This window comes from Bufo gargarizans, chromosome 1 (genome assembly GCF_014858855.1).
Source record: "Bufo gargarizans isolate SCDJY-AF-19 chromosome 1, ASM1485885v1, whole genome shotgun sequence".
In the NCBI taxonomy this organism is placed as follows: Eukaryota; Metazoa; Chordata; class Amphibia; order Anura; family Bufonidae; genus Bufo; species Bufo gargarizans.
Window position 1 is genome coordinate 350,255,065 of NC_058080.1, and position 144,179 is coordinate 350,399,243.

The 144,179-nt window shown below is 44.2% G+C and overlaps 1 protein-coding gene across 1 annotated transcript; it reads left to right on the plus strand.

Annotated features, from left to right (window-relative positions):
• The first annotated feature begins 30,878 nt into the window (after positions 1–30,878).
• Positions 30,879–99,020, plus strand: DAPK3 (death associated protein kinase 3). Its single transcript, XM_044268540.1, has 8 exons — positions 30,879–31,060; positions 47,848–48,208; positions 52,312–52,441; positions 61,893–61,941; positions 87,662–87,688; positions 90,539–90,691; positions 96,111–96,156; positions 96,455–99,020. The coding sequence occupies exons 1-8, from the start codon at positions 30,999–31,001 to the stop codon at positions 96,986–96,988; spliced, it is 1,362 nt and encodes a 453-aa protein (XP_044124475.1). The 5' UTR covers positions 30,879–30,998; the 3' UTR covers positions 96,989–99,020.
• Positions 99,021–144,179: the final 45,159 nt, after the last annotated feature.

Sequence of the window (144,179 nt, forward strand, 5' to 3'; positions counted from 1 at the left end):
CTTCTGCATTTATATTTGTTAAAAGGATTCAGTGTCCTATTTCAGTAGAAAAAGGGAAAATATATACGCATTTCACTTCTGCAGTTATATTTGTTGAAAGGATTCAGTGTGCTATTTCAGTACAACAAGAAAAAAATATATGAACTTCACTGGTGCATTCATTTGTGAAAGAGTTTAGTGGCCTTTTTCAGTGCAAAAAGGAAAAATATATAAGCATTTCACTTCAGTAGCTATATTTGTTGAAAGGTTATAGTGTCCTATTTCAGTACAAAAGAAAAAAATATATACGCACTTCACTGTTGCAATTATTTGTGAAAGAGTTTAGTGGCCTATTTTAGTATAAAAAAGGAAAAATATATATGGATTTCATTTCTGCAGTTAGAGGTGATGAAGGGTTCAGTGTCCTATTTCAGTACAAAAAGGAAAAATATATACGCACTTCACTGTTGCATTAATTTGTGAAAGAGTTTAGTGGCTTATTAGAGTACAAAAAAGGAAAAATATATACGCTTTTTACTTCTGCAGTTATATGTGGTGAAAGCGTTCAGTGTCCTATTTGTCAAGGTATATCTTTTATATAAAATATAAATATTTTATATAAAAAATAAAATGTCAATAAAATATGGAAATCAGTCAGGAAATCCACTAGGCGCATATAAAACGCCTTTTCTTTTATCTTGAGACTCTAAATCTAAATTATGCAATTAATGAATACAAAGGGGCAATCAATTATGCAAAATATATGTAATAATTTATTTATAAATGAGTAAAAATCCAATATAAAACAGAAATAAGATCAATGTATTGATAAATTGACGCAGTATCAACAAACCACCACTAGATGGTGGTGTAACCCACTATTGCTTTCTCACCAGCATAAAATTATCCGAAGATTAATGAAATATATATCATACACAAATTAATATAAAAAGGATAAACACGGATTAATACTGGAAGCATAGTTGATCCACTGTCTTCTGATAACCAATCAAAAATACATATATGATATTATATCCCATTCGGCAATCATACTATGGAAATATAATTTCCCAAGGGTTTTTCCTCTACTCAGATAATGTCCAATGTCCAAGCAATATGCATCTTTGCTAAGAAGACAACTTTCATTAGGGAGGTTTTTAACACTATATGTTCCCTCAGTATGGGGACTCTTGACTATATGCCGAGAGGAATATCTTATTAATACAACAATCAGTAAATACAAATATACGCTACCGGGTCAAGGATGAACAAGGTTTCGGGTGTGTGATCAGTTCTCAAAACTCTTCCAGTAGACAAAAATGAATCCAAGTTTCTTTTTGTAGTTGAAGTAAATTGTTAGTTGCAGTTGTTTCAGTTGAAGAGTGCAGATCCTGTCTAACCTTTTACATGCATACTTTATACCCCATGTTATCTAAGAACTTCTCCCCTTCTAGATTAGGGCTCTCCAATCAGATAAGATGGGTGTATTCGTATGCAGATACAAATTATGTTATTTTAACCCTTGGAATACTGGTGAAAATGACATACTATTATCCATCTACCTCTAGATGGCACTGTTGTACCACATAACAATGTCAACATTAATTCTAAATACCTAATAATACATTAACATGACCTTTTAACCTCCCCAATATGCATCAGTATTATTGGGTTTTTCCTGACATTTTAATTAAGAAATTACTGCCAAACATTTAGGATTTTTTTTTTTTTGCTAAGATACACTGTAACATTAGTTTAAAGAGAATTTCATGTAGTAAAGGGTGTGACTTTTAAAAATACCTTTATTTATAATCAGACGGGTATAGGTATGTATGTATAACAATTGTGTACTACAGTTACCTAGATTTCTTTACAGGGGACGAGTGACCCCTAAAAGAAAAGTGTTCATGGTGACAGGATAGAAAAGGAGGTTCAGGCGGAGGGACCAAGGTCTTATTAAAAGGGCAGGGCAGAATTCACTTACCCTAGTTGACCTACAGACTGCTTAGCCCAGGGCGGCCCCCTGATGGTGGAGGTTCCCTGTCCCCGAACCTAATGCTATCCGGTCCCTAGTAAACCCTAATCAGGGAAAGGATAATAATACAAATAGAATGTGGATGGTTATCCTGGTAAGTGGATACCACTACCACTTTCTAAAGGAGCCATAATGAGGAGAAAATGGGTAACACATACTGCAGGGGAAATTTTCTCTTTTAACCACTTGTTAAAGTGAAAAATTGGGGACTGTTAGTAATTTTTCTTTTTTATATTTGTGGTCATGGCTACGGACAAAGAGAACCTGGATCCCTAACGAATAACAACCTAACTGACCTATCCTAACTAACTAACCAACTAACTAACGGCTTGCTCACCTGACTGAAAGACTGGTGGGGTGCCCTTAGCCATGTTGTGCGTAGGATAAATAAGGGGGCAAAAACCAAGCCATGTAGTATAGGGAATAACTTTATTGAGCAGGTACAACCAAATCATAAAGCCAAGCTGCGAAAAGCCTTGGATATTTCCGCATGAGGACTCAGGATATATCAAGAAAAACACGGAGTGCCAACAACCCATCTTGCGAATGATATGGCCTGGGACATTATGCCTTAAAGCGGCAGATGCTGCCCCATGCGGAACGAGTGCCCCGAAATGGCTTTGGGATCAAAACCCAAGCCAGTCACTAGGGTACAGATATGGGAGATGAACTGGGATGAAGTGATGGCCCTGACCCTGAATGGAAGCAATGGGCTGTCTGGGGCGGAGTCACCTAAACCCAACAATAATTTCTTAAAAACCTGAACTGGGCACCATTCGTTGAATGTCTGGAAGTACTTGACCTCCACCGGTGGCCCGACATGAAAAGTTTTGGAAGACATGAGATATATTGAGAAATGGTCATTGCAGCATACTAACTGACTCCTGGTTAAGCTTTTGGCTTTGGCGGAAATACTGGTGAATTACCCTAGCCTCAAGAACCCGTAAAAACTGAGATACATGGCCGCTTTGATGACTATGCTAGAATGGAGCCCAAAAGGATTACCATCTAGGGAGGTGGAAAGTTTTCTGAATAGTTCCCCTGATACTGGCTGTCTGCTTGGGAACGTACCCCCGCTACTCCTCTGCATGCCTTTGAGAGTAGCTTTAATTGCCTGGGACATAAAAACCAACCTACTATCCGGGTCTTCTAACATGGAAAAATGCTGAACCCAGCCAAATAAAATTTTGTTGTGTTGTAGGAAAGTTTAAAGTCAGTGTGGCAGTAAGCTATGAAAGCCATGAAATACGTGGTCTTGTTGATGTTCTCCCTTGGGTGAAGGAGTGTAAATGTGTTAAAAACGTTACAGGCGGTTTGTAATTCCTAGCCGTGTTAACAGACAGAGATTTAAACTCTCTTGATTAGAGTTTGGAAAGCTGGAGGGGATTGTCCCACTTGTTCCACCTCCGGCATAACCTGAAAAAAGACATGAAAATGAAAATGTGACAATGCATCTGCAGCAACATTTCTTATACCCTGAATATACTGTAGGAAAGTGTAAGGGGTCGTCATTGATGGAAGATATGTGTCAACGAGGTTCCGAGGTAAGAGCCAGTAATTCTGTCAGCGGAGCTAGTGCTGACTGACACTTGATTATTTAGTGTGGCTGTAAAGCCAGTCCATGCCAGCTCTTACTGGGAGCAGCCAAAGTGCAGGGTGGGTGGCTGCCCCCTACGTTCCAGGCCGGGTTTTGGTTTGGGATAAAAACCCAGCCAGCAGTCTCAGCTGTGTGGATTATCCTCCATCTGATAGTGTAGCTGTGTCAGTCTGGGTGTTGGAGTCTGAGAGTTTGGGCCGGGACTAAGGCCTGCTACATTGTTTGGGAAAAAGCACGTGGACTTCTGCTTCACCCAAGTACTTATGTGCTGCAGCCTGGTGTGAACAAACACCAGACTCAAGGTGACTGTTTTTCCTTGAAACTGTCTTTTTTTGTTGCCACTTTACGTATGTGTGAATAAAACACTGCACTATTTAAGTTAAAGACGTTGTCATTGCCTCTGTACTGCGTCCGCAAGCCAGAGCAAATCCCCACGGTACCTACATGACACATGAAAATTGTGCTGCAGGGAGAGCCAGACCAGTCTGTGAACAAAATACATGATTTGTGGTGCCTTTGATCTGCCCTTGGTAATGATCTCTACCACCGCCTGATTATCGGTAATGAATGCCACCGAAGAATCAGCCCATTGCCTGCCCCAAACTTGGGCAGCCACTACAATTGGGTAGATCTCCAATAAAGGAAAAGACTTCTAAGGGCCAGGAACCTGCGAACCACTGAATCCCGCAAATTGCGTCTGAGAAAATCACGGCAGATGTGGGACCCAATTGCGGCACAAACAGGGAGACTCCATTCCATTTGGCCAGGAACATGTTCCACATGGCTAAATCGGCTATTGCTTGGGCATCTAAACATATGGGGCTGTCTTGCTCAGGGGCTGAGGGGAGCAACTGTAATAACCTGGACGTGAAAGCCCTGCCTTGGGGCATGACTCTGGTTGCGAAATTTAACATGTCTAGCAGAGATTGTAATTCTACTTTTGTAAATATCCTAGTACCTACTGATTTGGAGATGGCTTCCTTAATTTTTGAAAGCTTCTTCTCTGGTAGCCTGGCTTCCATTTTGATGGTATCTAAAACTATGCCCAAGAAAGTAATTACTGTCGTGGGGCCTTATATTTTTGAATGTGCCACCGGGACATTGAGTTTTGAAAAGACTTGGAGAAGGGTCTCAAGTTTGCAGGGTTTGCAGTCTGGTTTCTCTATCAATAGGAAATAGTCCAAATAATGGATGACCAGTGGACAGTCGCAACGGTTGACCAAGATCCAATGCAAAGCCTGCGCAAATTGATCAAAAAGCCAGGGGCTGCTCTTGGACCCCAAAGTCAGGCGATTTGCAAAGTAGTAGAGATCTTGCCACTTTATCCCATAGAACTTCCAAAGTTGCGGCCGGACGGGCAGCAGTTTGAAAGCGTCCGCGATGTCCTCTTTGGCCAACCATGCCCGTCTGTCCACCTGGAGAATGAGTTGGATGGCCTCGTCTACTGAAGAGTACTGCATAGAAAATTCCTCAGAGGGAACTTGGAAATTGAGACTGGGGATACTTGAACCATGAGGCATGGAAAGGTCATAAATCAATAGTTTTTTATTGGAAAATTTCTTTATCACAATGCCAATAGGATTGACCCTCCAATAGTCGAAGGGGACAGTGGAAAACGGCCCAATGAGGAACCCCTTTTCCAGTTCTAACTGAATTAGTGCCCCTACTGACTCAGGATCCCTGGTAGCTGACAGAAGATTGGGACCTTCCCAAGTGGACTGGGGAAGAGCTACTAGACCCATATGGAACCCTTCGGTGAACCCGGAAACCAAGAATTGGATAAACTGGAGGTTGTGGTGACCTTGGAGTAGGGCTGCTAGTAGGTTCACATTGACCCCGGCTAGTCATGTGGGTCTGGAAGATCTTTGAGGACAAACCGTTTGGGGATGTGCCCTAAAACACACTGAACACACATAAAGGGCCCTACATTTATTGTAGTTACAGACTGACCAGTCGTAATTGTTGCACACCTGGCTGTTGCCCAAGATAACTATGGCTCGACCCAATTTGTCTATGGTTGTACCAGGCCTTTGCTGGAACCCAGAGCTCCTGGAAAAAATCTACCCATAGAGACGAAAGAACCTACATTGGGGCACCAATCTGAGGAGTGGGAGATGGACTGGCAAGAGGCACATGCTGGGGCCTTGAGTCCCGCGAAATTCTGGCAAAAGAGCCAGTGGCGTCACCAGGGGGGGGGGGCCAGAGGGGGCCACGGCCCCCCTACATCATGCTGTGCCCCCCCATGTGCCCCCCAACTAAAATGCGCCCCCCCCCCCCAAAGTGAGCCGCCGCCGCCGGGCACAGGGAGATGAGCGCTTCCATTGCGCTCATCTCCTTAGTAATCTGCCTGTGCCAGCGGCTGTGGTGCAGGGGAGGGAGAGGTGTGTCCCTTCCCCTTCCTCTGATAGGCTGCCGGCACTAGGCCGGCAGCCTATCAGAGGCCGGCGCAGGCGGCGCGATGACGTCATCGCGCCGCCTGAGCCATACAGCGTGGGACACAGGCCAGAAGAGGCCTGCATCGCATCGCTGACATGGAGGTAAGTATAAGTGTTTTTTGTTTGTTTTTTTACAATAGTGATACTGGCACATTGGGGGGGACTTAATACTGGGCTGGCACATGATGGGTAGGGGGGGACTTAATACTGGGCTGGCACATGATGGGGACGACTTAATACTGGGCTGGCACATGATGGGGACGACTTAATACTGGGCTGGCACATGATGGGGGGGACTTAATACTGGGCTGGCACATGATGGGGGGGACTTAATACTGGGCTGGCACATGATGGGGGGGACTTAATACTGGGCTGGCACATGATGGGGACGACGACTTAATACTGGGCTGGCACATGATGGGGGGACTTAATACTGGGCTGGCATATGATGGGGGGACTTAATACTGGGCTGGCACATGATGGGGGGGACTTAATACTGGGCTGGCAAATGATGGGGGGGCTAATACTGGCACATGATGGGGGGGACCTAATACTGGCACATGATGGGGGGGACCCTAATACTGGCACATGATGGGGGGGACCTAATACTGGCACATGATGGGGGGGACCTAATACTGGCACATGATGGGGGGACCTAATACTGGCACGTAATGGGGGGGCTTATTACTGGCACGTAATGGGGGGGCTTATTACTGGCACGTAATGGGGGGCTTATTACTGGCACATAATGGGGGGCTTATTACTGGCACGTAATGGGGGGCTTATTACTGGCACGTAATGGGGGGCTTATTACTGGCACGTAATGGGGGCTTATTACTGGCACGTAATGAGGGGGCTTATTACTGGCACGTAATGGGGGGCTTATTACTGGCACGTAATGGGGGGCTTATTACTGGCACGTAATGGGGGCTTATTACTGGCACGTAATGGGGGGCTTATTACTGGCACGTAATGAGGGGGCTTATTACTGGCACGTAATGGGGGGCTTATTACTGGCACGTAATGGGGGTGTTTATTACTGGCACATTATTGGTGGGCACTATAGGGGCATCTACTGAGGCCACAAAGAAGGGGTGTTTTATATGGGGGCTCTGTACAGTAGCATTTTATACTGGGACACATTATGGTGGGTACTATGGGGAAGGGGGGAGAGGAGTACTATGGAGTGTTCTACGGGGGCACTAAGAAGGGGTAATTTATACTTGCAAATTATGGGGGACACTGAGGGCATCTACTGGGGCATTTTATACTGGTACATTATGGGGGCACTAGGAGGAAGGGGGAGAGGAGCACTATGGGGGCATTTACTGGGGGCACTATATATGGGTATTTTATACTGGCACATTATGGGGGACATTAGCTCAACTGGGGGCATAAGGGGGTATTTTTTGCATTGTCACATTATAAGGAGAATTATTTCTACTGGGGGGCATTATGGTGGGCTTTATTACTCCCCCATGGTATGACCCTCTAGTAGCAGCACCAGCCTCTCCCTGCTCTGCTATCCCTCTGCCCCTTCTCCAAATCCTTATTATGAAATCTTTCTCATTAGGATAAAGCACAACATCAGCTCCGCCGAGCCCCTGGCCAAAGTGTTGAAGTAGTGTCCAAGAACCCCAAGGGCCAAGCCAAGTAACTGTAAGTGTTCATGTGAAATATGTTTATGTTATAGACATATACCTCTACACTGTGCCCCACAATATACAGTATACCGCTACACTGTGCCCCACAATATACAGTATACCTCTACACTGTGCCACACAGTATACCTCTACACTGTGCCACACAGTATACCTCTACACTGTGCCACACAGTATACCTCTACACTGTGCCACACAGTATACCTCTACACTGTGCCACACAGTATACCTCTACACTGTGCCACACAGTATACCTCTACACTGTGCCACACAGTATACCTCTACACTGTGCCACACAGTATACCTCTACACTGTGCCACACAGTATACCTCTACACTGTGCCACACAGTATACCTCTACACTGTGCCACACAGTATACCTCTACACTGTGCCACACAGTATACCTCTACACTGTGCCACACAGTATACCTCTACACTGTGCCACACAGTATACCTCTACACTGTGCCACACAGTATACCTCTACACTGTGCCACACAGTATACAGTATACATCTACACTGTGTAGTCTGTTCTATAAGCACCCTTGTTCCGTGGCGGCAGACAGAAAATAATCTGGAAGTGCCCCTCCCGAGACCAGGCTCTGGATCCGCCACTGGTCTGGACCGCTCTCAGGAGTGTACATTTCTTCTAAACTGTAATCCGTATGCTCTGACCTGCATAAATCAGCACTCGCTCGATAACAACTAACAGGCAGTACCTTTAGGCTGTAGCCTGGCCCTGTTACCGAAGCTAGCCAAGTGGTGTAAGGTTAAGGTACTAGTAGAGATGAGCGGCCGCTTAATCCTGATTTAAAGTTAAAGTTACTGCAGGATATGGATTACAGTTTAGAAATGTCAAATGTACACTCCTGTGAGAGTCGGGGAGGGAGATCTGTGGATGACACTGTTATGGAGGTGGATCTGTGGTGACACATATAGAATAAGATGCTATACACGGTATGTGTCATCCACAGATCCCCCCCATAGCAGTGTCATCCACAGATTCCCCTCCCCTATAAAAGTGTCATCCACAGGCTGGACTTTTCTTCCCTGTTGCGGTTTTAGGTATTGGGTAAAGTATCGCTACTTGTGTAAATGTATCGTTGTTATAGCTGCCCCCCTACTTTTGTCCTGGCCCCCAGTGTGCCAAAATTTGAAAGCTAGAGACGCCACTGAAAAGAGCTCCATGTCCATGGAAGCCCAGTTGGTGACGTGCTGGAATTGGGCAAGAGCGGCGTCAGCCTTAGAGAAAAATGAGTGGTGGTAGTCGTAAAAGGCATGTCCGCCGTACTTGTAGACCAAATCCATGATTCTGTACAGGTAGGTGTCCAACTCCTCCCACCTCCCAGGGTGGGCTGAACAGATGATATCTCTGAATAAACTGAAGACCAGGACAAACTCTGTGATGGACAATTTTTTGTTAAGCCAGGCATCCCTGGCTTTAAGAATGATAGATACGTCGCCGCAAGCAATCATTTTGTTTTCTACCGTGTCATGGGTGGCTATGAGGATGGAAGCCAAGTTAACATCCTTTCCTTCCAGGATGTCTCTTTTAATGTCAGGGATGAAATGCGAGGGAGGAACCTCAGGCGTGTTCAGGACCCTACCTGGGGAAATGGTCTGTGAGGTAGAGGCTACTGGAATGGGTGATGCAGATTGGCTGGTTGCTGGCCCCCTGGATTCTACTGCCAGCAGCCTATCTTGCACATCTGAGACTGAGGTGGAAATGTTATTTAACATGGAGTGTAGCTGTGTCAATGAAAGTTGGAGGGTGGCCATGGAAACTTGCTCCAATGCTGGAGCTGCTGGCTCGGACATCAAGAGCCTGTATAATTCTGCCTTCCGGACAGAAGATGGGTAATGAATCCCTCTCTTATTTAGTTCTGCAATTAGTTTAGGAATTGTCCAACTTCTTAGGGACGAGATGATGGACCTTGATATCTGATATGTGCGACATGATGCGACTGAATTTGTATGGAAGGATGATAGTTAACGCACGTAAACCTGAATAACGAAACAGGCAACAGACATTAGTAATTAATAAACGTAAGCCTGAATGACGTAACAGGCAACATACTTTAGTAATTAATAAACGTAAGCCTGAATGACGTAACAGGCAACAGACATTAGTAATTAATAAACGTGAGCCTGAATAACGTAACAGGCAACAGACATTAGTACTTAGTAAACGTAAGCCTGAATAACGTAACAAGCTACAGACATTTAGCAGTTAATACACGTAAGCCTGAATGACGTAACAGACATTAGTAATTAATAAACATAAGCCTGAATAACGTAACAGGCAACAGACATTAGTAATTAATAAATGTAAGCCTGAATAACGTAACAAGCAACAAACATTTAATAAAACGTAAGCCTGAATAACGTAACAGGCGACAAACATTTAACAAACGTGAGCCTGAATAACGTAACAGGTGACAGACATTTAATAAACGGGAGCCTGAAAGAGGTAACAGGGAAAGAATTAACGGCGAGAGGCATTTAGTAAATTAAATGAACGTAAGCCAAAATAACGTGACAGTCAATGGACCCTAGTGGTTTGGAACAGATTTTTTAAATAAACTAATAGATAAATGACATGGTGATTTACAACTAGTTGCTTGAGGTGTTCCCCTTTATGAATATATCGGAAAAAGTTTGTAATTTTGTTATTTTTTTGTAAAAATGGCGACTGTACTTACTCTTTTGGACTGGAACTGCCGAAAAATGACCCTGGTGGTAGGCGCTGGCAGTGGATTTAGTGGCTGGTCCCCCTGATAAGGCTTTTGACTGCCTCTTGCCTAGGTACCTGATTGGGTCTACCGGGTCTACCCAAGTAAAAAAAATCGGACCGAGCGGGACCTCGGTCCGAAGGGGGGGGGGGGTGGACCTGAAAAACAATTGGGTGTTAAGCAGCCTGAGCCGAGATTGAGAAGAGCAAAGGAATGTGTTTTTTTTTTTTTTTTTGGGCATCAGCCGTGCTGATTCATATAAATAGCACACGGCAGCAATGACCGACCCGACAGCGCAGCCATGCCATCCGGACACCACAGAAAGAGGCCGGAGCCCGCAAGGAGCAAGACGGCCAGATGCAGCAGAGATGAATCCAGGCCCCGACCCCATGGGGGCTGCATTGGCCCGTGCAGCCCGAAAACACTCCGCCATGCTGGCAGACAGAACTGAGAGAGAGCAGCAGTGGAGGGCGAGCTCATGCCGTTCTGGTAGCGGGTAGAGCACCGGCCGGCTTTAGAGAGCTGCAGCCTGTTTGTACTTACGTGACCCAGCGCATGCCTCAGTATCGCTGCTGCCGACGTCGAGGATGATTGATCCTCCGGGGGCAAAAGGTGATAGAAAACTCCCGCCAACGATGTGGAGCTCCTGCACTTGCAACGAAAAAACGCCCCCCAAGCACCTGGAGCGCACTGGGGACAGTTGAGGCCGTGCCTCCTCCTACAAATGCAGGCTGACTTATCAGCCTTGCCTATTTGTGTGCTTTAAATCCTTTGACAAGTGTTTCTGCCTTCTGTGAGACACCTGTTTGCTAAAAGTACCCTTTTCACCACTTAAAATGTTCGTACGGGGGGTGTACTTTCCAAAATGGGGTCACTTTTTGGGATTTTTAATGGCTGGGGACCTCAGGAATTTTTTTTAACGAGATATGGCACTTAAAATACATGTCGGGCCGCTTGCAAAATCCATATTTTATAGATTGCTTGCTGTGCGCCAATACAGCGAGCTACAAGCACATTTGGGGTGTTGCCATAATGGGGAGAAAATGGGTAACACATACTGGGGTGCATTTTCTCCTTTAACCCCTTGCTAAAGTGAAAAATTGGGGTCTAGTAGTAATTATTCATTTTTACCTTTCTGTGCTCTGAAATCCTTTGACAAGTGTTTCTGCCTTCTGTGAGACACCTGTTTGCTGAAAAGTTATCTTTTCCACCACTTAAAATGTTCGTACGGGGGTGCAAAATGGGGTCACTTCTTGGGGTTTGTAATTGCTGGGGACCTAAGGAATTTTTTTAATGAGACATGGCACCTAAAATCCACGTGTGTCAATTCAGGCCTGCAAAATCCACATTTTGCAGTTTGCTTGCTATGCGCCAAAACAGAGAGCAACAAGCACATATAAGGTGTTGCCATAATGGGGAGAAAATGGGTAACACATACTGGGTGTATTTTCTCATTTAACCCCTTGTAAAAGTGAAAAATTGGGGTCTGGTAGTAATTATTTATTTTTACATTTGTGTGCTTTAAAATCCTTTGACAAGTGTTTCTGCCTTCTGTAAGACACCTGTTTGCTGAAAAGTACCCTTTCCACCACATAAAATGTTTGGACGGGGGTGCAATTTCCAAAATGGGGTCACTTCTTGGGGTTTTTAATTGCTGGGGTCCTCAGGATTTTTTTTAATAACACATGGCACCTAAAATCCATGTCTGTCTATTCAGGGCTGCTTGCAAAATCTATATTTTATAGATTGCTTCCTGTCCGCCAATACAGCGAGCTACAAGCACATATGGGGTATTGCCGTAATGAGGAGAAAACGCACCCTTTCCACCACATAAAATGTTTGTACGGGGGTACACTTTCCAAAATGGGGTCACTTCGTGGGGTTTTTAATTGCTGTGGACCTCAGGAATTTTTTTAATAAGACATGGCACTTAAAATCCATGTCTGTTAATTCAGACCTGCAAAATCCACATTTTGCAGCTTGCTTGCTGCGCGCCAAAACAGAAAGCTACAAGCACATATGGGGTGCTGCCATAATGGGGAGAAAATGGGTAACACATACTGGGGTGCATTGTCTCCTTTAACCACTTGTTAAAGTGAAAAATTGGGGGACTGGTAGTAATTTTCCATTTTTACATTTGTGTTCTTTAACCCCTTAAGGACACATGACGTACCGGTACGGCATGTTTCCCGAGTCCTTAAGGACACATGACGTACCGGTACGTCATGGCTTTAAATAGCGATGCCGGCGCCGCGGGGGTTAATCGGAACGGGATGCCGGCTGAAATCATTCAGCCGGCATCCTGTAACAATGCAGGGGGGGGTCATTTGACTCCCCGCATCGACGATCGCAGAAAACCGCAGGTCAATTCAGACCTGCGGTTTTCTGCGTTTCCGGTCCATTCGGGTGTCCTTTGACCCGATGAACCGGAAAAAGACTGCGATCGGTGGCGTAATTATACACCACCTATCGCAGTCCGAGGATTTGCAGAGGCGGAGCTGGCCCTGGTGCTGAACGCCGCTGTCCAGGGTGCTGATTGGTGCAGGGGAGAGAGGCGCGAGATTCAAACTTCCTGCGCTCCTCTCTCCCCTCCTCTTCCTGTCCAGCACCCTGACCGCGCAGCATCGTCCAGCACCAGCTCCTGTGTCCCCCTAATCGGCATCCATCACCCTCCTGCACCCATCGCCACCCAGGTAGGTTAGGGTCAGTGAGGGAGAGGCACCTTTAGGCAGGGATAGAAGGGAAAAGTTAGAAAAAAAAAAAAAAACATTTATTCTAAACTTTTTTGTTTCAGCTTTCAGACCCCAGACCCCCCCTGCCACTTGCCCCCCCCCCGCCACTTGCCCCCCCCCCCCGCATCCCCCCCACCAGTACCTCAGGGTACACTTACAAATTTCGTGTGTACGAGGGGCGAGATTCCCGGATTCAACCACCAGAATGTCCCCCCACTCTGGGTGTTACCGGGAAACTCGTATGGGACCTTATGTACCCACTGCTGGATAAGGGTTACCACTTGTACGTGGACAACTTTTATACCAGCATTCCCTTGTTCAGGTCCCTTGCCGCCAGATCCACGTTCGCTTGTGGGACCGTGCGGAAAAATCAACGCGGCCTCCCTGCCCACCCCCTCCAGGTACCTATCCCCAGGGGTGAGACCCGTGCCCTTACCAGTGGAAGCCTGTTGCTGGTCAGGTATAAGGACAAGAGGGATGTCCTTATGCTGTCCACAATCCACGGTAACAGCACCACCCCCGTCTCTGTGCGAGGTACCGCGGCAACGGTCCTCAAGCCCGATTGTATCGTCGCCTACAATCGGTATATGGGAGGAGTTGATCTCTCTGATCAAGTCCTCAAGCCATATAATGCCATGCGCAAAACCCGGGCATGGTACAAAAAAGTTGCGGTCTACATGGTGCAGGTTGCCATGTACAACTCTTTTGTACTATCCCGAAGCGCTGGCAGCACAGGGACATTCCTCCAATTCTATGAGGCAGTCCTCAAAGACCTGATCTTTTCGGACCGGGAAAGAGCAGGCCGGAGTACCTCGGGAACTGGAGGCGCCCGGATCGTCCCTGGCCAACACTTTCCAGGTGTGGTCCCCCATACTGGAAAGAAGGGACGAACCCAAAAAAGATGCAGAGTGTGTCACAAGAGGGGGATACGGAAGGACACCACTACTCAGTGTGACACTTGCCCCGATCATCCGGGCCTCTGCGTTATCGATTGCTTCAGGGAGTATCACACTTCCATGGAGTACTAAATTTTTATAATCTCCAACAGTCCCCTAGAGAACATAAAACACTATGTCTCTCAGACTTTGGAGACACAGAAACAATTTTTTTCCCCCAAAAAAATATTAGTTTTAGTGCAGGCATCCTCAAACTGCGGCCCTCCAGATGTTGTAAAACTATAACTCCCAGCATGCCCAGACAACCTACAGCCATCAGCAGGGCATGGTGGGAATTGTAGTTTTACAACATCTGGAGGGCCGCAGTTTTAGGATGCCTGCTTAGTGTCTCCAAAGTCTGAGAGCCATACATATTGGGCATCGTCGCGTGCGTAAAAGTCGTCGCTATAAAAATAACATTTGACCAAACCCCTCGGATGAACGGTGTTAAAAATATAAAATAAAAACGGTGCCAAAACACCCATTTTTGGGCAAAATTTCCATTTGAATCCTTTTTTTCCAGTAATAAAGCAAGGGTTAACAGCCAAAAAAACCTCAATATTTATGGCCCTGATTCTGTAGTTTGCAGAAACACCCCATATGTGGTCGTAAATGGCTATATAGCCGCACGGCAGGGCATAGAACGAAGGGAACTCCATATGGTTTCTGGAAGGCAGATTTTGATGGACAGTTTTTTTTTTTGACACCATGTCCCATTAGAAGCCCCCCCTGATGTAGCCTAGACTAGAAACTCCAAAAAAGTGACCCCATCTAAGAAACTACACCCCTCAAGGTATTCAAAAGTTACTTTATAAACTTTGTTAACCCTTTAGGTGTTCCACAAAACTAAATAGCAAATGTAGAAAAATTTTAGAATTTTATTTTTTTGTTACCTTGCCTCAAAAAAGTGTAATATAGAGCAACCAAAAATCATTTTTACCCCTAAAATAGTACCAAAACAACAACCACCTTATCCCATAGTTTCCTAGATGGGGTCACTTTTATGGAGTTTCTACTCTAGGGGTGCATCAGGGGGCTTGAAAGGGTACATGGTGTAAATAAACCAGTCCAGCAAAATCTGCCTTCCAAAAACCGTATGGCGTTCCCCTTCTTCTATGTCCTGCCGTTTAGCCAAATAGTAGTTTACGACCACATTTGGGGTGTTTCTGCAAACTACAGAATCAGGGCAACCCATTTTGAGTTTTGTTTGGCTGTTAACCCATTTTTTCAGTAATAAAGTAAGGGTTAAAATGGAAAATTTTCCAAAAAATTGAAATTTCTAAATTGTTTCTCCATCTGCCATTAACTCTTGTGGAACACCTAAAGGGTTAACAAAGTTTGTAAACCCAGTTTTGAATACCTTGAGGGGTGTACTTTCTTAGATGGAGTCACTTTTTTGAAATTTTTATTCTAGGGGTACAACAGGGGGCTTCAAATGGGACATGGTATAAACAAAACCAGTCCTGCCAAATCTGCCTTCCAAAACCCATATGGTGTTCCCCTCCTTCTATGTCCTCCCGTTCGGCCAAACAGTAGTTTACGACCACATATGGGGTGTTTTTGCAAACTACAGAATCAGGGCAACCCATTTTGAGTTTTGTTTGGCAGTTAACCCTTGTTTTACTCCTGGAAAAAATTGATTATATTGGAAAATTTTCCAAAAAATAGAAATTTCTAAATTGTTTCTCCATCTGCCAATAACTCTTGTGGAACACCTAAAGGGTTAACAAAGTTTGTAAACCCAGTTTTGAATACCTTGCGGAGTGTACTTTCTTAGATGGAGTCACTTTTTTGAAATTTCTATTCTAGGGGTGCAACAGGGGGCTTCAAATGGGACATGGTATAAACAAAACCAGTCCTGCAAAATCTGCCTTCCAAAACCCATATGGCGTTCCCCTCTTTCTACGTGCTCCCGTTTGGCCAAACAGTAGTTTACAACCACATATGGGGTGTTTTTGCAAACTACAGAATCAGGGCAACTCATATTGAGTTTTGTTTGGCTGTTAACCCTTACTTTATTGCTGGAAAAAATGGGTTAAAATGGAAAATTTTCCAAAAAATAGAAATTTCTAAATTGTTTCTCCATCTGCCATTAACTCTTGTGGAACACCTAAAGGGTAAACAAAGTTTGTAAACCCAGTTTTGAATACCTTGAGGGGTGTACTTTCTTAGATGGAGTCACTTTTTTGAAATTTTTATTCTAGGGGTACAACAGGGGGCTTCAAATGGGACATGGTATAAACAAAACCAGTCCTGCCAAATCTGCCTTCCAAAACCCATATGGTGTTCCCCTCCTTCTATGTCCTCCCGTTCGGCCAAACAGTAGTTTATGACCACATATGGGGTGTTTTTGCAAACTACAGAATCAGGGCAACCCATTTTGAGTTTTGTTTGGCAGTTAACTCTTGTTTTACTCCTGGAAAAAATTGATTATATTGGAAAACTTTCCAAAAAATAGAAATTTCTAAATTGTTTCTCCATCTGCCAATAACTCTTGTGGAACACCTAAAGGGTTAACAAAGTTTGTAAACCCAGTTTTGAATACCTTGAGGGGTGTACTTTCTTAGATGGAGTCACTTTTTTGAAATTTCTATTCTAGGGGTGCAACAGGGGGCTTCAAATGGGACATGGTATAAACAAAACCAGTCCTGCAAAATCTGCCTTCCAAAACCCATATGGCGTTCCCCTCTTTCTACGTGCTCCCGTTTGGCCAAACAGTAGTTTACGACCACATATGGGGTGTTTCTGCAAACTACAGAATCAGGGCAACCCATTTTGAGTTTTGTTTGGCAGTTAACCCTTGTTTTTTTTGGGTGGTTTCTATTATGTAAGCCTCACAAAGTGACTTCAAACCTGAACTGGTCCATAAAAAGTGGGATTTAGAAGATTTCTGAAAATTTCAAAATTTGCTTCTAAACTTCTAAGCCTTGTAACATCCCCAAAAAATAAAATATCATTCCCAAAATGCTACAAACATGAAGTAGACATATGGGGAATGTAAAGTCATCACAATTTTTGGGGGTATTACTATGTATTACAGAAGTAGAGAAACTGAAACTTTGAAATTTGCAAATTTTTCAAAAATTTTGGTAAATATGGTATTTTTTTATGCAAAAAAATTAACTTTTTTGACCCAATTTTAGCAGTGTCATGAAGTACAATATGTGACGAAAAAACAATCTCAGAACGGCCTGGGTAAGTCAAAGCGTTTTAAAGTTATCAGCACTTAAAGTGACAGTGGTCAGATTTGCAAAAAATGGCCTGGTCCTTAAGGTGAAATAGGGCTGTGTCCTTAAGGGGTTAAAATCTTTTGACAAGTGTTTCTGCCTTCTGTGAGACACCTGTTTGCTGAAAAGTACCCTTTCCAACACTTAAAATGTTTGTACGGGAGCGCACTTTCCAAAATGGGGTCACTTCTTGGGGTTTTAAAATTGCTGGGGTCGTCAGGATCTAGCTGATCCGTGGATGGCACAGTTAAGGAGGGGGGGGGGGGGTCTGTGGATGCTACAGTTATGGGCTGGGGGGCTGTGGATGCCACTGTTATGGGCTGGGGGCTGTGGATGGCACTGTTATGGGGTGGGGGGGGGGTCTGTGGATGGCACATATATAACAGTGCCACCCACAGATCCCCCTGTAACAGTGCCACCCACAGATCCCCCCTGTAACAGTGCCACCCACAGATCCCCCCTGTAACAGTGCCATCCACAGATCCCCCCTGTAACAGTGCCATCCACAGATCCCCCCTGTAACAGTGCCATCCACAGATCCCCCCTGTAACAGTGCCATCCACAGATCCCCCCTGTAACAGTGCCATCCACAGATCCCCCCTGTAACAGTGCCATCCACAGATCCCCCCCGTAACAGTGCCATCCACAGATCCCCCCTGTAACAGTGTGTCAGTCATCCACAGATCCCCCCCATAACAGTGTCCGTCATCCACAGATTCCCCCATAACAGTGTCCGTCATCCACAGATCCCCCAATAACAGTGTCTGTCATCCACAGATCCCCCCATAACAGTGTCCGTCATCCACAGATCTCCCCCATAACAGTGTCCGTCATCCACAGATCCCCCCATAACAGTGTCCGTCATCCACAGATCCCCCCATAACAGTGTCTGTCATCCACAGATCCCCCCATAACAGTGTCCGTCATCCACAGATCCCCCCATAACAGTGTCCATCATCCACAGATCCCCCCATAACAGTGTCCTTCACAGATCCCCAGTAATAGTGCCACCCACAGACCACCATTAGTTCCAAACCCACCAAAAGCACACCTTTTGGTTAAAAATATTTTTTTTCTTATTTTCCTCCCCAAAAACCTAGGTGCGTCTTATGGGCCGGTGCGTCCTATAGGGCAAAAAATACGGTAATCGAGTCAGTGTAGCAGTATGCGTATATTTGATTTGTGTATATTCGTTATCACACGATTTAATTTCAGAGGTACTCACGGTTCAGTTGGTTCTCTGCGAGGTATAAGTGGATTTTATAGATGTGGAGCCTGTATGGGCTGTAGATTGACCACTTTTGAGAAAATAAAACACTGAAATAATGTCACCTGCAAGCTCCCACAAATTAAAAATAAGGGACTATCTCACTTGCAATACTGTGAGTGTGATATACGTTATAAAATGTCCATGTGGGAAATTGTATGTAGGAAGGACCAAGAGAATGTTTAAGAAAAGAATTGCAGAGCATTTAAATAAGATCAAAAAGGGCTATGTCAACCACGCACTATCGAGACACTTCAAGGAACATCATTACCAACAAAGGGGTTAAGCTTTGCAGCCATAGAAAAGGTAAAGATGGACTGGAGAGGCGGTGACCATATTGAAAAGATGTCCCGTATAGAATCTAGACGAATCTTTGAAATGAATACCTTATCCCACAGGGTTTAAATGCCAAAATAGAATTATTCGGGTTCATTTAGAGGTAATTGGGATGAGTGCTTTCTGCCAACGCGGGGTCAGATGGTATAGTTTACGTACGTCTGAACTCGCCTTAGCGGTCAGCACTCACCCCTCTCTCTACAAATATGGACGAATGAAATAAATCCAAAAGAAACAACATAAGGGTCATATCGTCTAGATTACCTACGTGACTATCTACTAAACTTCTACCTAAAGGTTGTCGAAGATTTTAAATGTTCTGGGTATTTTATATAATTATTTGATCCCATTTATAGTCACATCCCAATAGTGGGTATTTTATCTATTTTATTAGTATTTTTTATTTTGGGACCTATTGATATGAAGATTGCAATATAATACTTTAGGAACCATATAAATTACATTATGCACCTGGATCCGATAATTGGAGGAAGATATAACGGATAATAGAACTTTAACTTCAATTATACTAGCTTACAAACGAGGTAGCGAATATTCCTTTATCCCAGTTATACAATGGGAGAATCTAGCAGCTTTTATACAAAAAACACAATGGATGCGGAAAAATCGCATAGAAAACGCATGCGATTATTTTCTGTATATTTTATCATTTTTAACTTGACTATACTATGTTCTTATTCATTATGTTTTTATAATATTCATTTGTGATGGGTGTTATTTGTTTTAATGTGAAGAATAATGCAATGCGAAATAATAGGGTGAGAGGTGGAATAAAGGGGAAAATCCCCAAAAATTCCAATGCCTTGTTTTGCGATTAACAATGGAATATAGGAAGTGAGGTATAAAAGGACGTCTCATTTAGAAGCCAAGTTACCACTGAGGAAGAAGTCAGATAATTCACAAGACTTTGAAACGCGTCTGGAAGGAACTTTGGCTTCGGGATATCTATACTAAGTATGCACTGGAGAAAAAGATACGAAAACAACATTTAATCAGCTGATTCAACATCCATAATTTGAAATCCCCGCTTAGCCGGCAAGCAGGGAAAAAGGACTCTCAGTTGGCCGATTCTCACCACTTGACCAATTGAAGGAAGGAGTCGACAACACGAGGGACGCAAAATGTGGATTGAAAAATTGGTCCCACTGAACTAGAGGTGATACTCAATAAGAAAGGCTGGAAACGTGGACAAGCGAAAAGACCGACACTGATGTTTAGTGTGGTCACGCTTTATACATAAATACCTCGCAGAAAACTAACTGAACAGTGAGTACCTCTGAAATTAAATCGTGTAATAACGAACATACACAAATCGAATATATGCATACTGCTACACTGACTCGATTATCTCAAGTTTACATATTGAAATTTCGAGAAAGAAAGCCAGTGTTTTATCGAAAAACACAAAAAGGAGAACTGTTCATAAGAATTATTAACCCCCGATAGTTTATGGAGTACTTAGTGGACTAAAGCGCTATATGAACTGTGTGCTCTATTCCATTATATTGAACATCCATTGGATCAAAGTGCAATAATGGATTAAGATACCTCCAATCAGAGTTCAATTATTTTATGGACTACCTGTATAATTATTATATTGAGTGTAATTATTGCAATATATATAATCTTTTTTGTAATTTTTGCATTTTAATCATTTTTGTTGCTGTGATTTATTTTAATCCTTGTGAATAAAACCCTATCTTTTGCTGCATCACTCCATATGTCCGAGTGCCTATCCAATCATAATTTGTCTACTATTTAATTTTGGTGACTGTGAGGGCAGTAAGTCACGATACGAGCACGAGCAGGTAGAGCCACCTTAAGACTCATTGATCCAAAATTATGGGTTGTATTTTCTCCAGTTCCCTTTTGTGAAAGTGAATAATTTGGGCGTAAAGTCATTTTTTCTAGAAAAAAATGAAATTTTTCATATTCATAGCCAATTTCATGAAACACCCTTGGGGCCAAAGTGCTCACTACATGACTTAAAGATTCCTTGAGGGGTGTAGTTTCCAGAATGAAGTCACTTTTTGGGGGTTCCCACTGTAGGGATGCATCAGGGTATGTTCAATTACAAGATGGTGCCTGTCAATTATTCAGGAGTAATCTGCCCTCCATCAGCTATTTGGTGCTCCTTTCCTTCTGACACACGCCCATTTTTTTAAATTAAAGAATGATATCATACATATAGAGCAGCATAATTAAATACTAAAGTAAGCAGCAGATAAGAACAGACAGTAAAAGACTAATGGACCCAGGTGTCGGCCACAGCAAAGATTCTGGCAAAAAATAGAGTGAAAATGTTAAATAATAAAAATAATAAAGAAGACTGCCAGCAAGAGGCAAAAAGACTGAGTTTAAGTAAACCTGTTCCAAAGAAACTAGGTACAAAGATCCACAAGCTGGCAGTCAAATGCAAACTGACAAAGGAGAATAAAGTATTACCAGATGCTGCGTGTTGGCCCCTTCGTCAAACCCTGCCTAACGCCGTTTCACCTGTGAATGGTATTGCCATGATCTGGAGAAAATGGGCAACAAATTATGCAGTGTATTTTCTCCAGTTCCCCTTGTGAAAGTGAAAAATATGGGTGTAAAGTAATTTTTCTAGAAAAAAAATATTTTTTTCATTTTCACAGCTAATTTCATTAATTACCTTTGGGGTCAAAGTGCTCACTGCATGCCTTGAAAGATTCCTTGAGGGGTGTAGTTTCCAGAATGGGGTCACTTTTTTTGGGTTCCTACTGTAGGGGTGCATCAGGGTGTGTTCAATTGCAAGATGGTACCTGTCAATTATTCAGGAGAAATCTGCCCTCCATCCGCCATTTGGTGCTCCTTTCCTTTTGACCCCTGTGGTATGCCCATATAGCAGTATACAAGCATATATGGGGTATTGCCGTAATCAGAATAAAATAGGCAACAAATTAAGGGGTGTATTTTCTCCAGTTCCCCCTTGTGAAAGTATCAAAATATAGGTGTAAAATCATTTTTTCAAGAAGAAAATGTAATTTTTAGAACGCACAGCCAATTCCATGAATTATCTTTGGGGTCAAAGTGCTCACTACATGCCTTGAAAGATTAATTGAGGGGTGTAGTTTCCATAATGAGCTCCAAAAACCTTCACCCCAACTTACCAAATACAGATACAGCACTCCAAAAATCTTTTTAAAATAACTGAACTGCAACATTTTAGTCCCCCTATGAAACCACTCTCAAGACCCCTGAAAATAAAATCCCACACTAATCCCCCTAATGCCTGTATCATATGCTTGGTGGCCACTATAGTGTCACACAATTGGTGATCCCTTTATATAGCTCCTATTGCTCTGTGTCCCCTTTAGGGTCCATTCACACATCTGTATGAATGGTCCACACCCGTTCTGCAATTGTGCGGAACGGGTGCGGACCCATTCATTTTCAATGGGGCGGAAAAGATGTGGACAGCACACAGTGTGCTGGCCACATCCGTGTTTCCAGTCCGCAGCCCCAAACCTCCAGTCTGCGGCTCCGCAAAAAAATAGAACATGTCCTATTCTTGTCCGCAGCTGCGGACAAGAATAGGCATTTCTGTTGGGGTGCCGGACTGGTGTTTTGCGGATTCGCAAAACACTGCGGGTGTGTGAATGGACCCTTATGCTGAGCCAAAATCTCTGCCCCGTTTACATAGTGCCTCGCATGACAAAAAAAGCACAGAATGGCTTGGGAGGGAACTAACGGTAACCTTTTCCCATCAGCTGCTCAATCCACAGATACAATTGAGTGCAGGAAGTTCCTGGAAACTGGGTGAATCAACCGGGTGCCCAGGAGAGGGGGTATAAAACCCGGTGACTCCTGCGAAAAGCAGAACCGACTCCTTTGTAAGGAATGCGCTCTGTGGTCTATATTCATATTGGGTTGTATTAGAGGGAAAATATGTTCTATTTGTGATTCAACTACTGGAGGTTGGGGGGGGGGGGGGTGTCCTAATAAATGTGTGCAGCTGTGAATAGAGCAACCCAGTGGTCACTGGTAGAAGGGATAATGAAATAGCCAGCCCCTCACATGCAGTTGCTAGGTTTGGACAGGTCCCACCCCTCTCTACATAGGAGCCGCTAGTGAGCTGTAGGTAGAATGTGTGAGAAGAAAAGCAGCAGAACGGGATACACCAGCCCTGTGAACCAAGAACAGCCAGGAAAAAGTGACTCTTCTAAGAGTTAGCTTCTGGGGAGAGAAGAAATTAACCTAATAGAAAGTAGAGCAGCCATTTTAAGGCAGAGTTCATTGACAAGAGGCCAGTAAAGGTAACGCACATGTCAGACTATAGACTTTAATGCAATATGGATTGGGTTAGTAGCTTCAGGCACCCTTCCACAACCAAGAGACAGACTAGCCCATATTTCTGCAAACACCTGTGTGTATCCAGTTGCATTAATAAAGCTGCATTTGCTTGTTTGGTAAGCCAGCCTGGTCATTTCTTCCCCGCCACCCACCCCATCTCCTGGGTTGCACGCCCCCATCATTAACACCATGAGGAGACAGTCATCAGGGTGTGTCCTGAGGGGAAGAAGGGCCTCTCCCTCTACTGGATGCTCAGAGGACCAAAGCCATCATGAGTATAGGGTTGCCACCCGGCCAGTATCTCACTGGCAAGTCCGGTATCTTAGTGGCCCTGCTGGTGCTGGTAATATTTTTCTACCGGCAATATTAATTGCCAGTATTTTGAATACACTGACTGTTACTCTCCCCCCCCCCCCCTCTTGTGTTAATAACAAAAAATAAATAAAGAACTCACCTCCTCCATTTGCTCGCAATGCGGGGAACACTCGTTGCTGACTGGAGGTCAGGACCTGCGAGATGTCATCACACTGGAGCGCAGGTCCTGTCCTGAGCTTTCAGTCAGCAGTAAGTGTTCACAGCAGCACAACCAAATGGACAAGGAGAGTTTTTTTTTTTTTTTGCAAAAGCAGAGAAGGGGGCATTACTCTTACTGAGGGGCACTAATGGTGGCATTAGTCTTACTGGGGGGCACTAATGGGGGCATTATTCTTACTTAGAGGCACTAATGGGGTCATTACTATTACTGGGGGCACTAATGGGGGCATAATTCTTACTGGGTGACACTGATGGGGGCATTACTATTACTAGGGGGGCACTAATAGGGGCATTATTGGGGTCCTTACTATCACTGGGGAAACTAATGGGGACACTTAATGCTGGGGGGCCCTAATGGGTGTATTAATATTATTGGGGGACACTAATGGGGGCATTATTAATTCTGGGTGGCAATAACATGGGCATTAATATTATTGGGAGCCGCAGAATGACACAAACTTAACACCCAGTGTTAAGCCACGTCCCCACAACCACACACCCTTTGGGGTTTGGCTTAACTTGGACAGTATTTTTTGTTGGGAAAGGTAGCAATTATATGATTTTGCTAATTTATGACGTAAAGTCATGATTTTATGAAAGACACGGAGGCGAGTATTGCTTTATCTCTCTTTACTGACAAAACCACAGCAGCAAAGAAAAAACTTAGGAGATTAGCATATCTCCATGGTAACAAGCTCCTCCCACTTGCTCCCCTATATATAGTCTCTGTTGCAGGAAGCCTTCCTCTTTCTTGGCGGATGCCACTCCAACTCTTCAGGAACTTTGAAACAGAAGCCGAGAACTGGTCAAACCGGAACTGCAATGCCGAAACTGGGAACTAAGAATGTAGATCATATGTAATCCAGCCGATAGTGATGATTAAGTCACACTAGGAGAAAAGAGAAAAAGGAGAATCACATAGCGGGGGTAATAGTAACACTAAAGGAACATGTGCATGCAAAGCAGCAAGGAGCATAATAAATGGCAAGTATAAGTGATCGTCACCAGGTCAAAATAATACAATAATTTATTAAATAAATAAATAAATAACTAAAATTAAAGTGAGCAGGGAGGGAGAATAAGTGAGGGAGGGCAATACTCGCCTCCGTGTCTTTCATAAAATCATGACTTTACGTCATAAATTAGCAAAATCATATAATTTTATTTCAAGACACGGAGGCTCCTATTGCGAGTTTAAAGCTGTCCAATAACAGGAGTAAAAACATGTTGAGTAGGACGAAAATAGAAGTCTCTGAAAGTCGATACTCTGGACCAGTCTGCAATTTTCATAACGTCCTCCAGGCGAGCGCCCGCCGCCATCATAGAAGTAGACGATGCGCTTCGAGTAGAATGAGCGGTGAATATTGAAGTATCAACCCCCGCTAAAGACATGAGCCACTTAACCCATCTAGCCAAAGTTGTGGTGGAAACTGGGGCAAACGGACGTCGGTAAGAAAGGAACAACTGAGGAAGCTCGGTGGAACGATGCGGTAAAGTTCAAGACTCGTATTCGCGTAGACAAGATACGGGACAAAGGGCAGGAACTCCCGGAAAAGAAGGATAAGATACAGAACGAATCTGGGTCTTAGTCCGACGAGAAATGTCAAAGGTGACTCCTTCAGGAGAGAAAAATCTGGCGTTATAATCTAACGCTCTCACGTCAGAAACTCTCTTACAAGAGATTAGACAGAACAGAGTGACCAGTTTAGCTGACAATTGGCGTAATGAGAGTTCCGAATTGGGTGGCTAGGAAGAGAAAAGATTTAAGACCAGAGAAACATCCCAAGTGGTGGAAAGGCGTGGTCTGGGAGGACGAGACATCCTGGCGCCTTTAAGTAGGCGGCAGACTAAAGGGTGTTGGCCTGAAGGGCGGCCTTCAAAACCTTGATGAAAAGAGGAAATGGCGGACCTGAAAAGATTAATAGTCCGATAAGCTTTACCGTCGTCGAATAGGGAAGTAAGGAAATTTAAGATGTCTGTTACAGTGGCCGAAACGGGATCCAGACCCCGGTCCACGCACCAACTAGACCAAGATCTCCAGGCCGCTCTATAAGCCCGTCTGGTGCCAGGAGCCCAAGACTCTTCCAGTAATCTCCAAGTTGGTTCCGAAAGGACATAGCCTTGGTAGGAACGCCTGAAACTCTGCACGCCAGTAATCGGAGAGAACCCTCCAGAAGGAGAGGATGTTGAGCGTCTTCCGGACCTAAGAGGAGATCTGGGTAAACTGGTAGGAGAAAAGGAGGGAAGATGAGAAGTTCTAGAAGGTTGGGAAACCATGACTGAGTGGTCCAGAACGGAACGATCAAGATGATCTCCGCTGATTGGGAGCGGACCTGGTTCAGGGTTCTCGGAATCATTGAGAACGGCGGAAACGCGTAGTGAAGATCCTCTGACCAATCTTGAAGGAATGCGTCTACAGCCTCCGCTTCTGGATCCGGGCGCCAACTGAAGAACCTCGGTAGCTGTTTGTTCAAACGGGAGGCGAAGAGATCGATGCAAGCAGGACCCCAGATTGAGGAGATGGTAGAAAACACCTGCGCATCTAATCTCCAGTCGCTGGTATCCTTGAGATAGCGTGAGCTCCAGTCCGCCTGAACGTTGTGTAGTCCTGGGATGTATTCCGCCACCACTGTAAGTTCCCGACTCAGACAGAAAGACCAGAAATCCCTGGCCAAATGAGACAGCATGGGAGAATGGGTACCGCCCATGGCATTGACATAACGGACAGCGGAGACGTTGTCCATACGTAGTCGAATGCAAACCTTGGTCATGTCCTTCGCAAAACTGCGAATAGCGAATGAGCCCGCTAGGAGTTCTAAGGCGTTGATGTGTAAAGGAGACTCTTCTACTGACCAACGACCTCCGGTCAAAATGCCCTCGCAGTGGGCCCCCCAACCAAGTAGGCTGGCGTCCGACTCTACTGTGAAATCCGGACGGGGACCGCAAATCGCCTTCCCGTTCCAGGCTTGAAGATTGCCGATCCACCAATGGATCTCGTCCCGAGTTTCGTCGTCCAGACAAATAAGATCTGCGTAGGTGGCTCCTTTGTGAAGATGCGCCGTCTTCAGGCGTTGTAGGGCTCGGTAGTGTAAAGGAGCTGGAAAAAAACGGCCTGGATGGAGGACGATAGAAGACCGATGATTCGAGCCAGATGTCGAAGGGAAATCCGGGGCATGTCCAGCGTTCTGCGTAGTTCCTTGCGAATCTCCTTGATCTTTGTCGTCGGAAGACTGAGGGTTTCTGCTACCGAATCCACGGAAAACCCTAGGAATTCCATTATCCGTGCTGGTGTCAAAACGGACTTGTCGTAGTTGATGAGGAATCCCAGTCCGGTTAATAGGCTTGAAGTGAGTTCCAGATGTGAGAGAAGGGTCTGTCTGTCCTGGGCCAGCAGAAGTATGTCGTCCAGGTAGATAATTAGTCGAATTCCTCGACTGCGGAGCCATGCTACCACCGGCCGCATGAGTTTGGTGAAACACCATGGAGCCGATGAAAGGCCGAAGGGGAGGCAAGTGAAACGCCAAATTTCTCCCTTCCATTTGAAGCGAAGCAGGTCTCTGGAGGATTCCTCTACAGGGACGGTGAGGTACGCGTCCTTTAGGTCGAGTTTCACCATCCAATCTCCTTTTAGTAGGAGATCCCTGAGAAGATGGATGCCCTCCATCTTGAAGTGTCGATATCGCACAAACCTGTTTAGGGGGCGTAGGTTGATGACTGGGCGCATCTGGCCGCCCTTCTTGTGCACCAGAAAGATAGTGCTGAGAACTCCTCCGGAGTAATCTGGAGCACGTTCGATCGCCTCCTTTCTGTGTAGGTCCATCAATTCCTTGTCTATGTGGAAGAGGGTCTCTGATGAAGTGGCCATAGGGTAGGGGGGGTTGGGAAGAAATGGAAAACTTACCAACTCTATCTGGAAACCAAGGATTGTGGAGAGCACCCAAGTGTCCGTGGTGATGGCGGACCAAGGACGAGAAAAATGTCGTAGTCTGCCCCCTACACAAAGTGGAGAAAAAAGAAGTGGTGGTACACTTACCGAAAGGGCGGCGGGAGCCGGAGTTTCCACGGAAACCTCTACGATTGGGGGCGCCTCGGGATGGGAAGAAACCCATTGGTTGTCTGGAGTCCTGGAATGAGGATCTATCTGAATAGGATCGGTGGCTGTAGGAACCTCGACCCGAGCCCCGGGTCTGGAAAGAGGAGCGGCCGGACAGACGGCCCCTGGAGCTGCCAGCCCTGTGAGAAAAACGAGGGTGGAAAACCCTCTTCATGGAGGATTGGGCCTTGTCAAGGGCCGTGAATGCTCCCACAAATTTGCTCATGTCTTTAATGAATGAGTCACCAAAGAGGAGGCCCTGTGCCTCACTACCAGATTCGGACAGAGCTAAATTAGCTAACTTAGGCTCGATCTTAAATAAGATCGCCTTACGTCTTTCTATTGACAGGGAAGTGTTGACATTCCCAGCTATACAAATGGCACGTTGTGCCCAGGCACGGAGGACTTCAGGGTCCACAGACTCATTAGCCGCCTTTGCGGACTCGGCTAGTTCAAAATTTTTTGCTAGGGGCCCAAATATGTCCAGCAGTTTATCTTGGCATGCTCGAAGAGCAGAATCTAGGCCTCTCCTAGGGTTCCAGCCAGATTTAGATAGAAACTGGACCATCTTAGGGTCTACTGATGGTGTATCGCACACTTTGTTTGGTATTAAGGGCCGCGGGCATTCAGCCCTGAGTTTTTTACGCGCCTCCTTACTGAGGGGGCAGCGGACTCTGGACTCTAAGTATTGGGCTACATGATCCAGCGGTAGCCACTCAGCTGACCTTGGGTGGTGCAAGGAGTCAGGATCGAATAATGGCTCTCCAGAAGGGTCGGTCAAAGGACCGGATGAACCCAATGCAGCCTGGGATGTCGACGGTATAGCCGCAGTAGCGGAACTGTCAGTAGGTTGAACATATGGTGAGTCAGACAGGTCTGCATCTGGATATTCCTCATCCTCAAATCTAGCCTCCTCATAGTCGGAACCGAATTCAGATCCTGAGACTGATTCTGGTTGTGCTCTGGCACATTTCCAACTCCTCGCCTTTTCTGCCTGGCGGGAAAAGGCTCTCTTGCGCGACCTTGGCGCGCCGTCTTGGGTGGCTATGGTCACACCAGTCAAATCAATTCTGGAGGTAGGATGGGAAGTAGCACCTGCTTGGGTATCAACTGAGGGTGTGGGGGGCTGGCTCTTAAGTGCATCTGCAATTGTCATGGAAAGGGAATGGGACATAGATCCCATTGCCGCAATAATAGCCTCTGACACAGAGCGCTGTAACATATCAACCTGGTTAGGGTCTAGTGTGGAAGGGGCTGCACTAAATTCAGGTGCTGTAGGAGGGGAGTGAAATTCTACCTCAGACTCCTCAGCTATAGAATGTCTGGATGGGGTATGTGACATGGTAACTGAGGTAATATTGAGAGATTTAATGTCTCTAAGTATAAAACTGGGTTAAATTTATAGACCTAATAAACAGGGTAGTTTGGAGAAAACAAATAAATTTAATTGGGGTGAGTTACCCCACAAGACGCAGAGAAGAAATGCAGAGAAGAAAAAACGTAGCCTGGCAGCGGTAAACCGAAGGTCTGACTGAATGATTGCGCGCCTACAAATGTAAAATGGCCGCCGAAAATCTCGCGATAGAAAAAACGAGATTTTCGGAGTGGCCAGAAGGGATCCAAAATGGCCGCCGAGATTCTCGCGAACGGAAGGATCCGTGCGAGATCTCGGGGCAGTGCAAGTAAAATGGTGACCGGACGAGGAAGCGCCAGGTATGATAGGCCTGAGAGGAAAAAACGGGCGAACAAAGGGGGGGGGGGGGGAGTACAGGGTGGGTCGGGGCGAGAGAAGGGAAGATTTGATAAAGAAAAAACGATGTGGTATTGGGAAAAGAAAATGGCGCGCAACCTGTGGAGAAAAAATTACAACTACAGTTGCAAAATGACACCAACTATAATAAATGAATAAGTGGGTAAAGACCGCACCCTGTAAGGAACGAAATGTATATCTATATACAGTGTATTACATATGAACATTAGAAATTAGGCACAGTGAGGTACTTAGCTGTGGCAGCAGCAAAGAAAGAGGAAGGCTTCCTGCAACAGAGACTATATATAGGGGAGCAAGTGGGAGGAGCTTGTTACCATGGAGATATGCTAATCTCCTAAGTTTTTTCTTTGCTGCTGTGGTTTTGTCAGTAAAGAGAGATAAAGCAATAGGAGCCTCCGTGTCTTGAAATAAAATTAGGGTTGAACGAACTTGTGTTTTCAAGTTCGGAGTACAAGGTTCGGGTTATCTTAGAATTACGTTAAGGATTCTGCTAGCACGGACAATAACTTATGGTCCATCGTAGCAGAATCCATAATGGAATTTTTAGATAACCCGAACCTTGTACTCTGAACTTGAAAACACAAGTTCGCTCTTCCCTAGTGGCAACCCTACATGAGAAGGACCACCACCATCCTCACAACCACCAGGGGCGGACTGGAAACTGGAAAGTGGCCCTGGAAAATTACTAAAAGTGGCCCCGTTTTGTAGTCGGGTCTAAATTGATGGAAGGCAGGGCCAGCAATACCATATTGTGGCACATTATACTACCCCAACAGAGCCAAATACCATAGTCCATCACAAACTACTCCCCCAAAAACTTCCACTGGCCAGCCATGACGAAGGCTCAGGTGGCCCCCTGGGAAATTCCCCTGTAAGATCTATGGCCAATCTGCCCCTGTCCTCTCCCCTACTGGACTCAGGACTGTATAAGGAAAATAAAACCAAGAGTATGAACTAACGCTATAGTTGGCTCGAGCAGTCCAAACAGTCTAGTCAGAATCTAAGCACAGCCATGTCTTTGTAAGCTCAATGACTAAGGCCCTCACGCTCATGTGCAGGGCGTGCAGCCGCCAAGAGTGACGTCACTCTCTGCAATGGAACAGGACAAGGGAAAAGGCTTACAGTTCGGCTGAACTATGCAGACGCAGGGTTGACTTTCCGAGCTACCAATCACCTGAACGCAAACGCGGGAGGGGCGGGGCTTATTAGCCCAGCGCAAGACGTCATTCCCCTGGCATCCCGAGCATTACGAGTCCGGAAATATCGGCTGGGAGCGACAAAGGAGCCCGGCTCTCCCACAGCGGTAACCGGCCGGAGCGACACTGGCATCATGAGCGGCTTCCGGCAGCAGAATGTGGAGGACTTCTATGAGATGGGAGAGGAGCTGGGAAGGTGAGGTTTGCTGCACGCATCTCTTCCATACCTTGGTTGTATAGGTAGACTGAGACCTAGCCCTACCTGCCCCATACACCATGGCACTTATTAGTACCCATGTCACAGTAGAGTGACAAGTGCCTCAGTTAGTGTTGTTAAGAGGATGTTCTACTGTAGGTAGTTATTCAGAGGTTGATGTTCATGTATACACACATCAAAGCTTGTCACTCGAGCACATATTGACTGGCCTTACACTTTAGCTGTGTCCTCCCATCTCTGAGCGATCGGCAAACTGGGGTCTCCCCACTGTCTCCCAATGGCAGCTTCATGGGAGACAAGAATCGGGCTGTTGGGCGCAAATCTGGAGAGACCTAACGTATTTACATGGGCTGAGGATCAGGCTGGTTTATTCCTTAGAGTCTTCTTTGAAGACCTAAAGGCCTTTTACAATGCTCAATACTCGGGAATATTATCGCCTAACAAGCGCTTGTACGAACACTTGTTACTGGTAATCAGTCTGTTTATAGGTGCCGCCGATGAATTAGCGAAACGCAATAGACCGTTCGCACGGTCACCTAAATCATCATTTGCTGGCAGCGGACGTGCTGTCTAAACGGCCTCTGCTACTCAGAACGGGGACGAGCGATGGCATTAGAGATCACTCCTCCCCATACTGTGAAGGAGATCGCTGCATGTAATAGCAGCAGTCACCTCCACTGACGAGCAGGCGATTGTCAGGAAGTAATTATTCCTTCCCTGTGATAGTCTGCTCAATGGAGCAATGTAAAGGGGTGTTAAGGTTCCTAGTTGCTTAAAGTGTTAATCTATGTAAATGATGTATTCCAGCTTTACCGTTTATTTTTTATATTTTTTAAATGTTTTTATTATTATTAGGCCCTTGAATGTGGTCCACCTAAAATAAGAAGTCCACTCACGTGCCCTTCAGCTCTATTCTACTGCAAAGGCTACATTTATCTATGCTTCTGGTCCCCGGCCTGTACACGTGTGCCATGGTTGCCATTCACCGGCCTCCCCAGTCATGTGTCCTCAATTGGCACATCACTGTTAGGTCACATGCTGCTTGGGGATACATCACTGTTGAGGCCAGCTAATGTCTGCAGCAATGCATGTCACGCTGTCCACAATTTTACAGGTCAGGTATCAGAAGCATCTCTGGTCTGAAACCAAGTGGCAGGGCACTGCTGTCTTACATTGGTCACTTGCGACCACAGGATGTGAACCTTTCGCTTGCTGTGGCAGTCTTGGGCCTTCTGAACACTCTAAAGTCTGCTAGAGCAAGGTTCCGATAATGGCCCTCCCATAAGTTGCATTGCAGTCTGTGGGAGAAGCGATCAAGTTAAAAAATAAAATCAAGTTTATAAAAAGTAAGGCTACTTTCACACCAGCATTATTGCTGGATCCCTCATGGATCAGCAAAAAATGCTGTCATGATATTAAAGCTGTCTGCATCCGTTATGAACGGATCTGGTTGTATTATCTCTGAAATAGCCATGACGGATCCGTCTCTAAAACCGTTGTATGTCAATGGGGAACAGATCCGTTTTCTTTTGTGTCAGAGACAGCGGATCTGTCGCCATTGACTTACATTGGCCCCACGGCGCAGTAAAAAACGCTGCTTGCTGCGCTTTTGTGTGCGTCGTTGGAACGCAATAAAACGGAACAGAATGAATTCTGATGCACTCCATTCCCTTCAGTTAAGTTTTGTCCCCATTGGCAATCAATGGGGACAAAACTGAAGAGTTTTCCTCTGGTATTAAGACCCTATGATGGATCTCAATAGCGGAAAGGGAAAGCAGAGGTGTGAAAGTAGCCGAAGAAAACAAAAAACGAATTCATATAAAGAATAAAAAACTAAGATTATAGGCATCATTGCATCCTAAAATGCATTTTCTATTGAAATATAAATGTATTTATCCCGTACGGTGAACGCCGTACCGGAAACCAAAAAAATTGCCAATTCACCGTTGTTGTTTTTTTGTTGCTTCACCTCCCCAAAAATTGAATAAAGTGATCAAAAGATCATACACACTCCAAAATATTATCAATAAAAACAGCTCCATAGAAGTAAATATAAAAAAAAAGTTATGGGGGTCAGAGTATGGTGATGAAAAGAAAAAAAAAAAAGCATTTTCCCTTACGCCCATGACAGCACCCTTGAGAGACCGCCTCCATCCAGGACAGGAAACAGGAACGTTCGTGGAGAGCCCTTAAGGAGGGGCTCTGCCCCTATACCACCAGTTTCTGTTTCCTGTCCTATGGATAGGACGTTTTCTTTGTGCAGAGCTAGAGTTAGGCTGCAGGAGCCCCTGAGACACATCTTGATAGGGGTTACCTGGTGCAGCGTAAGTCTCCACTAGGAGTCGTCAGCAAAGTCTGAGGCCTTTTCTTCTGGGTCCTGGATGCTTCATCGGGCCGGTGTTCCTGGACAGTCCCAGCATAACTGCGAGGTGATGCTGAGATGCCGGATCCTCCTGGCGGTGTTCAGGAGGTCTGGGGCCTTTCTGTGCCTGCCTGCCCCCCCGCCTGGGCAGCTTACAGAGGCGGGGGGCGGGTTTGGAGTTTGTCCTGCGTGCTCTGCGCGCGAAACGTAAGTTGCGCGGTGCAACTTCCAGTATTTGGAATGCACGTGGAAAGAGTGTTCCAGAAGTATGGGACGGACATCTCCTACTGAGGTCGCATGGGAGCACAGGCAGGGACCCGACCTATGGTATTTAAAACCCTTCAGAAGGAGCCCTGCCAGCCTACAAGCATCGGTGGATCCCTTATGGAAGACGCTCTATCCCTATCTACTATCATGGAGGATGAGAGTAGTCAGCGTGCTGATGTCCAGGAGGGTCATGACGCCAGACCGGTACTCCTGGTGGGGTAAGGGGGTCAATCCCCAATTTTTATTTTCCTCTGTCAGGTTCTAATAGGAATGGATCCACAGGATTTACTTTATGCTGTTAAAAACAAAGCAGGGCGCACCATAGGGTAATACTGTTGGTAGACAGATAAAATAAATGGTTCCAGTACAGGGCTCACCTTTTGTGGTTGCGCTATTTGTAGGCACAACTCTAGTAAAAGCTTGTCAATGACTGCGATGGATTCACGGTTCACTGGTGGATCTGCAGCCGCGGAGGGATGACTTCTTGTCGGAGATCCCTGAAGTCTCCAAGAAGTGGTAGGATACAGATATAAATAGATAAAATATCCCAGGGTGCAAGAATCCAGTCCAGATAGTAATAGTAAATAGAAACATATTTATTGCAGAAGTACAACGCGTTTCGGGGAGTAGTTCCCCTTCATCAGGTACATAACACTGCATATCAGTGTTATGTACCTGATGAAGGGGAACTACTCCCCGAAACGCGTTGTACTTCTGCAATAAATACGTTTCTATTTACTATTACTATCTGGACTGGATTCTTGCGCCCTGGGATATTTTATCTATTTATATCTGTATCCTAGGTTCTAATAGGGGCTTGTTCTCTTATTTTAATTTTAGAATATCAAAGAGGGCCCTAGGAAAGCTACCACAAAGACCAGAGGGAAAGAGTGTGCTGTATGCAAGAAAAAATCGCCCCTTCCTGGTCTAAGTTATTATGTCCGCATTGTGTGAACAATGTGGTAGAAGAGGAATCCCCCTCTCTGCTTCAGAGCATTAAAGATATAGTCAAATCTGAAGTTTCTGATTCAATGAAAATGTTTAAGTGCCTCCCTTCCTCAGCCTTGGGCAAACAGGGTCACTCTAGCATGGTATCTGATTCGGATTCTTCAGACGAGAATGAGCAAGGGGAAATTCTAGAAGTTTCAAACTCGTCTTCGGATGAAGAAACCACGGGTAGACACAAGGACCTTTGGTGATGTCACAGTCATCACATGATCCATCACCATGGTAAAAGATCATGTGATGGATCATGTGATGACTGTGACGTCACCAAAGGTCCTTGTTGCTACACAAAGCTAAGATGAAGACAGAAGGAGATGCCGGCTACGCGAGCAAGTGGACTAAGGTGAGTTAAATTATTATTATTATTTTTTTAACCCCTACAGCGCTATTTTACTATGCATTCTGTATTCAGAATGCTATTATTTTCCCTTATAACCATGTTATAAGGGAAAATAATACAATCTACAGAATACCGATCCCAAGCCTGAACTTCTTGAAGAAGTTCGGGTTTGGGTACCAAACATGCGTGATTTTTCACACGCGAGTGCAAAACGCATGACAATGTTTTGCACTTGCGCAGAAAAATCGCGGGTGTTCCCACAACGCACCCGCACATGTTTCCGCAACGGCCGTGTGAAAGAGGCCTTATTCTACTGCCAGGTCGTTAAAGTTATGGCTACAAGAACTGGAGTCCCATATGCAGAATAAAACCTCCAGAGACCAATTACTAGCAGTGTTTCCTACCATCCTTAAAGCAGTGGACTTCATCTCATATGCTTCTGCGGATGGATTAAAATTAAATGTGATGTCAGCAGCTCTGTCTAATTCTGCAAGAAGAGCTATTTGGCTTAAAGGGAACCTGTCACCAGGATTTTGCGCATAGAGCTGAGGACATGGGCTTCTAGATGGCCACTAGCACATCCGCAATACCCAGTCCCCATAGCTCTCTGTGCTTTTATTGTGTAAAATAACTGATTTGAATCATATGCAAATGAACCGGAGATGAGTCCTGTATGTGAGATGAGTCAGGGATAGGACTCATCTCAGGTTAATTTGCATATGTATCAAATTAGTTTTTTTCCTACAATAAAAGCACACAGAGCTATGGGGACTGGGTACTGCAGATGTTCGTGCCTTTTCCTTGTACCCAAGCCAGATGGATCATTCAGAATGATTATAAACCTGAGAGACATCAATTCCTAAAATACAAAAAAAAATCGGAATGGAATCTGTACAGTCTGCAATAAAACATCTATTCAAAGACTGTGTCATGGCCACCATAGACATAAAAGATGCCTTTTATCACATCCCAATTCATGCAGATTTCCAAAAATATCTCAGAGTGGCAGTTTTCATGGAAGGCCAAATTCATCATTTGCAATACAGAGCACTTCCGTTTGGAATATCTCAGGCCCGCAGACTCTTTACAAAGTTGATGGCAGAGGTTAGTGCCCACATAAGGGAAAGAGACATTCTGGTTATTCCTTATTTGGACTGTCTTCTAGTAGTGGCAGATTCCAAAAACCTTTTAACCTCTCATCTTCTAGAAGTATTAGAAATTTTGACAAAACTAGGATGGCAGATAAACTGGGGAAAGTGAAAACTGACTCCTTTCCAAGTTTGTGTATTGCTAGGACTGAATCTGGATTCAGTGAACTTGCATTGTATTCTTCCTCAGCACAAGATATCCCAATTAGTGATAGCCAGTTCGCATTGTTCGCCCGCGAACATATGCGGGCTGCCATCTTTTTTCACAAGTCCGGCGAGGCACAGGTAAGCCCTTACCTGTGCCTGTGCCGCGAGCCGGTCTGAAAACAAATGCGGTCACCGGGAGCAGGCAGTTCCGAGAACAGCCCGATGAAGGCCCCCGGAACTGCTTGCTCCCGCTGACCGCACTTGTTTTCAGACCGGCTCGCGCACAGGCACAGGTAAGGGCTTACCTGTGCCTCGCCGGACTTGTGAAAAAAGATGGCAGCCCGCATATGTTCGCATGCGAACTGGCTATCACTGATTCCAATTAAGAGAAGATGTGCGATCCCTGGCAGCCTCAAAATATCGAACCATCAGACAGGGAATGGCAGTATGAGGCAAAATGACCTCCACGTTACCCGCAGTCAATTGCGCCCTGTTTTACTCCAGAACACTTCAATCGCAGATTCTAAAAGAGTGGCAGGGATCACTATCCCCCATTGAATGCCCTGCTTCCTCTCACCCCTCAGGTGATACAATACTTAACCTGGTGGCTGGAACCTTCAGATCTGTCTTAGGGCCTCTTTTGGGATCTACAGGAGCAGATAACCATCACCACAGATGCCTGTCTGACCAGGTGGGCGGATTCAACAGGGGGTATGGAGCTCAATGGAGAGTCAGGACTCCCAGAATATAAGAGCTCAGAGCGGTTTTATTTGCCTTAAGAGAATTTCTACCCATAATACAAGGAAAGGGAATAAAGATCTTCTCAGACAGCGCCACGGTGGTATCCTACCTAAACAGGCAAGGAGGGACCAGATCAAAAAATCTTATGTCCTTGGCCGCAGACATTTTTTTTTTTCCCCCTAATTATTTTTTATGTTCCTTTTCATCAAAGCAGTACACTTAAAGGGAACAGAAAACAAGGTGGCAGACTAGCTAAGCAGAAACCTTCTAGATCAGGGAGAATGGTGTTTAAACCAAGAAGTCTTGAGCCAGATAATTCAGCTCTGGGGCCATCCTCAAGTAGACCTCTTTGCAACCAGGCAGAACAAAAAATGCAACCTATTCTTTTCCCTAAATCCGGAAGATTATCCGGCAGGGATAGACGCCTTCTCCCTTCCATGGCCGAATCAACTTCTGTATGCCTTTCCTCCTCTAAGAGTTCTTCCGAGAGTATTACAGAATCTGAGGCAGGAACAGACGAGGCTCATTTTGATTGCCCTCTTCTGGCCAAGGAGAACATGGTTCACCTGGTTGAGAAAGCTTTCTCTAACAGATCCCTGGATTCTTCCGGACAGGCAGGATCTGTTGTTTCAGAAGTAAGAAACCTTTATCTAACAGCCTGGTATTTGAAGGGGAAATCCTAGAACGCAGGGGTCTATCTAAGGAAGTTGTATCTATCCTATTGTCATGTAGAAAAAAAGTAACCTCTACCATTTACCTCTAGAATGATGGAGCCTACTTTCGAAACCACTGCAGGATTTATCTATTAAAACTTTGTCTTTTAAAACCACGTTTCTGAAGTGATTACCTCTGCCAGGCGCGTGGGTGGGAATTCTGCCTTTTCAGCCTCTCCTCCTTATACTAACATCCTGGAGGACAGAGTGCTCATTAAACCAGATCTTTCTTTTCTACCTAAAGTGGTCTCTCTGTTTCATAGGACCCAAGACATTGTGTTTCCATCCTTGTGTCAGTCCCTAAAGAACGAGGAAGAGAGGAGGCTCCATTGTCTAGACGTTAAAAGATGCCTATCTGAATACTTGAAAGTCAATGGAGAAAATCCTCTAGACTTTTTGTACAATTTGGAGGCAGAAACAGAGGTTATAAAGTTTCTTCTAGAAAACTATCACCTTAGCCTTTTCCTCAGCGGGGACACTTCCCCATTGGGATTTGGTACTCACTCAACCAGATCCATTTCTACCTCTTAGGCAGAGAGGGCCAATACATCTCTAGAAAAAAATGTGTAGGGCTGCTACCTGGAATTCTCCATGTACTTTTTTTTCCCTTCATTATAGATTAGATTTAGACTCTAAGGACCGGCTATCTTTCAGCAGAAAAATCCTGCAGGCAGTAGCCCCCCTCCTAAGAGAGTTTGTGTTAGATGTGTTTTAGGACAAGTTCTTGCAATTAACTGGCGGTATAGAGGCAGAGCCCCTTCTTAAGAGCTCTCCACAAAAGTTCCTGTCCTGGATAGAGGTGGTCTCAAGCGTGCTTTCATGGGCTCATGGAAAAGTGATTACCGGTGAGTGTAATCCTTAAATTTTTCACTGTTAAAATTAAAACACATGAAAAACGATATAAATGTGGTATCGCTGTTATTGTACCTCCCCTTAGAAGAAATCAAATTAGCACCAGCCTGCTAAAAACTGGCTCCTGGATTCTACTCTGAAGCCCCATTAATATACATAAAACCCTAGACATGGTGTCAATCCCCACCACCACCGCAATGTGTCCGGGAGCTTTTAAGCTTAAATACCAGAAGTTGAATAAAACATATCATAATCGGTAACTCATTCCTGGAACAACACACATATTAATAACTGTAATAATCACATTTGGTATAATGTGGGAATTATAGGGAGTCTAAACACCCAACCCCGACAGTCAGCATTGCCCATAATAAGCATCTCATGTTCTGGGACCCCTACACCGGTCATATTTGCTATCTAAGTGCTCGGCATCATAAAAACATGTTGGCGTCTGTATGTCCGTCAAACATACTTTCTGTATATTTAATATCTGTCAGCTGAATGAGAGAGTATTCATGTGTAATGAATGCCTTTCCAAAAGGCTGGGCCAAGAATGGGAGAGAGACCTCCGCCTTCTGCTGAATAGAGATAAAAATGAGGGAGTTTGGACATTTCTTTGTCACAATTTGTGGATCCCATCAACATTGGGTTGTGTTCCATGCTTGCCCTATCCCTGGGACCAGAAACAGACTCTTATCAAGTCATTCCTTAACTACTTCACATCCGGCCATAGGATATAAATGTCCTATGGGTGGATGTTTATCTCTGAATGGACGTTCTGGAACGTCCATTCAGAGATTGCAGCTGCCGAGCGGGGGGGGCCTACTGTCAGTGACAGCAGGGCAACCCAGAGAGAATGCAGGGACAGTTCCCAGATGTCCCTGCCTTCTACAGTCGTGGCCAAAAGTTTTGAGAATTACATAAATATTGGAAATTGGAGAAGTTTCTGCTTAAGTTTTTATAATAGCAATTTGCATATACTCCAGAATGTTATGAAGAGTGATCAGATGAATTGCATAGTCCTTCTTTGCCATGAAAATTTACTTAATCCCAAAAATAACTTTCCACTGCATTTCATTGCCTTCATTAAAGGACCTACTGAGATCATTTCAGTAATCATCTTGTTAACTCAGGTGAGAATGTTGACAAGCACAAGGCTGGAGATCATTATGTCAGGCTGATTGGGTTAAAATGGCAGACTTGACCTGTTAAAAGGAGGGTGATGCTTGAAATCATTGTTCTTCCATTGTTAACCATGGTGACCTGCAAAGAAACGTGTGCAGCCATCAATGGGTTGCATAAAAATGGCTTCACAGGCAAGGATATTGTGGCTACTAAAATTGCACCTCAATCAACAATTTATAGGATCATCAAGAACTTCAAGGAAAGAGGTTCAATTCTTGTTAAGAAGGCTTCAGGGCATCCAAGAAAGTCCAGCAAGCGCCAGGATCGTCTCCTAAAGAGGCTTCAGCTGCGGGATCGGAGTGCCACCAGTGCAGAGCTTGCTCAGGAATGACACTAGGCAGGTGTGAGCGCATCTGCACGCACAGTGAGGCGAAGACTTTTGGAAGATGGTCTGGTGTCAAGAAGGGCATCAAAGAAGCCACTTCTCTCCAAAAAAAACATCAGGGACAGATTGATCTTCTGCAGAAAATATGGTGAATGGACTGCTGAGGACTGGGCAAAGTCATATTCTCAGATGAAGCCTCTTTCCGATTGTTTGGGGCATCAGGAAAAAGACTTGTCCGGAGAAGAAAAGGTGAGCGCTACCATCAGTCCTGTGTCATGCCAACAGTAAAGCATCCTGAGACCATTCATGTATGGGGTTGCTTCTCATCCAAGGGAGTGGGCTCACTCACATCATTGCCCAAAAACACAGCCATGAATAAAGAATGGTACCAAAACACCCTCCAACAGCAACTTCTTCCAACAATCCAACCAAAGTGCTCCATCGTGCATTTTCCAGCACGATGGAGCACCGTGCCATAAGGCGAAAGTGATACCGAAGTGGCTCGGGGACCAAAATGTTGACATTTTGGGTCCATGGCCTGGAAACTACCCAGATCTTGATCCCATTGAGAACTTGTGGTCAATCCTCAAGAGGCGGGTGGACAAACAAAAGCCCACTAATTCTGACAAACTCCAAGAAGTGATTATGAAAGAATGGGTTGCTATCAGTCAGGAATTGGCCCAGAAGTTGATTGAGAGCATGCCCAGTCGAATTGCAGAGGTCCAGAAAAAGAAGGGCCAACACTGCAAATATTGATCTTTGCATAAATGTCATTTAATTGTTGATTTAAAAGCCGTATGAAGTGTGTGTAATTATATTTCACTACATCACAGAAACAACTGAAACTAAGATCTAAAAGCAGTTTAGCAGCAAACGTTGTGAAAACTAATATTTATGTCATTCCCAAAACTTTTGGCCACGACTGTAGATCGCTATATACACAGAGCTCAACGCGTTATACGCTTCCTGTCCCGACCCAGTGGTCATGTGACCGCCGCGGCCTGGACAGTGCAGGAGCTGTCGGGTCTTCCATAGACCTCGATCAGCCCTGCACTGAGGCTGTACAGCTTTGTATTCTGCTGTACAGCCTCTCTGGGTGAAGGTAAATGTCCCCTAGAGGTCCTGTATAACCTTATGGGAGACCCAAGTGTAAAAAAAATAAAAATAAAGTTTCACATGTGAAAAAAAAAAAAAAAAAAAATGCTATTATTGTGTAAAACTTAAATAAATTAGAAAAAGTATACATATTAGGTATTGCCACGTCCCTAACGATCTGCTCTATAAAAATGTCACATGATCTAGCCCCTCAGGTGAACGCTGTAAAAATTAAATAAAATCATCGTAACCCCAAATAGTACCAATAAAACTGGCGTCTTATCCCCTAGTTTCCAAAATGGGGTAACTTTTTCAGAGTTTCTACTGTAAGGGTGCATCAGAGGTGCATCAAATGGGACATGGCATCTAAAAACCAGTTCAGCAAAATCTGCCTTCCAAAAACCACATGGCGTTCCTTTCCTTCTGCGCCCTGCTGTGTGCCTTTACATCAGTTTACGACCACATGTGGGGTGTTTTTGTAAACTGCAGTATCGGTGTAATAAATATTCCTTTAATTCTTGTGAAACACCTAAAGGGTTTACAAAGTTTGTAAAATCAGTTTTTATTAACTCGAGGGGTGTAGTTTCTACAATGGGGTCATTTATGGGGGGTTTCCACTATGTAAGCCCCACAAAGTGACTTCAGACCTGAACTGGTCCTTTAAAAAGTGGGTTTTGGAAATTTTCTTTAAAAGTTTTTAAGAATTGCTTCTAAATTTCTAAGCCTTCTAACCTCCTAAAAAAATGAAATGACATTTTACAAAATGATGCCAAAATAAAGTAGACATATGGGGAATGTTAAGTAATAAATATTTTATGAGGTATCACTTTGTGTTTTAAAAGCAGAAAAATTGAGATTTTGAAAATTGCTAATTTTTCAACATTTTTTGTAAATTTGGGATTATTTTATAAATAAAGGTGAAATAAATTTACCACTGTCACGAGAAAACAATCTCAGAATGGCTTGGGTAAGTGAAAGCATTATACACTGCTCATATCCTGAGGTTGCGACCACCCTGCAATCCAGCAGCAGTGGCCGTGCTTGTACAATATAGGAAAAAGCACAGGGACTGTGGGGAACTAACATAGACTGGCACTTTTTTCTGCTGGATTGCTGGGGGGGGGGGGGGGGGGGTTGTAACCATGGAAACGAGCAATGTATAATGTGATGGAAAAATTAGTCAAGCTAGAAAACAACATGGACAATCACAATACATTAGTAAGTGCTTTGTGTTAACTTTCTCTACATGATAAATTACTTTTGCTGAAGGGAGACAACCCCTCTTGTTCAGCGGAGAACAGGAGCTCCGCTCTCACATGAGAGGCGTGCTCCTGCTGTGACAGCCTGGACCGGTAGGGGTGCCTCCGCATGTAAGCAGTTACAGAGGTAGCATATGTAGCTTTGAGTACCTGGCTGTCCCCTTGCATCAGTAGGTCATAATCAGAACTGGTTTTCAGTCTGAATGTTTCTCTACACAAGCAGCAAGTAGAGATTTTGAAAACTGGAATTATTGAAACACAAAGGGGTATATTTATCAAAACCTGTGTAAAGGAAAACTGGCTTAGTTGCCCATGGCAACCAATTAGATTGATCATTAAATTTTCAAAAGAGCTCTGAAAAATGAAAGCTGGAATCTGAATGCTTGCGATAGGCAACTAAGCCAGTTTTCTATTACAGCCGTTTTACACCTAAAATCTGTCTAAATCTGATTTCAACGCATTTTTCTGATTTGTTGGAAAAGGGAGCGTGACCTAAGATTTCCCTTTTGTGCCACAATTTGTAAAATTTTGTCTCAAAGTACCGTAAGTCAACTAATATTTGGTATAGTCAGAGAAAAGTGTCTATCCCTGCATCAGATGTATCATCCAGCCTGAGCCACTCTGATAAATCAGGTGGAGGTCTAGACAGTCTAAACTTTACGGCATCTTTACGATTAGTAAAGTTAGACCAAAGTGTATTGGAGACTTTCCAAACCTTTCATTGTACAATTAACATTTGTTGCCAGGAAATCAGAAAGGCCTTTCTTTACTTTTGATCAAAACTTTCTTCTTTTCAATGAAGGGCAAATAGCTGAAAATAACCTGAAATACATTAGAAGCCCTAAGGCTCCTTTCACACCTGCGTTCAGGTGTCCGCTCGTGAGCTCCGTTTGAAGGGTCTCACGAGCGGCCCTGAACGCAGCCGTCTGGCCCTAATGCATTTTCAGTGGAGACGGATCCACTGAGAATGCATCCGCCTGCCAGCGCTCGGCCTCCGCTCCGCTCAGTGAGCGGACACCTGAACGCTGCAAGCAACGTTCGGGTGTCCGCCTGGCCGTGCGGAGACGAGCGGATCCATTCCGACTTACAATGTAAGTCAATGGGGACGGATCCGCTTGAAGATGACACCATATGGCTCAATCTTCAAGCGGATCCGTCCCCCATTGACTTTCAATGTAAAGTCTGAACGGATCCGCTCAGGCTAGAAAAATTTTCTAAGTAATAATGCAGACGGATCCGTTCTGAACGGAGCCACCGTCTGCATTAATATGAGCGGATCCGTTCAGAACGGATCCGATCGAACGCAGGTGTGAAAGTAGTCTAAATGAGCCACCCGATTGCCTCAACTTCTGACTCAATGGAATATGGTAGTCTAGGATGGTGTAGCACCAGCCTGCATCCAAAACTCCATCCACATGTGGTGGTCAATTTTGCAGGTAAAACTAAGGTATTACCTGCACAGTCGTTTAGCCATTAACCACATTGTATGGGTGGGGTTTTGGCCACATTCAAATGTTGCAGTTAGTGTCCCAACCCTTAGCATATGGCTACTCTGTATGGAGTCTGCAGATTTTTCACAGTGGGCTTGCATGTTGAAAATATGCTGCATAGAAATACGGAATGCACATGGAAGGTATGCATACATTTTGTGGATCTGTTTTTTGTAGACCCAAATCCTGACACATCTGTGTGCAAAGAGAAAAAAAAGTTTTGGAGACGGGATATTTTGCACAAATGTACAAAAACAAGGGGGGGGGGGGGGGTTGGGGAAAAGTGGAATGAATAAGGCACCAAGGGATAACCACGAATTGGTGTGAAAAGAGGACAGAAGTGAGAGGAATGTATATAGGGTGGAGGAAAAAAGGGCAGCTCCCCAAAGACCCCCTAGAAAAAAAGGGGGGGGAAATTCAGTACCAACTGGTGGACTGAGGTTAGAATAAAATTGCTGGTGAGCTGGGTATCTCAGGTGTCCTGATGAAACCCAGAGGGCGCCACATAAACTCCAATACTATTAATAAAATTGTGCAGTTATAGTGGAATACACTATTGTTATCTTGATAAAAGGTTGCACTTAGTTCACTGGGGAGGAGGGCATAGGATAAAGCTCAAGACACCTATACCTCAACCTCCCCCGCCGAGGTCGCTTCAAATGATGTAGTAGTAGCTTCCTGGTCCCAAAAGGATGACACCGGGGCTCCAAAATATATATATATATATATATATATATATATATCTCTTTTATTAGTTCAGCTCGACGCGTTTTGGGAATAGATCCCTTTTTCAATTGCATATACATATAACAGAAAGACACAAACTTATATAGGGGAATACAAACACATGATATGGGGTCATCCTCCTTAGGGGAGGGGAGAAGAGGCCAAAAAATTGGGTCATTTCCTGTCCATTGTTTCATCCACTAATTGTGGTGAAAAAAACAATCCGTTCAAAAGATTCTTATTTGCACTTAATACACAATGTCCAATTTATTCATAAATAAACAATATTTATGTGGCTATCGCTAGAAACCAAAGAAAAGAAAGGAGACCGGAAGTGAACCTGCCATGCGTTCCACCGTGGAACGCAGAGGTTTCCCTAGTCTGTCTAACATTATAGTGCGCAATATTGCGCTTAGAACAGATGGAGATGTGCTTCTGGGGGTTAATTTGCCGATGCGCTTCAATTTGTGAGCGCATCGGCTGAGGCTAATATTCGTACGGGGCTTAATCAGGGAAAGGACGCTCCGATGCATTCCACTGTGGAACGCATCGGACAGGAAACAACCTGCATCGGGCAGGGAGCATGGGGGCGGAGTCAAGGTGAAAAAGTACGCCCCATTCACCTGAGGATGGAACGGATAAATGTTATTGTATGTGGATAAAAAATAGTATTATTATATAGGTGTATAGACATTATATATTAAATATACAAATAAGTAATAAATATATAAATGGGATGGAATAAATGAAAATGATGAATAAGGCACTTGAGGGATAAATAATGAATAGGGATCATAAAAGGGGCAGACATCCCAATTAATGTACGCATATAAAATACATATAAGAATATAATATATATATATATATATTAGTATAAGAATAAGGCGTCTCTCTATGTCTCAAAAAGATGGATTAAGGTGCTCAATCCAGACAAAGCGTACCCAACGCTTGTGGTAGGGATAATGTGAGAGAGGACAGCACTCCGACCCCTCTTCCTGGGTGGGCCCCTCCCCATGCTCCCTAGCAACCACTCCTCCATTTCATCCCTATTCCACAAGATATCTGGAAAATACTAGTATGCAATGTATCACTCGCATACACACAATCAACAACTATGGAGAGGAGATCATATATACACACTCTATCCCTATTCATTATTGTACTATACATATTCATCCATATCGTTTCATTATTCTCCATCCCACACCATCTTATGCATTTTTACTGATATTAATATGTGCAGTTTTATCATATTTGTATTATGCTTCCATTTTTATAGTATTATTGATTGATGTACTATACATACTATTGATTGATGTACTATACATATCCATCCAGATCATCCCATCATTTTCCATCCCCCACCATTTTATGCATTTTGACCGATATCAATATGTGCAGTTTTATTATATTTATATTATGCTTTCATTCTTATAGTGTTTTAAATTGTCACATCATTTAAATGTGACAGACTTGTAACACAAAATATATACATACATATATTGAGATATGGTATCCATCCCAACCCTGTTCCTAAAGGTCCAGTACACAATTTATTCAACACCAGAAAAAAAAGAAAGAAAAAAATCTCTTGACCACTCCTACAACCACTAATTGGATCCAATTAGATCCATATAAATTTCCAAGAAGAAATGGCCTACTCATTCCAACTGATGAAGGAGCAGTACGCTCCGAAACGCGTATGGGGCATTGAGTCAGCCTACTGAAACTAGCTAGCACCAAACATAAGGATCCTACAACTAAAGAGAAGCTCCGGAGCTTATTATCCCTCCTGTGAAGCTGCAACGTCTCTTCCCGCCACTTATCTCCACGTGGCAAGCCGACATTGAATCGAGCGGGAGATTTTTCACACGCATGTGATGTCACCGGAAGTGACGACATCAGCAGCAACCAACGGCCGGATCACACAGCGGGCGCGAGCAGCACACGTGGATGCCGACTTGCAGGCAGGAGCCACTCCCCGACCTACTGACGGCCACCAGGAGGGTAATGTACCTGCTTCCATAGCAGCAGTTGATTATTCCACAGCGCATCACTAACTCCATATACTAAAATCGGATGCGATTATTTCCAATAGTAAGGAGATACCTATTCCACATATTACTTCTCAAAGGAAGTTTTATTTCAGCTCATATCAGGATATTATACTGCATTATATTTCCGGATACCATAGTATGAGACTGGACTTTCTCCCTACAGGTATACAAAGACATCCTTCCTTTTATTCAGCAGGATTCCTTCACAAATCGATATTATATGATATATCAGGATAATTTACATTTAATTTTATGGTATACTAGGACACTGTATACTAAGATACGTTATCAACTTTTTCTACCAGATATCACAACCTGAGACTGAATTTTTCAATAGATCCTTTTCTAAACAGTTTTTTTTTTTTACAGATTTTTAGGACTTTTATTCCCCTTCTTTTTCCAACAGGATTTTATGCTATTGATATGCTGTTATTATAATTTTGCTTTCTTACATTGAGACTACATATATGTATTTTAATTTTGATACATTTTTCTGATTATCATGCCAATTTTTACTACATCAGGCATATTTAGCCACCCCTCAATAAATATATTTATCCATACAACACAAATGTTTTGAGTGCCATCCCTCTATTCTCATATATATATATATATATATATATGTAAAAAATACCCCAATGTATACATAAATAAAATTTAGGCAGTGAAAATTGTTAGAACAACAGACTAATCGATGAAAAGTAAAGTATATAAAAAATAAAGTAGATGAAAATCCATTACCAACGTAATATATTAGGGGGGGGGTGAATTATATATAAAAACATAGAAAAAGAATTATTAATTATTTACGTCCGTGTGCATGAGGCCTAACTTGATGTTCAAATTTTTTAATCCTTCACCCTTTGCAATGCAGACAGTAAAATCTGCAGCATTTCTGCAAGAATTTAGACTTTATGAAAAATGTGCTGCTGCGGAATCCCCTCTGGACCCGCCACTTGTGGCTGTGCCTCACTGAGTTTCTTGAGTAAATGTAAAAGTAAAGTTTCACTCCTTGTCATGTTTTTGTATCAATTACTTGTTCTTTTCATTTCAGTGGTCAGTTTGCAATTGTGAGGAAGTGCCGGGAACGTAGAACAGGATTAGAATACGCTGCCAAGTTCATTAAGAAGCGCCGCTTATCATCCAGTCGCCGAGGAGTGAGCCGGGAGGAGATTGAGAGAGAAGTAGACATCCTGAGAGAGATTCAACACCCAAATATCATCACGCTTCATGATGTGTTTGAGAATCGCACAGATGTGGTGCTTATACTAGAGCTAGTGTCTGGGGGAGAATTGTTTGATTTCTTGGCACAGAAAGAGAGCTTGAGCGAGGAAGAAGCCACCATGTTCTTAAAACAGATTCTAGATGGGGTCCACTACCTACACCACAAAAGTATTGCACACTTTGATCTGAAGGTATTGCAGTCTATAAAGCACTTGGTTCATACCAGTCATTTTGACAATGTCTACCTAAGGCTCTGTTCACAGCAGCATCATGGCCATGGCAGCTATGCTGATCCATTTGTCAAATTGATATGACAAATTAGGATGGAACCAAATGGCTCATAATTTGGTCCCTCGGGTGTCCTGCTTTTTAACAGAGCTTTACATTCACCCATGTCACTTGAGTATGTAGAACTAGAGAGACTTTCATTACTAGTATGGGTCTACTTTATCTGTATGATAGTAAGTGACAAAGACATTCTTGCTGTCAGATTGTGTTGCATTTCTGTATGTATCATATACAGTACTTTATCCCTTAGCACAAAATTATGTAATTGTATGTTATTTGAGTGATGGGAAAGTGTGGAAATATGTATTGGGTGCTGGCTGTGTAATGAAGCTAACAACTGGCCACAATGACTGTAATCAGAGCTGACTCCATTTTTAGGTCATCCTTAGATGCCTTGGTCAATATACTATAACATCAGAGAGGTTAGACAGAGGGAGAGGGCTCCCTTCATCCTCCTATCAAACCCCCCTGCAGTAAAATTGTTGGTTCTGATTAGTTGTTATAGCAGCCTGGCGCCTTGTGAAGGCTTGCAGACCTACCATAGCAAACTACCTAATAAGACCTGCCTGCGGCAATGATTAATAGGCAGTTTAAATCCCCTAAGGGGACTTAAAATTACAGTAAAAGTATTTTTACTTGTTTTAAAATATAAAAAAAATCACCCCTTTCCCAATATTACATATACAAATTAACAATAAAGAAATTGACATAATTAGTATCTAATTATCCAAAAATGTACGAACTATTAAAATAGAATTTTTTTTGTTACCTTGCCACCCCGAACAAATTGAATAAAAAGTGATCAAAAAGTCATATGTCCCTTTTACCCCTCACACATAGCTCATAAAAAGTTATCGGTGGCAGAATATGGTGAAGCAAAACAGATTTTTATTTTTTCAAAGATTTTTAGTAATTAAAAATGTAAAACATAATAAAAACTATATAACTAATTTGGTATTGCCATAATCATACCAACAGAATAAGATGATCCTGTCATTTTTTTTTAGCATATAGTGAATGCCATATCAATTCAAGATATGGCAAAATGGTGCCATTAATAGATTCAACTTGTTCTGCAAAAAAATAAACATTCACACAGCTATGTGAATGGAAAATGTATAAAGGTATGGGTCTTGGAAGACCGGAAGGAGCTCTGTACACAAAAGGCCCAGTCCTCGAGGAGTTAAAGCATAAAGATTTCTGGAATTGTTAATTATCTAACTGTAAAGCACCTTTAACTCCTTAAAGGCTATGTACACCTTTTGGGGGCATTTTTTTTTTAATTATTTTGAGCTAAAAATCATTTTTTCAATTGGTCTTTAGTAAAAATATGGAATCCTTTTGTGTACAGAGCTGATATACTGTAGTAGCAGCCTGTGGATTTTCTGTCTTTTCCATCATTTGCGACGGGCTCCTTATCTCTGCTCTCTGACATTATAAACACTCACTGTAGGGCCTCCTGCACACAACCGTTTTTTTCCCCTGTTTACTGGCCCTTTTTTGCGTTCCGTATACGGAACCATTCTTTTCAATGGTTCCGCAAAAAAAAACCAGAATGTACTCCGTATGCATTCCGTTTCCGTATTTCCGTTTTTTCGTTCTGTTTAAAGATAGAACATGTCCTATTATTGCCCACAAATCACGTTCCGTGGCTCCATTCAAGTCAATGGGTCCGCAAAAAAAGGAACACATACGGAAATGCATCCGTATGTCTTCCGTTTCCGTTCCGTTTTTTGTGGAACAGTCTATTGAAAATGTTATGCCCAGCCCAATTTTATCTATGTAATTACTGTATACTGCATATGCCATACGGAAAAACGGAACAGAAACGGAAACACAACGGAAGCAAACAACGGATCCGTGAAAAACGCACCGCAAAACGCTGAAAAAGCCATATGGTCGTGTGCAGGAGGCCTAGCTCAGATTTTATCTTACTGATAAGAATGTGGCTTAAATAAGTGTTAATGGCCTCTTAGTTTACAGATAAGGTTTATTAGGTGACAGGCACAAAGTAAGTGAAAGTACCAATCACACAACTAAAAAAACAGTTAACCCTTTTTTGACAGAATGGCTCAATATTTTTTTAATAAATGGCAATTGAAAATATGATTTTTTAGCCAAAAATGAGTAAAATGCAATCATAATCAAGAATTGCCTCTGAAAGGTGTACATAACCTTTAATGACTAAGGACCAAGCATTTCTGTTTTGATTGCCGCATGATATAACTTTTTTTTCATCAATGTAGCTTTTTGTAGGATATGCTGTATTTTCAGTCATTCCGTTTTGGGGTACTTCATAAACTTATTAAGTCTAGGCTAAATGGCAAAAGAAACATGTCCCCTATTGTATTTTGCCTTCTAAATTTTAGGCTGTGTACTGCGGAACATAAAAAATGACAGGTTTACTTTATTCTGTAGGTCAGTACAATTAGAGTGATACCAAATACAGTATGTATTTTATTTTTATGTTTTACTACTTTTTTAGTTGATGTTTTGATTGGTACTAGAGATGAGCGAAGGGACTTTGGATGCTATATTCATAGTTGCTTTGCTAAAAAATTTGCCATCATGCTATACGGAGATAATTTTTGTGTCAAAAGATTTGGATTGCCCGATGAATGAGCTTTGATGCCTATTGCAAATGCTCGTTTGCGATTATCTGACGGGGGCAGTGTAATACAGGCTTTAGTTTAACACATTCCTGGTTTCTAAATACATTTTGCTTAAAGGGAACCTGTCACTTCAAAAATACATCTACACCTGCCAGCAGTACCTCATAGTAGCCCGCAGCCTGTTAATAATCATATGCTTTATCCTGTTGTCCGATGCTGCATAAGTTTTTAAAAAAAGTGGTTTTATTCTCCATCAGCGCTATAGTGTTGGCCAGCTCGAAGTCACGGAGGCAGTGGCCTTCTTGCTTCAAGTCAAGGTAACCACGCCCCCTAACCGTCCCCTCTAGCCAGAGATTGGCAGCCTGCAGTGCAGCCACAATTCCCCAAGTTTCGCGCATGCGCAGAGCCCTCTGTAGTACTGTGCGATCCAATCTCCTGCTGCTGGTTTTAGCGGGCAATGCACATAAGCGAGACTTAGGGAATCGTGGCCGCACTGCAGGCTGTCACTCTCAGGCAAGTGGGGATGGTTAGGGGGCGTGGTTACCTTGACTTGAAGCAAGGAGACCGCTGCCCCCTTGACTTCAAACTGGTCGGCAATATAGCGCTGATGGAAAACTAAAACTGCCGGAGAAAAATGCTTCCATTTTGTCCCCATTCATTGTCAATAGGGACAAAACTGGACTGAACGGAATGCTTCAAAATGCATTCCGTTCCGTTTGGTTGCGCTCCCATACCGGAGAGCATGGGCTGGGATGCGGAGCAAAACGGATCCAGCATGACCCACAATGCAAGTCAATGGGGACAGATCTGCTTTCTTAGACGCAATAGAAAACTAATCCGTCCCCTATTGACTTTTAATGGAATTCTTGACTGATTCGTCATTGCTATGTTAAAGATAATACAACCGGATTCGCTCATAATGGATGCAGATGGTTGTATTATCTGTAACCGAAGCATTTTTACTGATCCCTGCCAGATCAGGCAAAAACGCAAGTGTGAAAGTAGCCTAAACTTTTAAGAACTTCTTTCAGATCTCTGTTGTTTGAACGGCACTGATCATGGACAGACACCTTTTCAGTATTGTTGTGCATCCATCTGGCAATATATGATTATTTGCAGTCTAGGTCTATGGAAACATTGCCTCACTGTCTTGTAATCATTTACTTTTCTCTTGCTTATGAACTACATAAAAGGCAGTGCTGGAGAGGCGTTTACTTCTACTTTGGATATTGTCATATTTGCCAGAATTTTTTTTATTGGACGTCCATTGTAAGTCAGTGGGGTTCGTTGGATGCCATTCGTGTGATGTGACTATTTTTAGTTTTTTTTTTACTTATCTCAGACAACTGCTTTAATTGTACTTGATTAATTTTCCATTTCTGTTGACTCTGCAGCCAGAAAATATCATGTTGCTGGATCAAAGTAGCCCAAACCCTCGAATAAAACTCATTGATTTTGGAATTGCCCACAAAATACAAGCTGGGAATGAGTTCAAAAATATATTTGGAACACCTGAATTTGTCGGTAAGTTGACAAGGCTGTAAGTTGACAATACTGTAAGTTTGCAATAGCTATTTGTGGTACATAGGCTGCTAACATTTTTATATATTACCTCCAGGCTAAAACATTACTGCATGTTGCAGTGCGACACTATAGACTGCCATTATAAAAATTGACGTGCGACATTGGTGCAACAAAATGTTGCGCCCTATCTGTCGCGCGACAAATGTCGTTGTGTAGACCTAGCCTAAATGAGGCACTGTACAGAAATTTAAGAAGCAATGGCAGGTGTGGCTGGCTGGACCTGGGGGGAAGTCTCAGAGATTGATGCATATTTGGAATGGAATGGTCCTAAGAGGATTTGGAAGTTAAGATGTAAGAGAATTGGAGCATCTTTGTCCATATCGAGGGAGATGACCACACGGAGAGGGGGAGGTGGGGAGGGAGTTGGGGGGGGGGGGGGGGTGGACTGGGAGATTTAATAAAGGTTTATTTGATGCAGTGTTATTGACGTGCTGATTTGGATAAAGTATGATTGATTTAAATGTATTGATATCCTATTGCAGGGCTCGACAAATCCCAGGCGCCAGGTCGCCATGGCGACCAGGAATTTAGTCCTGGCGCTTGGGTATTTGTCAGCCCGTTTTCAAAGGGGCCGGGCGATGGGTGCGGAGCTGCCGTTCTGTCCGGAGGCAGCACCGTTTGAAATAGCTCCGTCACAGCACACATAGAGAGTGTAATCTGATCCTAGAGTGGAAGCTGCTTCTGCCAGCACCTCCCCTCCCCGCCCACCAACCAATCAGAGCTGAGGCAATGCAAGCACTAGCAGCTCTGAGTCTGAGTCACTGACACAAGTGCAGGGAGTCTAAGGCCTCTTTCACACTTGCGTTGTCCGGATCCGGCGTGTACTCCACTTGCCGGAATTACACGCCGGATCCGGAAAAACGCAAGTGTACTGAAAGCATTTGAAGACGGATCCGTCTTCAAAATGCTTTCAGTGTTACTATGGCACCCAGGACGCTATTAAAGTCCTGGTTGCCATAGTAGGAGCGGGGGAGCGGTATACTTACAGTCCACGCGGCGCTTGGGGCGCCCTGACGTCACTCTGGAGCGCCCCGGGAGCCGCGCGGACGGTAAGTATGCTGCTCCCCCACTCCCCGCTACACTTTACCATGGCTGCCAAGACTTTAGCGTCCCGGCAGCCATGGTAACCACTCTAAAAAAGCTAAACGTTGGATCCGGCAATGCGCCGAAACGACGTTTAGCTTAAGGCCGGATCCGGATCAATGCCTTTCAATGGCCATTCATTCCGGATCCGGCCTTGCGGCAAGTCTTCAGGATTTTTGGCCGGAGCAAAAAGCGCACCATGCTGCGGTATTTTCTCCGGCCAAAAAACGTTCCGTTCCGGAACTGAAGACATCCTGATGCATCCTAAACGGATTTCACTCCATTCAGAATGCATGGGGATAATCCCGATCAGGATTCTTCCGGCATAGAGCCCCGACGATGGAACTCTATGCCGGAAGACAAGAACGCAGGTGTGAAAGAGCCCCAAGAAAGAATCTAATGAGTCACAGGTTAGTTAGTGACTCATTCGATTCTTTGAGTTAAAAGAACTGTCAGTCACTAGAACAGTTTACACTGAGGCTAATGACCAGGCTGCAGCAGTGATGAGGTTAAGGGACAGGAGCAGAGAGATAAGAGAAGTGACAGGACAGGGTTTAGATTACAGTTTGAATTAACCCTTTAGGGTCAAATTGGCGTCTCAAGGAGATATATATGTTAAAGGCATCCTTTCTACTGTCTCATTCAGTAGCTATATAACTAAGGGTACTTTCACACTTGCGGCAGGACAGATCCGGCAGGCTGTTCACCCTGTCGGATCTGTCCTTCCGCTGTTTCGCCGGACCACCGCTCCGTCCCCATTGACTATAATGGGGGCGGAGCTCCGGCACGGCAGTGCATGGCGAAAGGCCGCCGGACTAAAAGTACTGCATGTCCAACTTTTTATTCCGCCGGCCTCTCACCACGAACTGCCCGTCCCCATTATAGTCAATAGGGTCCGGGGACGTAGCGGCGGTATATGTAACATGGTATACAGCATTATTGGGGGGGCTCTATGGAGAAGTGGGGGGGAGCACTATGGGGGCATCTACTGGGGGCTTTATGACGCGGCTCCGCCTGGCTCCTAGATTCCAAGGAAATTTGTCAAGCCCTGTCCTATTGTCATATAATGTACGGTTAATCTGAATAATTGGCTGTATGTAAAACCTTTAATAAAAATGATGTAATAAAAAATAATAATATGCTTCTGTCATGATAATATCATCGTCTGCATCCGTTATGAACGGATCCGGTTGTATTATTAAAATAGCCAAGATGGATCAGTCATGAACGCCCTTGAAAGTCAATGGGGGCGGATCAGTTTTCTATTGTTTCAGAGAAAACTGATTTGACTGACTTTGTGCGTCAGGACGGATTGCTCCAAGCCACATTATTCTGTCCGCTATGGGGACGCAACCAAACGGAACAGAATGCATTCTGGTGCAATCAGTTTTGTTCAGTTCAGTTTTGTCCCCATTGACAATGAATAGAGACAAAACTGAAGCGTTTTCCCCCGCTATTGAGATCTTATGACGGATCTCAATAGCGGAAAGGGAGAGCGCAAGTGTGAAAGTAGCCTTAGTTATCATCTTATTTTTCTTAACTCTTCATTTTCTCTTATCTTGGATGACATTTTGGGGCTTTGGAAATAATTACTCAAGTTACAATGGTTTCAACATACAGTGGTTGTCCTGGAACCAATTAATATTGTAACTTTAGGGGGCGTGGCCAACTGCCGGGATGAGAGCACGCGTTTGAGTGCAGCTCCGCTTACCCTCTGTAATCCTGCATCTTCCTGACAAACTGCCGACCCCAGGCACAGAGTGGACTGTGTGTAGACGCAGGAGGAGACCCCACACATCGACGATGGGCCTGGGCCCAGCATCTATTTAATGCCTGCGGCAGCTCACATTCCAGAGGAGTAGCACTCCTGTTCCATAGAAGCCTTAGGTGCGAGATTCATCACTCGGTGGAGGACCCAGGGGGCCAATACATTTTCATATTTGCTCATATTGACTGTGTCCCCTATGTGATTGTCAATTTGTATAATTCACCCCCTGCATCTCTCTCCCTGCTGCAAGCAGTCGTGGGATTCATGACTCATTATCCCACTGCTCGCTTCTTGTGTATAGGAGACTTCAACCAGGTAATGAGTGAGGACATGGACAGATTTAGGGGCAGGGCTGACAGAGGTGGGTTGGCAGGGGAAAGCACGACCCTCGCTAGGATTTCTCAGGAAATGGGATGGATAGATATGTGGAGGGCCAGGAACCCACATACTAGAGAATATTCTTGTTTCACACCCTCTAGAGGTGCTCTATCTAGAATAGACTATCTATTTGGCAACTCCATGGTATACACAGACCTGGTGGACATTAATCACGGACCGTAGGGACTCTCTGATCATGCTCCGGTGTTAGCTGAGCTGGCGATACCTAGCTCTCTTAGCTCGGGCAGTAAAATGCGGGTTCACCCTTTTTGGCTCACCCTATTTGGTTTAACCGACAGAATCCCTGATCAGCTGAAAGTGTTTTTTGAGGTCCAGGACGTCTCCACTGATCCCTTATTATTGTGGGAAACATTAAAGGCGTATCTCAGAGGTTGCCTTAGGTCCTCTATATCATATGTCAAGAGAGACACACAGCGTAAAGAATCATATCTTAGTGAAGTCTCCTACCCTAGACTAAACGATCTGGACAGGGGCATCATGGAGGAAGATATAGCTTTGGAGGAGGTGGAGAAAGCTATCATGGACTTGCCATCAGGAAAGGCCCCTGGCTCGGACGGCATGCCAGTGGAGGTGTATTCTAGATATAGGGAGTCTTTGGGCCCACAGTTGCTGAAGCTATATAGAGGTGCGTACTCCAGTGGATCACTGCCGGACTCGATGTATGATGCCTTCATTGTTGTGATTTTAAAACCCGGCAAGGATCCGTTGGACTGCGGATCTTATCGTCCAATTTCGCTTTTGAACCTGGACTATAAAACTCTGACTAGGATTCTAGCCAACAGATTGAACAAGGTGATAACGTCTGTGATACAATCTGATCAATCTGGTTTTATGCCTGGGAGATCCACCTCGGATAATATCAGGAGAGCGCAAGTGATTGCGCAGTTGGGAGTTGCCGAGAATGCAAGGTGGGCATTAGCCTCTCTAGACACGGCTACAATGGCCCTAGAATGGCCCTTCTTAACAGCTGTGCTGAGGAGCTTTGGCTTTGGTCCCAATTTTATTAGATGGATTGGCATACTCTAAGAATCCCTCTGCATGTATTCAGCTTAATGGCTCCCACTCTGAAAAGATTTATTTAGTTAGGGGTACAAGGCAGGGTTGCCCGCTCTCGCCTCTTTTGTTCGCAATAGTGATAGAACACCTGGCAATAAGAGTTAGGCAGGATCCAATCTACACAGGGGTGTCTGCGGGAGGCAGGGAGGATAGAATAGGGTTGTATGACTTGATCCTGTTTGTCTAATCCGGAAGCATCCCTCCCGAGAGCGATTGAAGTCATTGCGTCCTTTGAGCGATATTCTGGACTACACATAAATTGGGGCAAGTCTGCCATCATGCCTCTTTGGGCACACGACTGGCCGGATTGTCATTACAATTTACCTGTAGTTGATAGGTTCAAATATCTAGGGGTGATGATCACCAGGGTACCGCAGCTCTCCTATACCTTGAATATTGAGCCCCTAGAAACACTGTTTCAAGATAAAATGAAAACATGGGAGTCCCTTCCACTGTCAGCTATGGGAAGACTGAACCTGGTGAAAATGGTTCTGTTACCCAAGGGTTTATACCTGCTGTCTCATGCATGCACCCCGATTCCCCGAGGTTTCTTTAAGCGCATTCACGCTCTGATCACGGCCTTTGTCCGGAGAAAGGCCAGAAGGAAGCTTTCGCTCCCGGTTCTTCAAAGGTCAAAACTGCAAGGGGGTGCTGCCCTTCCTGACTTTTTTTCTATACTTTATAGCAAGCCAGCTGAGATTTTTGAGGTACTGGGCCACTGAGGCTCCACGGCCCAACGCGGAATCTTATCTGCATGAGCATCTGCAAGTTTCTACATTATGGCTCGTACTAGAAGGCTCTGGTCATTTACAAAAGTGCACCCTTCCACTTCACAAATTAGCCCACCAGATATGGCAGGCGTCTAAGTTGAATACGTATAAGGATTTACCTAGTGAGATTACCATATGGGATAATTGCATGTTTCCCCATTTATCTCGGTTAGAGGGGGTGTCAGAGTGGAGGAGATATGGGATTCGAGTATTGGGGGATATATATAAGGGAGGTCAGTTGATTACATTTTCGCAGATACAGGATAGATTTCTGGTACCGCACACCCTCTTCTACAGACACCTCCAGCTGCGACATGCACTACGGGCCCAATTTCGAGGTGGAAATAGATGCATATCTAAGTATCCTGTCATTGGGGTTATGAGATCCCAGGGCCCTAGAGGGATAGTATCAGCCCTCTACACTCATTTGCTAGATCGTAGTATGCTGGGGACACCGCTGGCTGTGGAGGGCAGGTGGAAGATGCTCATACCTTCTCTGACTTCTGAGGAGTGGGAGGAGGCTCTAATAGCACCAACTAGGGTGTACCCCTCTACCAATAACAGAATGATTCAGCTCTTTATCCTACACTACAGTTATCTAACTCCCACTAGACTTCAAAAGATGGGTAGGATTGATCACTCCAGGTGTCATAGGTGCAGTGCGGAGGGTGCTAATTTTTGGCATATGATCTGGGATTGCCCAATCATCCATCAGTATTGGATATCGGTACTGGAGGTTCTCAGGGCTCTGGTCCCTCCGGCATTGCTGCTGTGTCCCAAGATGTGCATCTTTGGTATAGTGGATGAGGAGTCTTGGTCACATTACCACAGAATTTTCTTAGAAAAAACACTGTTTCTAGCTAGGAAGGCGATTGCCCTGCGATGGATGGGACAATGGCTCTCTAGTAAATAATGCGGTCTCCATGGAGAATATAGTCTATAAACATAGGGGATGCCCACAAAAATTTGATAGGGTCTGGGGCGATTGGTGTTCATCTCCGCTTACTCTGCATACTTCGCGCCTGTGCTCGACAGCTGGCGATCCTTAAGGGTTCTCTTATCATATGAGGTGTTGTCTGACGGACGGCGCAGCATTCACTACTAACTGTTCTTTTGAGTGTGTAATGAGCCTGTATCGCTCTGTTTTATTAATTGCATCATCTGACCTCCTGCCGTGTATACCTCATTTATATCATCCCAGCTACATGTTATTTTAGCCTCATACAGCATTGTCTCTGCATCCCTGATTGGCCCCTGTGCGGGTCATTATGATGTTATGTGTATGCCATACTTGTCTTGCTCTCCTTTAATAAAACGAGTTTAAAAAAAATATTGGAACTTGAGGGACCACTGTATAGTTGTCAAGTTAACTAATAAAGGGTTTTTTCCATGATAGATAATCAATATCAGAATGGCTGCAGTCCGACACCCAACACCTCGATCATCTGTTTGTGGAAGGCCTCACAGCTTACTAAGCACAGCACCAGCCATTGAATAATGGCTGTGCTTAGTATTGCAGCTCGGCCCCATTCACTTGAATGGGATGGAGCCACGTTTAGGCCATGTAACTGATGAACTTGATGTTACTGGCCTAGGAAGAGGCCACTGCACTAACCAAAACATTGCTGCCTCTTCAAACAGCTGATCGGTCAATCTCATGTGGATGACCTATCCAGAGGACAGGTCAATATAAAAAAAAACTCTTACAGTGTGCGGTGCTAGCATCTGTCTCTCTTCTTCTGATTCCTCTTTTTTTGGTTTCTTACTGCTAAACTTTAAAACCCATGGTTCTGGCTGTCTGTCAATCCCAACATCACACTGAAACTGGTGTCATTAGAAAGATGGTGACATCAGTGATCTCCACTGTCTAAAGGGTGGTAATAGGTGGCTGATAACAGAGAACACTGGTATAGCATATACAGGTCCTTCTAAAAAAATTAGCATATTGTGATAAAGTTCATTATTTTCTGTAATGTACTGATAAACATTAGACTTTCATATATTTTAGATTCATTACACACCAACTGAAGTAGTTCAAGCCTTTCATTGTTTTAATATTGATGATTTTGGCATACAGCTCATGAAAATCCAAATTTCCTATCTCAAAAAATTAGCATATCATGAAAAGGTTCTCTAAACGAGCTATTAACCTAATCATCTGAATCAACTAATTAACTCTAAACACCTGCCAAAGATTCCTGAGGCTTTTAAAAACTCCCAGCCTGGTTCATTACTCAAAACCGCAATCATGGGTAAGACCGCCGACCTGACTGCTGTCCAGAAGGCCATCATTGACACCCTCAAGCAAGGGGGTAAGACACAGAAAGAAATTTCTGAACGAATAGGCAGTTCCCAGAGTGCTGTATCAAGGCACCTCAGTGGGAAGTCTGTGGGAAGGAAAAAGTGTGGCAGAAAACGCTGCACAACGAGAAGAGGTGACCGGACCCTGAGGAAGATTGTGGAGAAGGACCGATTCCAGACCTTGGGGGACCTGCGGAAGCAGTGGACTGAGTCTGGAGTAGAAACATCCAGAGCCACCGTGTACAGGCGTGTGCAGGAAATGGGCTACAGCTGCCGCATTCCCCAGGTCAAGCCACTTTTGAACCAGAAACAGCGGCAGAAGCGCCTGACCTGGGCTACAGAGAAGCAGCACTGGACTGTTGCATGTCATTCGGAAATCAAGGTGCCAGAGTCTGGAGGAAGACTGGGGAGAGGGAAATGCCAAAATGCCTGAAGTCCAGTGTCAAGTACCCACAGTCAGTGATAGTCTGGGGTGCCATGTCAGCTGCTGGTGTTGGTCCACTGTGTTTTATCAAGGGCAGGGTCAATGCAGCTAGCTATCAGGAGATTTTGGAGCACTTCATGCTTCCATCTGCTGAAAAGCTTTATGGAGATGAAGATTTCATTTTTCAGCACGACCTGGCACCTGCTCACAGTGCCAAAACCACTGGTAAATGGTTTACTGACCATGGTATTACTGTGCTCAATTGGCCTTCCAACTCTCCTGACCTGAACCCCATAGAGAATCTGTGGGATATTGGGAAGAGAAAGTTGAGAGACGCAAGACCCAACACTCTGGATGAGCTTAAGGCCGCTATCGAAGCATCCTGGGCCTCCATAACACCTCAGCAGTGCCACAGGCTGATTGCCTCCATGCCACGCCGCATTGAAGCAGTCATTTCTGCAAAAGGATTCCCGACCAAGTATTGAGTGCATAACTGAACATAATTATTTGAAGGTTGACTTTTTTTGTATTAAAAACACTTTTCTTTTATTGGTCGGATGAAATATGCTAATTTTTTTAGATAGGAAATTTGGGTTTTCATGAGCTGTATGCCAAAATCATCAATATTAAAACAATAAAAGGCTTGAACTACTTCAGTTGGTGTGTAATGAATCTAAAATATATGAAAGTCTAATGTTTATCAGTACATTAGAGAAAATAATGAACTTTATCACAATATGCTAAATTTTTGAGAAGGACCTGTACAGCAGTTGAAAGCCCAGCCTGTCACCACTACGCGGAAAAGAACATTGTGGCATTATCAAGCGGCCTGAGATACTGGAAATGAGAATGTGGAGGCTATATTACACTAACTCCCTGAGCCACCACCGCTTTACACTCCTGGTTTGGCAGCCCCTCCTCATTCTGGTGTATGATGTGTACCTGTTGGCTGGTGGGTAATCCTACATGGTGTGCATGATTGACATCATTGGTATCCCTATTAGTACATTCTTTCATATCTAGTACTTCACTATCATTCTCTAATGTTACTAGCTCCCCAATAATCACTGGTTTAGCCTAACACTACACTAATGCAGTTTGGCACCCCATTACAGAAGTAGTATAGCCTGCCAGGTATGTACACTGCTATTATTGCCTCCACTTCTATCCCTTCAGCCCTGTCACAGCACATACTTTACATATCCTCTTTTTCAATTAAATACCAGCACAGAATCCTCAGTATGATCGTTGTTTGTGTGGATCCATGGCTGGTGTAATGTGGTTCCGCCTAGACTTCAATGGGTTGTTAAAACGCACAGAAAATTCTCTCCAAAAACCACAATAAATAGTGTCAATTTATGTGCGTTTTCATCTAATTCTTTTCATGCTGTTTTCATGCAGATTTTCTGCATACAAAGCAGGGCAATATGTGATCCCGCTCTATACTCCCCTCACACACCTTAAGTTACGTAAAGATGCACAAAGGGGTTACATTTAAAATAAAAATAAGCATAACAATGCTCATTCTTGTGGGGTATATAATATTTGATTTCTGATTTATTTATTTTTTTGTTTTGTTTTGTTTTACAGCTCCTGAGATTGTAAATTATGAACCACTTGGATTGGAGGCTGATATGTGGTGAGACGTGTTTTTTAACATTTTGTGGTTAGCAGTAAGGATTGGCTGCGTGGGCATGTGTATGGGGAAGTCAAGAGAGAGAGCTGTCCACTGAACGAGCAATCAGTTTTTCAGCTATATGGCGGATTTAGGTGTACCAGTACATTATGTAAAAAAGAAAAAGAAACAAAGTCCCCATAATGAGTGTTAAATAAAATATATGATTTAAAGGAGTCTTCTGAGATTTTTTTAACTGATGACCTATCCTCTGGATAGGCCATCATTATCTGATCAGAGGGGTCCTGGGTGTCAGACCACCCACCGAGCTGTTTGAGAAGTAGCACTGCGGTCATCTCTGCTCACCAAGCACAGCACCATCCATTTTATAGTGGTTGTGCTTGGTATCGCAACTCAGCCACATTCAATTCAATGGGGCTGAGCTGCTCTGTGGCCTTGTGACCAATAAACTCTACTGTGAGTGCCTTCTCAACCAGCTCATTGGTGGGGGTCCCAATTGTCAGACCCCCACCAATAAGATGCCAATGATGACCTATCCAGAGGATAGGTCATCAGTTAAAATTTCTCGGAAAACCCTTTTAAAATGTCAAAAATGCTTTATTATACTATATATTAGATATAGCTAAAAAAATGCAAGGATGAATGAAAAATTATTTCAGTCCTGAAATGGTCACTGTTTCAACAAACTTTGCATAAATCAGCAGTGCAGGTGAATGTAAATGGCTTGCCTCACTTAATCAAATATCATTTATCATGTAGACAAAAAGGGGTTTTCCGACACTTGATAATTCATGACCTATCCTCCGGACAGCACTAGCCTATCTATGTGCGCTGCCATAGTCCAGACCACCAGAGAGGCCGACACCTTTACCTTTTCCAATAGTGTACAAGCTCGGCCACTGCTGGATTACAGGGTGGTCGTAACCCCTGGATATAAACCGTGTATAATGCAATGGAAAAATGAATCCAACCACAAAAGGAGGCAATATGGACAATCACAATACTTTAGTAAATGCCTTGTATTAAAAGGGTTTTCCAACATTTTATAACTGATGACCTATCCTCTGGATATGTCATGGGTATCTGATCAGTGGGGGTCTGATACCCAGGCCCCCAATGATCAGCTATTTGAGAAGGCACCAGTGCTCCTGTGAGCGCCATGGCCTTCTCACAGTTTTGCTTAGGCTAATGATGACAGATTCATCAGTTACCTGGCTTAGATGCAGATCAGCCCCATAGAAGGGAATTTGGTTGAGCTGCGATACCAAGAACAGCTGCAATACAATGTACGCTGCTGTGCATATGGAGAAGGCCATGACACTCGCAGGAGCGCCAGTGCCTTCTCAACCAGCTGGTTTGGCGTCCTGGGCACCCACCGATCAGATACTGAAGTCATCAGTTATATGGAAAACCCTTTAAATACAGGGTAGTTACTAATGTATTGTAATTTGTCCATATTGCCTCCTTTGTTGACTGGAGTCATTCTTTTTTCCGTACGCCTCCCCAACAGCACTAAGCAGGAGGGTACCCTGCCTCCCAGGGACAGGAAACAGCGTGGAGAACAAAGATTTAAAAGCCTCCTCCCCTTTTAACTTCTCCAGTTGTTTCCTGTAAATCGGGATGAAGTGGAGAACAAGCAGGGTTCTCTCTGAAAGGAGCCCCTGGTTTGTCTGTGGGTGAATCACCGGCCGGACAACCACTGAAGACCAATACACGTTGATAGGTATAAAATGGTTGCTGCTTTATTTTGACATCGTAGAAAATTTATAGCTTCAAACCACAAAATTAGCATATACCTCCCCTAAGTTTAATCCAATCAGGTAACGAATTGATCAATTTCCTCTTTATACAGCCAAAGTAAATAAAGTCATGATAATTTCCTAGAAACAAGGTACATATGTGACGCATTTATAATTCTTAGAATTTAGATATCTAACCACCATGTTTGTCAACCTTCGCTCTGTTCAAATATTTCGCGGAATCATCCTTGTTTATTTTGTACCAACATTTATCTGATAGAACATCCTTCACTTATCTAAACCAAAGATGAACGTCAATATACAAGATGCTTATATAACCAGTATTATAGCAAATGTAAAATATATGTCTAATGCACATATTAGATATAAGTGTAAAAAGGTATATATGTATATATGCATATATATGTTTCTGCAGCTATGATGTCATGCATTCAGCAATTCTCTCTCCAGATACCTTCATCATAAATGTGGCATTCTTTTGCAAAGCATGCATATCTCTTTCTAGCCATGCGGTTTTGAGCTTCAGACAGCCATTTCCTGTTAGCTTGTGTTACTAGACCTTGTTGTTACTTCCTTTAAAGAAGAACTCTGTATACTTTAATACAAGCATATAAGGCTGAATTAATACATATATGTGAACGTGTGTGGATACAGACATAATTTCCTTACAATCCCCTCTTTGATCATATGGAATTCCCATTCCATATGATCACTCCTTATACCACACACCATTTTCATTCTCTGAATCATCTGCTTACTAAATGGTTCAGGAAAGTTTTGATCTTTCAAGTCCTCAGTCTCTAGTTCATTGGTATATTCCCTGAACATGAATTCTTCCTCATACAAGTCCTGCATAGTCTTTGGATCCTCTGGACAAAGTGGTTTAGGATAGCCTCTTAGCCATTGCTCATATCTACTTTGCAGGCTTGGGGGTATGATCAAAGTCATTTCCTTTGAAGGCATCTTGTCCAAAAGACTCATGCTTGTCCGGGGAATTCCTTCAGGACTCCTTCCGGTGTCTTCTTGAGCCGGCTGGCGTGTATCCACTGTGGACTCTGGTCGGTAAGGACAGCCGTTCGAGCAACTCTCAGAACCTCAAATGGACCTTGATATATTGGAACAGTCTTGTGGCGGACAGCCAGTTGTTTCACCAGAACCTTGTCTCCGGGCAAGAATGGATGAGTTGGGTCTGTGGAAAGAGGAGGAAAGGTGACAGCAACCTTATCATGATTTTCCGAGAGTATACCTACCAAATGTTTCACGTACTGCTCCTGCAAGGCAAAAACGTTACTGTCAATATCTGGTTCCTCACGGGTATTAGGGGGTCTACCGAATAACACTTCATAAGGTGACAACCCTGTCTGTTTATTTGGTGTCGTTCTTATTTGGTAGAGAATGGCGGGTAGAAATTTCAGCCAATCCTTCAATGTTCCTGAAGTAGCCTTTTTTAACCTATCCTTAATGGTTCGGTTCATTCTTTCCACGACTCCTGCACTTTGTGGGTGATAGACTATATTGAGCTTCCACTGGAAACCCAGAATCTTCGTCAGTTCTTGTATTAGTTTGGACTGGAAAGCAGGTCCCTGATCTGAATGAATTACCCGAGGGAGTCCATACACTGAAATCCATTGATTTATCAATGCCCTAGCTGTCACACCAGCTGTTTCTCCGGAAGTAGGTACGGCTACACACCATCCGGAGAACCTACAGACTATTACAAGGAGATATCTTATATTCCCGGGTTGCTTTGGCATGTGTGTGTAATCCATCTGCAAATCTTGCAGAGGGCCTGTAGGGGGTGGTAGATTCCCATGTCTTCCGTGTGCTTTTCCTTGAGCATTATTCTGTGCACAAGTCATGCATGAGTCGACCAGATCGTCGATCAATCTTTGCAATTGGTGTGTACAGAACAGTGACTTGTAATGTTCTGATATGTATTGTTTTCCCAAATGTCCAGGACCATGAAGATAGGATATTAGGAGCGGTGCTGATGCAGTGGGAACCCCCAATATCCGATCTTTTGTCCATATACCTGTACCTGTCATCTGCAGTCCCTGAGATTTCCAATACTTGATGTCCTCATTGGTAGACTGCTTCTGAAGTTGATGTACTACTGACACCCAGTTTTCACTTTCAAAATCTGTCATGAATAATAACTTACTTTCCCTTCTCGTGTCTCTCTTGGCTGCCATTTTCGCTGCTCTGTCTGCTAAGTTGTTTCCCATAGCTTGATAATCTCCTTTTGCAGAGTGTCCTTTCACTTTTATCACACTTATAGCTTCTGGTAGTTGAATTGCACGTAGCAGGTGATCTATGTATTTCTGATTCGCTACCTTCTTCCGGTCTGCTGAGATATATCCCCTATTTTTCCATATTAATGCATAATCATGCACTGTTCCAAATGCATAGCTACTGTCAGTATAAATATTCACTTTGTGTCCTGCGAATATTTCACAGGCTCTTGTGAGCGCTACCAGCTCAGCTTGTTGTGCCGAAGTTGTGACAATTGGTTCAGCTTCTATCACTTGATTTGGGAGCATGACTACTGCGTAACCTGTTTGATATGTCCTGTCATCTGGTCTTGTGCATGATCCATCCACAAAAACATCTATACTGTCAGTCTGTGGCGTGTCCTTTAAATCTTTCCTAGGTGTTGTGCATGACAAGATCACTTCATCACATCTGTGTTCAGGTATTGGGTCTACTTGTTCGTCAGAACCTTCACACTTAAGTCTCAAAAGTGTATGCAAAAATCTTATCACTGGTGAGGTGTCTGGACATGTCTTTATCACCAGGTTTGCCGTACTGAGTAATATGGTCTCATATCCGGACAGTCTCTGAGCTGTCATGTGTTGTGTGGTCATGTTTTGAAGGAGGGACAAAACTGTATGAGTGGTGAAAAGTTCCATTACATTTCCATGGACTATCTTAGTAGCATCTTTTACTGACATGGCCGCGGCTGCTAATGCTTGGAGACAGTGAGGCATTCCAAGAACTACAGGAGGTAATTTTCTCGATAGGTATGAAACTGGCCTGTTTCTTCCCCCATGTGTCTGTGTCAAAACCGCTGCATAGGTTTCTCCCGATACCACACAGTATAATTGGAATGGCTTTCCATAATCTGCCAGGGCCAAGGCTGGGGCTTGGGTCAAGGACCGAATCAATCTCTCAAAGGCTTCTACTCTGTCCTCTGTCCACTCCACTACCTGGTGCTTCTGTGAGTGTAGTTTTTCTTAGGATTGAATCCCAATGGGAGCAATCAGGGATCCACTGCCTACAATACACTATTGACCCTAGAAAGGACAGCATTGTAGCTTTTTCCCCTGGCCTGCTTAGGGAGGTCACTGCCTTGACTCTAGCGGGTGAGATCTTTCTCTCTCCTGCCTCTATTATGCACCCCAGATACTCTACCTGGGTACTTGCATATTGGATTTTCTTCTTCGAGGCCAGGTATCCTTTGCTTGCCAAGTGGTCTAATAAACTCCGTGAATCTATTTCGCAGGCTTCTAACTCCGAATTGGAGAGTAAAAGGTCATCTGTGTACTGTATTAAGGTGGATCCCCTCTTTGGTTCCCAATCTTCCAATGTAGCCTTTAATACAATAGAAAAGGCTGCTGGACTATCCCCAAAACCTTGTGGGAGACGGGTCCAAGTCACCTGACCATCATCAGCCCACTGAAAAGCAAAAAGACTTTGTGCATCCCAAGCCACTGGTATGGAAAAGAACGCATTACTGAGGTCAACTACAGTGTAGTATTTGGATCCCGCAGGAATGGCCCCAAACACAGCTGTAAGGTCTGCCACCAAGGGGGGAAGTGGGATAATTGCCTTGTTTACCTTCCTTAGATCCTGTACCAATCTCCATGTGCCATTATTTTTTTTTACGGGATTTATCGGTGTATTCCAGGGACTGACAATTTTCCTAAGAATTCCCATCTGCAAGTATTTCTCAATTTGCGGCCTTATACCCTCTAACTTTTCCTCACTCAATGGGTATTGTTTCTGAAAGGTTGGCATAACCCCCTCCTTCAAACAGGGCCGGTAGGGCTCACAGTTAATCGTTCCTACTGAGTCTTTACATTTTGCCCAAATTGGATGATTTTCCAGGGACATTGGTATGCTTAAAAAGAACCCATTCATGTCACGTCTCTTTGGGTTTGTCAGGTCACATTTCATTGAGGTCGCTGTCAGTCTTCCCTTTTTGTCAAAAACTAATGAAATCTGTAATGCTGCCATTAGATCCCTTCCTAATAGGCAAACGGGGCATTCTAGCAGGACTGCAAAAGACATGTGCGTCACTAGTTCCCCCGTAAGAGTACAAACCGGGAGCGGTGCTGTCACCTTATGTATCACTGTCGTCCCATTGATACCCATAGAACTTCCTTCGGTGCATTTGTCGTTAATGAAGTCTATTTTGTTTACGCTTGAAGTCGTTGCTCCGGTGTCAAGCAATAAATTAACTGTAATACCATCAATTTGCAGTATTACTTGTGGTAAAACTTGCCAATCAGTTGGAACAAAATGCATAATGAAGGACGGGACTCGTTCTGGGCACCTCTAATAGTGATTGTTCCCCCGTGGGGACGGGTGTTCATGCTCAGACCACCTCCGTAAATCTGATTGCAGATTGGGTTGTCTACTCCCCCCATCCTGTGCTGGCCAGTGTATGTTAATAAGATCTCCCTGGGGTTGTCTTCTTGTCATATCTTGCTGTCTTTCCTGTTGTCTGGGTCTATGGCTGAGAGTATTATCTGAATATCCTCCATTGTTAATTGGCTCCCTGCAGTATACTTCTGCAGAAACATAGCTGCTGCTCTAGGGTCCTTTTTTGGATTGGGACACATATCCTTCAGTTCTTTCATTAATCCTAAAGGAAGAGGGATATGGACTTCAGTGTCACCTACAGTGATCATGGGGAGCTGTAGTTGTGTGCCTCTATTATCCCCTTCCTCAGGTGTTAGAGCGAGTTTGGAAAATATGTCTGTCAGGGGTTGCATTACTCCAGGTACTCTAGGGGTGGAAGTTGCCAGGGGCCTACCATGTTCTAAACTGTCTGCCCCTATCTGTGTTTCAGTTCTCCTACTGTATTCTTCCTGAGCTCTGGTTTCCCAGTCCTTCCTCACCCTCCTGTACTCTTGTCTTAGTTTTTCTATCTCGGTCAGCAGCTGGTCCTTTTTGTTAGTTACAGCTCTGGTTTTCCCACATTCTCCTCCCAGAATGCCCTTCAATTCATCCATCTGTTCCTCACTAGGGAGGTCAGTATTATTGGGGTTCTCGTGATTATATATAACGGGAAAGACATTCTGAAGGGGAAGTTGTTTAATGTAGACTATGTCTATCTTTAGTTTATCCCTCAGTTGGGTCAACTCCTGTACATAAATGTTCATACTTTTTCTATATTCCTTTCTCCTTTCCTGAGCCTGTTTGACTTGTGGAGTCACATTTTTTTGTTCCCTAAGTGCTGCTGCCACTATAACTGCAGTATTCACAAGGGAATCTCTATCCCCCAAATCCGGGTACAGTCCGGTTCTCTTTTGGTTCTCACCAGAAAATAATAATAATTCTGGTGCGGTTGCTTGTTTTGGACAGGGGACCTTATCATAAGGGTCTTGTAGCATGTCCTCCGTAGAGACAGCTGGGACTGTTGCCTTTTCTGGTTCTAACACCGTCACGTCATATGCCGGTGGTTTATCTGGTAAGGAGGGCAGAATTTCTGACCATGGAACTTCTTCCTCTTTACTCACTGTCCCCCTATCCTGTTTTAAGTATATGTGATGGGTTGGTGGAAATCTCTTTCTATATTCTTTGAATGCTTTCTCCCATTTCTTAAAACATGTTTTCATATAATTTTCATCCCAGGCACCGGCTGGATAGTTATATTTCGGGTGAAGCCCCACCATTTTTTTAACCTCCTCCCAGTCCCCTTCATTACGAGGACCTACATCGCTGATCTGCGTAATACACAGCTGCTGACTGCGGTCACAGATATTTACCCAAAATGGATCAGTTACACTAATCCCACAGGTGCCTGATACAAAATGTAACGGTGTGGGTCTGGTCTCTGGCTCACCATCCTTTCCCACGCTGTTACCCATAATGTTTAATGCAATTGACAATAAACTCTATATATATATATATTCGAGCAGCAAACAGTGAGGTGGAAATAGCAGCGTAGAAATAGCAGCAAGTAATTGTGTTAGTACTGTTATGTTGAGGATCAATTAAGCCAGCACAATCAGATTTTCCACCAGTACAATATTCTTATAACACGTGTAAAATATCTAATATGGGCAACACCATTTATTGACTTAATAGACTGCAGTAATCAATGTCACCTTCCAAGTTATAACCGTACAGTTATGTTCTTTAAACAATTCACTCCACAGACAATCCTAGTGAGTTAGAAACCAACATCTGCATTGAGATGTATGCGTTTCCCTCACTGTTTCCTTTTTATCATATGTATTCCTTTACATATATTCCTGGTACCTTGTTTCCTTGTTTCACATAAATCCAGAGTTATCCTTTAACTCATTCACATATATCCGGAGTTATCCTGTAACTCAATAAACCGTCAAGTGAGACTAATTCCCACTTGTAAAATCCCTGCCAACGTCCGAAGAGACTAGTTCTACATTCGGAAAATTCCCTGCCATCAATATGATGTATGTTCCTGGAACAACATCCCCTGCCAACCACTGTGCCTATAGGAGACGCCGCTCCTATCAGGATACGCAGAACACTGAGTGCTGCCTCGTGTCTGTCCCACAGTCATATGAACACTAAACTAACCTATCAACTAACCTGCCATCCAGTATACATCAGATATTCACCGTATCCAGGAGAGAAACATTCCAACCAACACAAATAGTGGCAGAAATTATTACTCACCTGGATAGTCAGTGAACCATCCTCTGCTACCAATTGAAAGGAGCCCCTGGTTTGTCTGTGGGTGAATCACCGGCCGGACAACCACTGAAGACCAATACACGTTGATAGGTATAAAATGGTTGCTGCTTTATTTTGACATTGTAGAAAATTTATAGCTTCAAACCACAAAATTAGCATATACCTCCCCTAAGTTTAATCCAATCAGGTAACGAATTGATCAATTTCCTCTTTATACAGCCAAAGTAAAAAAAGTCATGATAATTTCCTAGAAACAAGGTACATATGTGACGCATTTATAATTCTTAGAATTTAGATATCTAACCACCATGTTTGTCAACCTTCGCTCTGTTCAAATATTTCGCGGAATCATCCTTGTTTATTTTGTACCAACATTTATCTGATAGAACATCCTTCACTTATCTAAACCAAAGATGAACGTCAATATACAAGATGCTTATATAACCAGTATTATAGCAAATGTAAAATATATGTCTAATGCACATATTAGATATAAGTGTAAAAAGGTATATATGTATATATGCATATATATGTTTCTGCAGCTATGATGTCATGCATTCAGCAATTCTCTCTCCAGATACCTTCATCATAAATGTGGCATTCTTTTGCAAAGCATGCATATCTCTTTCTAGCCATGCGGTTTTGAGCTTCAGACAGCCATTTCCTGTTAGCTTGTGTTACTAGACCTTGTTGTTACTTCCTTTAAAGAAGAACTCTGTATACTTTAATACAAGCATATAAGGCTGAATTAATACATATATGTGAACGTGTGTGGATACAGACATAATTTCCTTACACTCTCCTGCTAAAACATAGCACTCAGCCTTGGGTAAGTTGTCCCTGTATAGTCAGGAGGGCTGTAGCAGAGCAGCGGAATCCGGGACGAGCTACCGTTCCCACCGCTAGCTTTGGTATAAGTCCTGCGCTGTGGGCAGCCCCGGTAAAAATGGCTCAAAGGAGACGGAAGACATGCCGGCAGCACGATTCTCTGTCAGGGCCGGAGTCTCTTGAGAACAGGTCACGTGGACGGAACACACGCTGCGCGGCGTGAGGCTGCGTACCACGTGACCAGGAAGTAACTAATTGAAAATGCTGGCACGGAGATCTGGACAGCGTGCAGTGCCAGTCGTGTCCCGGATTAGGCCAGAAGCATTTCGTTCCCAGCAGAGAAACCTTCTGACACCTCTAAGGCCTTCAGCCCGGTAAGCCTCCTCTCAGAAGAAACATGTTTGTTGTATATGCACATGGATGTTGCCTTTTCACTGGTGGAGGTTCCCCACTCTAATTTTACTCCTTAGTGAGGGGTTGTTTTTATACTTTTCAGGGCAAAGATGCCGGGAAAAGTGGGGAATCTGCACTAAAGAAGTAGTGCGCAATATGTAAAAGGCAGTTAACAGGTCACAGTAAAAGGCCACACTGTAAAAGTGCACGGATAAAATTATGTTAGAAGAGGCCCCTTCTTTGGTGGATAACCTTAAAACCCTTATTAAGGAGGAGGTCAGCTCTGCCATTGAAGCCAAAATGGCCACCATACCACAAAAAGCCTCTACATCCAGATCAAATCCGTAATCTCATATGGATTTGGATTTTTATGAAGACAGTGATTCTTCAGATTCTGATTCCACCTCTTCTGAAGACGTAACGGGTAGACCCTTATGTTCCATAGAAGAAACACAATCTCTCCTGAAAGCGATTAGGGCTACATTGAACCTCGAAGAGTCAAAAGAAGCCCAAACAATTCAAGATCAAATATTTAAAGGGCTTCTGTCACCCCCCCTCCCCCCCCCTATTGTGCAATTTTCATTAGCCGACATTAGCTATTTGCTAATGTCAGCTGAGTGCAATCATACACAAGTCCTACCTCTGTCTGTGGCTTAGTTCTTGTAAAAATCGTACTTTTATAATATTCAAATTTCTTCACTACCAGCAAGTTGGGCGGTTACTTGCTGGTAGCCGTCGCATCCTCGGAATATAAACACTCCCCATCTGCTCCTGATAGACAGGGCCAGCGAGCGCTCTCCTCCTCCCGTTGGCCCGTCTGCTTCTGAATTCCCGCGCCTGCGCCATAACGTTCCTCGATTGGTGCAGGCGTACTGAGTGAAGGACGTGCGCTTGCCTGCTCCTTCCTCAGTGCGCCTGCGCCGATGACGTCATCCTACACCCGGAAGAGAAGACTGCCGGCATCGCTGTGAAGGAGGCGGAGAGTCCGGTGACGTCGCTGGATGCTTGTTTCAGGTAAGTATTTGCCTGATAAGAATTCAGCCATCGTTCCCACTATATCCACCAACGTTTAAGGGGGCATAAAATTACTATATGCTATTTTGCATACACTATGCCACCAACGATTAGAACCAATATTCCCATATTAATTATATAAATATATATCTCATAAATATATAAACACACAGATATTATATATTAATATATTTATACTGTATAAATATATATTTATACAGTGTGTGTGTGTATATATATATATATATATATATATATATATATATATATATATATATATAATCTTTGTGTGTTTATATATTTATTTATGAGATATATATTTATATAATTAATATGGGAATATTGGTTCTAATCGTTGGTGGTATAGTGTATGTAAAATAGCATATAGTAATTTTATGCCCCCTTAAACGATGGTGGATATAGTGGGAACGATGCCTGAATTCTTATCAGGCAAATACTTACCTGAAACAAGCATCCAGCGACGTCACCGGACTCTCCGCCTCCTTCACAGCGATGCCGGCAGTCTTCTCTTCCGGGTGTAGGATGACGTCATAGGCGCACTGAGGATGGAGCAGGCAAGCGCGCATCCTTCTCTCAGTACACCTGCGCCGATCGAGGAACGTTACGGCGCAGACGGGGCCAACAGGAGGAGGAGAGCGCTCGCAGGCCCTGTCTATCAAGAGCAGATGGGGCGTGTTTATATTCAGAGGATGCAGCGGCTACCAGCAAGTAACCGCCCAACTTGCTGGTAGTGAAGAAATGTGCATGTTCTAAAAGTACGAAGAACTAAGCCACAGACAGAGGTAGGACTTGTATGATTGCACTCAGCTGACATTAGCAAATAGCTAATGTCTGCTAATGAAAATTGCACAATGGGGGGTGAAAGAAGCCCTTTAAAGGGATAGGGGATAGGAAAAAGAGTATTCCCAGTCCACGATAACATTTAAACTAATCTCAGAAGAATGGAAAGACCCTGAAAACAAATCGGGAACCTCTAAGGTATTCAAAAGAAAATATCTCTTTAATGAAGGTAACTCAGCCCACTGGGACAGAACCCCCAGAGTAGATGCACCTATAGCCAGGATATCCAAAAGGGCATCTCTGCCATTTGAGGATGTAGGATTATTAAGATATACAATGGACAAAAAATTTGAATCTGTTCTTAAAAGATCTTGGAAGACAAATACGGCTATGTTGAGACCCAGTATTGCAGCCACATACACAGCTAGGGCTCTATCCTTATGGTTGTCCCAGTTGGAAGAACATTTGGTTTCAGGCACCCCTAGAGAAGATATTATATTTTCCCTGCCGGTATTGAAGCTTTAAAATCTTTAGCTGGCGCTTCCACGGACCTGGTCAAATTGTCCGCTAGATCTGCAGCTCTTCTCAATACCGCTAGGAGGTCTGTTTGGTTAAGCTCCTGGTCAGGGGACACGACTTCTAAAAACAGACTTTGTGGTATCCCTTGTGAAGGAGACAGGTGAAACAAACAAACGGCTCCTTCCAAGCTATTATCAACCTAAAACATCTCAACAAATTAATCAAGGACAAAAAATTCAAGATGGAGACCGTGAAGTCAACCATTGCTACATGGTAACTCTCGACTTGGCAGATGCATACTATCATGTTCCAATTTACCCCAATCACCAGAAGTATCTCCGGTTCACAATCTTCCTGAGAAACCAACTTGTCCATCTGCAGTTCCAGGTCCTACCCTTCGGCCTCGCTTCAGCCCCAAGGATCTTTGCCAAGTTAGCGGCAGAAATCTCAAGCGTCTTCCATCAAAAATAAATAATAATTTTTCCATACCTAGACAATTTTCTCATCTCTGCATCATCACAGATTCTGCTGCCAAGTAATTTACAGATAGTACCGAGCACTCTCCAGTCACTGGACTGGAAACAGAATCTGGACAAATCAGATCCATCTCCCAGCAGGGTAAAAGTTTTTTGGGGAAATCAGTTGGATTCCTATCAGATGACTTCCTTTCTTCCGCAACAAAAGAAGAAAGCTATTATAACAAAAGTCTCAGCATTTCGTCTGCTCAGGAAAGTATCCTTTTGGAGTATCATGATTCTAGGTCTAATGACTTCAACAATACCGGCAGTCAAATTGCCTCCGTTCCACGGAAGAGTTCTTCAGAACTTCCTTCTGAAGTATTGTAACTGAAGTGTGCTTTCACTGGACAGGACAGTGACTCTTCCCTCCCATCTAAAGAACCCTTTAGGCTGGTGGTTGAACCTGCAGAATCTGAACCAGGGAGTACTATGGCGGACACCAAATCAAGTCGTCATCACAACGGACGCAAGCGGGAATTTTTAGGGAGCCCACTGCGGGAATCAGCTGGTACAAGGAGTCCAGGATCCAGATTTCCCACTAGGTCCTCAAATTCAAAGGAACTGCTAGCAGTATTTCTGGCACTAAAAGTCTTTTTCCCAACCATCCACTCACAAAAAGTCAAAGTTCTGCTAGATAACAGGACCACGGTAGTGTACCTAAACAAGCAAGGGGGCACTAAGGGCAAAATTCTCTGGCAAATTTCATCCCAAATCTTCTCCTGGGCCGAGACTCGCATAGATGGACTGAGGAGATTGATTCTAGGAGGAGAAGAAAATACTATAGCGGACTTTTTGAGCAGAAGGAAATTTGAGTCCGAGAGAGTGGAGTCTCAATAGGTCAATATTTCAAAACATTTGCAGGAGATGGGGTCATCCAAGTCTAGATCTCTTTGCTTCCCAGAAAAACAAGCAGACAGATCCGAGCGAGTGCAAAACATTTTAATGCGTTTTGCACGCGCGTGAGAAAAATCTGCATGTTTGGTACCCAAACCCGAACTTCTTCATGGGTTTGGGTAAGGTGTTGTGTAGATTTTTATTATTTTACCTTATAAAAAAAAAATAATTATATTTAACTCTCCTTAATCCACTTGTTGGCTCAGCCTGGCTTCTCTTCTCTTGTTCGGGGAAAAGGACCTGTGGTGACGTCACTGCGCTCATCACATGGTCAGTCACATGATCCATCACCATGGTGTGGGGTACATTGGTGCCATTTTGGGCACATATGATTTTTTTGATCGTTCATTATTACACTTTAACCACTTAAGGACCACAGGTTTATACCCCCCTAGTGACCAGGCCCTTTTTTACAAATCGGCACTCCACAACTTTAGCGGTTTATTGCTCGGTCATGCAACTTACCACCCAAATGAATTTTACCTCCTTTTCTTCTCACTAATAGAGCTTTCATTTGGTGATATTTCATTGCCGCTGACATTTTTACTTTTTTTGTTATTAATCGAAATTTAACGATTTTTTTGCAAAAAAATGACATTTTTCACTTTCAGCTGTAAAATTTTGCAAAAAAAACCACATCCATATATACATTTTTCGCCAAATTTATTGTTCTACATGTCTTTGATAAAAAAAAAATGTTTGGGCAAAAAAAAAAATGGTTTGGGTAAAAGTTATAGCATTTGCAAACTATGGTACAAAAATGTGAATTTCCGCTTTTTGAAACAGCTCTGACTTTCTGAGCACCTGTCATGATTCCTGAGGTTCTACAATGCCCAAACAGTAGAAAACCCCCACAAATGACCCCATTTCGGAAAGTAGACACCCTAAGGTATTCGCTGATGGGCATAGTGAGTTCATAGAACTTTTATTTTTTGTCACAAGTTAGCGGAAAATGATGAGGATTTTATTTTTTTTATTTTTTCTTACAAAGTCTCATATTCCACTAACTTGCGACAAAAAATAAAAAATTCTAAAAACTTGCCATGCCCCTCACGGAATACCTTGGGGTGCCTTCTTTCCAAAATGGGGTCACTTGTGGGGTAGTTATACTGCCCTGGCAATTTAGGGGCCCAAATGTGTGAGAAGAACTTTGCAATCAAAATGTGTAAAAAATGACCGGTGAAATCCAAAAGGTGCACTTTGGAATATGTGCCCCTTTGCCCACCTTGGCAGCAAAAAAGTGTGACACATCTGGTATCGCCGTACTCAGGAGAAGTTGGGGAATGTGTTTTGGGGTGTCATTTTACATATACCCATGCTGGGTGAGAAAAATATCTTGGTCAAATGCCAACTTTGTATAAAAAAATGGGAAAAGTTGTCTTTTGCCAAGATATTTCTCTCACCCAGCATGGGTATATGTAAAATGACACCCCAAAACACATTCCCCAACTTCTCCTGAGTACGGCGATACCAGATGTGTCACACTTTTTTGCTGCCAAGGTGGGCAAAGGGGCACATATTCCAAAGTGCACCTTTCAGATTTTGCAGGCCATTTTTTACACATTTTGATTGCAAAGTTCTTCTCACACATTTGGGCCCCTAAATTGCCAGGGCAGTATAACTACCCCACAAGTGACCCCATTTTGGAAAGAAGACACCCCAAGGTATTCCGTGAGGGGCATGGCGAGTTCCTAGAATTTTTTATTTCTTGTCACAAGTTAGCGGAAAATGATGATTTTTTTTTTTTTATCTTTTTTCCTTACAAAGTCTCATATTCCACTAACTTGCGACAAAAAATAAAAAATTCTAGGAACTCGCCATGCCCCTCACGGAATACCTTGGGGTGTCTTCTTTCCAAAATGGGGTCACTTGTGGCGTAGTTATACTGCCCTGGCAATTTAGGGGCCCAAATGTGTGAGAAGAACTTTGCAATCAAAATCTGTAAAAAATGACCGGTGAAATCCGAAAGGTGCACTTTGGAATATGTGCCCCTTTGCCCACCTTGGCATCAAAAAAGCGTCACACATCTGGTATCGCCGTACTCAGGAGAAGTTGGGGAATGTGTTTTGGGGTGTCATTTTACATATACCCATGCTGGGTGAGAGAAATATCTTGGCAAAAGACAACTTTTCCAATTTTTTTATACAAAGTTGGCATTTGACCAAGATATTTTTCTCACCCAGCATGGGTATATGTAAAATGACACCCCAAAACACATTGCCCAACTTCTCCTGAGTACGGCGATACCAGATGTGTCACACTTTTTTGCTGCCAAGGTGGGCAAAGGGGCACATATTCCAAAGTGCACCTTTCAGATTTTGCAGGCCATTTTTTACACATTTTGATTGCAAAGTTCTTCTCACACATTTGGGCCCCTAAATTGCCAGGGCAGTATAACTACGCCACAAGTGACCCCATTTTGGAAAGAAGACACCCCAAGGTATTCCGTGAGGGGCATGGCGAGTTCCTAGAATTTTTTATTTCTTGTCACAAGTTAGCGGAAAATGATGATTTTTTTTTTTTTATCTTTTTTCCTTACAAAGTCTCATATTCCACTAACTTGCGACAAAAAATAAAAAATTCTAGGAACTCGCCATGCCCCTCACGGAATACCTTGGGGTGTCTTCTTTCCAAAATGGGGTCACTTGTGGCGTAGTTATACTGCCCTGGCAATTTAGGGGCCCAAATGTGTGAGAAGAACTTTGCAATCAAAATGTGTAAAAAATGGCCTGCAAAATCTGAAAGGTGCACTTTGGAATATGTGCCCCTTTGCCCACCTTGGCAGCAAAAAAGTGTGACACATCTGGTATCGCCGTACTCAGGAGAAGTTGGGGAATGTGTTTTGGGGTGTCATTTTACATATACCCATGCTGGGTGAGAGAAATATCTTGGCAAAAGACAACTTTTCCCATTTTTTTATACAAAGTTGGCATTTGACCAAGATATTTCTCTCACCCAGCATGGGTATATGTAAAATGACACCCCAAAACACATTCCCCAACTTCTCCTGAGTACGGCGATACCAGATGTGTCACACTTTTTTGCAGCCTAGATGCGCAAAGGGGCCCAAATTCCTTTTAGGAGGGCATTTTTAGACATTTGGATCCCAGACTTCTTCTCACACTTTCGGGCCCCTAAAAAGCCAGGGCAGTATAAATACCCCACATGTGACCCCACTTTGGAAAGAAGACACCCCAAGGTATCAATGAGGGGCCTGGCGAGTTCCTAGAATTTTTTTTTTTTTTGCATAAGTTAGCGGATATTGATTTTTTTTTGTTTTTTTTCTCACAAAGTCTCACTTTCCGCTAACTTAGGACAAAAATTTCAATCTTTCATGGACTCAATATGCCCCTCACGGAATACCTTGGGGTGTCTTCTTTCCGAAATGGGGTCACATGTGGGGTATTTATACTGCCCTGGCTTTTTAGGGGCCCTAAAGCGTGAGAAGTCTGGAATATAAATGTCTAAAAATGTTTACGCATTTGGATTCCGTGAGGGGTATGGTGCGTCCATGTGAGATTTTATTTTTTGACACAAGTTAGTGGAATATGAGACTTTGTAAGAAAAAACAAAAACAAAAACAAACAAAAAATGTCTGCTAACTTGTGCCAAAAAAAATGGCTGAATGGAGCCTTACCAGGGGGGGGTGATCAATGACAGGGGGGGTGATCAATGACAGGGGGGTGATCACCCATATAGACTCCCTGATCACCCCCCTGTCATTGATCACCCCCCCTGTAAGGCTTCATTCAGACGTCCGCATGATTTTTACGGATCCATGGATACATGGATCGGATCCACAGAACGCATGCGGACGTCTGAATGGAGCCTTACAGGGGGGTTATCAATGACAGGGGGTGATCAGGGTAATCAGGGTGATCACCCGCCTGTCACTGATCACCCCCCCTGTAAGGCTCCATTCAGACATCCGCATGATTTTTTACGGATCCATGGATACATGGATCGGATCCACAAAACGCATGCGGACGTCTGAATGGAGCCTTACAGGGGGGTTATCAATGACAGGGGGTGATCAGGGTAATCACCCCCCTGTCACTGATCACCCCCCCTGTAAGGCTCCATTCAGACATCCGCATGATTTTTTACGGATCCATGGATACATGGATCGGATCCACAAAACGCATGCGGACGTCTGAATGGAGCCTTACAGGGGGGTTATCAATGACAGGGGGTGATCAGGGTAATCACCCCCCTGTCACTGATCACCCCCCCTGTAAGGCTCCATTCAGACATCCGCATGATTTTTTACGGATCCATGGATACATGGATCGGATCCACAAAACGCATGCGGACGTCTGAATGGAGCCTTACAGGGGGGTTATCAATGACAGGGGGTGATCAGGGTAATCACCCCCCTGTCACTGATCACCCCCCCTGTAAGGCTCCATTCAGACATCCGCATGATTTTTTACGGATCCATGGATACATGGATCGGATCCACAGAACACATGCGGACGTCTGAATGGAGCCTTACAGGGGGGTTATCAATGACAGGGGGTGATCAGGTTGATCACCCCCCTGTCACTGATCACCCCCCCTGTAAGGCTCCATTCAGACGTCTGCATAATTTTTACGGATCCATGGATACATGGATCGGATCCGTAAAAATCATGCGGATGTCTGAATGGAGCCTGACAGGGGGGTGATCAATGACAGGGGGGTGATCAATGACAGGGGGGTGATCAATGACAGGGGGTGATCAGGGAGTGTATATGGGTGATCACCCGCCTGTCATTGATCACCCCCCTGTAAGGCTCCATTCAGACGTCCGCATGATTTTTACGGATCCATGGATACATGGATCGGATCCGTAAAAATCATGCGGACGTCTGAATGGAGCCTGACAGGGCGGTGATCAATGACAGGGGGGTGATCAGGGAGTGTATATGGGTGATCACCCGCCTGTCATTGATCACCCCCCTGTAAGGCTCCATTCAGACGTCCGCATGATTTTTACGGATCCATGGATACATGGATCGGATCCGTAAAAATCATGCGGACGTCTGAATGGAGCCTGACAGGGCGGTGATCAATGACAGGGGGTGATCAGGGAGTGTATATGGGTGATCACCCACCTGTCATTGATCACCCCCCTGTAAGGCTCCATTCAGACGTCCGTATGCTTTTTGCGGATCCGATCCATGTATCCGTGGATCCGTAAAAATCATACGGACGTCTGAACGGAGCCTGACAGGGGGGTGATCAATGACAGGGCGGTGATCAATGACAGGGGGGTGATCAGGGAGTTTATATGGGGTGATCATGGGTGATCAGGGGTTTATAAGGGGTTAATAAGTGACGGGGGGGGGGTGTAGTGTAGTGTAGTGTTTGGTGCGACTGTACTGACCTACCTGAGTCCTCTGGTGGTCGATCCTAACAAAAGGGACCACCAGAGGACCAGGTAGGAGGTATATTAGACGCTGTTATGAAAACAGCGTCTAATATACCTGTTAGGGGTTAAAAAATTCAGATCTCCAGCCTGCCAGCGAGCGATCGCCGCTGGCAGGCTGGAGATCCACTCGCTTACCTTCCGTTCCTGTGAGCGCGCGCGCCTGTGTGCGCGCGTTCACAGGAAATCTCGCGTCTCGCGAGATGACGCCTATTGGCGTTAGTGTGACCTGGGAGAGCCGCCGCGATGACGCCTTTCGGCGTTAGCGCGGCGGCAAGCGGTTAAGTCAAGGTGACCAAAAAAATTGTTTATTTATTTTTACAGCGTTCTCAATGAGGCATTAGGTCACGTGATATTTTTATAGAGCAGGTTGTTACGGACGTGGCAATACCCAATATGTATACTTTTTTGTAATTTATTTCACAATAACATAACACAATAATTGCATTTTTGAAACCTGTCACCTAGAAAATGCATATTAAACCGCCAACAGTACCTTATTGCGCCTGTAGCATAATTATAAAGGTGTCTATGTATTTTCTGTACAATACGCCAAAAGTCAGAAAAAATACTTTTATGCAACTGAGTGCGCTATGTAAACGATAGTCTTGAAGTCAAGCATGCCCCGCCCCCTTGTCCGCCCCTTTAGTATTTGATAGGATGTTCAATTCCTTCACTGCTTGGCGCTTAAGCGTAGTCTCGCGCATGCGCAGGCTCTCATGTACGAGTGCCTTATCATTGAGCCTACCTCACAGCGGAGTGGAACAGTGCACAGACGCCGGCACTGCAGGGACACAGCACACCAGTCGTGAAGGAATTGGAAATCCTATCAATCAAACGCAGAGGGGGGGCAGGGCACGCTTGACTTAAGACGAGAAAGCCGCTGCCCCCTTGACTTCAAGACTATCGTTTACATAGCGCACCCAGTTGAATAAGACTTTTTTCACAGTTTTGGCACATTGTACAGAAAAGACACAGACACCTTTTATAATCATGCAATAAGGTACTGCTGGCGGTTTAATATGCATTTTCTAGGTGACAGGTTCCCTTTAAGTAATAAAATATTCTACAGTTTTCCGCACCTGTATCTGAATACTTTAGTAATTGTATGTATACTCAATGAATACTTCTGTTCAGTCTTTACGAAGGAAAATGAAGGAAAAGGACCTCAGTTAGGAAAGAAGACTAATGAATCTTTTGATGCATGTGTCTTTACAGAGGAAGAGGTTCTAAGTCAGCTGTCTAAAATCAATACAAATAAGTCACAGGGGCCTGATGGGATACACCCAAAGCTATTAAAAGAGCTCAGCGGTGAACTAGCAAAACCATTAAAATATTTATTTAACAAATCACTGGCAACAGGAGTCGTCCCAGAAGATTGGAAATGAGCAAATGTTGTGCCGATTCACAAGAAAGGTAGTAGGGAGGAATCGGGCAACTATAGGCCAGTAAGCCTGGCATCAATAGTGGGGAAATTAATGGAAACCATACTTAAGGAGAGGATTGTGGAACATCTAAAATCCCATGGATTGAAAGATGAAAAACAGCATGGGTTTACTTCAGGGAGATCATGTCAAACTAATCTTATTGATTTTTTTCTTGATTGGGTGACTAAAACAATAGATGGCGGAGGTGCAGTAGACATCGCTTATCTAGACTTCAGTAAGGCTTTCGATACTGTCCCACACAGAAGGCTTATCAATAAATTGCAGTCTTTGGGCTTGGACTCCCATATTGTTGAATGGATTAGGCAGTGGCTGAGGGACAGGCAACAGAGGGTTGTAGTCAATGGAGTATATTCAGACCAAGGTCTTGTTACCAGTGGGGTACCTCAGGGATCTGTTCTGGGACCCATATTGTTTAATATCTTTATCAGCGAAATTGCAGAAGGCCTCGATGGTAAGGTGTGTCTTTTTGCTGATGACACAAAGATTTGTAACAGGGTTGATGTTACAGGGATACACCAAATGGAAAAGGATTTAGGAAAACTAGAGGAATGGTCTAAAATCTGGCAACTAAAATTTAATGTGGATAAGTGCAAAATAATGCACCTGGGGCGTAAAAACCCAAAAGCAGAATATAAAATCGGTGATACAGTCCTAACCTCAGTATCTGAGGAAAGGGATTTAGGGGTCATTATTTCAGAAGACTTAAAGGTAGGCAGACAATGTCATAGAGCAGCAGGAAATGCTAGCAGAATGCTTGGGTGTATAGGGAGAGGCATTACTAGTAGAAAGAGGGAGGTGCTCATGCCGCTCTACAGAGCACTAGTGAGACCTCATTTGGAGTATTGTGCTCAGTACTGGAGACCATATCTCCAGAAGGATATTGATACTTTGGAGAGAGTTCAGAGAAGAGCTACTAAACTAGTACATGGATTGCAGGATAAAACTTACCAGGAAAGATTAAAGGACCTTAACATGTATAGCTTGGAAGAAAGACGAGACAGAGGGGATATGATAGAAACTTTTAAATACATAAAGGGAATCAACAAGGTAAAAGAGGAGAGAATATTTAAAAGAAGAAAAACTGCTACAAGAGGACATAGTTTTAAATTAGCAGGGCAAAGGTTTAAAAGTAATATCAGGAAGTATTACTTTACTGAGAGAGTAGTGGATGCATGGAATAGCCTTCCTGCAGAAGTGGTAGCTGCAAATACAGTGAAGGAGTTTAAGCATGCATGGGATAGGCATAAGGCCATCGTTCATATAAGATAGGGCCAGGGGCTATCCATAGTACTTAGTATATTGGGCAGACTAGATGGGCCAAATGGTTCTTATCTGCCGACACATTCTATGTTTCTATGTAATTAAAACTGTTTTTTTTTTTTTTTTTTTTTAATCTGTATAGCGTCACCTGCTGTTTGTTCTTTCTTATTTCTTTGAGAAGGCCGCACATACTCAGTTTCATCTTTCAGATGTCTCCTGATATGTGATAGGGAGAGCATGGACACACCTCCTGAGCTGACAGCTTGATATAAATCTAGCAGAGCAATGAATGGGGAGATCTCGGGATCCATATGAGGTACAGGGCTGATTCTAGCTTTTTACATTAGTCATGGTATAGCCCCTTTACTACATTATTATGGGTTTCTATTCATTTCACTTACCAAACACAGACTAAAAAAACAATTAAAAATGGTACCAATGACAAATTAAAATTGTCCTGCCAGAAAACAGGCTTCCCACAGTTATACAATTATGGATCTCTGAATGTGGTGGCATGAAAACAAATTTTGTAACAAAAAAAATATTCTGCAAGTAGTGTAAATGAATAAAAACTATATAAATTTGGCATCTTTGTAATCGTACTGACCCATAGAATAAAGTTACCATATTATTTATGCCACACAATGAACGTTCTAAAAAATAAAATCCCCCAAAATGATGTGGATGTTTTTAACTTTTATCCATATGAGTTAACTATTAGATCACTGGGGTTCCTACTGTTAAGACCCCAATAGTTACAAGAACAGGAACCCCGTGCCTTGTGGAGCCCCCTCAAAAAAACGGTGGGGATGCATCACATTTATGCCATATGCTATTAACCCCCTCCATACCAGACCCCAAAGTTAGTAACCTTGAACCCTCCACTTCATTAAACCACCAGTAAAGGTTTAAAAAGTGGAAAATATTTTTTTTCTTTATTTCTGTCATCTGAACCTGGGTTTCATCTTATAGTCAAGTGTGTCTTATAGTCTGAAAAATACGTTATGTCTTATAGTTACCTGTAATATTGGTTTATGCAAAGTTTTGTTGAAATGACTGTGACCATTTAAGGCCAAAATTCTGTTAGACCTTACAGGGTGTGACACAGTGAGGGGAATGGTCTGGGAAAACGGCTATTTTCCTCCCAGCGTCTGCTGCTGGGCTGATTTGCAGCCAGGTGGGGTCAAATACCGGACTGGATTTTAATTTGCAACCAGGTGGGGTAAAATACCGGACTGGATTTTAATTGCCAGTCCGGGTTTTTAGCAGCACCTGGCTGTCCTTAAATTGGCAGCTGGGCTCAGCAGCAGGATCTCTGTATTCGGATCTGAGACTTGGTGCCAGGTTGGAGGGCTGACACCCATGGGCCGAGGAAACAGGCCCCCTCAAGCCCGCCGTGGACTGCTAGACGCAGAACTGACATCAAGGTGACTTGTCTTATATGAACTTTCCAATTTGTGTGAAGTAACACCAAGATGTACTTTCCATTGTGTGTGAAGTAAACACCAGGACTGCAAAGTAACGCAATGTTTTGTGCATTTGGCTCAAGTATGAATAAACACCGACGTTTTGCGTTAAGAACTTGTCTTTTGCCCCTGTACTGCGTCTGCTTACCCCATCTACCAGAGCGAAACCCCACAAGGGTTAAAGAAGAATCCAACTTTTGTGGGTAATCAAATTAGTTGTGTTTGTAAACTGTAGGATAAATTCACAAGAGTGTGTTCGGTCCAGGGAAAATGTGCCATGTGATGGCACACCTACTGGACTGAACTCTGCTCCTTTGGACCGAACTCCCAGCATCATATTGGTCTGTGTAAAAGGATCATAAGGCTAATTTCACACTAGTGTGTTTGGTCCAGGAAGCACTCTTCGAGTTATGGCTGCATTTCCTGGTGCAAACACAGTTCCTCTGACCCAAACTCACAGCATCATAATAACTTAAAGGGGTTGTCACATCATATTGCTAGGATATACCCCCATTGTCTTATAGGTGCAGGTCCCACTTCTGGATCGGAGCCCCAGAAGTGGTGGAGGGCACACTGCGCATGCGTCTATTCATTTTCTATGGGGTTATAGTAGTGAATGGGAGCGGTGGCCGCTCCAGCGGTGGGACCCGCACCGATAAGACAAAGGGGGCATATCCTAGCGACATTCCCCCATTGTCTGTGATGAGACGACCCCTTTAAGATCCTGCCTGGCTTAAGCTCCTGCCTGACCTCAGGTCTACTGCACTGAATTCACATAATGCCATGAGTACAGTACAGCAGACCTGTGGTCAAGTAGGACCATCTTAAGTCATTATGATGCTTATGGTCCTTCTACACAGACCGATACTTGGGCCAATTATCAGGGATGACCTTTTGTAGAAATGCTCTTTTCCTATAATTGGCCTGTGTAAAAGATGTTGGTAAACACTTGATGGAAGAAGTAAATGATCATCCATTGACCGTGTCCTTCAGTCGGCACCTAAAATCATTATCTCTGATCAACAGATCAGCCTACGTATACGGGAATCTACTGCCCAGAAGCAATGATGCTCTATGGGGACAAACAATTGTTACAGCGATTGCTTGTCCCCATACAGCAGAGATGATTGCTGCATCTATTATAGATGCAGCCCTCATCTCTGCTGACAATCGGGTCATTGTTTGGAATGTTTGCTTTATTCCTAATAATTGCCTCCAAACATCAGTCTATGTAAAAGGACCTTAAGCCTAGGGCTACACAACAATGAGTTGTGCTACATATAGGGTACGACTACACTGCAACATGTGTTGTCATGTAACATATTTTATAATTCTAGTCTATGGTGTGGCACTGCGACATGACAGTCGCACAAAAATCCATCTTGAATGGGTCTTTGGCAACTGTCATGTCACAGTGCGACACCATAGACTAGCATTATAAAACATATCGCGCAACATTACTGCGACAAATGTCGTTGTGTAGCCCTATTCTAAGGGCATTTGCACCCGGAGAAGATTTTCTATGGCACAACAGGTCATTTTCCACACGGAAGAAAAAAGCAAAGTGTACATGAGAGTTAATTTATTCTCGTACACTTTGCTGGTACCTCATTACACACAGAAAAAACAGGCATAATCCACAATGTGTGCCGGTAGCCCTAATACTTTCTCTCCTTTTATGAACTGCATCTGGAAACCTGATAATGTGGTTGTAGCCAAGGGTGGAGCTACATCTAGAATTTTTGTAGCACTTTTAATTGATTTTTAACTATCAATTGGTGACAGCTATATTCCAGAGCAGTGAATTGATTAGTGTGTAATTGTGCACTGTAATTTTAATAGTAAAAATCAATTGCAAGTGCTACATAAAATCTGGCTGTTGCTCCAGTCTTCAGGTACTTCCACACATTCAGTTTTTTAATGCAGTTTTTGAAGCCAGTACCAGGAATGGATCATAAAAGGAGAGAAAGTATTAAGGACAAATACTGTTTCTACTCTTTTGAATCAATTCCTGGTTTTGGCTTAAAAAACTGAAGAAAACCTGAACATGTGACTGTACCCTTAGGGGGACCGGACACGATCAGGTGTTGATAATGCAGATTCATATGACGTTTTTGAAGCTAAAACTAGGTGTGGATAAAAAAATAATATAATCTGCCCTTGTTAATGGCTCTCCTTTCATGATCCACACCTGGTTTTAGTTTCCAAAGCGCATCAGAAAATCTCATCAAAACCTGACTGTACAGGCACCCTGATTGGTCTGAAGCACTTTCCATTCATTTTAACATGGTGTGACATATACAGTGCACAGGATTGCATACAAGTCCGTTTACTGCTTTAGCCTACAGCTATCACTCAGTAATTAATTGAAGTGCTATGCCCCAGCCTTATGGATCACATTTTTTGACATGCACTTGTGAATAATTGTCAAGAGCACTATACTAATATATGCCGAATTTCATAAATGAAAACAAACATTGACTCAATGTTTTTGTCCAAACAGGAGCATTGGAGTGATCACTTACATCTTGTGAGTAAACATGAATGGATGGGAGTCTTTATTTTGATGTATTTAATCTCCGTGTTACTAATTGTACTTAATCAGCACTTTATGGTCATGAAGGCCTCATAATCCATTATGCTAGATTATAATGTAAAGTATTACTGTGGCTGTAGGTCAGTTTCAAGTCCTCTGTGGGTAAGGCTATACTGTACATTAGTTCACATATTTCCACTCATCCACTTTCTACTACTGTAAATTCTGTGTATTTTCTGTATCTTTCTTGTGTGGCCATACCCTTAAGGATTTTTCAGTTCTTAAAACAATAAAAAAACAAAATTGGGTAATGGCCATATCAAGACAAGTGACTAGTCTCGTTATCAGGGCATAATATAATATAATACAATTTGACTTTATGAAATATCTGATTTATTTTGAATTGCCCTTTAACTTATCACATGTTCCATTACAAATATAGTACTGTATATACAAAATACAACAGGAAAAAAAGAACAAAAGGGATAATTATTCTGACAAAGTAAAAGAAATTCCCAAGTTAAATATGAGAGTATAAACGCACAAAAGGGGGAGAAACAAGACAGACAACCCTGGGGTCCTTTTATCAAATTGATGTAAAGTAGAACTGGCTTAGTGGCCCATAACATTTTTCACCGCTCCTTTGGAAAATGAAAGGTGGAATCTGACTGGTTACTATGGGCAACTAAGCCAGTTCTACTGATTAAATATCCCCCACTATGCCTAGGAAAGATTATGAACTGTGTCAGACCCTCAAGATAAGACATCCAAGGTTTCCATGTTGTGTCAAACATAATTTGATAATATTATAGGATACTAGAAAGTCTTTCATTTGACGACTCTAGGTCTGAGAGAAATGGTTATCCAGCCTCTAGCTATAGTCAATTAAGCAAAAAACTAAACAGTTTTGATTACTATAATGATTTACTGCTTAAAGGGTTTCTACCACTTAGGTGTCACATATTTGGCTGTCAGACACTAGCGATCCGCTAGTGTCTGCTCTGGCCAACCATCCTAATATAATTGCTTTTGGGACGGTGGTTTGGCTAAAAAAACTACTTTTATTAATATGCTAATGAGCCTCTAGGTGCTATGGGGGCGTCATTAGCACCTAGAGGCTCCGTCTACCTTTAGAAACTGCCGCCCCCAGCGCGTCCCTCCAGCCCGCCCATCTCCTCCTGAATGCGATCCTCGTATGTATTCTGCGCATGCGCAGTAAATGTCTGACAGCTTCCCTGCTCAGACATCTCCACTGCGCCTGTTCCTCGGAGCACTATGGCGTCATCGCGCAGGCGCAGTGGAGATGTCTGAGCAAGGAAGCGGTCAGACATTCACTGCGCATGCGCAGAATACATACGAGGATCGCATTCAGGAGGAGATGGGCGGGCTGGAGGGACGCGCTCGGCGGCGGCAGTTTCTGAAGGTAGACGGAGCCTCTAGGTGCTAATGACGCCCCCATAGCACCTAGAGGCTCATTAGCATATTAATAAAAGTAGTTTTTTTAGCCAAACCACCGTCCCAAAAGCAATTATATTAGGATGGTTGGCCAGAGCAGACACTAGCGGATCGCTAGTGTCTGACAGCCAAATATGTGACACCTAAGTGGTAGAAACCCTTTAAATGCAGTCACATGACCATATGTATTTTGCGGTCTGCAAAATCTTACAAAACTTCACATTAAATAGAAAATGTTTGCACATGAAAATCATGTATATACTGTGTGTGTGTATATATGTGTGTGTATATGTATGTGTGTATATATGTATATATATATATATATATATATATATATATATATATATATATAATAATAAATTTTTTTAATGGACAGCAGTTCATTCACTTTTATCCTATGCTGCTGCCTGTCATATTAACCACTTAACTATCGGGCCCATTTTTGTTTTTTCCTCCCCACGTTTTACCAAAAGCCACAACTCCTTTTTTCTTTTTTTTCCATTCATATAGCCATATGAGAGATTATTTATTCTGGGATAAATTGTATTTTTTTTTTTTTTTTTTATGGCACCATTTAATTTACCATGTCTCGTACTGGAAAATGGGGGGGGGATTTAAATAGAAAAAAAAAAACACAATTCCACCAAGTTTTTTGGGGTTTTGATATTACAGCCTTCACTACTACTAAAAATGACATGACATCCTTATTCTGCAGCTCAATATGAATATGGCGATTTTATATATTTTTTTTTAACTTTAAAATAAATAAAAAAATCATAACATTTCTGACCACCATAACTTTTTTTTATATTTCCATCCACAGAGCTGGGGGGGGGGCAAGGTGACCATAAAATGGCGAATCGTGTGTTTTTATTAATTTTCGAATTATTATTTTTTCATTATGGTGTACACTGCGCAGGGAAAATATTTTTATATTTCAATAGTTGAGACATTTTCAGATGAGACGAGAACCTGGTCTATTTTTATATGTAAAATTGGGAAAGAGGGTAATTAATATATATATATATATATATATATATATATATATATATATATATATATATATTTTGTTTTTTCTAAACTTTATTTCCACAGTAACATTTAGCCCTCTTAGGCTAGGGCTACACGGCAACACTGGTCACATCCAGGATCACTGAGTAGCGTTGATCCCTTAGAAATGAATGGGATCACCTTGGTACTGCTCTAGTGGCCTGTATAAAAACTGAAATATTACTATTTTTATATGGATAAAAAAAAAGGAAATCAACAGTATTTTTTAAAGTTATGTTTCTAATAAAACCTGTTTAAATAATGCTATTTTTGTAATTTTTTATTATACATTTATATTACCTGTAATTTTTTTTTTTTTTTTTTTTTTTTACTTCACAGGTTAAGTGGGGCATCTCCCTTTCTGGGAGAGACAAAACAGGAAACGTTGACCAATATTTCAGGTGTTAATTATGATTTTGATGAGGAATATTTCAGTAATACAAGTGAACTTGCTAAGGATTTCATACGAAGACTGCTAGTCAAAGATCCAAAGTAAGTTAGGACATATTTTTTTTGTAAAGTGTTATTCCAGCAGTAAAAAGAAACCTTCTCATTTTACTTACTGCCATCATAGTCATAGATGGGATTATGAGATACTCAGGATATCTGCTGTCTTCTTCTGTACATAAGTACACTCATTGACAAATAAATAATGCAGTAATAATGAAGTAGTTGTTGGAATTAAATGAAACTTTCTATGTGTGAATGCAATGATGATATATGCAATGACACTATTAGATCAGAAGGATGAGTTTATTGAGTAAAACTGTATTGAAAGGAGGCTCTAATACCCTGTTGGGCCACCTCTAGACTGAATACAAGATGAAATACGGTTGGGCATTGAGGCATACAGGTTCTGTATGGTATCCTATGACACATTTGCCCGCAGATGGGCCTGTAGATCCTGCACACTCGTAGATTGCCAAAGCTGGAGTCCCATCTGATCCCATATATTCTCAATTGGCGATAAAACTGTTGATCGTGCAGGCCAAATAAGTGTTGCAGTCTGGCAGAGACATTCCTGGGAAACCCTTGCTTCGTGTAGACGAGCATTGTTCTGCTTAAAAAAATACTAGTTGGAAGCCTGGCCATGAGAGGAAACACATATGGTTGCAGGATGTCCTGCACACATTGCTGAGCTGTTGGTGTCCCTTGTAAATCACTGCTTGGGGACTTTCTTATGTGATGGCTCCCCAGATAATCACAACAGCAGCTGAGGCAGTATGTACTGCACAGCAAAGGCAGGATTGAAGCGCTCACCATACCGACTCACGTGGGATCCCAAAGAGAACCTGGATTTGTCACAAAAGACAATACAGTTCCTGTCCGTAGCAGTCCAGGTTTCTTGTTCACAGCACCACTGCAAACAAAGACCGTGGTGGCTGGCTGTCAATGGCAGTGACGCCAAATTTCCTTCTGCTAAGTGCCTGGAAATGGTATGGCCAGAGATAGTGGTGTGTAATCAATGTGTCAACTGTGCCGGGATAGTGGACAATTAAACTGTGGAGGCTGCTCATGCTTGTTCGTGGATCAAACAACTTTTTCTACCAGGGGTGTGTCTTGGCCATCCATAGCCTGTTAACCATGTTTGCGTGCCCTTAACACCTTAAAGACCCAGGACGAGAATGCTCGTCCTCAAATGCCGGCACTTAGCGCTCGAGGACGAGCGCTCTTGTCCTGTAGTCGTTTCTCCCCCCGCGTGCGGTCCCCCCGGTCAGCAGCAGAGATCCGGTGGTTACTGACCGCCGGATCCCTGCTGCATCCACCAGCATCGGCCATAACGCCGATTCCGGTAGAGTAACCCCTCATATGCCGCGGTCAGCACTGACCGCGGCATATGGGAGGTTTGCGCTCCCTCACCTCATGCATCAGGTCTCCGATCTGCTGTGGCGGGGACTCGATCGTTGCCATGGCAGCCCCAAGCTATTCCAAGGCTTGGGGGCTGTCATGTACGGAAGCCTAAGAGGCCTAGCCCCCAGGCTGGGTCTCCTAGGCAACTGTTAGCGTCTTACAGTGTAAGACACTAACAGTTCAATACAGCACAATACAGATGTATTGTGCTGTATTGAAACAAGGATCAGACCCTGTAATCTGGAAGTCCCATAGTAGGACAAATAATAAAGTGGGAAAAAAAAGTTAATAAAATTAAAGTTTTACAAAAAAAAGGCGTCCTTTTCCAAAAAATAAAGTAAAAAAAATAGTAAAAAAGAAATGGGGAAAAGACATATTAGGCATCGATGCATCTGTATCGACCAGCTCTATAAACATATCAAATGACCTAACCCCTCAGATGAACACCATAAAAAATAAAAACTGCGCTAAATAAACAATTTGTTTGTCACCTTACATCACAAAAAGTACAACAGCAAGCGATCAAAAAGGCGTACGCCCACCAATATAGTACCAATCTAACTGTCACCTCATCCTGCAAAAAATGACCCCCTACCTGAGACAATCACCCCCCCAAAAAATAAAAAAAAATATGGCTCAGAATATGGAGACACTAAAACATATTTTTTTTTTTGTTTTAAAATAGCTGTTATTGTGTAAAACTTACATAAATAAAAAAAAGTATACATATTAGGTATCGCCACGTCCGTATCGACCGGCTCTATAAAAATATCACTTGACCTAACCCCTCAGGTGAACACCGTAAAAAATTAAAACTGTGCTAAATAAACCATTTTTTGTCACCTTACATCACAAAAAGTGTAATAGCAAGCGATCAAAAAGTCATATGCACCCCAAAATAGTGCCAATCAAACTGTCATCTCATCCCGCAAAAAATGATACCCTACCTAAGATAATCGCCCAAAAACGGAAAAAACTATGGCTCTCAGACTATGGAGACACTAAAACATGATTTTTGGGTTTCAAAAATGAAATCATTGTGTAAAACTTACATAAATAAAAAAAATTGTATACATATTAGGTATCGCCACGTCCATGACAACCTGCTCTATATAAAAATACCACATGATCTAACCCACGGGTGTCAAGCACAAGGCCCGCGGGCCGAATCCGGCCCGCCAGACCTAGTCATGTGGCCCGCGTAGCCGCCGCCGGCCGCCAGCCTTCACCTTTTTATTATCACTTCCTGCAGGCGGCCCCTGCAGGAAGTGATAATAAATCGCATAAGGAGCGCTGTGTATTACCAGTACTTACAACCACAAGCGCTCGCCGAGAGGAGGGAGGAGGCAGGCTGGGAGGACGGGCGCTTATGAATGAAGCAGGCGGCGTGGGCGCATGACGTATGACTCACGCTGCCAGTGCCTGTCCTCCCGGCCTGCCTCCTCCCTCCTCTCTGCCTACCGAGCGGCGAGCACTTGTAGTTGTAAGTACCGTAATACACAGCGCTGATTATGCGATTACATACAATTAACTATTAGACATAGGATTATACAGTGAGCGGGGCCCGTGTAGTAGAATACAGTCACTGTACGGGCCCCGCTGTCATTATAAAAGCAGATGCCGGCCCCTAGCCCGTGTATTGAGGGTCATTCACTACAGGGACACTTATGGAGGGGATCTGTGGATGACACATGGCATAAGATGCTATATATGTGCCACCCACAGATCCCCCATGAGTGCCACCCACAGATCCCCCCCATGAGTGCCACCCACAGATCCCCCCCATGAGTGCCACCCACAGATCCCCCATGAGTGCCACCCACAGATCCCCCCCATGAGTGCCACCCACAGATCCCCCCCATGAGTGCCACCCACAGATCCCCCCCATGAGTGCCACCCACAGATCCCCCCCATGAGTGCCACCCACAGATCCCCCCCATGAGTGCCACCCACAGATCCCCCCCATGAGTGCCACCCACAGATCCCCCCCATGAGTGCCACCCACAGATCCCCCCCATGAGTGCCACCCACAGATCCCCCCCATGAGTGCCACCCACAGATCCCCCCCCATGAGTGCCACCCACAGATCCCCCCCCATGAGTGCCACCCACAGATCCCCCCCATGAGTGCCACCCACAGATCCCCCCCATGAGTGCCACCCACAGATCCCCCCCATGAGTGCCACCCACAGATCCCCCCCATGAGTGCCACCCACAGATCCCCCCCATGAGTGCCACCCACAGATCCCCCCCATGAGTGCCACCCACAGACCACAATTAGTTCAAAATATTTTTTTTCTTATTTTCCTCCTCAAAAACCTAGGTGCGTCTTACGGGGCGAAAAATACGGTAACCCTTACAGTTCTGGAATGTGTTGGATAACACTGACGGCATTATGTCAGTGTTATCCAACACATTCCAGAACTGTAAGAGTTACATAGCATCATAAATCAGTATAATGCTATGTGACCCCAGCCAGTCAGCGCTTGCAGGTCAAGCTTTCAGAGCTAGTTATTACTTACATTATTACAAAAAACAGTAATAATTGAATGCAGTGACAATAATTTATGATAATAAAGAGTGGACACATAGTCCTAAATAACAAAAAAAAAACGGTGCCAAAAAAGCTATTTCTTGTTACCTTGCCTCACAAAAAGTGTAATATAGAGCAACCAAAAATCATATGTACCAACAAAATATGTTCCACCCTATACCGTAGTTTCTAAAATGGGGTCACTTTTTTGGAGTTTCTACTCTATGGGTGCATCAGGGGGGCTTCAAATGGGACATGGTGTAAAAAAAAACAGTCTAGCAAAATCTGCCTTTCAAAAACCGTATGGCATTCCTTACCTTCTGCGCCCTGCCGTGTGCCCGTACAGCAGTTTACGACCACATATGGGGTGTTTCTGTAAACTACAGAATCAGGGCCATAAATAATGAGTTTTGTTTGGCTGTTAACCCTTGCTTTGTAACTGGGGAAAAAATGTAAATGGAAAATCTGTCAAAAAAGTGAAATTTTGAAATTGTATCTATTTTTTCCATTAATTCTTGTGAAACACCTAAAGGGTTTAACAACGTTTGTAAAATCAGTTTTGAATACCTTGAGGGGTGTAGTTTCTAGAATGGGGTCATTTCTGGGTGGTTTCTATCATGTAAGCTTCATAAAGTGACTTCAGACCTGAACTGGTCCTTAAAAAGTAGGTTTTTGAAAATTTCAGAGAAATTTACTTCTAAACTTCTAAGCCTTGTAATATCCCCCAAAAATAAAATGTCATTCCCAAAATGATCCTAACATGAAGAAGACATATGGGAAATGTAAAGTAATAACTATTTTTATAGGTATTACTATGTATTAATAGAAGTAGAGAAATGAAAACTTGGAAATTTGCTAATTTTTCAAAGTTTTTGGCAAATTTGGTATTTTTTTTATAAATTAAAAATTATATATTTTTTTTACTCCATTTTACCAGTGTCATGAAGTACAATATGTGACGAAAAAAATCTCAGAATGTCCTGGATAAGTCAAAGCGTTTTAAAGTTATCACCACATAAAGTGACACTGGTCAGATTTGCAAAAAATGGCCTGGTCCTGAAGGCGAAAATGAGCCCGGTCCTTAAGGGGTTAATTAACCACAAGGTCGGAACAGCCTAGATGGAGGACAGTTTGTTGAAACGACCATCCTGTTTCTCTCAGTCAATTGATGTGCCCCTTCTCAACGTCTGTGCGTTGTAGAAGCATGTCTATCAGTCAACAATCTCTCACCAAGGGGTACATTACTCAAAAGTAGCGTCTAAAATGCTTTTTATAGGGCCACAAGGGAAGCACTTTTACATCCTCTTGTGGCAAGACCCACATTTTAAGGATATGCTATTGTTTGAGTGGGGGTTCAACAGACCTTCTCTCAGTTTGTATTTAAATAGAAAAGGACAAGGGATCATGGAGAATAAACCCCATTGGTCAAACATTTAGAGCATATGTCATTATGATTGGTGCAACTCATTTTATTCTAGTGGGTATGGGTTGCATACTATGTACTCATAACATATATTTAATTTCTTAGGAAACGGATGACAATTGATGAGAGTTTGGAACATTCATGGATTAAGGTGAGATTTTATACAGTTTTTAATTATGCTTATACATTAGGTTTCTGTTTGCTTAGTAACGGTTCAGATCTGCTTTGTGGCTTGAGTGAAACCATGATATGTTTAATTTGTAAACAAATATCTGATGGACACAATTGACATTTGGTGGGGTCTAGCCTTTTGATGGGAAAATAGTACTGCATGTTACAGAGCTTCTGATGCAAATGTTGAGCCTAACTGTTATAATTACAGTTAATATATACATTTGCATACATAAAAAAAAAATAAAGAAACCAAAATTCTTTTGCTCTCTACACAGGCCATCAAGCGACGCAATGTTCGCCATGAGGACAGTGGAAAGCGGCCAGAGCGAAGGAGGTTGAAGACAACGCGACTTAAGGAATATACAATCAAATCCCATTCTAGCATGCCTCCTAATAATACATATGTCAACTTTGAAAGATTCAGCCATGTGTTGGAAGAGTTAGGAGCTGCAGAAGATGCGCTCCGTGAGCTACAGAAGAGTCAGACTACTTCGCGTGAAGATGTTTGTACTCTGCGCTCCATTTATGAAGAAAAGGAAAGCTGGTATCGGGAAGAGCAAGAAGGTGTGACACGACAGCTGATGGGGCTTCAACAAGAGCTACAGCATGGAGAAGGTCAACGTCGGCAGCTTCAAGAAGATCTGCGAACTACCATGCTAAGTGCAAATGGTCTGAAGAGGAGATTTGGCAGATTGGAAAACCGATATGAAGCATTAGCAGCACAAGTCACTGCAGAGATGAGCTTTGTTGAAGAGCTACTAAAATCCATGGAAAGGCCAGGAGCAGATGATGTCAGGAGTGTATGCTAGAAATAGAGAAATCCTGATTGTGCATTTCTTGCTATATATTTGTTCTCTGACACACAGACTGTGGATGTGCTAAGCTAGCACTATAAAAGAAGAGAATGAATACACTACAATTCCACATTCTAGTAAAATGTAATGGGTTGTCTGAGAGAATAAAAAATCTCAGACAAGTTCATGGATGGGATGGTCTAAAAAAAAAATGTTATACTTACCTTTATCTTCAGCGCTGTTCTCTGTGCCACTGGTTTGATCCTTCTGCCATTACTTGTTTACAAACTCCAGCAGTGACACTGCAGCCTATCACTGTCCTTAGCAGTAGACCACTGAGGACTGTGAATGGCTGTGGCGGTCACATTCCATATACCGGAACAGTATCTCTGCAGTGGCAGAATAACCGGAATGGCACTATAGAATATGAAAGGATAACATCACTTTTTTTTATTTTAGGCCATTCATGGGCCTTGTATACGATTTTTAATTATCTTGGACAACTCCTTTTAAGACCTCTAAACCTCTAGCAGAATTTGCATCACATTGCACTGTTTTACTTTTCAGCCTATAAAATGCATAGTACAAAGAATTCCATTTTATATATGACTATAATTGATTTTATTTTAATGCTTATTTTATACAGTCTTTTTTATTTTCTTTATTTTTTTCTTTGTGGAATATTTGTTAGTGATTTAACAAATCTGTTAACATGATCTGATAGAAGAACTGTGTATGTTATCCACAACTTACTGCCACTACATCTTTTTATCCCTTACACATTTGGATCTGCAAATACAAATACATTTTGCTTATCCGGGTCTACAAGACGTTCTGTATACACTGTAATTTTTCTAAATGCCTAACCAGAGTCTTCGGTGACTGAGGTTGGAGAGTAAGGGTATTGGGCAGGACAAAACCAGGGATTTCACACATGGATGAGGAATTTTTCCCCTTCTCACATGTATGCATTAAAATCTACTTGCTTGTGTCCAAAAGCAGCTGTGATCACACAAGCAATGTGTAATACAGCTTGACTTTTTCAATGATTGCTGCATCTATATTACTGTAATGAGGACCTATTCATTACTGTATGTTTTGCCGTTCCTCTATTATTCTTACTGGACATTTACAAATAAGGATACAGCTAGGCATTATCAGTTGGGTTGTGTCCTAACACAGTCTAAAACCTAAATCTATATCTAATTAGTGCTCCCAGTGTTAGACTATGCAGGGACACACCTCCAACATGTAACACCCAGTTGGGCCTTTATTCATGATATTCTAGCAGAACTAATAGAGGATCAACACAATGTACAGTTATACGAAAAGATGCTTCAGAGTTTTTATTGCATGGACAATGCAAGTAGTTAATAAACAGACATGTCAGGAGAGGTAAGTCCAGAATCTTTAGCTTTTAAACAATACCAAGCTTGTTATTCTAGGTGCCATATTCGGGCCACAGCATTCTTTTGAAGCTGATGGCAGCATAAAAAGTATTACTTGTCTGTAAGGATGTATCCACATGTAGCCCTTGAGGGAAAAAATGCATTAATTTTAGCCACAGGTTTTGATGTGGTTTTTACCTTTTACAAATCATAGCTGCATTGAAAATTTTGTAAAAAATGCATGTAGTTTTTTCTGATGCAGTATTATGCTGGTTTTAACCACACTTCAATTGCTCTGTGTGAACAGTACCCTTAGGAGCCACTCCTTCTTATGGTTTTAATCTGTAAAATTTAGGACATTTCAACACAAGAAGCAAAAAAAGTCACTATGCATACCCTACTATCTAAACCAGGGATGGCCAACCTGCGGCTGTCCAGCTGTTGCAAAACTACAATTCCCAGAATCAGCCTACAGCAGGGCATGGTGGGAATTGTAGTTTTACAACAGCGGAAGAGCCACAGGTTGGCCATTCCTGATCTAAACACATTCACCCATTTAAGACCAAACTAAAGACAAAAATGTCAGAATATTCTCTATGGAAATATATTGTTTTAGCTTTGCATGTAAATATTCTAATAAAATACCATTTACTCCCTGACACAGCTGTGTAAAATCTGGATCACTTGTCTAACCAGATGATAATAAATAATATACTTAATTTATATAGAGCCACCATATTCCACAACGCTTTATAATTCAGAGGGTGCATTGTACAAATAATTATAGAATATCACAGAATGAAAACTCTAAAACTCTCTAGGAGTGAGGGCCCTGCCCGCAAGAGTTTACAATCTATGAGGAAATGGGGGTGACCCAAAAGTTAAAATTTGATTATTTTCTGAAGTGTTCCAGCCGTTTTTGCACTAAATGATGCAGACAGAGCTGCATGAACTAGTGCATAGATTATAAGGGATTATTGTCAGAAGATGGCGTTCGGTCCTGAATTATGAAGGATGTTAAGGGCCCTTTAAATGGGCCAACAATTGAACAGATTATCTCTAACCTGCGTTACTAGTAACTAGGGATCGACCGATATAGATTATTTTTTTTTAGAACCGATAATCTGTGAATTTTCAGGCTGAAAAATTCCTACAGAAATCTGCTGAAAATGAACATGTTTTTCTTCTTAACGTGTAGCTTTTTTTTTTTTTTGTAAATCTTTCTTTTTCATTTATACTTAATATTTTGGTGTTTGTGTTCTTTTGAGCACTAAAATGGCTGTAAAAATGTCAGGGAAAGGACTAGAGGGCTGCAAATGCCAGCAAAATGTGGTTAAGAGCATGGCAAGTGGATAGGGAAATGACTTTAAATAACATAAAATACGTAGAAATAAATAATAATCTTGATCTAGGAGGATGAGGTCTATATAGAGTAGGAGGTTGAGAAAGCGGTAGATGTGGAGGTGGCGGTGGAGGAGGTAGCCTACACTGCTTTTTGGTTTTAAATGTATTTTTTTAAATTAGGGTACACCCCAAAACATTGGGATATATAACCTGTGATAACCCCCTCCAGTCGTGCTAAACACACGTTCAGACAATACACTGGATGCAGGGCAGGCCAGTACCTCCAAGGTGTAAAGGGCAAGCTCAGGCCATGTGCCCAGTTTGGAGACAAAGAAGTTGAAGGGGGCAGACCCATCATTCAGTAAATGTAGGCGTGTGCATACATACTGCTCCACCATGTTGGTGAAATGCTGCCTTCTGCTAAGACGTTCCATATCAGCTGGTGGTGCTGGTTGTTGTGGCGTGTTGACAAAGCTTTTCCACATTTCTGCCATGCTAACCCTGCCTTCGGAGGTGCTGGCGGTGCCCCAGCTGCGTTGGACGACCTCTTCCTCCTCCTCTGCCTTCGCCTTGTGCTTCCACTGTGCTCCCGCTGTCAGGTGGGAATGCCACCAGCAGCGCGTCTACCAGCGTGCATTTGTATTCGCGCATGTTATGATCACGTTCCAGTAACGGAATTAAGGACGGTACGTTATCCTTGTAACGGATCCAGCAGCGTGGCCACCCAGTAATCGGCACAAGTTAGAATGTGGGCAACTCGGCGGTCGTTGCGGAGACACTGCAGCATGTAATCGCTCATGTGTGCCAGGCTGCCCAGAGGCGACGAAAAGCTGTCCTCTGTGGGAAATGTATTGTCTGTGTCCTCTGTATCTCCCCCCCCCCCCCCCCCCCCAGCCACGCACCAGTGATGGCCATGAGCTGGTCTGGGTGCCACCCTGCTGTGAACAAGGTTCCTCCATCTCCTCATCCTCCACCTCGTCATCCTCCAGAACTCTGCCCTGGCTGTACAATTGTGTACCTGGCTTTTGTAGGTGCAGGAACCCATCCTCTGAACCACTTGTGAATGACTGGCCATAAATTGCCAAAAATTGTTGTTTTTCAAATAACAGAATAGAACCTCAGTATCTAAAGTGTGTATCTCACACGTACAGATGCAGACTAGGCCACAATGAAAGATTTTTGTCCAAAATTGGTGTTTTATTAATAGCAAAATAGAACCACAGTATCTAAAGGGTGTATCTAACAATGCCATATGCAGCAAAGGCTTATAACAGACGGGATATAAGTTCTTTCTCTCTGTCACTGGGCGCTGGGCTGGGTAAAAAGATTGTGCACTGCACCGACACAACTAAATCTATTTAGATCGCTGAGTTCAATTGGAGTTCTGATAACAGATTCTGTCCTATTCTCTTCCTCACAGCAGCATCCTCTCCCTACACCAAGCACAGCAGAGTGACGTGCAGCGCTACGTGACTCCAGCTTATATAGAGGCTGGGTCCCATGCTGCACTGGCCAATCACAGCCATGCCATTAGTAGGCATGGCTGTGATGGCTTCTAAGGTCACAAAGTTAAACGCTTGATTGGTTGCTCTCAAAAAGCGCTAAGAAACCCGAACTTTTACTGAAATGTTCGGGTCCGGGGTCCAAAAATCCTTAAGTTCAGTACGAACCTGAACTTTACAGTTCAGGTTCGCTCAACCCTAGCTAGAACCCTTGTCCTATACACCCTGATAGAGCTCTATCAGGGTAAATAGGACTTCACACTCTCCCTGCTGCTCTGTGCTTTGTGCACACAGCAGCATGGAGCCAACTATAGCAGCCAGGGCTTCAGTAGCATCCTGGCTGCCATGGTAACCGATCGGAGCCCCAGATTTAAACTGTTGGGGCTCCGATCACAACTGCCACTGCACCACCAATGAGGGGAGAGGGGACCCTGTGGCCAGTGCCACCAATGATTAATACTGGGTGGGCGCACTGTGCCACCAATGTTTTTAATACTGGGGAGGGGAGCGCGGTGCGCCACCAATGTCTTTTAATACTGGGGTTTGGGAGGGTGCACTGCGCCACCAATGAATTTAACTCGCCCATTAATTCATATACAGGAGGGGGAAGTTGGCTGCAGAATAATATAGCCGTACCCGAGCGGTAGCTGTGATCCGCGGCAGTTAACCCCTCAGGTGTGGCACGAGGGGTTAACTACCGCAGATCGCAGCTACTTGTCATAGAAGTCGGGAGACGGCTATGTGATTCTGGAGCTATCTCCCGCCTCCTGTTGAATTTTAATGAATGAGTTAGCATCATTGGTGGAGCAGTGGCCACAGCCCTTTGCCTCCTCTTCTCCTCTCATTGGTGGCAGCAGCGGCACAGTTGGGGAGGGAGACACTGCTTCCTTCTCCCCTGTGCTTCTGAGGGAACACGGATCGCAGCGCAGCAGCGCGATCCTTGTTCCCGATTCGTTCCCGACTTGTTAGCGATGATCTGGACGTGTAAATGCACCGCAAAATGTTCGTTCATCATAGTTTCCCAGTGGCAGATCATGCTGTGTAAACACGACGAGCAATGGTATTAACGATCTCTCCTCCCCATACTTGGGAGGAGATTGGTGCATGTAAATGCATCAGTTTTCTCAGCTAGCGATCAGCCGATTGTTGGGAAGGAACGCTTCCCTCCTGACAATCTGCTGCATCCTCGTCCCGTGTAAAGAGTAGGATGGTAGACATAAATGAGGGAGGTCATGTAGTGGGGTGCAGCACTGTGGAGAGCTTTGTGGGTGAGAAGTTTAAACTATTCTGTGGTACTGTGTAAATGGCACTTAAAGGGGTTGGCCACTGTGTTAACACTTATTAAAACTGTAAAGAAAGTAGGGAGATATTACACTTACTAATATATCTTATGGTTTTCCTGCTATTGGAAGCCACCCCACCTCCTGTCCTGCTCTCGCCACGCCCCCTCCTGTCCTGCTCTCGCCACGCCCCCTCCTGTCCTGCTCTTGCCACGCCCTCTCCTGTCTTGCTCTCACCACGCCCCCTCCTGTCTTGCTCTCACCACGCCCCCTCCTGTCCTGCTCTCACCACGGCCCCTGCTGCCCTGCTCTCACAGCTGCCTGTCTCCTCCATCCCTGCAGGTGCCATGGAGGAGCCACCTCTCCATGTCTGAAGGAGTGTGCTGCTATCTGGGTCCTAAAGCACCCTGCTTGTATCAGAGGTGCTTTCCTTCTGTACTGGCACTCCTGTCTGTGCAGGGCTGGCAGGGGCTTAGCAGGGACACTTGTTAAAAGCTAAAATAAAGAAACTTTTGCAGGAGGAAGGGAGACTGAGGGGAAGCTGTGATGGCTGATCTGACTGCAGCCTCTGCCCCCTCTGTTTCGCCTGTACTGAGAGGATCCTGCCAACGTGTGAGGATGTATCAGAGCCAGGAAGGTGGTGAGGACCACAAACTGAGAAATCCCAGTGTCTGTCCTGTTTATGGCCCTCTGCACTGTGTTCTTATCCCAGACATGATATTACAGCCAGACCAACAGTTCAGGAGCTTTAACCCCTTGTGAGGTCTGTGATATCAGCAGCAGCCACTGGTCTCACCATCTATAATTGTGTGCCCTCTCCTTACTGCACACTGTATATGGTGATATGTGACCCCCACCACTACATATAGAGATCTGTAACCCCCTGTACACTGTATACGGTGATCCGTGCTAACGCTAGCCGACGAGTGCTGCCAGAAGGCCGCTGCGGTCCCATTCACTTTAATAGGGACAGGTCGAAGATGCGGTCACAGCATGGCAAACATGCTGAGAGGCGGTCGGACGAAAAACGCAGCATGCTGGGCATTCGTGAATGTGAATGGGGCCGGAGCGGACTTCCGGCAGCACTCTTGGGCTAGCGTTAGCATGGATCCGGCAGGGGAACAGCCTGCCAGACCCTGCAAACGCTAGTGTGAAAGTAGCCTTAGTCGTTTGATGATACACAGGATGCTTCTCTCTATGTGAGCAGATCGATTTGTACAGATTTATTCATCAGAGCTCTGGTGCAACAAAGATGTCCCCCGCTCAACAGCCCCCCTCCTATGGCAGTCCATGCACCTAAATCTATGACCGCTCAGAGCTGCCGTGGATTTCTGGCTTCATTTGAGTCCAAAAACTTGAGAAAATTAACATGAATTTGTTGGGGCGACTGGTCACGCCTTCTCCCTGCCATTGTCACGCCCATTATTATTTTATGTTTTTGAAGGCACAGTTACAAAGTCACAAACACATAGTTTGCGACTTTTTAACGCCACTTTTCAGAAACAAGGGAAATGATAAATTCCCCCTCTATTCATTCTGTTCATTGTTTAAATCCAATGATGCAACTAGAAATGACTAGGCCCTACAGCAAGTTTATGAACAGGGCCCCCTCCCTCCTCCCAGTAACATATGTATGATACAATAGCATCGTATTCCTGTGTGCTTCTGGGGCGTACTTCCTATTGTTATGTCTGTACAGAAGTTATTCACTGATGACTGAGTTATTGATATTATATGAGGGGCTCTTGTCTCTATGGAAACACAGGTGGGCGGGGATGTCATGAGACTGCTTCTCTGAACATACTTGCTGCAGTGCATGCTGGGATTTTTACTTTCACTTTACAGCTGTTCCTCCCACACATCCGGTCTGAGGAGCCCCTCCACGGAAGTGTGTCATGGTGAACAGGTTAGAAAAATGATATATAGCCAGTACATGTCACATGGTATAAATACTTCATGGTTTGGGCTATTGTCTAGGGCAATTTGGATTTTTGATACTTAGGGTGGCCAACCCCTTTAATAAGATTAATAGTAAAGATGAGCGAATTTCATGTTATGAATTTCGTTCACGCTTCGTTTGGTGGTAAAAGCAGAATTGCATTATGGATTCCGTTACCACGGACCATAATTCTACGATGGAATGCCTTTAGAGGAATTCTATTATTAATTCTGTCATAACAGAAACAAGACGGATCTGTTTTGCAGCCCATAGATTTTAAGTGTAAGGAGCCGGTGGTAGTGTCCCCTCACTATTATAGGGTGTTCAGGTGTTATACAGTCGAGGAACGAGGGTATGCAATTATCTACCATAGAGATTTTTGCATAGGCTGAGCAGTAAGGGAGAGTGCTAGGGCTGTTACAGGGCTTACCCTTTTGTTCCTTAGTTTTGGATCAAGCCAGTCAGATCTTCATTTGTGTCTTCTAGTTTTCTGTAACACCATCCGTGACATTATAAACCGTCTCAAGCATGGATCCGGTTTCACTTTTGACTGAACGCATGCAGGGTCTTTCATTGGAGGTAGCAGATCTTCGTAAAAAAATGTATCTCTGTTTCAGGTGACCGGTTCAGCCTGCGTTAATGGAGTTTGTTCTGAGCCTAAGATCTCGCTCCCAGATATGTTCTCCGGGGGTAGTGAGAATTTTGTTTGTTTTAGAGAGGCTTGCAAAATCCATTTTCGCCTACTTCCCCATTCCTCTGGTGATGAGGAGCAGAGGGTGGGGATCATCATCTCGCTGCTCAGGGATAATGCTCAGTCTTGGGCCTTTTCGCTGCCGGTGGGTGCACGGCCCCTCTGTTCAGTGGATGAATTTTTTTTAACCCTGGGTCAGATATATGATGATCCGGATCTGAGTCTAGACTACGTCTTTTATGCCAGGGTAAACAGTCCGCAGAGATATACTGTTCAGAATTTCGGAGATGGGCAGCTCATACTGGTTGGAATGATGCTGCACTCCGAAGTCAATTTTACCATGGTCTTTCAGAGGGATTGAAAGATGCATTTGCCTTTCATGAGAGACCTACCTCCTTGGACTCTGCCATGTCTCGGGCCGTTCGTATTGACAGGCGTCTGAGAGAGAGGAGAGATCACTCCTTCCTGTCATACTCAGTCCAGGGACAGTGGGGCGGTCTCATTCAATGCGCAGGGGTCTCAGTCTCTCTCAATCCCCTCTGAGCAGGAGCCCATGCAGCTGGGTTTGCTTGTCTCTGACAATAGAAGATTCAGCTCTCAGAGGAGGGTTTGTTTCTGTTGTGGAGGTATAAATCATTTTGCAAATGTTTGTCCCTCTAGGAGATTCAGGCAGTTTTTTTTAGAGTAATAAAGAAACAAAAAGAAAAAAATCCTCTAAAAACGTTCCATCTGTTACTATTGGCAAGGTTGATGCAGAAATTGAAGGTTTTCCGTTTTCTTGTAGTTCCCGTTTTGTCCTACCTGTCAGGGTGGCGCTAGAGAGCAAGAACATTTTTTGTGAGATTTTTGTAGATAGTGCAGCAGCTGTCAATCTCATTGATAATCAATTTGCCATAACACATTGTTTCCAGGTATGCACTTTGAGAAAGGATATACCTGTTTTTGCCATTGATTCCGTTCCACTTTCTCAGAAATCGTTAAAGGGCATAGTTCACAATATCCGTTTGATTGTGAGGTGATACTCATGTTGAGGATGTGTCATGTTTCGTCCTAAGCGGGTTGCCTACTCCTCTTGTGTTTGGGCTACCCTGGCTCACTAAACATAACCCCACCATTGATTGGCAAGCGAGGCAAATAAATGGTTGGAGTGACTTTTGCAGAGAGAATTGCCTCACGACATCTGTTTCAGAGGTTTCTTACTAAGACTGTGCCGTCTTTTCTCTCTGAATTTTCGGATGTGTTTTCAGAGAGTGGTGTTTAGGAGCTGCCCCCTCACAGGGACTACGATTGCCCTATTAATCTCCTCCCAGGCGCCAAGCTGCCTAAATCTCGTTTATACAATCTCTCCCAACCTGAAAGGGTCGCTATGCGTGCTTATATCTCTGCGAGCCTGAGAAAGGGACACATACAACCTCAAAGTCACCTGTTGCCGCTGTTTTTTTCTTTAAGAAAAAAGATGGTTCTTTAAGACCTTGTCTGGATTTCAGGGAGCTGAACAGTATCACAATTCGTGACCCTTATCCGCTTCCTCTGATCCCGAACCTGTTTAACCAGATTGTTGGGGCTAAAGTTTTTTCCAAGTTGGATTTAAGAGGGGCATACAACCTGGTCAGGGTCAGAGAAGGAGACGAATGGAAGACGACCTTCAATACCCCTGAGGGCCATTTTGAGAATTTACAGTTCAGGTTCGCTCAACCCTAGCTAGAACCCTTGTCCTATACACCCTGATAGAGCTCTATCAGGGTAAATAGGACTTCACACTCTCCCTGCTGCTCTGTGCTTTGTGCACACAGCAGCATGGAGCCAACTATAGCAGCCAGGGCTTCAGTAGCATCCTGGCTGCCATGGTAACCGATCGGAGCCCCAGATTTAAACTGTTGGGGCTCCGATCACAACTGCCACTGCACCACCAATGAGGGGAGAGGGGACCCTGTGGCCAGTGCCACCAATGATTAATACTGGGTGGGCGCACTGTGCCACCAATGTTTTTAATACTGGGGAGGGGAGCGCGGTGCGCCACCAATGTCTTTTAATACTGGGGTTTGGGAGGGTGCACTGCGCCACCAATGAATTTAACTCGCCCATTAATTCATATACAGGAGGGGGAAGTTGGCTGCAGAATAATATAGCCGTACCCGAGCGGTAGCTGTGATCCGCGGCAGTTAACCCCTCAGGTGTGGCACGAGGGGTTAACTACCGCAGATCGCAGCTACTTGTCATAGAAGTCGGGAGACGGCTATGTGATTCTGGAGCTATCTCCCGCCTCCTGTTGAATTTTAATGAATGAGTTAGCATCATTGGTGGAGCAGTGGCCACAGCCCTTTGCCTCCTCTTCTCCTCTCATTGGTGGCAGCAGCGGCACAGTTGGGGAGGGAGACACTGCTTCCTTCTCCCCTGTGCTTCTGAGGGAACACGGATCGCAGCGCAGCAGCGCGATCCTTGTTCCCGATTCGTTCCCGACTTGTTAGCGATGATCTGGACGTGTAAATGCACCGCAAAATGTTCGTTCATCATAGTTTCCCAGTGGCAGATCATGCTGTGTAAACACGACGAGCAATGGTATTAACGATCTCTCCTCCCCATACTTGGGAGGAGATTGGTGCATGTAAATGCATCAGTTTTCTCAGCTAGCGATCAGCCGATTGTTGGGAAGGAACGCTTCCCTCCTGACAATCTGCTGCATCCTCGTCCCGTGTAAAGAGTAGGATGGTAGACATAAATGAGGGAGGTCATGTAGTGGGGTGCAGCACTGTGGAGAGCTTTGTGGGTGAGAAGTTTAAACTATTCTGTGGTACTGTGTAAATGGCACTTAAAGGGGTTGGCCACTGTGTTAACACTTATTAAAACTGTAAAGAAAGTAGGGAGATATTACACTTACTAATATATCTTATGGTTTTCCTGCTATTGGAAGCCACCCCACCTCCTGTCCTGCTCTCGCCACGCCCCCTCCTGTCCTGCTCTCGCCACGCCCCCTCCTGTCCTGCTCTCGCCACGCCCCCTCCTGTCCTGCTCTCGCCACGCCCCCTCCTGTCCTGCTCTCGCCACGCCCCCTCCTGTCCTGCTCTCGCCACGCCCCCTACTGTCCTGCTCTCGCCACGCCCCCTCCTGTCCTGCTCTCGCCACGCCCCCTCCTGTCCTGCTCTCGCCACGCCCCCTCCTGTCCTGCTCTCACAGCTGCCTGTCTCCTCCATCCCTGCAGGTGCCATGGAGGAGCCACCTCTCCATGTCTGAAGGAGTGTGCTGCTATCTGGGTCCTAAAGCACCCTGCTTGTATCAGAGGTGCTTTCCTTCTGTACTGGCACTCCTGTCTGTGCAGGGCTGGCAGGGGCTTAGCAGGGACACTTGTTAAAAGCTAAAATAAAGAAACTTTTGCAGGAGGAAGGGAGACTGAGGGGAAGCTGTGATGGCTGATCTGACTGCAGCCTCTGCCCCCTCTGTTTCGCCTGTACTGAGAGGATCCTGCCAACGTGTGAGGATGTAGCAGAGCCAGGAAGGTGGTGAGGACCACAAACTGAGAAATCCCAGTGTCTGTCCTGTTTATGGCCCATCTGCACTGTGTTCTTATCCCAGACATGATATTACAGCCAGACCAACAGTTCAGGAGCTTTAACCCCTTGTGAGGTCTGTGATATCAGCAGCAGCCACTGGTCTCACCATCTATAATTGTGTGCCCTCTCCTTACTGCACACTGTATATGGTGATATGTGACCCCCACCACTACATATAGAGATCTGTAACCCCCTGTACACTGTATACGGTGATCCGTGCTAACGCTAGCCGACGAGTGCTGCCAGAAGGCCGCTGCGGTCCCATTCACTTTAATAGGGACAGGTCGAAGATGCGGTCACAGCATGGCAAACATGCTGAGAGGCGGTCGGACGAAAAACGCAGCATGCTGGGCATTCGTGAATGTGAATGGGGCCGGAGCGGACTTCCGGCAGCACTCTTGGGCTAGCGTTAGCATGGATCCGGCAGGGGAACAGCCTGCCAGACCCTGCAAACGCTAGTGTGAAAGTAGCCTTAGTCGTTTGATGATACACAGGATGCTTCTCTCTATGTGAGCAGATCGATTTGTACAGATTTATTCATCAGAGCTCTGGTGCAACAAAGATGTCCCCCGCTCAACAGCCCCCCTCCTATGGCAGTCCATGCACCTAAATCTATGACCGCTCAGAGCTGCCGTGGATTTCTGGCTTCATTTGAGTCCAAAAACTTGAGAAAATTAACATGAATTTGTTGGGGCGACTGGTCACGCCTTCTCCCTGCCATTGTCACGCCCATTATTATTTTATGTTTTTGAAGGCACAGTTACAAAGTCACAAACACATAGTTTGCGACTTTTTAACGCCACTTTTCAGAAACAAGGGAAATGATAAATTCCCCCTCTATTCATTCTGTTCATTGTTTAAATCCAATGATGCAACTAGAAATGACTAGGCCCTACAGCAAGTTTATGAACAGGGCCCCCTCCCTCCTCCCAGTAACATATGTATGATACAATAGCATCGTATTCCTGTGTGCTTCTGGGGCGTACTTCCTATTGTTATGTCTGTACAGAAGTTATTCACTGATGACTGAGTTATTGATATTATATGAGGGGCTCTTGTCTCTATGGAAACACAGGTGGGCGGGGATGTCATGAGACTGCTTCTCTGAACATACATGCTTCAGTGCATGCTGGGATTTTTACTTTCACTTTACAGCTGTTCCTCCCACACATCCGGTCTGAGGAGCCCCTCCACGGAAGTGTGTCATGGTGAACAGGTTAGAAAAATGATATATAGCCAGTACATGTCACATGGTATAAATACTTCATGGTTTGGGCTATTGTCTAGGGCAATTTGGATTTTTGATACTTAGGGTGGCCAACCCCTTTAATAAGATTAATAGTAAAGATGAGCGAATTTCATGTTATGAATTTCGTTCACGCTTCGTTTGGTGGTAAAAGCAGAATTGCATTATGGATTCCGTTACCACGGACCATAATTCTACGATGGAATGCCTTTAGAGGAATTCTATTATTAATTCTGTCATAACAGAAACAAGACGGATCTGTTTTGCAGCCCATAGATTTTAAGTGTAAGGAGCCGGTGGTAGTGTCCCCTCACTATTATAGGGTGTTCAGGTGTTATACAGTCGAGGAACGAGGGTATGCAATTATCTACCATAGAGATTTTTGCATAGGCTGAGCAGTAAGGGAGAGTGCTAGGGCTGTTACAGGGCTTACCCTTTTGTTCCTTAGTTTTGGATCAAGCCAGTCAGATCTTCATTTGTGTCTTCTAGTTTTCTGTAACACCATCCGTGACATTATAAACCGTCTCAAGCATGGATCCGGTTTCACTTTTGACTGAACGCATGCAGGGTCTTTCATTGGAGGTAGCAGATCTTCGTAAAAAAATGTATCTCTGTTTCAGGTGACCGGTTCAGCCTGCGTTAATGGAGTTTGTTCTGAGCCTAAGATCTCGCTCCCGGATATGTTCTCCGGGGGTAGTGAGAATTTTGTTTGTTTTAGAGAGGCTTGCAAAATCCATTTTCGCCTACTTCCCCATTCCTCTGGTGATGAGGAGCAGAGGGTGGGGATCATCATCTCGCTGCTCAGGGATAATGCTCAGTCTTGGGCCTTTTCGCTGCCGGTGGGTGCACGGCCCCTCTGTTCAGTGGATGAATTTTTTTTAACCCTGGGTCAGATATATGATGATCCGGATCTGAGTCTAGACTACGTCTTTTATGCCAGGGTAAACAGTCCGCAGAGATATACTGTTCAGAATTTCGGAGATGGGCAGCTCATACTGGTTGGAATGATGCTGCACTCCGAAGTCAATTTTACCATGGTCTTTCAGAGGGATTGAAAGATGCATTTGCCTTTCATGAGAGACCTACCTCCTTGGACTCTGCCATGTCTCGGGCCGTTCGTATTGACAGGCGTCTGAGAGAGAGGAGAGATCACTCCTTCCTGTCATACTCAGTCCAGGGACAGTGGGGCGGTCTCATTCAATGCGCAGGGGTCTCAGTCTCTCTCAATCCCCTCTGAGCAGGAGCCCATGCAGCTGGGTTTGCTTGTCTCTGACAATAGAAGATTCAGCTCTCAGAGGAGGGTTTGTTTCTGTTGTGGAGGTATAAATCATTTTGCAAATGTTTGTCCCTCTAGGAGATTCAGGCAGTTTTTTTTAGAGTAATAAAGAAACAAAAAGAAAAAAATCCTCTAAAAACGTTCCATCTGTTACTATTGGCAAGGTTGATGCAGAAATTGAAGGTTTTCCGTTTTCTTGTAGTTCCCGTTTTGTCCTACCTGTCAGGGTGGCGCTAGAGAGCAAGAACATTTTTTGTGAGATTTTTGTAGATAGTGCAGCAGCTGTCAATCTCATTGATAATCAATTTGCCATAACACATTGTTTCCAGGTATGCACTTTGAGAAAGGATATACCTGTTTTTGCCATTGATTCCGTTCCACTTTCTCAGAAATCGTTAAAGGGCATAGTTCACAATATCCGTTTGATTGTGAGGTGATACTCATGTTGAGGATGTGTCATGTTTCGTCCTAAGCGGGTTGCCTACTCCTCTTGTGTTTGGGCTACCCTGGCTCACTAAACATAACCCCACCATTGATTGGCAAGCGAGGCAAATAAATGGTTGGAGTGACTTTTGCAGAGAGAATTGCCTCACGACATCTGTTTCAGAGGTTTCTTACTAAGACTGTGCCGTCTTTTCTCTCTGAATTTTCGGATGTGTTTTCAGAGAGTGGTGTTTAGGAGCTGCCCCCTCACAGGGACTACGATTGCCCTATTAATCTCCTCCCAGGCGCCAAGCTGCCTAAATCTCGTTTATACAATCTCTCCCAACCTGAAAGGGTCGCTATGCGTGCTTATATCTCTGCGAGCCTGAGAAAGGGACACATACAACCTCAAAGTCACCTGTTGCCGCTGTTTTTTTCTTTAAGAAAAAAGATGGTTCTTTAAGACCTTGTCTGGATTTCAGGGAGCTGAACAGTATCACAATTCGTGACCCTTATCCGCTTCCTCTGATCCCGAACCTGTTTAACCAGATTGTTGGGGCTAAAGTTTTTTCCAAGTTGGATTTAAGAGGGGCATACAACCTGGTCAGGGTCAGAGAAGGAGACGAATGGAAGACGACCTTCAATACCCCTGAGGGCCATTTTGAGAATTTGGTTATGCCTTTTGGTTTGATGAATGCTCCAGCCGTCTTTCAGCATTTTGTGAACAGCATTTTTTATCATTTAATGGGTAAATTTGTACTAGTGTATCTAGATGACATTTAGATTTTTTTTCTCCTGGTTTCAAAACTCATGAGGACCACCTACGTCAGTTCTTGCTCATCCTGCGGGAGAATAAATTGTACGCTAAACTCAAAAAATGTGTGTTTGCGGTTCCAGAAATTAAATTTCTGGGGTTTCTTCTCTCCGCTTCTGGTTTTCGCATGGACCTCGAGAAGGTCCGCGCTGTGCTTGAGTGGGAGCTTCCTGAGAATCAGAAGGCGCTGATGCGTTTTTTGGGTTTTGCCAATTATTAAAGGAAATTTATTTTGAATTATTCCTCTGTTGTTAAGCCACTCACTGATATGACTAGAAAGGGGGTCGATTTTTCCTCCTGATCGATAGAGGCTCGTAAGGCCTTTTCTAATATCAAGGAGAGTTTTGCTTCCGCTCCCATCTTGGTACAACCTGATATCTCTCTGCCCTTCATAGTTGAGGTGGACGCTTCTGAGGTGGGTGTGGGTGCGGTCTTGTCTCAGGGTCCCTCTCCTGCCAAATGGCGACCATGTGCCTTTTTCTCAAAGAAACTCTCCTCCGCAGAGAGAAATTACGATGTGGGAAATGGGGAGTTGTTGGCCATCAAGTTAGCTTTTGAGAAATGGCGCCATTGGCTAGAGGGAGCCAGACACCCCATTACCGTGTTTACCGACCATAAGAATCTGGCCTACTTGGAGTCAGCCAAGCGTCTGAACCCGAGACAGGCCAGATGGTCTTTGTTCTTTTCAAGGTTTAATTTTGTTGTTACGTTCCGCCCTGGGGTTAAGAATGTGAAGGCTGCAGATGCCCTGTCACGTTGTTTTCTGGGAGGGGGGAACTTTGAAGACCCGGGTCCCATTTTGGCTGAAGGGGTGGTTGTGTCTGCTCTTTATCCTGAATTGGAGGCAGAGGTTCAGGCAGCCCCGGGCAGAGGCTCCTGATCTTTGTACTCCTGGGAGGTTGTTTGTGCCTCTAACTTTACGACACAAGGTTTTTAAGGAGCACCACCGATACTGTCCTTGCTGGGCATCTGGGGGGGGGGGGGTAGAGCCACAGTGGATCTCATTGCTCGGAGATTCTGGTGGCCGGCTCTTCGTAAGTCGGTTGAGGGTTTTGTGGCAGCCTGCGAGACCTGCGCTCGTGCCAAAGTCCCTCATTCACGGCCATCGGGTCCTCTCCTTCCGTTACCCATTCCTTCCCGTCCTTGGACACATCTGTCCATGGATTTCATTACAGACCTGCCTCGTTCCTCGGGGAAGACTGTGATTCTGGTGGTGGTGAACCGTTTTAGCAAAATGGTGTATTTTGTTCCTTTTCCTGGCTTGCCCAATGCTAAAACGCTGGCGCAGGCATTTATTGATCACATTGTCAAACTGCATGGTATTCCTTCAGACATTAGTCTCTGATAGGGGCACGCAGTTTGTTTCCAGATTCTGGAAGGCCTTCTGTTCTCGCTTGGGGGTTCGGTTGTCATTCTCTTCTGCTTTCCACCCGCAGTCGAATGGCCAGACAGAGCGCGTCAATCAGAATCTGGAGATATATCTGCGTTGTTTTGTGGCGGAGAATCGGGAGGATTGGTGTTCTTTTCTCTCCCTTGCTGAGTTTGCTTTAAATAACCGTCGTCAGGAGTCCTCTGATAGGTCACCATTTTTTGGTGCATATGGGTTTCATCCGCAGTTTAGGACATTCTCTGGAGAGGGGGCTTCTGGTTTACCTGATGAGGAGAGATTCTCCTAGTCTTTGTCATCTATTTGGCAAAAGATTCAGGATAATCTAAAGAGCATGAGTGAGAGATATAAGCGTGTGGCGGATAAGAGACGTGTGCCTGGTCTGGACCTGAATGTTGGTGATCTGGTATGGTTGTTTACTAAGAATATCAAATTGAAGGTTCCCTCCTGGAAGTTGGGTCCTAAGTTTATTGGGCCTTACAAAATCTTGTCTGTCATCAATCCCGTTGCCTACCGTCTTGATCTTCCTCAGACTTGGAAGATCCATAATGTCTTTCACAAGTCCCTATTAAAACCTTATGTCCAACCCACTGTACCCTCCTCTTTGCCTCCTCCTCCGATTGTGGTTGATGGTAATCTTGAATTTCAGGTCTCTAGGATTGTGGACTCTCGTATTGTCCGCGGTTCTCTTCAGTACCTCGTTCATTGGGAGGGTTATGGTCCTGAGGAGAGGATGTGGGTTCCAGTGGCGGGCATTAAGGCCACTCGTCTTGTCAGGGCATTCCATAGGTCCAATCCTGAGAAGGTGGGCTCAGTGTCCGGAGTCCACTCGTAGAGGGAGGGGAACTGTCACCACCAGATCTTTGAGAAGTTCTGTTAGACGTTCTTCAGTACCTCCTGCATGATCTTCTTTTGTTTTGCTTTCGTTTTGACATCTCTCCTCCCTCTCCCAGCTGTCATCTATTAGCAGTGATTGCCTCTCTATATATCTCCTCCCCATACTGCCTTACCTTGCGGTTTATACAACTTCCTGGATTGTGCTAAAGCTAGAAGCTGTTACTGCTGCATCCACAAGATAAGTCTGTTTCTTTATTTCTGTTTTCCTGTGGGCTTGATTCTAGGTGACCCTGACTCCCTCCGTATTAAGTGTAGGGAGCCGGTGGTCGTGTCCCCTCACTATTATAGGGTGTTCAGGTGTTATACAGTCGAGGAACGAGGGTATGCAATTTTCTAACAGAGATTTTTGCATAGGCTGAGCAGTAAGGGAGAGTGCTAGGGCTGTTACAGGGCTTACCCTTTTGTTCCTTAGTTTTGGATCAAGTCAGTCGGATCTTTATTTGTGTCTTCTAGTTTTCTGTAACACCATCCGTGACAGTGTGATTTACCAGTTGCTGCCCCCCAAAAAATAAAATAAAAAATGATTGAGGCAGGGGTGTTATTTACCAATAATATACAGGTGAAACTAAAAAAAATTGAATATCGTGCAAAGTTAATTTATTTCAGTAATGCAACTTAAAAGGTGAAACTAACATATGAGATACTCATTGCATGCAAAGCGAGCTATTTCAAGCCTTTATTTGTTTTAATTTGGATGATTATGGCATATAGCTTATGAAACCCCAAAGTCACAAATGTGAGGTACCCTTTGCTCAGGGGGTATGGATTAATTGGTTGACTAGAGTGTGACACTTTGAGCCTAGAATATTGAACCTTTTGACAAAATTCTAATTTTAAGCTACATTAATGCAATTTCCTTTTAAGTTGCATCACTGAAATAAATGGACTTTTGCACTATATTCAAATTTGTTGAGTTTCACCTGTACTTTCTATATAGTGCATTTAGGTAGTGCAGCTTTTGGTAGCGGTTTTGCTGAATTACCGCATCTACACATAGAGTGAAAAACTCTATTTGAAGAAATAATTTCTACTGGTGTGATTTACCAGTTGTCCCCTAAAAACTGATTGAAGCAGGGATTTTATATACCAGTAATATACGTTCTACATAGTGCATTTAGGTAGTGCAGCATTTGTCTTGCGTTCTGCTGCGTTACCGCATCTACACACAGTGACAAACACAATTTGAAGAAATAATTTCTACTGGTGTGATTAACCAGTTGCCCCCAAGGGCAGGGGTGTGATATACCTTCTTCCACAAATACTGCTCTTCTATATCGACTTTTGTCACAGGGTCATTTTGAAAATGATAGGCAGAGGCAGAGGAAGAGGCAGGCCACTCTGCAGGGGTGGTAGGGGTCGGGCAGGTGCACCAGGCCAGAGCCTAAGTGAGAAATTGCAGAAGGTGCATGCGATTACGTCAAAGGGTGCACCAGACTTGGTTGAGTGGCTTCTGCACCATCCTCACTATCTGTACCCTCTTCACTCTGCTGTGTGCACCCCCAAAGACGACACCAACACCATATCCCCTCCGCTCGAGTCAGAGGAATTATTTTCCCATCCATTGCAAGACCTTACTGATGTGCAGCCATTATTGGCATCGGATCAGGAAGAGGAGGTATCAACGGTCGCCACCCAGCAGTCTGATGACTACCCATATCAGCCCAAGGAGGGTGGTCCCTGCTGTTTCTGCCTACTCCGAGATCTCTTATGTCAGTGGTGGTGAAGGTGACGAATCCGATGATGACGTGTCGATGGACGTCACGTGGGTGACCACAAGAGAGGAAGAGGAGAAGAGTTCAGAGGGAGAGACAGATCAGCAAATAGGGAGGAGAAACAGGCAGAACTTACAGTGCTCAGGAGGCAAAAAGGAAACTGCTAATGTATCTGGAACGAAACATCCACCACGCACGGTCACATCTGGCGCTGGCACATGGCTCCGCAGTGTGGGCTTTTTTTCGTGTCCGCTGCTGACCATAGTGTTGCCATCTGCAGCTTCTGCTGTCAATGCATAAGTCGTGGTAAGCCCAAAACTCACCTAGGGACAACCGCCTTAAGAAGGCACCTGGCCTCCCATCACCGAGCCCAGTGGGAGCAACACCATCAGAACCTACAAAGCCACACTCCCAGCGCTCACCGTACTGACTCTTCTCCTTCTCCTCTCTCCTCCCAGTTATCTTCCACCATGCCGTTGTCGGGTTCAAAGGCAGGCTTCCTTGCCCCAAATGTTTGAGCAAAAAAATATGACGCCGGATAACCCCCTTGCCTAATGGCTGACCGCTGGCTTGTCAGAACTGCTAGCCCGCCAACTACTGCCATATAAACTGGTGGAGTCCAAGGCCTTTAGAAAATTTGTGGCCCTTGGAACACCATAATGGAAGGTCCCCAGAAGGAAATATTTCTCCCAGAAGGGCATCCCAGAGCTATATGGCCACTTTTAGCAGCAAGTGAATGTATCTCTGGCACACAGTGTCAGTGGCAAGATACACCTGACCACAGACACGTGGTCTAGCAAACACGGGCAGAGAAGGTACATAACTTTTACTGCCCACTGGGTGAACCTTCTGACAGCCGTCAAGCATGCAACCCGAGGCACCTGTGTAGATTTGGTGTTACCACCACGGATTGCATGCAGGCCTCCTTTTCTTCTACTCCATCCTCCCTCTCCTAGTTGGCTGACTCCTTTTCCGCTGTGCCCCCCAAGATCCCCAGAACCTATTTGACGTGCCAGGTGAGACGTTGCCATGCTGTGCTGCGTCTGTTGTGCCTGGAAGCCAAGAGCCACACCGGTCCTGCACTCCTTTTAGTTGGTAAAGTGGTGTGCGACAACGGTGTCAATCTGCTGAGCGCGCTGAAACAGGGCAAAATGCATGGCACACGTCCTGAACTTAGTCGTGCAGTGATTCGTTTCCAAATACCCCGGGGTCCAGGACGTCTTGCGGCAGGCCAGGACGCCCATGGCTCGCCTTGCTGACATTCAGCTGCGACGCCACCTGCCCGTCAGACATCTGATATGTGACTGCCTGACGCAATGGAACTCCACCTTATATATGCTTGATAGGCTGCTCCAGCAGAAACGTGCAGTTTTTTTTTCACCGCGCCAGTGGCTGCTAATGCACGACTTCTGCAGCCAAAACTGTTCAGTCGCAGTCAGGACGCCATCAGTGACATTGTACTTTACGATTTATTTCTGGAGCGTGCATTGCGTCGTGTCATTGATCGAACCATTGAAGAGCAGGATGATGAGGAAGTCACAATGCTGGATGAATTCCCAGGGGGTGCTACTCCATCTGAGACAAGTCTGAAGAGGAGTCAGAGGAGGATGGTGTCGGGGTGGAGGAGGAGCAAGAAGAGCATGCTTTAAAGGTTTCTGGAATCCCTGGTGTTGTCCGTGGATGGGGGGGGAGGAGAACGAGGACGACATTATCCAGGATGATGAGCAGGAGCCAGGCCACTCCACCGCTTCTAGTTTATGCAAGTAGTATAGGGACCCATGTCTCGTCAAATTCAAAGTGACAGGTGCCCCGCCCCCTTTTCACCCCATAACCCCTCCCAGAAACACCTTAACCCCGCCCAGATCCGCCCATTTCTCTCCCCTCGCCCGTTCCAAACCATGCCTAAATGCCGCCCACTTTGATATGCTTTTCATATAATTTTATACGACTTAATATAAATTTTATATCAAATGATAAGCTTTTCATATCACTTTATAAGTCCTTATCAAATGATAAGCTTTTATTAACACTTTTTATCCCATTTAGAACATTTTGATATGATTTTGTGCATTGCTATCAAAATGATATCATTTTGATATGCCTTTTATATACCTTTTATATCATTTTGTGCTTTGATATCATTTTGATGTGAATTTTATATACGCCCATGCGTTTTTATATCACTTTATAAGTCCTTATCAAATGATAAGCTTTTATAATCAATCCCTTACAGACAATGACATGTCTGGACAAGCCTTTTTGAATTGGATACGTCAGCGTCGTGCAGCGCAGGCATGCCCAGGCATGTCCGAAAGACGTATCCCACATAGCCGGGCGTCTTTTAATTATAATAGCAACGATAAAAATCAAGAATGACAAAATTTAAATCATTTTAAAAAGTTTTATTAATTTTTCTTTATTTACAACACGTCAACTTACATTTTTAACAACCACTTAGGGACCGACAAGTTTGTGTGTAATTGCAATAGTGTATACCTCGCTACAAAGGATCGCACAACATGATAATTTTTTCTAAAATCACTCATAAACATTTTTAACACACTTTCAAAAGGCACTCCTTTAGCTATACAGTGTAAGATATAGATACAGTAATGACCGCAGACCGAACTAGCGACGTCCTGTATTTGTCTGTTTTGATACCTTTATAGTCTTAGAATTTTTATGTAAAAATTTCATAAATTCATCAGGAAATAGCTCACTCGACGGCGATAATCCATAGCTATCAAAAAATATAGAGATGTCGTCAGGTTGTAATATAATTAAAATCCAGTGTCGCCCCCGCTGATACGAATTGTCTGTATTTACGATGTAGGCCGCCGGGCGATCGATGATTTTATTTTCAGGTAATAAATCGCACGGAAATACACCTTTTAAATATGCGACCGTTGTGAAAGTCGGTTTTAATAACGCGGGTAATTTTATAATTATTCATTTTTATTGAAAATCATACAAAACTTCCCTTCTATTATTTATTTCAATAATGTTTTCATGAACTGAATACACAATCATCCGGGCCGGCGCTTCCATAGAGGCAAGGGTGGAAATTAACCCCTGGCCCCCGACTCCTTAGGGGCCCCCAGCGCCAGTCCGCAATTCCTATTCTATAGTTCTTTTCTGTGTGGGACAACTGCCGGCGCTGCAGACAGTGCAAATAATAACCCCCCGCAGGAGTTCCAGGCGGTCCGGTCTGGAGGGAGTAATGTAATTAAACTGTCTGGTCTGGAGGGCCCCCCCGCCGCTTTGCCTGCGCTGCGCCACCTGTCTGTTTAAGAGATTCGAGACTGGAGCGGCATGCACAGGCAGGCATGTCTCGCGTCTGGCTGACTTTGCCACAGGCTCTGCCCCCCAGAGCAGAGAACTTGAAGAAGTGGAGCAAGCGCCATTGGCAGCCAGCCACAGTCTGACTCTGTCTCTGCCAGTGCCAGGGAAGGCCCACGGCCCGCCGCCCACAGAAGACTGAAGACAGGCAGCCAGTCAAGTTCCACTTCCACAACCACAAGTACAGTCTACAGCTACAGACCAGTTCTGTCTGGTAGGTTGGTTGGTTTGGTTAAACTTATTGTTAATTAAACTGGATCGGATCCATCCATTCCCAAATCCCCCCATCCATTCCCAAATCCTACTCACTTAGTCCCAGTGTACTACTAGCCCGCCCTGGTTCTGTTTGGAGTCAGTTGGACTAGAGAAATGTGCATTTGGGGTGGGGGGAGGGGGCCAGTTACTGGTAGTACCAGTAACTGGCCCCCTCCCCCCACCCCAAATACACATTTCTCCAGTCCAACTGACTCCAAACAGAACCAGGACGGGCTAGTAGTACACTGACACTGGGACGGGTGAGATGGTGCCTGGGATGGGTCCCAATACAGTTTAATCAACAAACCTACCAGTCTGGTAAGTTGGTTGATTAAACTGGATCAGGATCCATCCCAGTCTGGTAGGTTGGTTGATCGGATCAATCCCAGGCACCATCTCACCCGTGCCAGTGTGCTAGCCCGCCCTGTTTCTGTTTGGAGTCAGTTGGACTGGAGAAATGTGCATTTGGGGGTGCATTTTTCGCCCCAGGGCCCCATTTCACCTAGAACCGGCCCTGACAATCATGTTAATAGTGTTTACAACCGGCTCGGCAAATCTAATTTCAGCTCTGAGATTTCCGCTTTTTACTAGCGAGAAATGACCGCCGGGTTCTTGATCTGGTGATAAATCAAAAGCGAACAATGTGTAACCGTTCAAAAATTCGGACCGGTCCACGGATAAAGCGCTGTCAGCCTTATGCTTTTCCGAAATATGCACGAGTGACATATATTCTCGATCCACTGATTCGTCTTGGAAATTAGGTCAAAATGGTTTTGCGGGTATCTGTTGCCCATCCAAATATGAGGCCGCATAATTCACATTATAGCGATTGAAGCACAAAGGATTTCTTTGGTAATGACCTGAAAATGACTCGTCCACAAACGCTAGTATTACTGTTCTCGGTATGTTCCCCAGAAAAAGATTCTCGTGGTTAGATATGCGAGTAGTGGCGGGGATACTATACACTTTAAGCGACGCGCGATCGACCAAATACTTTGCGTTAGACGTTAACAGAGCGCGACTGTGCCCGATTATCACAGCGGGCGATACTTGTACTCTTTTGACAAACAGGGAAGCGTGCTGTATTTGGACTTTAAAATGGGGTGTCTCGGCGGACATAAGGCAGAAGGTGTCTTTGTTTCTGGTCAATTTTATCTTTAGATTTAACCTGTTTAGTATTAACTTCGGTTGATTAAATATATCGCCGTAAATGGGGCCCAATAATTCCACACTTTTAGAGCGCGCGGTATACTGCGCTCTCTTGGCGAAGGCGGCATTTCGACCGTCGAGAGCCCGGTCATCATGATGACCGGCTGTGTCTTTATAGAATAAGCTGGCGGTAAATTGGGCCGCTAAAGTTTGAGAATTATAATTTATTAGGGCCTCTATATACGCTCTATACGTATAAAGGTTGTCGCTTCTTGAAATCAATGTGTCCCTGAGCGTTATGTCCAATTGGTTAAAGAGGCTCGTGATAGGGTAATTAATAAGGGCTATGCGGGTCCCGTCGGGTATGGCTGTGTTATCGGGACTAACGATTCTGCAAACGACGTGTAACAAAGTGTTATTTAGGTTGTAATAATATTCGCCGCTGCCCGAGATGAAGAATTCCAAAGGCGCGTTGTCGGTGATTGCGGTGATCAGCTGCATCTCTACATAAAGCGATTTTTCAATACTTGTTTGCGTAGGCGATATTTGAAAGATATTCAGCTCTGATTTGGCGTACTCGGCGGATGGTGCATGTACAAAAGCCATAGCTCTTGATTATAAGATGTCGCCCGGTGAACGACTTCTTGTTTTCTGGCGACGACGTCTCTTAGGCGGCGATACTTTAATAATAAAAGGTGGCAGGACTATGGCGGCGCGAACGCGCTTTCTTTTCCACATTTTCTTACGAATTTGCATAACACCGGAGCCTTCCTGCGTTTGCGTAGACCTATTTATTCGATCCATAAAGGCAGTCGACGCCGCAGCGACAACGTCTTTAGCTATACCCCTAGTGGCCATTTTTGCATGCGGTTTTACAAGTTCTACGCCTTTTATGAATAAGGGAACTACTCGTCGGAACAAGCCACAAAATAAACCCGCAAGAACAGAGCCGTACATGAATTTGTCGCCGTGAAACCCTTCCAAGCCATGACCGGCTTGCGTTATGTAATAATGCGTATAGGCCTCCGGATCGCTGTACACTCTCTGAGACAACATTTTAATACGTCGTCACAGCGCAAGGTCTAAAGTGTAATCGTACGATAGTTTTACCGTATTTGAATTTAACGGGTTTAGCTTGATCCGTGAGTATCGATATTGTAACTGTATCAAAGTGTTGCTTGCAGAGAGGTATGTAGTCCGGTCTGTTATACTTTTGCGTGACTATTTCAACATTTTTACCGCTTAATTCCACAGTTCTTAAAAGCTGAACATAACTATTGCCGACAAGTTGATGTTGATGTCGGAACAAACAAATATTGTATAAAATCCGGCTTTAATATCGGGATGAATTTCTCTTTATAGGTAAAGAATCGTTATCTTTTGTTGAAGCTAAATCAGCGTCCACGAAACGCTCTAAAACAGGTAAACCAGAGTCGTTATAGTACAAAACGATGTGCTCAGAGTCTACATTCTTGAGCGCGAATAACCCTGAAGGCCCAATATATTGCCCAACCTTTCACAAGGCATGAAGGCGTATTAGCGCGATTTCGTTACATAAACGATCTGTCAATATCGTTGTATCTTAAGCGCAATTGATCAGGTGGTATTTTTATAGATTCAAGTTTGTTATTAATTGCTTTGATCAGTTTGTGCATATTTGGGTAATAACCCGATTTCACAAAATACTCTCTGATCGGTTCGTCGCGACGAGCGATGTAGAATACGCCATCTGGGGATACTGAATTTCCACTAAAGCCACTTCATAAGGGCCCCGAAGATGAATGTTTTTTTCTAATTTAGTGGTGTAATCGGCGATGGTATTTTCAGAGTGGAGTTTAGTGGAGGAGTAGCAGGGCAGCGTCATAAAAAATGATCCGTCTTCCATAGTTTACACGCTCGTCAACAGTTTTTCAGACACCCAAGAGTTTTCAGGGTATCCAATCCACTTTACCAAATACGATGTTTCTCCCCTAACCTTCTTTTTCACGATTTTTTTTTTTTCCGATAAACGCGGTTGTTATCGATGGGTACTTTTTGGACCTCTTCAGGGTAGAACGAGCCTTCAATGAGTTCATCAGCCAGATCTTTCAACTTATAAAGGGGTCTGATGCCCCTAGTGTTTACAGCGTAAATGGTAAATATCTCGCCCGTATAGGTTTGATCATACCACTTCGCGAACGTCCCCTTATAGCGAATAATTCTGATCGATCGTCTATTTTTAACAACGGTTTATCTTTTTTAATAGCGGCGTAATGTCCGTAGATATTTCTCCAAACGGTTAAAGAGTTCTCTTTCGTCACATCAACGGGTCGACAGTTTATGGATCTGTGATACGCGTGATTATAACTATACACCAGATCTTGTAACTTGTCGATGTATCTGTACGTGTTTTGTTCTCAAAGATAACGCCACATTCTGGTTTTTAGAGTTCTATTAAAACGCTCAACTAACGACACCTTAGCCGCGTTTGAAGTAAAAAAAATGATGTATTTTATAGGCGTCACAAAGCTGTCTCATAGGCTTGTTTATAAACTCACGACCCCGATCAGTCTATAGTTTCCTGGGGGTCCGACTGCTTAACTTAAATATCTGCTCAAAAGCCACCGACACTGTCGCCCCGGATTTATTGGGAAGGCCGGATACCCAAGCATATTTTGAAAGAATATTGACGACCGTCAACAAGTATTTTACACCGTTATTTTCTTTAGAAAAATCTATCATCTACACAAGATCGGCCTGCCATTGATCATCTATATCAGAAACCATAACTTTGTTTCTTTTAAATAATTTTTTAACAGGTTTGTACAGTGTGTAAGTATCCTCGTTGCTCAACCAATTTTTTACAGCTTCTATTCTTATTCCAAATGTTTCTACTTCTCTGAATAAGGGTTCTACCCCGCCATAAGAGCCATCTCTACTTACGAATATGACGGAGTCTGTGTCGTGGTAAAGACAGCGTTCCTGCAGTCAGTCTAAGAGGGTGTATAATTCGAGTCTGGCATAGGCGGTTGTAAAATAGGCAATAAAAATGTTTGTGTTTTTGTTGAGGGTGTAGTGCTCTTTTACATAGCGCCAATTAACTACCGCCGTCTCGTCATCGATGACATTAACCTCGGAGAGGTCGTAGTACGTCACAAAAGCTAATTTGAAAAGCTTGTCAGGATCCGTCACTATACTGGTACGCGGCAAGTTAGAACGCTGTCCAAACTTACCCCACAAAGAGTTTGTGAAAAGTTTAGAAATGTGTCTTTTTGCAGGGTTTACAGCTATTTTATCAGGCCACAAGCAAACCCTTTCTTTTTTTTTTAAATGCCTCTATGTACAACGTTTTTTTCTGAATCAGTTTTACACCAGCTGGGATAGCCGAAAGCCTCTTGATTATCTCTGAGGTGCAGCTTGATGTACGGGGCAAACAGTTCGTCTGTTGTGTTTGGGAAATGCCAGATCTCGTAGATCTCTGCGATCCTGTAACCTTTTTCAACGGCTAAAATTTGTTCTACGGTGCAGTCAGTGAACGTCCGTCGTCAGTGTGTTCGCAAATGTCTTTCTGGCAAATCAGGGCGCATGTGTAGCATAACGGAAACATTAGTTTTTTATTTAGTTTTACGGGCAGGACCGGAATTTTTTTATCTCTGGGCGGGTACACTTTAACTTTGGCAATGCCAAAGTATTTTTTGATGTAACCAAAATGTTCGTAAAGGATTTCTGGGTGTCCTACGGGGTAAGTCTTAGTTTTATTAACAATGGGATACAGAGTTGTGAAATCATAATAATGCACAGCCTCGTCGGGCTGTACCTTGTGATAAAGTTTAACGGCGTTAGTGCGGCCTCCGTAAAGTGAGTCATGAGGGTCCATAGGTATTGGAAATTTCATTTTGATCAGAAAGCTTTGACCCCATCGTCACTAACGATCATTTCATTCCACTCGTGTTCCCACAGGACGCAGAGCGTAAATCCTTGTCGCTGTAGTTGGCTTTTCCTGACTAGGAAAGATTGGTACAGCTGTCCGTAGGATGATTTGGTAAGATCGTTGTGATCGTGCTCGTTATAGCACACGGGGCACCCATGATAAAAGCAACCCTGGAATTCAGAAGCAGTTTGTTTACCGTTAACAATCGCGTAGCCATCCAAAAAGTATTTACCGACCTTTTATTCGCCGCCCTTTAACCACCTCAGCTCCCCTAGCTTAAACCCCCTTAATGATCAGATCAGTTTTTACAATTCTGCACTATACTACTTTCACGGTTTATTGCTCAGTCATACAACTTACCACCCAAATGAATTTTACCTCCTTTTCTTCTCACTAATGTGTTTTGGGGTGTATTTTTACATATACCCATGCTGGGTGAGAGAAATATCTCTCTAAAAGTCAACTTTTCTCATTTTTTTTTATACAAAGTTGTCATTTTAGAGAGATATTTCTCTCACCCAGCATGGGTATATATAAAAAGACACCCCAAAACACATTGCCCAACTTCTCCTGAGTACAGCGATACCACATGTGTGACACTTTTTTGCAGCCTAGGTGGGCAAAGGGGCCCAAATTCTAAAGAGCACCTTTAGGATTTCACAGGGCATCTTTTACACATTTGGATTTCAAACTACTTCTCACGCATTAGGGCCCCTAAAATGCCAGGGCAGTATAAATACCCCACATGTGACCCCATTTTGGAAAGAAGACACCCTAAGGTATTTGCTGATGGGCATAGTGAGTTCATAGAAGTTTTTATTTTTTGTCACAAGTTTTTTGCTTTACCTTTTTATAGGACAAACCTCTCCTTCCCCATGGGACAATGTGCAAAGCGCAATCGCCCATATTATGCACTTTGTCCCAGGTAAAAGGAGAGGTTTGCAGCAGCTCTGTGTGAAAGGGCCCTAAGAGCCCTGTGTGCCTGTCCTGTGAGATGCAATCCCTATGCTAATATTGTACCTGTGCGTGGTACTTCCGGAAACACTCGCCTAAGCATAGGGCAGGGCAGTTAGGACAGAAATAGCAGGTGTCACGCCTTATTCCACTCCTGCTACAGACACAACATCTTTTTCGGGGTGGCGCTTGGGTTGAGGTACCAGAAACGACATTGGGGAAATGTTGCTCATGTAGACGGCTCACTACACTGGTGGATGACACCTTATACCATCGTCTGGTGAGGTGGGACACTAAATAAGGAGCCAACATCTGGTCATTGAAGTCCACCCCTCCCATGAGCAAATTATAGTCGTGGACCGAGAGGGGCTTTTCAATGACACTGGTTGCTCGTTCAATTTGTATTGTGTCTGCGTGAATGGAGGAGAGCATGTAAACGTCACGCTTGTCTCTCCATTTCACCGCGAGCAGTTCTTCGTTACACAAGGCAGCCCTCTCCCCCCTTGCAAGACGGGTGGTAACGAGCCGTTGGGGGAAGCCCCGGCGACTAGGTCGCGCGGTGCCACAGCATCCAATCTGTTCTAAAAACAAATGCCTGAAGAGGGGCACACTTGTGTAAAAATTGTCCACATAAAGATGGTACCCCTTGCCAAATTAGGGTGACACCAAGTCCCAGACTGTCTTCCCACTGCTCCCCAGGTAGTCAGGGCAACCGACGGGCTCCAGGGTCTGATCTTCTCATACCCTCATCGACACAAAATTTGTGCGTATAGCCTGTGGCCCTTTCACAGAGCTTATACAATTTGACCCCATACCGGGTGCACTTGCTTGGGATGTATTGTTTGAAGCCAAGGCGCCTGGTAAAATGTATAAGGTACTCGTCTATGCAGATGTTTTGCTCAGGGGTATACAAATCTGCAAATTTGGTGTTAAAGTGGTCTATGAGGGGCCAAATTCTGTGGAGCCGGTCAAAAGCTGGGTGGCCTCTGGGACGAGAGGTGCTGTTGGTCACTAAAGTGCAGGAAACGCAGGATGGTCTCAAATCATGTCCTGGACATGGCAGCAGAGAACATGGGCATGTGATGAATTGGGTTCGTGGACCAATATGACAGCAATTCATGCTTTTTTGTTAGGCCCATGTTGAGGAGAAGGCCCAGAAAAGTTTTAAATTCGAAAACTTGGACGGGTTTCCACCGGAAAGAATGGGCATAAAAGCTTCCCGGGTTGGCGGCTATAAATTGAGTGGCATATCGATTTGTTTCTGCCACGACTAAGTCCAAGAGCTCCGCAGTCAAGAACAGCTCAAAAAACCCCAGTGTCTATCTGATCTGAGCTGTCTCAACCCGAACTCCAGACTGGGCGGTGAAAGGGGGAACTACTGGTGCGGCTGAAGTTGGGGGCTGCCAATCGGGGTTTGCCAGCACCTCAGGGACTCTAGGGGCTCTATGGGCCTGTCTGTGCGGTGGCTGTGACGGGGGAACTGCTGCACGTGCCACCGTACCAGCTTCAACTGCCCATCTGGTGCTTGCCACTTCACCATGTTGTACGGCAGTGCTGGTACTAGGTCCAGGATGGGCTGCGCTGCTGGTGTATGCCTCACCACGTAATCCGACAGCGCCAGCCCCACTCTGCTGCCCTTGAAGCGGATCCTGCGCAACCTGTGGTCTAGCAACACGGGGCCGGGTACGCCTGGTGGTATCAGGGACCTCAACCTCATCATCTGAACTTTGGGTCAGACTGCCACTGCTTTCTACAGGTTCGTATTCTGACCCGCTGGATTCGTCAGATGAGGGTTCCAATTCCTCATCCGACTGGGTCAGAAGCCTGTAGGCCTCTTCAGAAGAATACCCCTTATTTGCCATTTGGTCAACTAAATTTAGGGGGTATTCCCCGAGACTACCCAAGAAAAAAAGCAAGCCTGTCTTACAAATGGGAGGCTAGCGAAGTACAGGAAGCCGCTGCGATTGATAAAAAATATCAAAACTGATCTTTTTTATCGCCGCAGTGCTTGTAAAGTGATTGTGCAGTGATAAAAAAATATATATATATTTTTTGTCACTGCGGTGGGGCGGGCGTGGGTGAACGCACGTGTGGGCGACCGATCAGGTCGTTTTGGGTGGAGGGCGAGCTAAGGTGACACTAATACTATTATAGATCTGACTGTGATCAGTTCTGATCACTTACAGATACTATAAAAGTACCAATGCTGATTAGCGATACGCTAATCAGTGACTGCGGTGCGGTGGGCTGGGAGCTAACCAACGCTAACTACCTAACAAAGGGGCCTAAACTATTCTAAAACCTAACCGTCAATACTAGTGAAAAAAAAGTGACAGTTTACACTGATCACTTTTTTCCCTTTCACAAGTGATTGACAGGGGTGATAGGGGTGATCTGGGGCTAAGTGTAGTGTTTAGTGTGTACTCGCTGTGATGTGTGCTCCTCTGCTGGGACAAACCGACGAAAAGGACCAGCAGAGGAGCACAGAAGCCATTTAACACCTTATATTTATAAATATAAAATGTTAAATGGCTTCTGATTCGATTTTTTTAAAATCACCAGCCTGCCAGCGATGATCATTGGCTGGCAGGCTGGTGACGAAATACTACTTGAATTTTTGCCGTCCCGCAATGCGCATACGCGGGCCGGCTGTGTGCGTTATCTCGCGTCTCGCGAGATGACGCACAGATGCGTCGCCGAGGAATGAATCGACCGCCTCCGGACCGCGATCCTGCGTTAGGCTGTCCGGAGGCGGTTAAGGCATGTTGTATGGAAATACCCTCAGTGAGTTCAATGTACATGAGCCACTGTATAGCGGGTGTTGAAAATCGTTTCTGGGTCCTGTGGTAAATATTTGCAGGGACAATCGCTATGGTATTTTCGGGAAGAAATTTAAACCAATACATAGCCATATACGCTGACGCCAAGTGACTGTTTAGTGACTGTTTCTTTTCACGTTTACAGTATTGCGTCACTTTTTTTCCAGTCATGGCTATAATCGTGTCCCTGTAACAATCACAAACGCACTTCTCAAGACCTCAACATCCTGCTTACAGAAAGCTCTTAGCTCTTCCTGAAAATTAAAGGGAACCTGTCACCGGGATTTTGTGTATAGAGCTGAGGACATGGGTTGCTAGATGGCCGCTAGCACATCCGCAATACCCAGTCCCCGTAGCTCTGTGTGCTTTTATTGTGTAAAAAAACTGATTTGATACATATGCAAATTAACCTAAGATGAGTCCTGTATGTGAGATGAGTCAGGGACAGGACTCATCTCAGGTTAATTTGCATATGTATCAAATCGGGTTTTTTACACAATAAAAGCACACAGAGCTATGGGGACTGGATATTGCGGGTGTGCTAGCGGCCATCTAGCAACCCATGTCCTCAGCTCTATACACAAAATCCTGGTGACAGGTTCCCTTTAAAGGTGTAATTTTTATGTTCGTCGTACCACCGCATGAATTCTTTTTTCTCGGCCGGCATCCTGTAATCACAGTCGTAATACTTTGCATCCGGAACGACGCCTATTTAATTTTGATTTTCGGCCGTATTAAAAAAATGCGGGAAGTGACCCTTGGCGCCTGAAAAGCCCATAGCTCCGGGCATCCTTCTGAGCTTCATGTGCATGAAAGTCAACAAATCTATGAATCAAATTTTTAAATCAGTCAGGGTAATGCACATTAACCGACCACCTTGGTTTATAATGTCAATATTTAATTTTTCGTTGATTAGCTCCTGTACAACAAAATAAGCGTTGTAACGACCCGCATTATGTGCTATGAACGTATAACCAGAAAACTTTCCGTCGATAAAAAATCTTACAAAATCACGTGTACAGGATTTACCGCTAAATTGCCAGGAATTAGGGACGTAAAATGTAGTCCCGTAAATGTAATTGGGTATATGTATACCTGTTTCTTGCATGCACTCAAAATCGTAAAAGATGTACTTGTCAGTAGCTTGTTTGGGGTTGTAATGCTGCATATAACAGACATGGTCGTCAAATTTGCCAACCAGTCCGCCGCAGACGCTGCGTTTTAGACCGCTACACTTGTGCTCAGAGCCCCAGTCTATATATCTGTAACAAAAACTTCAAAAAGTTTTTTTCTTACAAAGCGCGTTATCACTAAGTGACAGGCTTTATGCGTTGCAAAGCACGCCCCTGAACGACAAAGTACCATGCATATCGGACAACGTACATTATCGTTCTGATCAACACAGCCCGCCCGCTGACACGCTTTGCAAAACTCTTTACAGCCGCGTGTCACCACCAGGCATCTGAGAAGCTCTGACAGACGTCCTTTTGTTTTGCTTGCATTTTCTCATCTCGTTAGCCTCTCTCAGCTGTCATGTAGTTGCACTGATTGCATCCCTTCCCATACTGCATCACTTTGCGGTTTATATTACTTCCTGGAGTGTGTGCATGCTGATGCTACTACTGAGTCTTCTACAGAGAAGTTTTGTTCGTTCATTTGTGTTTTCCTGTTTGCTGGATCCCAGGTGACCCTGACTCCCTCCGTATCAAGTGTAGGGAGCCGGTGGTCGTGTCCCCTCACTATTATAGGGTGTTCAGGTGTTATACAGTCGAGGTACGAGGATATGCGATCATCTACCATTGGGATTTTCGCATAGGCTGAGCAGTTACGGAGAGAGCCAGGTCTGTTGCAGGGCTCTCCCTTTTGTTCCTTAGTTTTGGATCCAGTCAGTCGGATCTTCATTTTGTGTCTTCTAGTTTTCTGTACACCTTCCGTGACAGTGACACCGTGTTGGGATTTGTGGCCATATACAGAACAACACAGGTCGCATAAGTATTTGACGCCGATAAAAGCTTTTCGATTTTTAATGCAGTAATAATGATTTTCATGATGTGGTATATAGACTGTCTTTTCTTTAGCCGTATTGCCTGTATGATAATAACGCCACTGGCCCCTATTGTGATACAAAACTTTAATTGTTATGATTTAAAAAAAAATCTAACTCAACAATCTTGCTAAAAGATACCAAATGCCCTTTGGATATTTGTAAATCGCGATGCATTTGTTGGGCTTTCGCTAACAACACTGTGTTGCTCAAAGCTGAGCCCTCCAGCTAGTGGCATAAACACTAGTGGCCAGACAAACGTTATCATCTTAATTGGTAAAGTCGTATAAATGTCATTTTTTGCGTTCAATAATGCGGCTATACGCTACTCTACCCAAGCGCCTTCGGGCACCACCGCGACGATCCCTGACAATGATGACTACTAGTTTAAGTGAATTACCAGCTATGCACTCCACGTTGCTCTGTAAAGCATTAGCGATATTGTTCAAAAATGTTTTGGTGCTAAATTCATCTCTAGAATATCTATTTGAAAAAAACAAGTCAAACGTCTCGCCGCCGTCTAATCACAGCAGGATATAATCACCCGGCTCAGCGTCCCGTAAAACCCTATCTAACAAAGATTGTATAGCGGCGTGTATAGCATCAAGAGCGTCGACAAATGATTGAATGGATTCGAGGTTAGCGAATCTAAAATGTTCTGTGTACAGGATGCTGTTAAAATTGACTAAGTCGCGCTGTTGATGGAATACACGTTATAGATAAACAGTTCTAACGTTGTGGGATTCAGGGGTTCATCTGTTACTGATTGTGTTACCGGGCATTTCGTCAGATTGTGAGTGGCTGCGTCGAGAACGATTTGTTCTGAACGATGTAATGATTTGAGGCCCTGTTTGTTTGTGTGCTGTTTGGCTGAATATGCTCTGCTTGCGATACCTGCGACTGTTGTGTTTGTCCAGCGTTCAGACAAGCCGTTGTTACGCGGGAGTCGTCTTTTTAACCTAGCTATTGTGAACTGTTACACCTTCCTGCGGGGTTGTTTTGGGCAGAAACAGGAACAATTGACACCTTTGTAGCTTGTGCGTCACACTGTTGCAATTTATTTTGCAAGTTGCTCAAACCAACAAACAAAAACCAAAGTAACAATAGCCGTCTGGCTCCTGCCTATCTCACTCGGCAGCCCTAGCTAAACTCATAACACAAAACACAAAGAGCATTTTCAAGGGGAAAACAGAGCAACTTACAGTTCAGTAGTTAGGTGGAGAAGCTAACCGCTCTCAGAGCTCCTAGGCTTGCAGCTTCTCAAACAGACTGCCCAGACTCCCAGAGAGAGAGCTCCTGGATCAGGGCTGCTGACTTAATTAGTACACCTGTGTGAGCAGTCCCCCAGGCAGGTAAAACCCGGACTGGCTCCGGGTGGTCAGGGAACCCATCCAACTCTTCCCTGACCGGCTCCAGGACCCTAAACTGGCTTTCTTTTTCCCAGGAAGCTTCTGGATACAAAGAAAACCAAACCTTCCTGGAGCCTTTTAACACATGAAGTGCCGGAAACTTGGTGCAATGTACACACCATCCAGCACTTTCTCTGCAAAACATTGTGACACCCTGTCACATACCCCCTCCCTCTGTTCGAACCCGTGGGTACGGACACTTTCCGAGAACATACAATGAGTTCGGGAGAGAGCGTCAGCATTGGCCTGCAGCTTTCCTGTTCTGTGCTCCACTGAGAAATTATAGTCCTGTAGTGACAGGAACCAGCGGGTCACCCTTGCATTATGATCTTTGGCCCGTGACATCCAGGTAAGAGGGGAGTGATCTGTCACTAACTGAAACCGACGGCCAAGCAGATAGTATCGCAGTGTCTCCAAAGCCCACTTGATGGCCAAACACTCGCGCTCCACAATACTATAGTTTTTCTCAGCCGGGGTTAGCTTCCTACTCAAATATATCACTGGGTGTTCTTCTCCATGCACCAACTGTGACAACACGGCCCCTAGGCCCACATTGGAAGCATCTGTTTGAACAACAAACTTTTTTTTGAAATCAGGAGCAATCAAAACTGGCCTACTGCATAACACCTCCTTGAGTTTACAGAACGCAACCTCAGCATCTTTGTTCCAAGAAATTCCCCCTGAGCTTTTGCCCTTGATTAGGTCCGTAAGTGGAGCAGCTATGGTGGCAAAATCTGGAATAAACCTCTGGTAATACCCTACCATGCCCAGAAACGTCCTCACCTGTTTTTTTTGTGCAAGGTTGAGGCCACTCCTTAATTGCCTGTACCTTTTGAGCCTGAGGTTTGATTAGGCCTTTACCAATAATGTACCCTAGGTATCGTGCCTCTTCAAGGCCCAGGGCACATTTCTTGGGATTGTCCGTCAGACCAGCCTGCCGAATTGAGTTTACCACTGCTTGGACCTTGGGAAAATGACTTTCCCAATCTGAGCTGAATATCACCACGTCGTCAAGGTAGGCTGACACGAAGTGCCGATGTGGCCTGAGGACTTCATTCATCAACCTCTGAAAGGTAGCAGGGTCCCCATGAAGCCCAAACGGCATTCTCACATACTGGAACAGGCCCTGTGGAGTAGAAAATGCTGTCTTTTCCCTAGCCGTTGAAGTAAGTTGAATCTGCCAATAACCTCTGGTTAGATCCAGGGTGGTAATGTACCTGGCTCGACCTAACCTTTCTATCAACTCATCCACCCGTGGCATGGGATAAGCGTCAAACTTTGAGATCTCGTTTAATTTGCGAAAGTCATTGCAAAACCGCAAGGACCCATCCGGTTTTGGTACCAACACCACAGGGCTACTCCAATCACTATGGGATGGCTCAATAACACCTAGCTCCAACATTCTCTGAACCTCATCGGCTACTGTCTGTCTGCGGGCTTCAGGAATGCGATATGGCTTCAAGCGAACCCGAGCTTGTGGATCTGTAACAATATCATGCTTAATCACATGAGTGCAACCTGGCCACTCTGAAAACACATCAGCATTCCTAAGGAGGAATTCCTTTACCTCTTGGGCTTGCGCCCTTGACAATATCTCTGAGACCTTCACCTCAGTAACTCCCCCCTGAAGTGTAGGGCTGAGAGGCTTAGCCGCCATAGAAACTAACGGTTCCTTCCAGGCCTTTATTAAATTGACATGATAGATTAGCATTTTTTTCCGTTTGTCAGGTTGGTGGACTTTATAATTCACATCCCCTATTTTCTCTACAACCTCATAGGGCCCTTGCCATTTCGCTAGGAATTTACTTTCCGCGGTGGGAACCAGAACCAGGACCCGGTCACCTGGCTGAAAAACCCTGAGTCTGGCTCCCTGATTGTATATGCGACTTTGGGCCTGTCTCATATGTTCTTGTACTATGGGCATTACAGCTGTGATGCGGTCCTGCATCTGTAGAACATGTTCCACCACGGAGCGGTGGGGAGAGGGCTCCTCCTCCCATGACTCCTTTGCTATATCCAAAAGCCCCCGGGGGTGTCGCCCATACAAAAGCTCAAACGGGGAAAACTCAGTAGACGACTGAGGCACCTCACGAACAGCAAACATCAAGTAGGGGAGCAGGCAATCCCAGTCTCTCCCGTCTGCCTCAACGACCCTTTTTAACATTCTCTTGAGGGTTTTGTTGAAGCGCTCAACCAACCCATCAGTTTGAGGGTGATAGACAGATGTCCTTAACTGTTTTATACCCAGCAGGGTATACCAAGGGTCCCCGGTAATGAGGCGCAGGGGACGTCAACTGACATTCTGGGCACAGAATCATTTGATTTCTGCAAATATACCAGGCCAAAAAAACCTCTGGAGTACCCGTTGCTGCGTTTTCTCAGCTGCCAGGTGTCCTCCCATGGGGTTTTTATGAGCCAGGTCAAGTACCACTTTCCTATGCGATTTGGGAACAACTAGTTGCTCTACGACTTCACCCCTTATATTATCAACACGATAGAGAAGATCATGATTGACAGCAAAGTGAGGGTACACCTTCTCCAAGCCCATACTGTGGGCAACCTCATTAACCACAGCAACATTTTCCCAAGCATGAGCTAACGTTGGGTCCCTCAGTTGGGATGTGCCAAAGTTATCTTGAGAGCAGTTTATTTCTGGCATAGGTAACTCTTCCACAGACTCTTGAGGTCTCTCGGATTCCCCCACTAGCACAGAGAAGGGGAACTGGTCAGTCTTAACTGGGGCCAGTCCACCGGCTGGCACTTCAGAACCGGAATCCCCAAAGTTAGGCAGGCTAGCCGGAGTTTCATCCCTCACACTTAGGGAAACTTGAGGTGGAAACTCGACCGCCCACAGGTCCCAGAACAAAGGAAAGTCCCGCCCTAGTATGACACTATGCATCGGGGATTTAGATACTCCAACCTCATGGGACGTCACACCAAACTGAGTCTCAATGGGGACCACCGCTGTACCATAACTTTTTGCATCGCCATGTATGCACACAACACCCATGCACTGGTTTTTCAGCTGGTCTGGAGCTACAAGGTCTGAATGTACAAGCGTAATGAGGCTCCCAGAGTCCAGCAAGGCCTGGACACTCCTTCCACCCACTTTGACCTGTGCCATGTGAGCCAGCGCAGATGTCAGACACGCTGGATGAGCAAAGAATGAAAGGCGCCGAGCGGCTCCACACTCCATAGATACTGGGACGTCAGGACATTTAGCAGCCACATGCCCTCGGGCTTTGCACCTCCAGCACTGGACACCGGAGCCTGGTAGGGTCTCTTTCAGCAGCCTAGTATCCATGTTGGTCTGGTCTTCACCCACGTTTTCAAACCAGGATCAGCATTTAAAGTTGAGGCGCCTCTCACCGCCACTGCGGGCAGACACCGCTTTACAAGCAAGTTCTCGGGGTCAGACCCCCCTGCCAAAAACCCCTCTGCTGCGAGGTAGCGTTCAACCATCTCAACTAACTCATTGGCAGACTTTGGATCAGCGTGACTGACCCATTTTCTTAATTCGTACGGCAGCGCTGTCAGGAAGCGATCCATTGTGACCCTTTCGACAATCTGGGGTGCCGTGAGTATCTCAGGTTGCAACCACTTTCGTACCAGATAAATTAGGTCATGCATCTGTGACCTGGGAGACTTATTAGATTGGTAATTCCAGCGGTGCACTCGTTGGGCCCGCACAGCAGGAGTGACACCCAAACGGCAGAGAATTTCTAGCTTTAGCTTCTCATAGTCCTGGGCATCCTCAGCAGAGAAATCAAAATACGCTTTCTGAGAGTCACCCGTTAGAAACGGAGCAACCAACCCCGCCCACTGAGTCTTAGGCCACGCCTCCCGACCTGCAGTACGTTCAAACGTATTCAGAAACGCTTCCACGTCATCGTGTGGGGTCATTTTCTGAAGAAAGTGGCTTCCCTTTGATCAACCCACTATTGCTAGGTCGATCCTGACGCATATTCGCCAGCTGCTGCAGAACCTCTGTAAGAATTTCTCTGTCTTTCCGAGCAGCTTCAGCTTGCATTTGCCTGTCTCTTTCCGCAGCTTCAGCTTGTGCCGCCAAAGCTTTTTCATATCTGGCATTAGTCTCTCGCTGGACTGCATTTGCTTCTTGTTGGGTTGCACAGGTTTGTGCCAACCTCAACATCCATCGTATTGGATGATAAGATGAAATGCAATTAAAAGTTGCTAGAGGGATGGTATCTGGCAGGGATCCGTCTGCCCGCATCCGACACCAATTTGTGAAGTGTTACACCTTCCTGCGGGGTTGTTTTGGGCAGAAACAGGAACAATTGACACCTTTGTAGCTTGTGCTTCACACTGTTGCAAACCAACAAACAAAAACCAAAGTAACAATAGCCGTCTGGCTCCTGCCTATCTCACTCGGCAGCCCTAGCTAAACTCATAACACAAAACACAAAGAGCATTTTCAAGGGGAAAACAGAGCAACTTACAGTTCAGTAGTTAGGTGGAGAAGCTAACCGCTCTCAGAGCTCCTAGGCTTGCAGCTTCTCAAACAGACTGCCCAGACTCCCAGAGAGAGAGCTCCTGGATCAGGGCTGCTGACTTAATTAGTACACCTGTGTGAGCAGTCCCCCAGGCAGGTAAAACCCGGACTGGCTCCGGGTGGTCAGGGAACCCATCCAACTCTTCCCTGACCGGCTCCAGGACCCTAAACTGGCTTTCTTTTTCCCAGGAAGCTTCTGGATACAAAGAAAACCAAACCTTCCTGGAGCCTTTTAACACATGAAGTGCCGGAAACTTGGTGCAATGTACACACCATCTAGCACTTTCTCTGCAAAACATTGTGACACCCTGTCACACTATATTAAAGCATTTAACCGCAAAGTACATTTTTATAGCCTGTTTCAACTTTCTAGCTCTATGAGCATGAGGTTCGCGTGCCTGTTGGTCGTCGTCTGTCTGTCTTAGGTCTGACTGTTGTACGTCATCTGGCGTCTCAAATGTGATGCGTCTTTTAAAAGATGTTGTACCTTGTGTATCGAACACTAGTGTTATGTCGCAAAAATCTGTATCATTTATTACGTGTGTTGGCTCACCACTCTGCGGAACCGGCTGTGGGGTCGTTAGATTTTCGGGAATTGCCGTTAACTGTTTAGGCTTTGCTCTTGTTTGTCGTTTCTCTTTAACGGAACAAAATTTTGCGCCTTTTCTTTTGGCTGAAATTTTAAGAGAAACATTAAGACTTAGGTATTAAGAATTTTAAACATACTGATTAAGCTATATTAGTGCGCCTTGTAATTTTAACTCGCAAGCGTTAGGGCACTGGATAATCGATATCGCCGGATCTTCATCCCGCCAACTGTCGCGGGTGCTGGTGCACGGTTCTGGCGCTTCTGAGACCCAAGTATTTCTAATGACATTTGAGGAACTACCGGGCATCTGAAAAACTTAAATTACAAGGATCGAATAAACATGATTGTTTATACACGTTTAAAGCTATAGACATTTTTATTTCAGAGGATGTCAGAGAGCATTACCGGACGTGTTCGATTTCTTTGACCGCGGTCTGGAAACACCGGGAGTGTCCATTTTAAAAAAAAACGCTGCAATTTGAAAAAAAAAAAAAAAGCTTAATAGGGTTATATATAATGCTTAAAATTAGAATACATCGACAATGTGGATTGCGACTTACTCTGATTGGGGCTCTTGCGCCGCTGTTGTAAGTCATCGTCCGTGAGCTCCGTTAGATCGTGAAAAGTATACATTTTTCTTTTCAGCGCTGCGATTTTAAAAAGAGTGTTAGACATATAGACAGTGTTTAAAAATAGAATACGTCAATGCTGATCATGTATTACGCTGTTTGGACATTTTACGCCGCTGTTTTACGGCCGCCAGCACTGGTGTAGATGGATTGATAATAGCTGGCGGGTCGTTCTCCTTTAGCTCGTCAGAATTGTTGGTGATACTAGCCGCCGCACTTGAATGAGCTGTATTTTTGCCATCGGTAACACGGGTCAAGGTTCTTAGAATGTTATCAATGTGCTTGTCTATAAAATATAACAAACGTAATAAACATAAATGAAATATAACAAGCGCCGCTATAAACTATGTATAAATAATAAAAGATTATAACGATCACGCTTACCGGCCCATTGCAGCAACGCATTCATGTAGTCGTCGTCGATTGAAATGTGTTGCTGCGATAACGCCGCACCGCATGCGGCGTCGTCTGAAATCATTCGCGGCCAGCCGTCTCTGATGAATGATTCATAAAAGTCTTCCTCCGCTATAAGCATTTGAGCATCGGGGATGATATCATCGCCCCATAAAGTATCTTGGTAAGTAGACATCTAAAAACAATTTGAATATTGTAAATTATTGTATAAATAACAAAAAATAATATACGTTACAAATAAATGCATGGTATATAGCGGCGCGATAATCGTTGAGAAATAACAAAATTATACATGTATATAAAAATAGTCGGGCGTTATAAGCTGTTAATACTACCATAAAGCTATTACATATTGCAGCCATTTTTTCAGACTGTGTTGATAGATAGATAGATAGATAGATAGATAAAGTGGATAGATAGATAAATGCATGTCACGATCCGGCGTAATAATTGCGGAGAAATTAGTCAAATGTTGCGTGTTATATTGCATCAATAAAGAATTTAAAACAGGCATATTAAAAATATGAAATATGAGCCTGAATGTCAAATGGTTATGACCGGTGGTGATCTGTCCCACATGTATATATACAGATCCTGCTTGGGGTTTTCTTACCATTAGCATATGCATTAGGTGTTGTTGATATAACCAATCACAATCATTTTGTTTCCTGACAAAAGTTGCTATAAAATATGGATAGATACTGCGTAGTGTTTGCCTCAGCTGTTGCAACAATACCACACTGAAACATGTGTGGGGATGTCCTGTAGGAAATGCAAGTTTCATCTGCTATGGACACAGCTGCGACCTGAAACTCATGTGTGAGGTCTTGTAGGAAATGAAAAGTTTGATGTTAGAATGTATGGCCCCATGAGTTTCAGGTAACAGGTAACAACCCACTTCGAGTTTTAATCTAATGTACGCGTGTGGTCCTGTGGGAAAACGTATTGAGGTGTTTATCAATCAATTGTCAATATGAAGAGGTATCATTATGCTTCCTGTAGGATGTACAGTGCATGATAAATGGTTGTATAGCTGACAGGACGTACTCATGACAGCTGCATTTTTTGAGTTAAAATGAACTAACAAGTAGTATAGCAGGAATGTGGCATTTCAGGTTTTTAATTCAAATTCAGTGTGTTGACTCAGTTGTCCAGTGTGGTGGTGGGGTTAAACCAAAAAGGCTTGTCCAGACATATCATTGTCTGTAAGGCAGTGATTATAAAAGCTTATCATTTGATAAGGACTTATAAAGTGATATGAAAAAAGCATGGGCATATATAAAATTCATATCAAAATGATATCAAAGTGATATCAAAGCACAAAATGATATAAAAGGTATATAGAAGGCATATCAAAATGATATCATTTTGATATCAATGCACAAAATTGTATTAAAATGTTAATAATGGGATAAAAAGTGTTAATAAAAGCATATAATTTTATAAGGACTTATAAAGTGATATGTAAAGCTTATCATTTGATTTAAAATTTATATGAAGCCGTATAAAATTATATGAAAAGCATATCAAAGTGGGCGGCATTTAGGTGTGGTTTGGGACGGGCGAGGGGAGAGAAATGGGTGGATCTGGGTGGAGTTAGGGTGTTTCTGGGAGGGGTTATGGTGTGAAAATGGGCGGGGCACCTGACACTTTGAGTTTGACGAGACATCGGTCCCTATACTTCTAGTGCAAATGGGGGCCTTCATGCTCCAGTGTTTGAAGAGGGACCCCCGTATAAAAAAGCATAAAGGGCAAGGACCAGTACTGGGTGGCAACGTACTTAGACCCCTGTTACAAACACAAAATGGTGGAAATGTTACCACCATTATGTACCACCAAATGTGGGACAACTTGTTAAAGTTTAAGCATTGAATGAAAGGAGGAGATGCGGGAGGAGAGATGAGGAGATCAATTAACCTCTTCCGGACACAGGACGTACTTGACAGGTACGCCTTGATGTCCCCGTACTTAAGGACACAGGGCGTACTTGTACGCCCTGTGTATTTCCAATCACTGCCGCACGGCGGGTGGTGATCGGAACCAGGTGCCTGCTCAAATCATTGAGCAGGCACCCCGGGACAATGCGCCAAGGGGTCCTATGACCCTCCTTTCCCCGTCTAGGCGATCGCAGCAAGTTTTTTTCTCCAAGTGCCTCCCTCCCACCCCTCTCATTGTCTCAAGCAGGAGAGGAAGGGGGGGGGGGCAAAGTGCTGTGGGCAGTGTCTGATTTCTCACCTTTCTGCAGGTGTCCCATGGAGTGTGGTGGAATGTGTAAACCAATCATATGACTTGATGATATATGTTGTTCACTGCCTATAGAGAAGTACCTCTTTGAAGTGTCACATATGACGTATGCAGTAGTAGTGTTAGATTGTCCACCATTACAAAATGGAGAACCTTAGATGTTTACAATTAGCTTAACATTCCAAGGTGGTACCCACTGCGCAGATGTTGAGTGTTATCTCTGTTTCTCTTATCTCTTTTTCCCTTTGAATCAATGGTTCGTGTCTCAGCGAGGACTGCCCTCTTCTGAAGAGATATATATGTCTACCTCATGTAATAAAGTTAGAGAGTAAGATTGCTTTGACCAACTTCTGTGTCAGTGTTCAGTCTTTCTACCACGCGTGGATATTAACCCCCTGAGGGTACATTGATTCGGAACACCAGAGTGTATCTTAAATGCCCTAATTAAGTGTGGCTTTAACACCATCAATCACCATCCTGCGATCCTGAGAGGTGATGTGACATGGATCGGCTCTGATTGGTTGGCTGCAGGGGCGGGCATTTCAAATTAGAGCAGTGCTCCTCTCCTCCTCCTTTTCAGTCCAGGGAGCCGAGGAGAGAGGAGCGCTGCATGTCGTCGGATCTCAGCCAGCACCCCCATCGGTCCAGGGATCACCCCATCTGTGCCCAGCACCCCCCATCTGTGCAATCAGGTATTTAGGGAAAGGTTAGGGACAGGTTAGGCAGGGTTATAAAGGGAAAGTTAGTGGAAGAAAAAAACTGTTTCTGATTGCATCACCATAAATCGGGTGTCTGGGGTCCCTGTGTGACCCTAGACCCCCCAGGGGTGCTGCAGCTTGCCCCACCCCACAACTTCTTTTGGGGCGCAAGCATTTTTTTTTGTGTGTATGCCGACGGTGGCGCATCGCACACCCCACTGCTGATCAACTTCGGACGGTTGATCTGCGATTTTTTAATTTTTATTTATTTTCAAATTTTTTGCCCCTTTTTTTAGTTCGTTTTTTTTTTGTCTGTTAGGTTTAGGGTAAGTTCGCGAACACACGTGCCCCCAGTGAACTTGTCTGGTGTAGCCCAGAGCATTTTTAGCCTGTGATTCCTGATTTTGTAGGCCAACCAGGAATCCAGATTTCCACAGTGGGCTTCACTGAATACAACCACTTTTTAAATCTAATGGTGGAGCAAAAAAACCTGTACGCCCAACAGTTTGTTGCTCAACGCCCGGGCTCCTTTTTGGCTAGGCCCGGTGGCTGGATTCCGGTCAGTGCAGCCGAGATGAGGAAATTTTGGGGCCTCGTGCTGCACATGGGCTTAGTCAAGAAACCTAGTGTCAGGCATTACTGGAGTGGGGACGTCCTCTACCAGACCCCACTTTACAGTACGGCCATGACACATACCCGGTTTTGAGGCCATCCGGAAATGCCTGCATTATTCAGATAATGCAGCATGTCCCCCCCCCCCCCCCCAAAGTGATCCTGCCTATGACCACCTGTACAAAATCAGGCCGGTCATCGATCACTTTGGGGCCAAATGTACAGGCCTATGTACCTGGAAGGGAGGTCGCAGTTGATGAGTCTCTCATTGCTTTCAAGGGGAGGCTCATTTTCCGCCAGTATGTTCCCTCTAAGCGGGCGAGGTATGGCGTGAAGCTGTACAAACTTTGTGAGAGTACGTAAGGGTACACTTACAAGTTTCATGTGTACAAGGGGCGGGATTCCCGTATTCACCCCCCAGAATGTCCCCCCACTCTGGGTGTTAGCGGGAAACTTGTGTGGGACCTTATGCACCCACTGCTAGATAAAGGTTACCACCTGTACGTGGATAACTTTTATACTAGTATCCCCTTGTTCCAGTCCCTCGCCGCCGGATCCACGTCTGCTTGTGGGACCGTGCAGAAAAATCAACGTGGCCTTCCTACCCACCCCCTCCCAGTACCTATCCCCAGGGGTGAGACCCGTGCCCTTACCAGTGAAAACCTGTTGCTGGTCAGATATAAGGACAAGAGGGATGTCCTTGTACTGTCTACAATTCACGGTAACTGCATCACCCCTGTACCTGGGCGAGGTACCGCGGCAACGGTCCTCAAGCCCGATTGTATAGTTGACTACAATCGGTATATGGGAGGAGTTGATATCTCTGATCAAGTCCTCAAGCCATATAATGCCATGCGCAAAACCCGGGCATGGTACAAAAAAGTTGCGGTCTACTTGGTACAGGTTGCCTTGTACAACTCTTTTGTGCTGTCCTGGAGCACTGGCAACACAGGGACATTCTTTCAGTTCTATGAGGCAGTCCTCAAGGCCCTGATCTTTTCTGACCGGGTACCTCAGGAACTGGAGGTGCCCAGATCGTCCCTGGCCAACACTTTCCTGGTGCGGTCCCCCATACTGGAAAGAACGGACAGTGCAGAGTGTGTAACAGGAGGGGGATACCGAAAGGGCACCACCACTCAGTCTGACACGTCCCCTGATCATCCAGGCCTCTGCATTGATGGTTGCTTCGGGGAGTACCACACTTTTATGGAGTACTACATTTATATCCCAATTTAGCCACTGACAATCGGATAAAAAAACTATGGTTCTCAGACTTGAGACACTAAAACAAAAAAATATTTGTTTCAAAAATATTATTTTGTAAAACTAAAATAAATAAAAAGAGTAGACATATTAGGTATCGCCACGTCCGTAAGAATCTGCTTTATAAAAATACCCCATGACCTAACCCCTCGGATAAACACGGTCAAAAAAATAAAATAAAAACTGTGCAAAAAAAGTATTTTTTTGTCACCTTACATCACAAAAATTGTAATAGCAAGCAATCAAAAAGTCATATGCCCCCCAAAATTGTTCCAATAAAACCATCTTCTCATCCTGCAAAAAATTAAGCCCTATCTAAGATAATCGTCCAAAAACTTTAAAAAAATGACTCAGACTATGGAGATACTAAAAAGATAATATAGTGTAAAACATAAATAATTTTTGGGTGGTTTCTATTATGTAAGCCTCGCAAAGTGACTTCATACCTGTACTGGTCCCTAAAAATTGTTTTTTTTTCTGAACAATTTCAAGATTTGCTTCTAAACTTCAAAGCCTTGTAACATCCCCAAAAAATAAAATATCATTCCCAAAATGACCCAAACATGAAGTAGACATATGGGGAATGTAAAGTAATAACTATTTTTGGAGGTATTACTATGTATTATAAAAGTAGAGAAATTGAAACTTGGAAATTTGGATTTTTTTTTACAAATTTTGGGTAAATTTGGTATTTTTTATATATAAAAATGTTTTTTTTTACTTCATTTTACCAGTGTCATGAAGTACAATATGTGATGAAAAAACAATCTCAGAATAGCCTGGATAAGTCAAAGTGTTTTAAAGTTATCAGCACTTGGTTACATTGGTCAGACTTGCAAAAAATGGCCAAGTCCTTAAGGTGAAATAGGGGCAGGGTTCTTAAGGGGTTAAGGTGAAAATGAGCCCGGTTCTTAAGGA

Coding starts and splice junctions, on each gene's coding strand:
- DAPK3 (XM_044268540.1), top strand. CDS start 30,999: ATGAGCGGCTTCCGGCAGCAGAATGTGGAGGACTTCTATGAGATGGGA. Junction 31,061..47,847: donor ATGGGAGAGGAGCTGGGAAG/GTGAGGTTTGCT, acceptor TTTTCATTTCAG/TGGTCAGTTTGCAATTGTGA. Junction 52,442..61,892: donor TGGAACACCTGAATTTGTCG/GTAAGTTGACAA, acceptor TTTGTTTTACAG/CTCCTGAGATTGTAAATTAT.